We start from the raw sequence: 144,179 nt of genomic DNA on the forward strand, positions 1-144,179 counted from the left end.
TGACACCTCAAATGAACACACACACACACACACAGAGCTACTTTGACACCAAAAATGGTGTTTCACTCTAAGCAAAACAAATGGAGGACTCTTTGTAGTCAGCAGTTTGCACACAACAGCAGCATGTCCTCCTGTGTAAAACAGCTGTAAAACCTTACTACTGTGGCAGCTGATGAAATAGTAACGATTTGTTCTGAATTTTTAATATAATATGCACATTTGTTCTCAAGCATAAAGCATAGAAGGAGGTTCAGCCTTAGAGGCTGACTTTCTAAACATAATCCAGATTCATACCACTCGGCATATGTATTTGAAATGCAGGACAGTACCTCAAGGCTAAGCATTGCTAAGTCTCCTAACATTTAAATGCAACAGATCAAATTTAGCACAACAGCCATAGTAAAAGTTTCACAGTCCAAATAGGCTTCTGTTTATCTCTTTGTCAACCTATTGCTTCAACTGTAGAAAAGACCATAAACTACACATTTTCATGTTAAAAGTTAATAAGAATGTAAATCTGAAAAGTAAAGTGGAACTAAAGTGGTAACTTTGGAGCTGTAAGTAAAAGAGAGAGGCATTATGGCCTATCTGGTACTTTTCATTAAAATGTTGACTTTTAACTATGCAATCATTAGCACAGGATAATATGTAAAAAGGGTGCAACATGAAAAAACATGAAAAAATATTAAAATTATAGTTATTGTTTAATTCTGGCCAGCACCCATGTTTTGCAGCTGATAGCTTTTACCTTGGCAAGCTCGGATATTATTTTTACTGAACTATAAGTTCATTTTGCAGTTTGCTTCAAAATGAAATTTATTACATGAAATACAGAGTAGAAGGCAAAAATAAACTGTTGTAAAACACTGATAACTCCAGAAGTTCAGATTTCAGTCTCAGCTGAAAAGCAGTCCTTCATCTCCAGCTGATTGTAAATAGTTATCTCTGGAAGGAAGAAAAGATCTCTGTGAAATCCTAGCCTGATTTTATGGATTGGTACTGGGAAAATGATGCAAAATTGTTTGTTTGTTTGTTTGTTTTTTCTTTTTCATTTGTCCTCTATTCTTTAAAAAGCCTTTCATTAATTCAGAAAAAAAGCCTGGGTTAGTAGTAATTGTAATATAAATGCAGGGAGATGGGGAGAGCAGGGGGAGAGATTGAGAGAGAGATGTTGCCATAGCACAGGCTTTCAGTAAGCATTCATTTTGAAAGATTGGGTTATTCTATTTTACAGATCACTAGGGACCAACAAATGATTCAAAATAGTACTAAATATCTTTAAATCATGTTGACTCAGACTAATTGATTGGTTTATTTTGTAACTTCTCATAAAAAAAAATATTGTGTACTTAATATAAAAGTAGTATTGTTTGGAAGGATATGCATCATTTATAACATACTTGTGAAAGTCCTTTATACCTTCTTCATCATAAAACTAATCTCAACCTTAAATACCATGCTTCTGTACTATTTTAATCATGGCACATTGAAAGGATTTATGCCAACCACAGAGCACTCCTGCATTATTAGGAATGGACTGAAAACTAATGACCCTCCCACCCTTTTCTGTATCAAAAGAGGGATTTCTAGAGCAGTAATCAAAACTGAAAGTAATTATGACAACTTCACTTGCATGAATAATGATTAATATACTCTTAGGATTGTGCATGTACATCTTGCCCTCACTTGTGTTTCAAAACTCATTTCTTCTGAATTTGAAATAATACTGGGGGGGGGAGGGGAAGATATTTTTATTAAAAAAAAAAAGAACAGGCCATTTTGGTGGGAAACTTCCCTCCAGATTTTTTGTTTGCTTGTTTGTTTTTATTCCAATGCAAAGGGAGACCCAAGGGTTTTCCAGAATATTTGTACACTTTATTCCCCAAAAGACATAATCCATTCTATAGTAGCCTATGGGATAAGACCTCTTTTCTCAAGAGTTCCCAGTTTACAAGATTTGGAACAAAAACCTAAATTTAGATTTCCTGCATTTTAGGTACTAAAGCATGATGCTGTTGTGCCATTTTTTCCTATCCAGAAATTTCACCCAGGAGCTGTAAAACTCATCTAATCAAACATGTACAACACACATTTAAACAGTTGTGGAAAATTTAATTTCTCATTAAAGGCAAACATAAAAAAACACTCTAAGTTTTAAAGTACAGTTTTATGTTTACAGTTGTGTGGTTATGTACACAGTTAGGGCTGGAATCTAAAATGCATTTGCTATTTATACACACTGGCTTTAGAATAAATTCTGTGATTTTCAGATAACTTGCCCTTTATCTCACTGTTGACTGACACAACTCAATCAGAGGGCATATCTGACCAGGTGCTTTGGCCATCTTTCTGTAATGGTTTTATACATTCCATTTCTCAGAATTATCTCCTATTCATTTAGCTACAGTAAAGAAGTGGTACTCCATGATAAAATTCTGAAACAAAAAATTATAGATTTTCCTATAATGACTATTCCCCATAAGATTGGTTAAATAAAAAAGTTGGAATTTTTATCCAAAGGAATACTCTTAATTTTTTTTTTATACTTTTTTATCTTAAATTATTTTATATTTTATATATCTCTTTATCCTTATGCAGTGGACCTCTGTGTCATTCAGTAATTTATGTTTGTCATGCTAAACTGGATAAAGTGATAACTCAGAAACTATGAGACAGTCTCTCTAACTCCAGTAGCACACATGCAATGCAGTGCTTACACTTTCTTGACAAAATAAAGCACTTTCAAGGATAGTAGCATTAGGTGCTGAAAAAAGAATGATATTATGGAGGAAAGAAGATGTGGCAAGGGCTCACAAATTAAGTGGAAGACTGCAGTAGCTTCAGGGCTTCAGTAGTGTGCTTCTGAATCACAATTCTTCCTGTATCTCTTGCTGAACTTGGCACTGATTTACAATACAGCTGAGTCCTAACAAGAAACCAAGACTTGCTTCCCTAAGAAAATATGTATGTAAATGGGGCTTTGATAAGAAACTCAAACACTGGGGTAGAGAAGGTTGGACAGAGCATATGAACTGAAGAAGCTTCTAACAGATATGATCTCCATAGAAAAAAAAATGTAGAAAAGATGCTGAATCTAGGAGAGAATTAAGTGAAAACAGAATGCTGACTTTCAGTTCTTCATGGAAGACAATTCAGCTTCTCTATTTTTATTCTTAAGGTCAATCCCTTAAATGCCTTTTGTATTTAGTGGGATTTAATATTACAAGAATTTATGGCCAGTACTGCAAAACTTGAATTCTTGAGTGACTTTCTACTAGTAATTCCACTGCTGTCAAAAGGAGTGCAGGAACCTATACAGATTTTAAGGAAGTATTACAGGACTTTTAACAGATTTGCAAAATATTTCTTCTTTATCACAGTAAACTTAAACCATATATTAAACTTAGTAATGTTTCAAGAAGATCTGATATTAATTCTGGAGAAATCTATGAAATTCATCTATGCTATCCACTAAACTTTAGTAAACAAAGTATTTTCTAACATTAATTTTTTTGAAAAACTGTTGGGGGGACTATTTTCAAGCAATCCAACAGGAACATGCTATTTTCATTTAAATGCAAATTCTAAGGAAGAAATAGGTGTCCAGAAAATTCAATCCACAAAATAGGCTACAACTTCCTAGTTGGTATGGAAAAAGCTGTCAGAATTCAGCCCTGTGTTTCTTCCCTTGCATTTTTTTTTTTTTTTTTGCTTTGGTTTTGTGTGGAGTTTCTTCCGTATCAGCTGCCAGATGAATAAATAGCTAGGATTAAACGAAATTACCAGGTATGCTGGACAAGTAATTTATAACAATCAAGGTCTCTAGGTACACAGAAAATTAAGAATTCTTCTAGGAAAGAATTTACAGTGTAAAAAGGTAGCATTAGTATCACAGAAAAATTAGATAGTTAACAGTTTTTAGGAGCAAAGTGCCACCTTTGTAAAGTTCTTCTCAGTTTCATTAATCTACTCCATGACAGAGAGGATTTTGAGCAGCAAGGGAGCTGTATGAAGAATATGTGGACTATTACTGTTCTGCCGTTGCTGCTGATGCACTGTTGGGTTATCATGCCATGGTTCTTTCATCTTTTTATGATCTTTATATGCCCTATAGCTACTGCTACATTGCATTTAATCATCTTTAACAGCTTGAATGTCAAAAAGTTAAACAGTTTTAACTATCCTTTTTTTACTTTAACAATATGCAACTTAACAGCACCTGTGCTGAGCTCATTATTGCTATTGACAGATTTTGTGCCACCCTGTGCCTATGCCCTCACTGTTCTTATGATCATGTGGTACACTTATGCACTATTAAACCCATGAAAGGTGATTTTATTACAGCCATGATCTTCTTTTGATGCCATTCTGCCATATAACTTGTCTCTCGCTAATTACTTAGATCTTAGTAACAGTTTTTCCATACACTGTCAACAGCCAAAGAGAGAACACCTAATGATGTAATCCACTGTCCGTAAAGCTGGTGCCCCATTTTTTTTTCAGAATAATTCATTTACTCTTATATCTATATTAAAAGCCTAATTTAGAATTTCTTATCCAAACATACCAGTTTCATTCCTGTCTATACTAATAATTATAATACCAAGTATAAACTGTGATCACTTATATTCAAGAAAGGAGTTCAAATTGCAGTAGATGCTGGATCATAAGCTGCATAGAAAATACACCTTATATGAAGGGTCTAACAGAATGCAATTAGATTCACAAAGTAGAGGATAGGAATGAACAAGAGTATCTTTTATAATCCATTGGGTATGAGACAACTCTTTAAGTCAAGATGCTCTGAGAAAATCTATAAGAAGTTTCTTTCTATGAAGCAGTAGTTAAAACTGTAATAAATTGAAGATCACTCTATCTTCCAGGGGGAAGAAACCTGGGATGTTTAAACTAAGAAAGAGGTAAGTTTCTGAAATAATTGTTTTGCATGGTTGCAAGCAGGAACAGGAGCTGGATATGATGATCCTAATTCCTGCCATATTTCCATTGCTTCTATATTTTTTCCAGTATTTTCCAAATAAAATGGAAGAAAACCTTCTTACTTCCCTGCTATAGTAAACCAAGGATATTTAAAACTTTCTAATTTAAATAATTAGTCAGTGGAGTCTCAAAAAAGTGTATAAATACCTGAAGGGAGGGTATATAAAAGATGGAGTTGTGCTCTTTTCAGTGATGTCCACTGTTGGGGCCATAAGCAATGGGCACAGACTGAAACACAGAAGGGTCTGCCTGAACATCAGGAAACACTTTATACTGTGAGAATAATGGAGCACTGGCACCAAGTTCCCAGGGAGATTGTGGAATCTTCATTCTTGGAGATACTAAAAAAGAAGTGGACATGGTCCTAAGCAACAGGTTCTAGGTGGCCCTGCTGAGCAACGGGGTTGAACAAGATGAGCTCCAGTGGTCCCTCCCAACTTCAACCATTCTGTGACTCTGTGAAAAAGGGTCTCATTTAGACAACGTTTTCAGAAAAAGAGAGATCATTACCAGATCCAGAACAGAGAAATAACAAATTGCCTTTCTTAATGACTTCTTTATGACTTCTTTGCCTCAGCCTTCACTGGCAAATGCTCTGACCACACCACCCAAGTTTTGGAAGGCAGACGCAAGAACTGTGAGAATGAAGACCCTAGGCCCACTGTAGGAGAGGATCTGGTTCGAGACCATCTTAAAAACCTAAATGTACACAAGTCCATGGGACCTGACGAAATCCATCCACGGGTCCTGAAGGAGCTGGCAAATGAAGTTGCTAAGACACTGTCCATCATATTTGAAAAATCATGGCAGTCAGGTGAAGTTCCCGATGACTGGAAAAAGGGAAATATAAACCCCATTTTTAAGAAGGGGAAAATGGATGACCCAGGGAATCACAGACCAGTCAGTCTCACCTCTGTGCCTGGCAAAATCTTGGGGCAGATTCTCCTGGAAGGCATGCTAAGGCACATGAAAAACAGCAAGATGGTTGGTGAGAGCCGGCATGGCTTCACTAAGGAAAAATCCTGCCTGACCAATTTGGTGGCCTTCTATGATAGGGCTACGAAACTGATGGACAGGGGTAGGGCAGCTGATGTCATCTACCTGGACTTGTGCAAAGTGTTCGACACTGTCCCACATGACATCCTTGGCTCTAAATTGGAGAGACATCAGTTTGATAGGTGGACCACTTGATGGGTAAAGAACTGGCTGGATGGCTGCACACAAAGAGTTGTGGTCAATGGCTTGATGTCTGACTGGAGACCAGTAACGAGTGGTGTCCCTCAGGGATCGATGTTGGGACCGATCTTGTTCAACATCTTTGTCGGTGACATGGACAGTGGGATTGAGCGTGCCCTCAGCAAGTTTGCTGATGACACCAAGCTGTGTGGTTCGGTTGATACGCCGGAGGGAAGGGATGCCATCCAGAGGGACCTTGAGACACTTGTGAGATGGGCTGATGCCAACCTTATGAAGTTTAACCATGCCAAGTGCAAGGTCCTACACCTGGGTCGGAGCAATCCCAGGCACAGCTACAGGTTGGGCAGAGAAGAGATTCTGAGCAGCCCTGCAGAAAAGGACTTGGGGGTGTTGGTCGATATAAAAATTAACATGAGCCGGCTTCAGTGTGCGCTCGCAGCCCAGAAAGCCAACCGTATCCTGGGCTGCATCAAAAGGAGCGTGACCAATAGGTCGAAGGAGGTGATCCTGCCCTTCTACTCTGTTCTCTGAGGTGAGACCTCACTTGCAGTATTGTGTGCAGTTTTGGTGTCCTCAACATAAAAAGGACATGGAACCATTGCAACAAGTCCAGAGGAGGGCCACGAGGATGATCAGAGAACTGGAGCACCTCCCCTATGAAGATAGGCTGATAAAGTTGGGGCTGTTCAGCCTGGAGAAGAGAAGGCTGCATCCAGACCTCATAGCAGCCTTCCAGTATCTGAAGGGGGCCTGTAAGGATGCTGGGGATGGACTATTCATCAGGGACTGTAGTGATAGGACAAGGGGGAATGGGTTCAAACTTAAACAGGGGAAGTTTAGATTGGATATAAGGAAGAAATTCTTTACTGAGAGGGTGGTGAGGCACTGGAATGGGTCGCCCAGGGAGGTTGTGAATGCTTCATCCCTGGTAGTGTTCAAGGCCAGGTTGGACAGAGCCTTGGGTGGCATGGTTTAGTGTGAGGTGTCCCTGCCCATGGCAGGGGGGTTGGTACTAGATGATCTTAAGGTCCTTTCTAACCCTAACTATTCTATGATTCTATGATTCTAAATCACTAACTGCACTATTATTTCACTGGAACTTTTCAATCTTCAGTCCATTCCCAGTTACCATTGCTTATTACTATTATTAGTGACTTAAGTTCAAAGTAAATCCAATATAATTTTAAGAGAAGAATCTAGAGACAAGTTAATGTTTTAAGTTTTACAGTTGATTGTCTATTTTGTAATAACTGTCCAGAATTTTTTTCATTGAGTGTCAAATTAATTAAAACAGTGCTTTATGGAAAAGGGTATTTAATCTTACTATTCCTTAAGAAATATTTATTTTTCTTTTCAGTCTGACTTCTAGAAGGTCTCAGGAACAGGAAGAGACCTTTCCCTGCCCAGAACCTACTATATCTGAAGGCTTCTGCTTAAGCTTAAACTTTTCCATCTGTGCTCTTACATAAGACATTATTTGTTAACTTCACCTACACAGTCAGAGCAACCAGATTTATAATCTCATGCTTAGTCTGAGTTTCATGATAAGATTAAAAGAAATAGTATTCTCCACAGAAGCAGATGATTATGTTGCCATTGAAAGAAAGGATAGTTACTAGACATCATTTGAATACATCAATACAGAATTGATCCTTGTACTTTCAGTCTGTTACCAGAGCAAATAGTAATAATATTCTTCTTAAATATTCTCAGATAGCTACTATTAGGGGAGATCCACTGCCCAAGCATTCACACACCATTCAAGGAGTTGTGCACACACACCACCCAAGACTGCTGGGACCAGTATCCCTTCACAGGGGGAGGCTTCAACGAGCCCTTTCTACTCCTTGCTCATACACACTCACTCTTGGTGAACTTCTTCCTCCTTCAGGATTGACCCTAAGTTTCCTGCAGCAGAGTCTCAGATGTCCGATTCTGGGAAACCATAATGATTGAGTAGTACAGCAAAAGGTACACTTAAGCTGGATGCCTCCAGAGAGTGACCCCAAACAAAGAAATCCCTGGATAATTATATATACCCTCATGACTTCTGCAGCTGTGCCTCACTTCCTTTCTTTGCCTAGTGGTGATTTTTAGTCTGGGGTCTTCAAACACGTTATTGTATTCTTTCTCCATCTCCATACAGGAAGGCCACTAACTGATCATGTAAGTTGCAGCTTCTGCTGAAGGCTGCTGCCTCCTTAACTTTTGGTTCCTGCTTTTCTTGCACCTGCTCATCACCAGAGCACAGGACACTAAAAGTCCCAGACCTAGGATAAATATTACTTAGCAACAACTAAAACATAATGCAGCACTGTACTAGCTACTACGAAAACTAGCAAGAAAATTAACTCTGTTCCATCCGAAAGTGTATCTAGGTGAAAATCCCCAGTTTACAGCTTACAGCCTCAACAAATCTCGCTACTCGTGTTAAGCAAGTAAAGCTAAGCAAACAGCATACCAAACCTCATAATATCATAATTCTAAGTAACGCATTCTATTTAAGACTTATTAAAGCTAAACAACTAATAAGTTTCAATACTACTTCTACTTGCTTGAATTAAACAAAAAGAATGCAGCATTCTGTCAGTCATTAGAGAACTTCCAGAAGTTTTTCAGGCAACTTAATTTGTAAGCAGATATAATCTGTACCTTTGCCTATCTAGTTTCAGAAATTATTAAAAATGTTCAGTGTGTCATTTACACTTCAACTTGCTTAGATATTTTGTTTGCTAAATTATTTGTTTGGGTAGCAGCTCTCTTTGTAATAGGTTTGTCACTGCTACAGCTCATTACATGAGCAGGCACTTCCACCAAGGAATATACCGATGCCAGCAAAACCATATGTGTCTATTGATGGTTTCCTTAGTTTAAAGATTAAGCTTTCAGCTCAGGCTTAAAAAAATAAAATCTTACTCGTGGCAATATAAAAAAAATAAAATCCTGCTCTACATAGTAAACATGTAATATAACGTGATGTGATGTGATGTAACATAGTATCAAAAATGTTTTTAATTATATGTCTTTAATGATTGTCATTATGTTAGGGATTGTTTAAACGTAGAGTGTGACCAAACAGAATTAGATTTTTTTCTGTTTTCCATACTCCTCTTTCAAATACATATTTTTTTTGTGGCAAAGTCACAAGTGTGTTTTCTGTAAATATCTACTTAAGGTTCTAAATATCTAGCACTACACTGACAAATTATTCTTGAATAACAATATGTTCAGTACAAGCAAACACATAATTTCTGAAACAAACTCTTGGCATAAAGGACAGTCTTGCTCAAAATCAAAGGATTTGTTTTCATTATTAAACAAAAGTACTTTACACAAAGTGCCCATCTGAGTTCACTTAATGATTTTTGAACTGAAATGCAACTTTTGTAGAAGTAATTATGACTAGTCTATCATTATCAATTGATTTGATTATGACTTATGCAATTAAGGTGTGTTCATAATTAATTTGGAGATAGGCAATGAATTCTTGCTAGCAGCATTAGAGATGACTGCTGAAAAAAACCCCACCTTTCTAGTGATGCAACAGGTATTGTGAGACCCTGTAACTTCTGCAGATAGATTGACTCTACTGCACCTTTCCCCTTGCAACGATACAAAAGGGAGGGATTGTCCCAAATACCTAGTTACTATTATCCACCTACAATTTCAGCATTACATAGCAGACTTTGCAACACTTGAGACACGTTCCATCCTCTGGAGCTTATGATCTAGTGCTGATTAATGGTGATATATTGATCTTGGAGTGCTGGGTTTAGCAGCATTGCTCTGTACTCTAAACATTCGACTGATTTTAAACAGAATAATTTCGAAAGTAATTCAAAGATGGTTCATTCATGAATCCACATGAACCATAGTTTTTTTATGTATCTTTTTTGCTCTGAAAGGTGACATCTGAAGCAGTGTAGAATCAGTCTTGACTTGATGCAGGTATTCACCCAACTTCTTTAAGTCATGTTTTTTGGAATTGAGATTATCAGCCAACAGATGCATTTTAAACTAGACTAAAATACTACTTCTGTGCCACAGGCAGAGGACATGGAGATATCTAAGAGGAAGCAGGGAGTGAATAGCACTAAAGAAATTACATCAAATAGATTTCCAATAGGAGAACAACACAGTTCTCCATAAAATATTTAGATTTTATTTTTTTCCATTGTTCTGCTGACTTGTACTCGAAACAGAAATGCAATTATGGATAGGCAGCTACAATTATATATACAAATACTTCTCATGCAGTTACCAGTTGGGTAACTGCTTGCTAAAGGTTGGGTTTATAAAGTGCTAAAAGTAGTTCTGCTATAGCAGATCAAAATTCAGAAGAAGGCTGAGTCTCCACTTAAATGCACCCGAAGCCCAGTCTGCCTGTAAAACTTTCAAATTAGAATATTTCCAAAATAATTTGTAATATACCAAGTATTTCAAGTATGAAGTTACTGAAATATATAGCTAAAGAAAAATTTATCTTCTTGAGTCTTACAGTTGTATCTTGCCAATAACATTAAAAAGAAATGTTACATAATTTATCATTATTATTTTGTTGATATGTATCTTGTGATACTGTTAAAGCTACATAAGTACAAAAACAGATCTGCATAAAATGCATCCTGTGTTTTCTTATGCTGCAGCCCCCAGGCTGCCATCGTAATCACTGCTCATGTTTCCTTGCCATATTCAATGTGACAATTCAGCAAATTTCAAATCCACAGTTCTGCAGAAGTTCTGTCTTTTTTACATATTCTTAGGTCATTAACCACACTAAAAGTTATTCCCAGCCTTCATTGTCCAATGCAAAGGAATAGTGAGGGCCATGATTCATCCACAGATGCAGGAAGTAATAATGAGAACATTTGTTCAAAGATTGAACTGAGTCATATGCTTATCCATATTTATGGAGGCAGAAAATAAGGCCTTTATATGTATAAGTGAGGTCAGACATGCATGTTTGAAGAGCACATGCAGAGATTATCCTGAGCATTGAAGAAATAATTGAACGTATTATAAACCTGAGGGCTATGAATTTTAAAAGATTTCTGCAGATGTTTAAAGTGATTTTAAATTCCTACTCTTTAAGCACAAAAACCATGGGAACATGAACAGAACTATACTTCTCTACAGGTTTTCATTGACAGAAACATGAGACACAACTCTGTGTATACATGATACTCTTACAGATCCTATGTGTAGAAGTTACTGGCTAGAGACAAACATTTCATAGAAAGACACAAAATCCTTGAAAAAGACAAAGGAAGCAAGCAAGTTACATGAACTTTTCCACACCATTTCACACTGTAAACTCTGTATATAAACAGCTTGGTTTGTTTCATATGAGCTGATTCCTTCCCCATCACTAACTAATTCTGATTGATAAGGCAGCTTCTTATGACTTTGGGCTTTAGAACATCTTGCCAGTCATCCATGTGCAATAGGTTTTTAGTTAGATTTTGCAGTAAATCAGTCTGCTCTGTCATACTTTGGCCTTTACCTTTGCCTCTGAAGATAATTATGTTTGATGACAGTCTTGTATAACATGCATCTTACTCGTAATAGAATATCTTACAAGTTTTATAAGAACATTATAATCGCATAGCATCAGATTTATCTAGACATGTCCAATGCAGTCCTATACAATCAAATGTCATTTCAGCAGCCATTAAGATGAATCTTTGAACTTCACTGGAATTTATCTCTGAGGGTGTTTGAGAACATGAATAATGAATCACAAGCAACTTTTACTAAATATAACAGCTGTCAGCTAAAATGTAGCATACAGTGGATTCCTGGTGTGGGAGTAAAAGACAAGATAAAACCAAAATCTGTTAAATGACTAGCAGTTAATGTACTATCTTATTCACCTAATTATTCCATAAGCTATTTTTTTAAAATGCATTTCCTGAAGGAAAATGGCCACAAATGTAGAAGCCGTTATTGGGTTTTGCCTGTATGAACTTGGATGCAAAGTGTTTCAAGGTACTAAATTCTCAGGTAAGCGTGTAACTTGACCCCTGAGAATTCAGTGTCTCTAGTATTTCTAGGATTTGGGCCTTCATTGGAACATCTGTATCACTAACAGTCTTGAAATTTTTTCTATTTATGAAGAATAGCTTGGAGGTGGAATTCTGTTCTGATAGAATGTGGTATTAGTAACAGAAGATAAGCAGAATTACTGTAACTTCACTTGCTGTACTGCTGGTATGCTTCAACCTGTCCTAACTTTCTAATGCAGTACTACTTCCATATTGCTTCTTCTGCTTGCACCTGTTGTTCTCTCCTCATTTACAAAACATATTCTATTTCAGGAGTCCCTGAAGTACTCATGGACAAGGAACATGTCCTTTTGTTCATAATGCATCATTGCCATTCAGTACTGAGAGGTGTTAATTATTCTGGAACTGCTGTGTGGTCTTTACTCACCCTACTTGAACTAATTTCCATGGAAGCCACTAGTAAAGGTGATGAGTACAAACTAAGCAAGAACCTCTCAGCGCTGACAGTTTGAAAAGATCATAGTTTTACCTATTCTTAACATTAGCACTGCTGAATTTATGATGAAAAAGCTGTTTGAATAGTGGCAGGTGTTGACTAGTGAGTTGGAAAGACTTTGCCAGGAAATTCATGCTATTAATGCATCCTGCACTGAGTTTTCAAATTTATTTTGAACTCCTTATAGGGTTTTTAATGAAGTTTATTTATTGTATCTACGTGTCTGGAATATTGTTTAGAGCTTGTTTGGTTATTAACCTTTTATCCATATCCATATGTAATATGGATAAAAAGTATCACTCTTGCCTTTTATATATATATATATATATATATATATATGTAAAAGCAACACAAAACAGTAGATTTTGTTATCTGTATCACATTGAATATTTTCCACCTTATTATTTCCAGGGTGTGTTTGACATAATCTTTTTAATACACACAAAAAGAGCTTCCACACCAGGCCCAATTGGGCATGTATACACAGCTCTGCAGTCAGCAGGGCCTATTGAAGAACTGGCCATACGTTACAGACTTACGCTGACATCCAATATATCCTTAGAAGACGGGCCTGCTGCTCTTTTGGCTGATGTTTATGTTTCTCTGCTTAGGTGTGCTTTCAGGTTTTGACATTTTTCCAAAACCAAGAGCAGTTCTTTTCAAGTGAATGAAAAACAACCTTTCCCACACGCATTAGTTTTACAGGCACATAAAGGAGCTACAATCTTGGCCCAGGCTCCCAGTGTAAGTCTGTAGTGCCATAGAGGGCCCCTACTGGCCTTAAGATATGTTGACCCAGTAATTCATTTAGTCGTGGATTATTTCGTTTCCATGTGTGCCATAACTGTGTAATTATCATGTTGTGTTCTGTGCCCTCATATGGGATTAAGATGTTGATCTTTTTTTTTTTTTTTTTTTTTTTTAATTTCCAGTCAAATAGAGAAAAAGAAAAGCTGGTAAAGCATGCAGCAGCTAAAGAAGACGTAGACTTGGCACACTCACATGGTTTAGGCTACCTGCTAGCAAACAAGAGCAGAATTCAGAGCAACATACAAAAGTTACATATTATACAAATCTCATCATCTGTATTTATTTAGGAAGGAGTAGGCATCTTTTAGCACTGCGCAAAGTGAGGATACCCATGGCCATGAGCTCTTCTAGTTCTAAACTCTTATTTGAGATACTGCAATAGCCACTGAAAACTCTGAGAAAAATCTACATTTTCTTCAAAAGGGAATATCATTATTTAGATGCATTACATTTTGAAAGTGCCAACAAAATACTGAAAAAATCTCTCAGCTCTTTTGTTAACCCACACTGGATCTCCTATGTGAGCTGCCAGCAATTTTTGATGGTAATGTTTGTTGGAGTCTGTTAGAGGTACAGATACTGTGTATTTGGCAATGCACACCAGGAAGGCTCAGGTTGGGAATCAGAGATCCTGGTAATACAGACCATAATATAAAATCTCAGCTTTCTAAGGAATTATTGACAGTAGCTTATTGTCAGCTTTAAATATTTAACCTAATAAAGTCATGAGCCAAAGCAAGTCATGTGTTTGAATGCTTCTTTGGGGAAATTTTTGCAGAGTTTATTGTATATGGATGAAGAACCAGGGGCACTGTAAACTGGTCTACAAGAATTTTTAAATTAAATTTGAAGTACCTTTCTAGCTTCAGATTTTTGTGAAGTTAATTCTTTGCAAGCCCATCAGTTCACTACAACAAATTGCAGTAAGTCTGATGGCATCATGAAGAAAACAAAAAAGCCCTTGTTATGCTTTATAAGTATCACATAGATTTCTAATCATCTACTTGATATATCTGCCTGACAGTGCAGAGTCTGCCTGGAAACAGAGTTAAGTCATATTAAGGAAACAGTGAAGGGCTATCAATTAAAGAATGGCCCTGCTTGGTTCCATTCAAGCTAGTGAAGTAAGGTTTTGCAGAATCTTTATGAGAAAACACTGTAGAATACTCTAAACCACAATCAAACTGCTCAGCTGTTCAGGCATTTATGGCTTTAAAAGAGCATAATATTCCTAGGGGTGTTGAACCACTAGTGGATTTCAGGCCTACACAGGTGAGAGATTGAACTGCTTGCCAATAACTACATTACACTCACCCACTCCCACTGAGTGTCTGACTTTGCTTCTTAGCCTGTCTGACATATAGCAGCTGGGTCTCACGTGAGGATCATGTTCCAACTGGGAAGGAGCAAACACCAGGCTCACTAGGAAGCAAAATCTCACAGCTTTAGCTATCTCTCAGCAGAGATTATCCCCTGCAGCCAGATGGTTTTAGTTTAACAAGCAGCACAGTCAGGCTTCAATTGCAGGTTGGAGGTGGTGGTCATATTGACTGGCTTTCTGCTGAGACTGGGGTCTGCTTGGATGAATTTTCCTTTCTGAATGTTTTGTTTACTCAGTGGTTTTCTGCTAAGTATTCAGCACTGGAATGAGTTAGAATGGAGAATGTGCTTAACTGTGCTAGTACTTTTCCTTTGCTTGATGCTGCCAGGAAATAGGCTTCAGGTAGAAAATAGCCTTTTAAGTTGCTACATTGTAGCTAAAATGTCTGTGAGCTCTGCAAAGCTTACTTTCCTGGCACTGAAGCTGGTAGCTGAGAATGCTACGTAGCAGACCTGGTGCTATTCTACCGCTTGCTTCTAAGAGTCTTCCTGTGCCTGGTTTCGGGGGGGCAGTGGTCAAGAAGTGTTGCTACCTTACCAAGGTAAGGGAAGTTAGGGACAACACAGAGAAGCATTCCTGTTGTGATAATGGAATATTAACAAACAAGGGTTAATGTGTAACTGAGAAGAATAGGCATTTGCAGTTTAACATCTATTTCTGACCTAATTGAATCCTTGGGGTCAACTTTAATGCAATGCCTTGTTTAAAGAGAATTTGTCTTGAGCTTCTTTAATAAACTAAACCCTTCTTTAATAAGGGTTGCTGAATGACTTGAGGGTAGGAGGGCTAAAGAGAGGTGAAAAGTGAAAATCTGTGATTCTCTTAATGTGAAACAAAATGCATGAAATGCTTCTTTAAATCACAGTACGATTAAAAATTCAAAAGGATACCAACATGCAATTTTCTAATCAAACTTAAGAGTAGAAAAAAACCCACTCCTATACGTATATTAGAAATGTTAAGAGTTTTTACTCCCTCCTCTCCCTTTGATGTAGGATCTGTTCATATCTAAACCCTACACATTCCCTGGAATGTAAAATCTATCTCTAATTATTAGGGCAAACACGTTAAGGAAATGGGAAAGAGGCTTATTCACTGAGTGTAGGAACAAAGTAAACTGAGAAAAGGCCCATTTCTTTCCTCCATCAAAAAGTTTCGCTTTGCAGAACTTGTAAGTAGTACGTTTCCACGGATAGTTTATGCTAATTCATAGTAGAGGTAAAGCTGGAATAAACTGTAATAGAAACTGCTGATCTGCATTCAATGCATTTAGCTGTGTTGACCACAGATGTGTGCAACAAGTCTGTCATGGTGACTGAGTCATTGAGCCTCTCTGAAAAGAAGGACATCAAAACACCTGAGATGGGTACTTCTGGTGCTGGAAAAAAAGGTGATTTTTCTTGCAAATTCTGAGATGACAGACAAGGAGACAATTATTTTCTTTTGTGCCTGCACAAATGCTTCCCTAAGGGAAAGAAGTCACTCCTTTTGTGTCCTGTGGGTCCTATGTAACTTCATATACATACAATGATTTATTCAATCTGGGGAGGGAGGGAAGAAATTATTTTATTTTAGTTCATAAAAATATATTGCTTAACACTTTTTATTATGAATGTGTAACTGTTTACAATTTTTTTTTTTTTTTTAAAGTCTTCTTTTATCAAATGTAGTGACCAGATATATCCCCTAAATCTAACCTCAGTGTTATGGAGAAGGAACGGCCTAGACCCAGTTGTAATAAATAATAAACCACAGTGTAATACAGGAGAAGTTAGACAAATGAGGAAGGAAAAATAGAAGCAAAGAAAGATATATCCTGCCAAACAGAAGTAATATAAAAGGTTAGGAATAAAAAAGTAAAAATTCAGAGGTAGATAATAGAACAAGAGAGTAATTAATCATGATAAAAGAGAATAAAAGAAAAAATCTTAGTTCTGCTGGAGGACTGGCTCAGCTCCTTGTCCAGTGATGCCAGTTCTGCATAGCACAGAGGATACAGGAAAACATGACCGACTGGATGTAGAGAAGGTGAGATTAAGAGAAGATTCCTTTTTTTCCTCTGGGGTATGTTTGTGATATGCATAGCTGCATTCACATATGGCCTTGTTTTTTTCTTTTTAATTTATAATCCTGGCAGCTGCTGTTAGATGAATCATCTGCCAATAGCTGCCAATTTACTCATTGTAACTGGAGCATTTTAATTTTATTTTATTTTATTTATTTTATTTTATTTCAGATACTTCTATCTCCTATCCTTCAGCAAAAACTTAGAATTTTGAGTTCACTTTTTATTTGTGGGGTTTTCAAAACTGTATAGAGAATAAAAAGGAGGTCTAAAAATCGGTTTAAATTTCTTTTGATTTATCTTGTCTATGCTTTTCAAAGAATTTTAAACCAGCCTAATGCTATCTTGAAATTGTCTGACATCCTTAAAAGTATAACTCTGAGGAACCTTACAAATACAGGATAGACTATATAAAAAACTTGTATGAAGTTCAGAACCAATCATAAATGATCATGATTTATTGCACCACATCAAAAGCAGATAACTGCTGAAATCCATAATTCATCGTAATAGTACCATAGTCAAGCCTGACAAAAAGTCATCATGTTTATACTTGGATAGTTCAGATGAGTAATTTATTGGTTCTAAAAAATAATGTACTGTAAAAATACTTATAGGGCTCCAGACTCTGTCAACAATAAAAAGCTCTATTATGTACGCAGGTCCAGGCACTGAAAGTGCCCTTCAAGTAGCCTCTATGAATGTGTTAAGGATATGCAGTATCTTGATATGCTAAGCAATCTTACTTGCCCATAAACTTTTAATGCACTAACTTTTTGGTAAAAATACAGTTGTAAAACATCCTTTATCAGTGTTCAAAGCTAGATCACTTTGTCCTACCTGGCTCCTATGCTACCTTTGCAAATAGAGGCTACAACTAATCTCCTAAATCTTTTCACTCCTGAAGGAAAGTTCACCTCTTCAGAAAACACCTGTAAATGTTTATTGATCACACTTGTAATTTCTAGAATGTTTGCAGAATTTTATTAATAATAAATGATCAGAGGCTAAGTTCCAATTAAAAAGAAGATAATTTCCTATATCTCAAGCCATCCAGAGATGGGAACAATTTATCTTCATTTTGCTTATCTAAGTAAGAGGCAGAAATGGCACAATGTTTAGAAGAGCCTTGTATCAGCAATGGCTTTTGTTCTGCAAACTAGAAACTGATCGTAAGAAACACAAAGTATGCTTATAGAATGTAAGAAAACAAGTAAGAGAAGAACACTGTTTCAAGAAATTGAGAAAATAACATTCCTGAGTCACTGTGCTCACATGCCATTATAACAAGAGATGCCACTTGGGTTTTTTATAAATTTTTATAGTGTTTATAATGTTTCTTCTTAAAGTTAAGAATAATTTTGTTTGTTTGTTTTTGTATTCACTGGTAACATAAAGTTTTGGTAAGAAAATATTGATGGTGATGGGAAAGCAGGTGGGCTTGAGGAAAATGGGAATATTATATGAGAACAGGTTAGATGTTTAAGCTGCAGAGCTACTGATGCTGATCTCACAGAGGACTTATAAACATTAGATAGTATATCAATTCACAATCCTGGCCTTCTGCTTCCTGAGCTAAACTCTACCTTTACTTCATTAACACTGTTGTTTTTGAAAGAGGGACCAAAAGACTTTATGATGATAGACCTTGAGGGTGCACAACACAGAACTTAGAAGATGGTTATATGTAACATTCTAACTTCGTTTGAAATGTAGGCATACTGTCTTCAAGGTAAATGGTTACAGATAGTGAAAATTAATTCCATTGAATTATTGTTTTGCATTTTCAGATATGATATTCATTGCATTCAAATGATTTGTTCTTTTTTTTTTCAAATGTGCTGTTTTTCTTTAATTAAATACAACTGTGCTAATAATGCTTGAGCATTTTTTTTTTAGAACTTTATAACACTTTAATTCTCCAGAAAAGCTATACAGACCTAGATAAGTCCTGCTGTAATCTGAATGGCAGAAGGGTAGGGATCACAGAAACAAAACTCACAAGTGAGAGGTAGCCAAAAAAGATTGTTAGTCTTAAAACTGGGGCTTAATTAACTGCAAAGATTGTGCTAAGTGAGCACAACATATTAGAACATTTTGCATGCTTAGTATTATATTCTGAACTAAAATGGAAATACTTTAGATCACACTTGTTTAGAAATTATCATAATGAGATAATAAAATACTAGATATTTTGAACAAGGGAATGAGTTTGAAACTTTATCCTGGGGAAAAAAATGCTTTATGTAATAAGAGTAATGTTTGTTATACCAAGTACACTGTGCTAAAGAAGGAAAAATAACAGTACAGGGAAAAAAATGCAGTCAAGAAATAAAGTATTCCATTATTATCGTTCATCATTATTGTTCATCTTCTCTACATTTAACATGTTACACAGGATATCATCAAGGTGTGCTGATGAAGTCTTGGAAGGAGTTTAAAAAGCAATTGTCAGTAGCATGCCTGCAGCTTTCTAACAGGAGCACTAGTGAACCTCAAACTTTGCAAGGCTGAGCAAATAGAGTGTGCATAAATCTAAACAACTGTTTGGATGACTGATTGGAGTTTTTTAAGTACTGCAAATTCCAGTGCCTGCTTCTAGAATTCATCTTCCTCTGAATTCAGTAACTCACAAAGGCTGTGAGAGCTTCATAAGAAAACTGTTATACAGTTTCTTTGTTAGCAGTCTTCTGATGTCGTTAGTGACATTTCGTTTAGAAAGAATTCAGTGTATTACTTTAGAGACTGGCTCAAAATAGATGTGGATACTGTTGACACTTGGAGACAAGGTGGTGCAGCAGGAATGCTAAGCTTTCTGTATTATGTTAATTGTTTGCAACTCAAAAAAATAGCAAGCCTATTGGATCATCCGTATGGAGAGACATCCAGTCATTCCACCTTGCAGCCATACTTCTAAGGGTTCTGTTTTCTTCTTACTCTGCCTAGAATTGCGTATTGTATTATATATTCAGTTTCATTTTTATTTTTTATGTTATATATATTTAATATTAAATAATCCATATTAGATCATAGTTAGACAAAGGTTTTCCTTGTTAATGTATTTTTAAGAAGTATTTTTAAAGTTTGGGAGAGAAAATTTTAATATGAAAGTGAAAATTATGACAGAATAGAGAATTTATGTGAAATCTTAAAGGAACCAAATATTTGGGAAGGATGGTGTTTAAAAAGAAAAAGAAAAGGTGAAGGATATGAAATTCTTGTATGCCACAACATGGAAGTGTGAATCTGACCCACATTTAGGCCAGATGCTGTCACCTCTGAGGTATAGAGCATTTCCTTCATTATACAGGATCCAAATACTAACAAGTTAGATGTTTACATCCATAATAGAAATTATTATTTTGTTCATTTTGCTTAGAGACAGCTGTCTGTAACCAGAGATAACTATCACAATATATGTCAACTTAGAGTAGCTAGTAGTAGGTGAGGATTCTTTCCTTACTCTTTCTTCTTGTTTACCTTTTTTCCCACATGATATAAGACATTTCCCACATGGTTTAAAGATTTAGGATAATAAGTGAAAATGAAAAGATACTGTATACAGTTAGAGTGCCTAAGCTTCTCTTGGTCAAATAGAATGTATCAGCTTAAAGCTATTGTATTGTTTATAAATAATAATAAACAATTATAATTAGGATTAGAGATTCATTATATTAAGTGTTTTGTGGAAGTGAAGATGTTTTCTGTAAGGGTTTATAATCTTAGCTGAAATAACCTACTGAGCAAAAGTAAGTTGCTTGAGTGAGCCAAGAGAAAAATGTGCAGGCAGGCCAGTTAAGAAGTACAATTAATGGAGGCCTCCGTTAAATAATTAGTAAATAAATTATAAATAAATACTTATAATAAGTGTAGTTTCTCGCTACTCGTGTGGTGAGGGACGGAAGCACAAGTTCCCTCCGAACTAGGGTCAAGACATAGAGCATTCACAGAATGCGGGTCAACAACGATTTATTGCGCAGTTACAATTCCTTATATACATTGCCTAAGCACCCCTCTAGAGTCAGCTGGTTCCTGTCCCTCCTGGCAACTTCCCGTCACATCACATGATCTTCCGTGCACCAATCCCTACATCTCCCCCGCCTCATGACTAGAAAACTCAGGGGTTTAACAGCTATTCCAGATAAGCAACTTAAAACTCTAATTAACTAAGTAAGAAAGGTTTGTGTAACTAAGTATTCAAACATGGCGAGTAACTCATAACTCTAATTAACTAAGAAGGGTTTGTGTCACTAAGTATTCAAACATGGTGCGTATTATAGAATTCAAACAAGAAAGAAACAAACATCCTAATACTAATAAACACAGAGCGACAGCCTAAAGGGACCTAGACGCGGGTGTTTCCGGCCTGAGTGTTGTTGTATTCAACGGCAGGCTACAAAGTTCGTAAGGCACGTCGTGACTGGATCTGTGAGTGAAGTCATCTGGACACACAAAGGTCATGGATGTCATTTCGCACCTCTTTCCATCACTCTCTCCCAGATACAGCCGAGCGCCAATCACCACCTGTAAAATATAGCTCAAATACAAACTTACAGACACAACTACAAATACGGTAATAACCATTTTGCTGATACCCAGTGTAGTCCAGTCTCACCTTCTACACAGGCATAGCCCCGCCCTTGAGCACGTAGGGCAAATGGACCTATCTTACCCTTCTCTGGATCTTTCACCCATACCTGTGGATACGGGGGTTTGTCTAGAGGTGGGGCAAAGTGCAAGCTCATCGGGGATTGTTCACTTGATCCACGCAAGAATTGATTTAAACTAGTCAGAGCAGAAAGTAAAAGTCGGCACACATGGCTTGCGGGAGTTTCTCTGGGTACAGGCTCCCCCTCCTCAAGACACATGAGGCGAGCTTTCAGAGTCCGGTGTGCACATTTGACGATAGCTTGGCCAGTGCTGTTATAAGGACAACCGGTCTTATGTTCAATGCCCCACTGTTGTAAAAACGAAGCCACCAGTTGACTTGAATATGCTGGGCCGTTGTCAGTCTTGATCTGGCTAGGGACTCCCAAAATTGCCATGACCTCACACCAATGCAAAATGGCCGCCTTAGCGTCTTGCTTGCGTTGTGCCGTAGCCAAGATGACACTGCTACAGGTATCAACCGTGACATGTAAATAACGCATAGGAGAAAAGGCAGGATATTCAGTAACATCTGTCTGCCAGATATCATTAGGTCGCAAGCCGCGGGGATTAACACCTGCTTCCCATAAGGGGGCGTGAACACAGGTCGGACATAGACGGATAACGTCTGCAGCCTGTGCTCGTGAAAGACCCGTAGCCCGCGCCAACGCTCGCGCACCAATGTGTAGCAAGGAGTGTAAACGTTTGGCATGCTGAAAAGGGGTCTCTGTAAAAACTGGAGTGCAACAGTCAGGGACTGGCAGACCTTGTGCAACACGGTCTGCCCTATTGTTACCCTCAGTTAGGAGTCCAGGGATGCGTGAATGACTATTAAAGTGTATTGGGCAAATTTCGGCAGTTCACTCAGATAAAGCCTGAAAAAGGACTTGTGCACACTCCGTTGTAGCCTCAATGGCCCACATTGTTTGCTTCAAAAGTTTCCAGACAAAAAGAGAATCTGTTACAACATTAATGGGGTCTGCTGACCACCGTCGTAGCACAGTAGCTACAGTATATGCTTCTAGAAATTGAACAGACTTTCCTGGGGCCTGGACCCACCCGTCTTTCCATACACCTTCCTCTTGCCACACATATGCACCTTGTTGAGTACGGGAGTAGGCGTCTGTGAAAATGGTAATTCCCATAAGTGGGTTCTTGACTACCCAGGAATGAGGTTGCAATGCTGTGGCTTGCACCACAGCATCCCAAGGAGTCGAAATTTGTGAAGCAAACTGACCTTGAAAACCTGCCACAACAGCTTGTAGCTTTTCCGACAAAGGATAATATAACTCCCACGTAGTCAAGGAACACGGGAGGAAACAGCAGGCGATTTCTTTTGCAAACAAATGTCGACCGACAGTGAGCACCTTTACCATTAATTGTGCTAATAAGTCCAGCCATAGTATAAGCGCCTTTTTCCCTTTCGAGACATACACCCACTGTAATGGTGACCAGCCCTGTGCTACTAAACCAATCCCTGCCCCTTTCGTAACCCAAAGGAAAGCCCGGATCTCATGCTGCGGTTGGAACCTACAGAGACTACACTGCTGTACACGTGTGAGTATCTGCGACAACAGTCGACAATGCTGTTCAGAAAGCTCTCGCTTGTCCCATATGGAAGTAGCCTCTTTCAGTAACTGATAAAAGGGAATTAACTCCTCCTCAGGAATGGGGCAAAAGGTCCTCATCCACTGCAGCTGGCCCACCAACTTCTGCACCTCATGCACTGTGGAGACAGTGTTAGCGACTGTACATAACTGTGGACGGACCTCACGAGGTCCAGTCAAGGTGCCAAGATATTTAAAGGGGCTGACTCTCTGCACTTTCACAACACTAATATGCAGCCCATGTTCTTCCAGATTTTTGTACAGCGTCGTCCCCGCACCTTGGAGCTGTTCTTCTGTCTCGGCCGCTAACAGAATATGATCCATATAATGTATTACCTGTACCGGTAACTTCCTCACTGGCTGTAATGCTCGATCTACCGCCAGCTGGCAGATGGTTGGAGAGTTCTTCATGCCCTGTGGCAACACAGTCCACTGAAAGCGTTGTCGAGGCTGCTGATGATTCGTCATGGGAAGCGAAAAGGCGAAATACTTCCTGTCCTTTGGATGCAAGGGAATGCTGAAAAACAATCCATAATATCATAAACACAAATGTGCCACCCGTCAGGAATGGTAACAGGGGAGGGGAGGCCGGGTTGAAGGGAGCCCATGTCTTCCAGACATGCATTAACCGCTCGCAGATCATGTAGCAACCTCCAAGCACCTGACTTTTTCTTAATTACAAAAACAGGGGTGTTCCAAGGGCTAAACGAAGGCTCTAGATGACCCAGTTTCAACTCTCGAGTCACTAATTCTAGCACCGCTGCTCCTTTCTCCTCAGACATGGGCCACTGCTCTATCCAAACCGATTCCGTCCTCTTCCACTGTAGCTGCAGCGGCTGTATCACAGCAGTGGCCCGTGCTAAAAAGGAGTGACCAGATGACACCCCCACTGTCTTAAGGCGTCGCGGCCTAGCAAGGTTACAGGTAGTCCTACGGAGACATAAGGATTCACATATACTTCCCGTTCCTGATCTGGTTTTGATCCCCCCTGTAAAATGACCTGAATAGGAGCACGGCTTCTTTGGACTTTTTGCAAACCTCCCATCCCCTGTACCTCACTGCGTGGTGACGTCCACCAGCCTTCGGGCCATTGTTCTTGCAGCACCATGGTACAATCAGCTCCAGAGTCAAGCATAGCAAGACATGTAAAAGAGTGAGGTTCCATATCCGGTAAGGTATGTTGAAAACAGACTAAACACTGCGGCCTAGTAGCCAAAGATAAAGACAAAGCCATTAGTAGGGAGGATTCCCCCAGGGTAGGCTTTGAGGGTTGTTGTCTCTCATTGTGGGGAACCCCCTTTCCCCTGCCCTGTCGCACAAAGGGGAGTGTTGCCGGGGTTCACAACACTCCACTTCCCATTTCCCTGCGGCTGCCGTTGCTGTGCTGCTGCCGCAGTGTCCGGCAGTCCCGCGCACGATGACCACTCCCCCCACACCGCCAGCAGATCAAGCCCAAGTTGTTTTCTCCGCCTTTCCCTTATTTGGTAAAGGGGAGGGGCATTGGCGGATTCGATGGCCTGAACCTCCGCACCCGTAACAATGGTTCATTTTAGCACCTCCCACTTCCTTGCTCTCTGGATTCCAAGTTGTCCTTAACGCTGCGATCATGGGGGCCGCGTGCACCTCTCCCTGCCGAGCGGCCCACCACCGCAGTAACCCGGGCAGTGACAGCTCTTGCAGTGCTTGCTGTAATATCGCCCTTACAGAAGCGGTACAATTGTCCCTCAGACATTGCACCACTACTGCTTCCTTTGCAGCCTCAGGCAGTTTTGCAACCGTAACTGCACTGTGTACCCGGTCTACAAAATCTGTGAAATTTTCTCCGATCTTCTGCCTCACATGCAGCCATGGCTGATGCTGACCCTCAGCTTGCTGCACCCTTCGAAACGCTTTAAGTGCCGTTTGCCCCACTGCCACCCAGTGTCGCCCTCTCAGTCACCTCATCTGGTCCTGCAGAGTAGCAAATTGCCCTTCAACCGTCAACATGTCTGTCGTGGTCCCTGCCAAAGGGCCACCCTGCCCCCCTTTGGTGGCTACCAGCGTAGCAGCTTCCTCCCGCCAAAGCTCTAAGAATAACAACCATTTCGATATCGGGAGTATACCTCGGAAAAGCTGCCTCGCATCATATGGAGACGTTGGAGTGGACAAAACGCACTCCACCAGGGTGGACACTTGTGGGGAACTGATCCCATGCTGCTGGACCTCTCCAGCAAGATCTTTCAGGGTTTTAAGGTCGTACGGCTGCCACTCATACCCCCCCCATGGCCTCCTGCGGCTAAAACCGGAAAAGCCTCCAGTGAGGGGGCTTGCCATTCTACTCCGTTCAGCACACACTCTTTCGCAACTAGCCTCCAGCCTGTTACACCTTTACCGGGTGGATGGACCTGAGGAAACCGCAAGCATGCTCGGTCTACTTGCCGCAACGCCTCCTGTACTCCCTTTAACAATTGAGGTAATCGGTCATCTTCTATCTTTCTTACTCTGTTCTGCGGTCGGTTCACTGCTTCCCTCTCTCCCTCCGAATCTGATCCCTGCTTTCGTTCACACCACTCATTCCAGTTATTTGCCCCTGGACCAACCCGCTACGGTGATTTTTCCCCATCTTCGTCAGACCAGCGATACCTAGGACGTCCCTGCGCTAGTTTTTTTTTCTTCGGGTACCAGATATCATCTGGATCTGGGGGTTTATGCGGGTTCTGTTCACTAGGGTCCTGAGGCAGTTGATCTTTCCCTTCTGCAATATGTTGCACAGCCTCTTGCATCTCCCTCCACGGGTAGGTGGGGGTTGATGGAGCGCCCCCCTCTCCCCCTTCCTCCGCTGGTTCCCTTAACGGGCATACCAAACTTTCCTTCCCTACCGGAACCGCAGGCATTGCCTGAGCCCCCTCGTCGGGGATCTCCCCCACAGGTGGCCAATTTGATTCGTTGAGAAGAGAGGCACCGGTTTGGCAACCTTCCGCCGCCACCGGTCCAGCGGCATCAGTATGCGGGGTACCATACAATGCTATACGAGCCGCATAGACGGCCTCATGTTCTTCATGACTCCTGGAGACAATTTTTTTTTTGATGGCACCCCATGTCTCCCCTATATCTCCTACTTTCTTTTCCCCGGCCAAGACCGCTTCTAAGAGCTCTTGGCAGATTCATCCCCATCGGGAGATATCTAATACGTCCACGGGGGCCTCCACCAGCCCCTGGCCTTGCAACCATTGGATGCAGTGGCCTGCTGGCCCGGAATGTATTGCCTTCGGCAACCCAGCTTGCTTCGCGAGGGCCTTCAGTACCTGTACCACATGGTGCGTATCCATCGCTCTCATGTCGGGGTCATCACTTGTAGTTTCTTGCTACTCGTGTGGTGAGGGACGGAAGCACAAGTTCCCTCTGAACTAGGGTCAAGACATAGAGCATTCACAGAATGCGGGTCAACAATGATTTACTACGCAGTTACAATTCCTTATATACGTTGCCTGAACACCTCCCTAGAGTCAGCTGGTTCCTGTCCCTTCTGGCAACTTCCCGTTACATCACGTGATCTTCCGTGCACCAATCCCTACAGTAAGTAGTTTGTCTAATATTTTTTTACTTTTTTAAATAGCTAGTATTGACTGAATAAGAATTGTACTCACTTTATTAGTGGTAAGGAGCTCTTAGATACCAGGAAACAGTGGGGCTGAGGAAACAGCAACCATCTTCAGTTCCATTCCTGTGCAAACGGCACAAAAAAGAAGTAAGAGTTAAAACTTTCATGAGAGAACTAGCTGCTTGAGGTTACTGAGTGGTATCATTTAAAGTGTTCCAGTTGTTCTGTTTATCTGCCTTTAACAAAAATTGAAACGCATATATCTCAAAGTCTTCAAGAGAGAGAAAAATTGTTTTGCACCCTACTTTACATTAAAATATGCTCTCTCTGAACTTATAGGAGTAAATTTGCCCCTTTTTCTTCTGGTAGAGTGTGAATTGGCACATGATTATCATCTTCTGTGTTGTCACCAAGAGAGTATGAAAGATCCTAAGCAACAAGTATTTTACATTCATTGAGTGCTGAAAATGAAAAATAAAGGCTGTTGATGCAGAAAATATATTGCATTTCAATTATATGGTTTCCTTCCCACCCCCTCCCCCCCAAATATTGATGTGCTTGTACTTCATCATGAAGCGTTAGGCAGCAGCCTTGAGTGTGTGTGTTGCCTTCCTGAGCCCCACCAGCAGGTCAGTGTGTGGTAGGCCAATAGAGACACCCTCACATAACATATTGCATCCTAAATAGCCAAGAACTCAGAAAAGCTTAATGTCAGCATAATTAGCATGGTACTTATTTCCATTTTAGTTCATACGTTTAACACAATGTGTCTGACCTCTCACTGAGTCCTTGCAGGGAAAAAGCATCTGTCTGCTAGGCCCAGCTGAATATGTAATGTATTATAACAGTTAAAATGAACTGTAAGAAGAATATCTACCTTGTAGATATCTCTGGTCAGTATCTGTCAGTGACACCTCCCCTGGAAATCTTGCTTCACAGATGCCTCAAAATCAGTCAAAATAGGGAGAAGAGCCTTCACAAGTAACCTCCTTTGAAATCATCTGAGCAGCTGTTTCTTCACACATTGACAGAGCTGGGTCAAGATGCAAAATAACAGTTGCAAGCTGGCACATAGTCATCTCGCCACCAAGAGGATGGTTGTGCCATACTCAGCTATAATGCAAAATATTTGAGTTTAAGAGCTGGTAAAACATGATGCTTTGTTAGAACTGTTTCTTTTGTAGACATATGAAACACAAACTGATTCTTTTTGAAAGGTGTAGACTGGGACACACAGAATCAAAACAAACAGAAATTGTCAAATTCAAAGGTCAACAGTTTTAAAAGTTTAGACTATTCAGATTGTTTCCTGATTTGGCAAAAACCTTTCCATGGGGCAAATGCCAGCTGAAAGTTCTGCCAGGTAAGTGATATCTTGACTATTTGTGCCTGCCTCTTCACTCATCAGGTGATTCTGGTATGCACTGGAAAACAAGCCTAATACAGTGATTATGGAAGAATAGTGTCTGAAAGCTTTCAACTGCATCTGTTTGTTTCTATTGGTTTAGTTATGCACAGGGCTAAAACAGAGGACAAATAGCTTTTTGATACTTAGACCCTTATAATGCATTTGAAGCAGGAAGCCAGAGGGTGATGTTAACCTAAATAACAACAGCTAATAGGCTTTAAACATGGGAAACATCAAAGTGACTGTCGTGGGGTGATATGACTGACAAGGCTATTGGCAACTCATGACAACTATGTAAGTTTGGAAACAATAATCAAAATAGCTCTAAGTGGGCTGAGATGTGTCTGCAGATGTCCCCCAACTCCATGGTGCCAGACATAGAGTGGGGGGCGTTGACTAGTATGAACACATTTCCCTACGAGTCATATGTGTGTGTATGTGATAAATTAGAAGCTGCATTTCAGCTATACCATCCTTGGAAAGGACTCCTCAGTAGGTACTATGTTTCTGTTCTGGTGCCTATCTCCATCCAGAATTCCCATCTGACACACCCAAAATGTTACAGATTTAGAAAATGACTATATTAGAAGACATAATTATACTAAATTTCTAGTAAGACTACAAAAATTTTAATAGCAGTATTACCATAATAAAAAAGGGTTTGGCATTCCGTATTCTGATCTTGGGATAGGTAAATTAGTTTTAGGGTTTAGTTAAAAATTGAAAAAAAAAGCTCTGGAAAACAAAATTTTTTTTTTAATTTTTTTTATTGGGATAAAGAGGCAGCTAGGGGCCTTAAATGAAAAAGGCAATTAGCTTGTACTTCAATTAAGTTACAGTAACAGTCATTAGTTTTAGCTTGGCTGAAAATACATTAATGCTATTTTCCCCTGCTTTTCAAATTACCATTAAGGCAGAGAAAAATAGCATTTACCTTTCACTGTTTTACACACACAACTTCCATAATATTGTACAGAGTATGACAAATTGGATTTCTCATAAATGCAACAAATACGTAAGTATTGATAATTTGACATAGTATATAATCATGAAGTACAAACTATGCTGCAGAGAAAAGGTTTGTGACAACAAGATTAGTAATTGTGATTAGTAGAAACAATACAGAAACTGTGCCGTGACTCCTAAATGTAGCATGGAATAGTCTGCATGAGAAAAAGATTTCAGTAAACGGAAGAAGCATTAAATATAAAGCAAAAATACATTTTGCATAAGTAGCTATGATAATGTACGCAGAAAAAGCATCATGTCTTTCAAAAGTCATTTGCACTTCTGCCAAAGCAGGCACTGAAGATAAGCATCAATCAGCACAGTCTGTCACATGACAATGTTAAGAAGGTTTTTGGTTTGTGGGTTGTTTTTTTTTATATTTTTTTTTTTTCCCTAGAACTAAGTGAGAGCCATCGTAAGGACAAAAGGAAAATACTGATCTTCAAACACTGCAACATTAAGGGCTAGAAATTCCTTTTTTTTTTTTTTTTCCCTACCCTTTGTCTTTGAAACACCTTCAGGACCTCTGTCACTTTAAGACTTTTGGTTTCATTTTCAGGTATGGCTTGCAGTGGAAATTGGGCATCAATACAACATTGAGGAGCTAGGCAAAAGTACCCAAACATATTTTATATGCTGGTCGATTCCCTAATTTTTAGTTTACCTGTGTAGGTTCTGGCAGTAAGCTCCCCCATTTCTTCAGTTGATGTGGTCTTTAAAGAAATAAAATTGTGTGAGTACGCACAGGTGGGTGATACAGTAAGGCCGTTTTTTTCATTGTCTTTCCACAGCATTTCTGGTTTTCGTCAAAACCTCTGCTTTGCTGTCCATTTTCTTTTGAGGTTGGTTTGTAAGACTGCCTCTGTTGCATAGAACCCACAACTTCTGCAGTAAGCTGGATAGTTACCATGAAAAGATTCCTGGAGAGAAAACGCCTTTTTACTTGCTAAAAATGAGTCAAAATGCCAAATGCTCAACTTCTTCCTGAAAATGCAGACATCTTAATTAATTTCCCTCCTATGCTCCTGAGTAAGAAAGGGAACAGAAAAATCAAAAGGAATGCAAGAAAAATATGCCTCTGGTTGCAAAATAATGTTATTGTTTTAGTAATATAATAAAATAAAAATGCACAAATGTAGAGATTGTAATATGTTTTTTATAGGTACTGAATAATTCAGTAAACAGGATTATGGTAATCTTTTTTTTTAAAAGAGATATAATTCATTTTATGCAAGATTTTGTACACTGAATAAAATCATACAATTCTAAAAATTATAAACATTTAAAAATTATTTGAATGTATTTTCACTGAATATTTATGTAAAGATGACTAATAAGGAAAAACCTATTAGGATGATGCCAAATGAATGATAAAAAATTGCCATTTTACTAAATTGACATTTAATATTGTACTGTGTGCATAGTACAATATTAAGTAGAATAACAGAAGTAAGTGGGTTGCTCATCCAAAGAAAGTCTGTGGAAAAACATAGGCACTAAGTATTTTTATTATATGCACACATTAAAAATACAGAGATATCTGAATTACTTTGGTTTACCTAATATCAAGGTATACAGAATCCTGAAGAATCCTAATGCACATTCCTGTTAAGCTGACAGTAATGCTATCAAATATGAATGTTTTTGTGGCCCAAATGAATATTTTCTGTTTTTCAGTTGTTTTACTTGCTAAAAATAAGTGAAAACAAAACCCGAGAAATAATTGAGCCACAGCCCCAAGTTGCTGTGGAATAAAAAAGTTGAGATACAACATAAGAACTCATTTGGTCACTTCAGCTTTGACTGACAGGTGTGTGTCTGAAAAAGAGCCTATGAACAGCATAGATTACTGCCTCTATTGTATCATGGTTCTGCTGAAGACCTTCAGAAAAGCCAGTATGGGCTACCTACTGCTATGTAATTTTGTTTTATTTTGGCATGTAGGAGTGAGAATATTTCCATGGGACAAAAAGAGAGCTGGTAGCTGACTGTGACTGACAGCACAAAACATTGAAACAATAATCCATTGAGATCATTTATGTAAAAAAAGGAACCCAGAGATATTCAGCCCCTGAGGCTTCTCTTGTAAGAGGCTATTATTATTTGTATTGATTTTAGTATGCAAGTTCTCTCTTTCCTTCTCTGTCCTGGCCCACACAGCAAACTATAAATAATACACTAAAGAATTCTTGCCCTGAAACCATCACTACCTGTGCAGCACATTAATTTGTGCACCTCAAGTTGTAAAACCAGAAAAATCTTGGGAAAAAGGGTAGACTGAATGAAGCCGTACCTCCACCACCAACGAAAATCCTTGCCAGCATTCTCGGCTGCCATCAAGACATCCTTGTACACTAATTTTACAGTACTATTTATATAAAACATGAAAATGTCCTGTTTTGATGCTAGTTCTCCTTTAACTGCTGATACTTTGGTCAGATACTTTTCTGTGTCCTCTTATGCATCAGGCAATATCATATTACTAAATCCCAATATTGCCAATGCATCTTGGAAATGGAGATAATTACTTGTTCTCACTCTTCTAGAACATGGGAGTTAGTATCAGTGCACATGACATTTCCCCCCTATTTGTCTGCTTCTAATAATTTTTAAATAGAAGTGGAGGAATGATGGGAAACTGAACTATTGGCTTCATTCAACTCCATTTGGATGTTGTCATTAAGAACGATAGGATTTTACTTTGACTGTCTTAGGTATCTAATCCACTCATATTTCACCTTCCTGTATATTTTCTTGTCCTTTTAATTTCTGCTTTTAATGCATAAAATTATATGTAACTGAGAATTTCAGACTTTTTGTTAGAGTATAATGTAATCCAAGGATAAGATTGTCCAGGTAAATATCTCTGCTGAAATACTGAACTATGTAATATGGTGCAAAGCTTAAGGCTTTTTGCTGTCAGCTTGACCCAGTCAGCACCTAAGCATCCACAAGCTGCTCTCTCACTCTCCCCATTTTCTTGCTGGTTGAGATGTTATATAGCATGGGAATCTTGGGTCCATTTATCTCTGTTCTGCCAGCTGTGTCCCCACTCAACCTCTTCCCCACTGCTGGCCTATTCCTTATGTGGGACAGAGGGAGGAACAGAGAAGTGGCCTTGATGCTGTAAGAGCACTGTGCAGCAATAGCTAAGACATTAGGGTATTATCAATGATGTTGTAGTCACAAATTTAAGAAACAAAGCACTATATGGACTGCTATGAAGAAAATGAACTCCATCCCAGCCAGACCCAGTACGCTTGGCATGTATCAAACTTCTACTTACAAAAAGCAAAGGTATAACAAATGCATTTATGTGAATACAGTGATGGCATTTTAACCAACATGACATCCAGTTTCTGTCAAAATAAGATTAAAGAACTTTGTGAGTGAAGAGCCTGTGCACAGTGAATTCCAGTGATCCTACTGGGAAGATCTCAAAAACTAGTAGAATAATGGTGGAAGACTGATAATAAAATGCAAGTCAGTCTGGGAATGACAGAGGATTATCTATTTCTGTTTTGAGCAGGATAGGTACAGTGTCCTCATATGTCTTAGAAAAAGATGCTTCACTGATGCTTGCAAAATGACAAGAGGTCAGAGACAGTGATGAGACTAAATATTTCTAGCCCACGTAAAAATTCAAGTATTGAATGTAGGAATTGTTTGTTGGGTTTTTTTTTTTTTTTTTTTTTTTTTTTTTGTTAGAAAACTTGACATTTCTTAGTGCCAAACTTTCTGTCTTTGCTGTCTGGTATGTACAGATGTGACCTGCTTTTATATTTCAGTCAAGAACAGTGATAACATTCAGTGTGAGTGTATGAGTAGTCCTGGAGATACTGCTGAAAGCATTCAGTAATTTCTCTGATACTAACATAGCATCTCTGTGGCTTTAGAAATGTGGACATAAACTGAAACTGAATAACCAGAAATGCTTTTGAAATGTGCTGGCTAGATGGATCTAGATGGATGTTACACTAGGGATCAAATTCATCCTTTTCAGTGTCTTCTTGGTGATACTATCATTCAGGTGAAACATTAAAGTTACAAGGAGATGTTTCCACAATAGGGACCTGACTGAAATTGTATGTAGCTTATTTCTTTCTCTGTTCCAGTTGGTTGGTTCACATAGTCCTTTGCTTTACTGCTGTAGTTCAGAAAAACCTTCTGAAGTGCACAATTAAGTCTTACTTCATAGTAAATAAAAAACACCTGATTGAAACATCTTAATCACTTTTATTTCCACAAAACTGTTAGGCATAACTAAAGCACAATAAGTCATTTCACTTTTGTCGTGGTTTAAGCCCAGGCTGTAAATTAGAACCATGCAGTCTACTTCCCTCCCAACCCTTTCTTCTCCCCGCTTCTGGAGGGACGGGGAGGTGAATCGAAAGAATGCAACTCTCACTGGTTGAGATAAGAACAGTTTAGTAACTAAAGTATAACACAAACCACTACTGCTACCACCAATAATAATAATGATAAAAGAAATAACAAGGGAAGAGAATACAACACCTCACCACCCTCTGATCGATATCGATACCTCATCCCCCACCCAGCAGTGTGCTAGCCCTTCCAGGTAACTCTCCATTACGTCCTGGGCATGGCGTGCTGTGGTATGGAATACCTCTTTGGCTAGTTTGGGTCAAGTGTCCTGTCCCTGCTTCCTCCCGGCTTCCACTCCTCCCTGGCAGAGCATGAGACTCACAAAGTCCTTGGTCAGAATAAACATTCTGACCAGCAACTGAAAACATCGGTTTTATCAGTACTGTCCCCAGGCCGAAAGTCAAAAACACAGCACTGCACCAGCTACTAAGAAGGAGAAAAATGACTGCTACTCCTAAACCCAGGACAACTTTACAGGCTATCTCAGAAAATTTTTCATACCACCTGTATGACCATAGAAATGTAGAAATGTACTGAGCTACAAGGGGCTGAATTAACTGGTTGCACAGCATTTGAAATGTGATGTAGGGAGATTTAATCGACCTATGACACTAATGGAATTAAGCACTCTGTCCACTAGAAAATGGTATAACTTTTTATAGAGTTCCTAAGTGCCTGTTTATGGTTTTTTTGAAGGTGCTGTATTGCAGATCATATATTGCTATCCATCGCAGAGATTACAGAAATGAAAACAGCTACTGCGAAGCATGAGATATGTGTGAGATGCCTTAAGATAAATATAATTTGAAAGTGACAGATATTATTTAAAAAAAATCCATAAACTGTTAAGTGTCAAGTGTTCATACTAAAATGAATAAACCTGAAGATGCATATATTCTATGTAATTCTCCTCAAAACAGGAATTGCAACACCTTTTTTCTTTACATTTTAATACCAATTATCAGTGATTTCTGCAGATGTTTTATTAGAATGAGAGCTGTCCAGGTCCAACTATGCTTGAAATTATGGAAGTGGACAAATATGTAGCGCAGCTGTGAAATCTCTCTCTAATTTGCTACATACAACAGTCAGATATCTATATCTGTCTGGACTATAATGTTATTATCAGGAATCAAACACACTGAATCTCTGCTGTGTTTGGCTATCATTTCAGTCACCCACTGTCAGCTCTGGCAAACTTGCTTTGCAACAGTCTGTCTTTAAAACATTTAGCAAACATTTAGTAAATGTTCTTTAGAAAAGACAGATCTGGCAGGCAGGGAGGGGGAGTTGCTATTTATGTTAGGGATAGGCTGGTGAGTATGGAACTCTGTCTGGGGACAGATGAGCAGTCTTCAGAGAGTTTATGGGTCAGGGTTAAAGGGATAGCAGCGATGGGAGACATTATTGTGGGGATCTGTTACAGATCGCCTGATCAAGAGGAATCTGTGGATGAAGTGCTCTGTAGACAGATAGGAACAGCCTCAAGCTTGCAGGCCCCTGTTCTCATGGGGGACTTCAACCACCCTGACATCCGTTGGAGTGAAGGTACGGCCCGGCACAAGCAATCCAGGAGGTTCTTCGATTGTGTAGAAGACAACTTCCTTCTGCAAGTAGTAGAGAAGCCAACAAGGAGAGGTGCCATGCTTGACCTCGTGCTCAACAACAGGGAAGGGCTGGTTGGAAATGTGACGCTCCAGGGCAGCCTTGGATGCAGCGATCATGAGATGGTCAAATTCGAGATTCTCAGGACAGTGAGAAGAGCGTGCAGCAAGCTCACTGCCCTGGACTTCAAGAGAGCAGACTTTGGCCTCTTCAGGAACCTGCTCAGTAAGGTTCCATGGGATATAGCCCCAGAGGGCAGGGGGGCCCAAGACTCATGGTTGTTATTCAAGGATCACCTGGTACAAGCTCAGGAGTGTTGCATCCAACTAGAAGAAAGCGCAGAAGGAGGGCCAGGAGACCTCCTTGGATGGATAAGGAGCCGCTCAGGAAAATTCGAAGGAAAAAAAGGCTTATAAAAGGTGGAAGCAGGGACAGGCGGCCTGGGAAGAATACAGGGATGTTGTCTGGGAAGCTAGGGACCAGGTTAGGAAAGCTAAGGCCCAGTTAGAATTAAACTGCGCTAGGGATGTTAAGGATAACAGGAAGGGATTCTATAGGTACGTAGTGAATAAAAGACAGACTAGGGATAACGTAGGCCCCCTCCGGAAGCTATCGGGAGAACTGGCTACCCAGGATTTGGAGAAGGCTGAGGTTCTTAATGACTTCTTTGCCTCAGCCTTCACTGGCAAATGCTCTGACCACACCACCCAAGTCTTGGAATGCGGACGTAGGGACTGTGAGAATGAAGACCCTAGGCCCACTGTAGGAGAGGATCTGGTTCGAGACCATCTTAAGAACCTGACGGTACACAAGTCCATGGGACCTGATGAAATCCATCCACGGGTCCTGAAGGAGCTGGCAAATGAAGTTGCCAAGATGCTGTCCATCATGTTTGAAAAATCATGGCAGTCAGGGGAAGTTCCCGATGACTGGAAAAAGGGAAATATAAACCCCATTTTCAAGAAGGGGAAAATGGATGACCCAGGGAATCACAGACCAGTCAGTCTCACCTCTGTGCCTGGCAAACTCTTGGAACAGATTCTCCTGGAAGGCATGCTGAGGCACATGAAAAACAGCAAGATGGTTGGTGAGAGCCAGCACGGCTTCACTAAGGGGAAATCCTGCCTGACCAATTTGGTGGCCTTCTATGATAGGGCTACGAAACTGATGGACAGGGGTAGGGCAGCTGATCTCATCTACCTGGATTTGTGCAAAGCGTTTGACACTGTCCCACATGACATTCTTGTCTCTAAATTGAAGAGACATCAATTTGATCGGTGGACCACTCGGTGGATAAAGAACTGGCTGGATGGCAGGCCGCAAACGAAGAGTTGTGGTCAATGGCTCGATGTCCGGCTGGAGACCAGTAACGAGTGGTGTCCCTCAGGAATCGATGTTGGGACCGATCTTGTTCAACATCTTTGTCAGTGACATGGACAGTGGGATTGAGTGCGCCCTCAGCAAGTTTGCCGACGACACCAAGCTGTGTGGTTCGGTTGATACGCCGGAGGGAAGGGATGCCATCCAGAGGGACTTTGACACGCTTGTAAGGTGGGCTGATGCCAACCTCATGAAGTTTAACCATGCCAAGTGCAAGGTCCTACACCTGGGTCGGAGCAATCCCAGGCGCAGCTACAGGCTGGGCAGAGAAGAGATTCAGAGCAGCCCTGCGGAGAAGGACTTGGGGGTGTTGGTCGATGAGAAAATGAACATGAGCCGGCAGTGTGCGTTCGCAGCCCAGAAAGCCAACCGTATCCTGGGCTGCATCATGACCAGCAGGTCGAAGGAGGTGATCCTGCCCTTCTCTTTTGCTCTTGTGAGACCCCACTTGGAGTATTGTGTGCAGTTTTGGTGTCCTCAACATAAAAGGGACATGGAACTTTTGGAACAAATTCAGAGGAGGGCCTCGAGGATGATGAGGGGACTGGAGCACCTCCCATATGAAGATAGGCTGAGAAAGTTGGATCTGTTCAGCCTGGAGAAGAGAAGGCTGCGTGGAGACCTCATAGCAGCCTTCCAGTATCTGAAGGGGGGCTATACGGATGCTGGAGAGGGACTATTCTTTAGGTACTGTAGTGACAGGACAAGGAGCAATGGGTTAAAACTTAAACAGGGGAAGTTCAGATTGGATATAAGGAAGAAATTCTTTACTGAGAGGGTGGTGAGGCACTGGAATGGGTTGCCCAGGGAGGTTGTGAATGCTCCATCCTTGGCTGTGTTCAAGTCCAGGTTGGATGAGGCTTTGGGTGGCATTTTTTAGTGCGAGGTGTCCTTGACCATGGCAGGGGGGTTGGGACTAGATGATCTTAAGGTCCTTTCCAACCCTAGCTATTCTATGATTCTAAGATTCTATGTCCTTCTGTAAGAAGTTTTTGGAAAATTTACACTAACAGCTCTGAGGCAACAAACTTACCTTTCCTGTGCCGTGGTATTGTTTATTTTGCATTAACAGCAAAAGCAGCATCAAGAAATAGTTGTTTCTGAAGCATGCATAGCAAAATGATGTTCAAAGTATGTAGGATTTGAGTGCTCATTTTCTGATAACCTGGAGATGAAACAAAAGTATTTAGGCAGCTGAGTGGAGGTTATGAACATGAGCATTGGACACATGGGATAGCACAGTGCTGAAAGTTTGGAAATTATTTACTAGAAAGTTTCCTTGCCTAATGTCACAAAAATACATGTTAAGTGATTCAGAAACACAAGAAACAAACAAGTGATACACCACTTCCACCCAAAAAAACCCCAAAACCAAACCAACAAAACCAAACACAAGCTCAGCCAACTAATCAGATCAAAATGTAAATGTTTAAATGGTACCTAACTAAGCACCACTTACAATACCTGACAGTTTTCTTAGAGATTGTTCAAGATGCAGATTGTCTATCCTAAGTCTTGTTAGGTTTTTCAAATCCAGAACTGTTGCTTTGTTTCAGGCTTGTAGAATTCACTGCATGAGTCACTGTGCAATACCTGTACATTTGTCTGGAAGCTTAAAGTTTTATTTCTGGGCATACTGAGACATATCTCAGACTTGCCTGTGGTGAGCAGGTGAGCAAGGTGCATCATGCCTAACTCTCATTTACAGCTCTCTGTGCTTAAGTTAATATTAACTGAACAGCTTAATCAATAGAGCATTAATTGAATAACAGGAGATTATTCATCTCAAACCTCTCTACTTCTGAATAATTTAGGCTGAAAGGTATATTACTCTCCTGTGAGGTGTGAAATACCTCATCAGTCAAAGAAGCAGCTTGAGCTTTCAACTTTGGAAACAACAAATGCTGTTCGTGGCTGCACTATCCCCACACTCTTCTTCTGATCATATTTTGAAAGAAATATCTGGTGTTTCTTCCTTTCTTTATGAAGGAGAACACAGAGATTTATACCATTAGGGGAAGTCACCTAATTCCTTGACAGAAATGGGAATTTATGTGAACTCTGAGTGCTTCCTGTTGGCTTGGGCTCATCACTTGGACTTGGTCCTCTCCTGTAAGTAATTTTCTGCTGTAGAGCCCAGGATATAGTCCAGCACCCTTATGAACTTCAGAGAGCTTATAGCCCACTATGGATAAAACAGAGACAAGCAAACAGACTTGTCTTATCTCATCTGGACTCAACGTTTAACAAAAGACTTTCTCAGAAAGATAGCTGTGCCAAATCACTTACCAAGTTGCTAAAATTATTCTGTGAACAAGTTATTAATTTGGATATTGCCTCTGAAATACAGTGATATTCTAACAGTTGTGTTCAGGAAGAGAAGAACTGTCAACTAAAAATACAATGCAGACTTTTGGCAATGAAGTTAGAATAGAAAACCAGAGAGAAGTGATTCACATTTTATTTAACACCTAATACCTGTGGAAGGAGCTTGACCATTTCGTGGATATACCACAACTAGAAAGAGACAAAAGGCAAAATCGGTTTTATAACCTACTTGTCATACAGTGTTCATTCTGCTGTAACTCATTGCTGATGTGAGGAAGAAGGAACATGAAATAACTTCTACATGCATACATTCTCTACTGAGAGGTGTTTCCAGATATATAAGTAGTACTGCACTGCTGCTGTATTTTTGAAGTAGCAATATGCTAGGTCATGATTTTGATTAGCTGGGTTCCTGTATCAGAGAGTGTGTGGCATATTATGTATCTCATTCTGTTATTTCAGATGACAAAGCCTAATTTAATTGTAAGCACTCCTGGGATTTATGGGGAAGTTGAAGCTCAATTTTAAAAAAACTTTAATATGGTTTCTGTAAAACTTAATTGTACTGTCTGGCTCTTTTAGTGGTAAATTCTAGTTATTCTAAAGTGTGGAAAGGAAATGGAGGACTAATTAAAAAACAATAAATTACTTCCTTTTGTTCCTGTCTACTTCTTAATCTGAATATAACCTAATGAGGCAATGTTAGTTCAAAGTTTAGCCTGAGCATTTTTTGCAAGTGCTTAATGTAACAAGTGATTTTATTCTTGTAACTATTTTATGTGCACTGTAACATGGCTAAGACTATTGATTTAGTCAATAAATGCTTATTCGTATCCAAACCAACCGTAATTGGATGGATATAAAATAAAGCATGATACAATAATTATTTGATTGCCTATAAGAAGACCTAAACATGTGAACTGAAGTTGCTGTCTTCCTCTGGGAAAGTACTGTTCATACAATTGTGTTATCTGAAGTGTCTGGCATTTGCTAAAGCTAGAAAGGGATAAGGTATGGAAAATGAATTGGCCTGTTATTGTAGTTCGTTTGTGGCTCCTTCAAACAAGCTAAATTTCTTCCTATATAGTGAAGATAACTTAATTACACAAGAGCTGCACAAAGTTCCCTCAGTCTCTGGACCACATTCTGATTCTCAAACTCAGACAGGCACGTGTATCTGGGACACAGTGGTCATTTTTCACCTACAGTGGATCAGCATGAAAATTACCTGATGAAATTAACATGATTGTTTTAAACTGTGTACTTTGGGGAATGTGGTTCACCTTCCATCTGCTAAACTACTCATGGTCAAGCTTTCCTATATTTTCAAGGGTGGGCACTGTAGAACTGACTAGGAGATAATAAACTGCTGGATGTTCACTAGCTAGAAGATTTTTAATCAGAAATAAAATGATGTGTTTATTCTGCTTGCAGCAACTCCAGATATGTATTCATGTCAGAGATGACTGACATCTCTGCCAAAAGAAAAAGAATTTCCATTTGTTTCGATTCCTGTCTCCTATTACAAGTGAAAGAGGTGAAAGGATGAAAGATCTCATTACTTCTGAACTATCTTTCTTTGCCATGCAGAGGGTAAAGAACAAAAGCATTTTCTCTTTCTCTTCTCTGAAGGGAAAGAAATGAAACCATGTTTTCCCATACAGACTTTAATTTCTAGTACTGTGGTGAACATGACACTATTTGAAACTGAAATAATAGAGTCCAGTAAGAGATCAGCTCTGCCAAAACCTAGGGTTTGGGCCTGTGGGCAAGGTGTTGCCTCACATTTGAAAGAGATTCAATGCCTGTACAGGGGTAGGTGACACCAAGGTGGGGAGCGCTGTATAGCATTGATTGTTTTGGAGGCTATGAAAGTGGAGTCAGCAGGCTTTGGAAAGCTCTGCAGCTTTAACAGTTTTTTGAGGTCAGATCCACTTTAGCTGCTGTCTTTGGTCATAAACTGAATTGCACCTGTACCTATCTCTATCTGTGATCCCTTCTGTAACTGTCTCCCTCACTCTCCACAGCATGCAGCTGCCTGTGAAGACCCAGACTGGTGTCCTGGGTTCAGCGGTAGCAGTCATTTTTCCTCCTTCTTAGTAGCTGTTGCAGCACTGTGTTTTTGACTTTCAGCCTGGGAACAGAGCTGATAACACCGATGTTTAGACTGACCAAGGACTTTGTGAGTCTCATGCTCTGCCAGGGAGGAGGAGAAGCCGGGAGGAAGCAGGGACAGGACACCTGACCCAAACTAGCCAAAGAGGTATTCCATACCATAGCACGTCATGCCTGGAGATGTAGAACTGAGAGTTCCCGGAAGGGCTGCATCGCTGTGGGGTGGGGGCGAGGTACTGGTTGGTGAGCGGTTGTATTCTTTTCCTTGTTATTTCCTTTATCATTATTACTATTGGTGGTAGCAGTAGTGATTTGTGTTATACCTTAGCTATTAAACTGTTCTTATCTCAACCCGTGGGAGTTGCATTCTTTTGATTCTCCTCCTTGTCCCTCCAGAAGCGGAGGGAAGAAAGGTGGGGGGGGGAAGTAGACTGCGTGGTTCTGATTTACGGCCTGGGCTTAAACCATGACAACTGGATATGGCTCAGCTTCATAACCTTGGCTCAGACCTCCGAGGAAACTGCTAAGTTGAGAGGAAGTCTGCAGAGTAGAGGTATGCAAGATAAGAAAGGTAAAACTGCAGACAGAGTAGGATTGTTGGGACTGAATCATTAGTAGCTCAAGGTTTCAAAAGGAAAAACATCAGCACAGAATGTTATAAAATCCTGAAGGAAAAAACAGAGTCAGTGTAAAAGGATCTGTTTCAGGGGCAGTGGAAGCTGGCCCTTCCCCTCTGGGCTGGTGCCTGCCTGGCCAGTGGAGACTCTGAGTGTCTCATCGTGCCAGAGTACATATTAGCACTTAGTCTGGTAGCTTGTTAAATCCTAGATATCTTGGTGTGCATCAGCCAATAAATAACTGCATGATACTTTTAAGCTATATATATCTTGCTGGCAGATGGTCTTTGTGCAGGGCTAGAAATGCCTGAAAATGACCAAGAAGGGAGGGTAGCACACCTGTGCAAAATAGCCCTCCTCCTATGAATGGTGAGATTAGTGTACATGACAAGAAAGTTCTGTATTTAGGGCAAAACATTTGCTGTAGCCTCAGATTATTGCTCTTCCCTATGATGATTTCATTTCCCTGCTGATGTTGAAAGTGAAGCTATTGGAGTGACTGATGTGTATAACCTGTGACTGGATAGTTCTGCTGTATATACATGCACTTACATATGGTCACTTAACTTTTGAAGCATCAAAAATACCTACCATACATCAAAGTAATGCTGAACACTGCCTAATATAAACCTATAGCAAGAAGAAACTTAATAGCTGAAATCAAAATTTCAGTTTTTAGTGATCTTGCGGTGTCTAGGTGCTACAATGCTTAACCTAAAGTAAGTATCACTCTGGAAGAGTTTATGATGTAGCGTTAGATACAAATGGACTTTCCATTTCAACTCTGAATTTCTAGGTTCTCCAGAAATGCATTTAAATGCCTTTTTTTCTGTCTAATTAGGACATACACAAGACAAGTATGAAGAAAAATTGAAGGAATATTAAGGAGTGCAAAAGAAAATTCTTTAAATAAACTCAAAGATATAACTTCTGATACCAGTCATTACTCCATTAACAGTGACAGTGTACAGGTATCACCCTTCTGAAATTTATGTCATGGTGTACAAAGCATATTTTTGCAATCTGTAGGAACACATAATCTTTTGATATATGTTATGAGTCCATAGAAGAACATTACTCCGAAGTCACACACAATCTCATTTCAAAAGCAGCTTCAATTTTTTTAACCCAAATTAAAATACTCTAAAGAGGGTAATTGTTTAGAATGATCTTAGCTTATTAAATTTGATCATATTTAGTTATTTCAAGACAGGCAGCTAGAAATATACAAACCCACTATTATGGAGATAAATTTAGACTATACGTTTTAGGAGAACTATTCTAATTTTAGCAGTTCTACACAGGCAGCTATTTCAACGCCCTAGGGCTAGAATTTTATCTTAAATTCTAGAAAGCAAGGTAGATAAAATGTCTTACAAAAATGTGTACTGAAGTCTTCCTGCTTTCTGTGCTAAGTCAATTTAAAATTAATTAAATTGTCCATTAAAAAATCTTTCCTTTTGGATTTGGACCTTTAACAGAACTTTGGCCAATGTTCATTTCAGTTTTGGGTGATCCAGCATCTTCTCAGATTAAGGCAAATATTCCAACAGCTCAAGGCCTTAGAAATTACCTGGTTTCTTAGTCTCTGCCTGAAAAATTAATTTAATTCATGGGTATGTACTTTAAAAATAGATCTTACATAAAATGCTGGACAGAAGATATTGGTTTAATTCAGTTTTATCTTTAGATCATTTGGATAAGACATAAGTCATCTGTATTGCATTTGAATGGAGCAAATATTTGTGTGTTATTTTTGTAACTGGACTTGTCAAATTAATCTAAAACCTAGAAGAAAATAAAATTCTTAAAATGTCCACTTGAATACCTGCCATGAATGCAGCTGCTATCTAATGCAAATAAACTGTGATTTAAAGCTGCTGTATTTTCACAATTACTATTTTTTTTTTCAGTAGCAACAGATGGGTATGGGATGTTTAAATAACGTTATTGAGATGTTTGTTAGTTACTACAATGCTTTCCCTCCTGCACTGTTTTAACAAATGCATAAGTCTCAAAGACACCCCAGCATTCTGTTGCCAAGCAACATTTAGTCCACAGTTTGAAGTACTTGTTTCATTTGACATACATCACTCACTTATTTTCATAAACAGTCTGATGTCACCTTCATTCTTATATTTTTAATACAACTGGTTATCAATCATATTGACTGGCACAGATTGCATTGAAGGTGCTGGAAACTACAATATATTTGGTGCAAGCACATAGAGAGTGAAGTTGAATTTTGTGTTGTATCAAAGCTCCTTGTCAGCTTTTCCATTTTTATGAATATTAAGTTACAGTTATTTCAGCTGGCTAGATTTCCTAAAAATACTTCAACATTTGGGACCTGACAGGAAATTAAACACCATGCATACTGTGTTCAAATGTGCTTTCAAAAGAGATACTTGAATTAATAGTCAACATTTCACTGAACTAAACCAGTAGCAAATACATGTTTTATACTATGAAATGCCCAAAGAAATTTTAAAAAAAAGGATGGCAAAAAACCTCATATGAAAATAGAAAAACAAAAATAGTGGCATAAAATTCTACATGTCCTATATAACATTTGTAAAAGTTTCAGTGTACCAGCTTTAAATCTACAATGTTGTGTCAGATGCTTTTGACAACAGAATGCACACAATAGTTTTGAATAACACAACATTGTTTGACAAAAGCAACGCAGTCCTGGAATCTTGAGAGGAGCCACAGGACAGTGAATCCTGCCTTGAATATCTAACAGACAAGAAAAAAGATTGGATAATCTGGCTAGTGACTCTGAGTAACTGATCTCATAGCTAATCTCTGATCTCATAGCAGACTTTACTCTGAGTGAGAGGTTGAACTACATGCTTCTCAAGGTCCCTTCCAACCCCCAAAATTCTGTGATTCTGTGCATATAGAGTTGGTGGCTCAGCTTGTTCCACACGTCTGTCACTTAACTTTGGATTTCCTGCTTGGTCACTCAATAGCATGAGACACTCTGCAGTATTTCAGTCAGGTTCAGTTTCACTACCTGGAATAACTTACCGGTATCAGCAAACTTACTTTGCAATTCATCTCTTTCCCTAGATAATTTATGAATATGCTGAACAGTATACATCCCTCAGCAATTCTAGTGGGAGTCTACTGATGTTCTCTCTACCAAAAACCCCTTGTTTATTTGGTAGAGTGTATTGTATGAGAAAATAAACCAAAACAGTGAACTCAAAAAGAAGCAAATACATCTTCTTCTGAAATGTCACAAATTCTCAGTTTCAGTACTGTTAGAAAGTTAATTCAGTTTTAAGGAAAGTGACTTTTTTCAGTCAAAGTATTGCACTTAAATTCAGAAATGTATCAAATGGAAAAAAAATTTAAAAACAATTGTTTGCTTTTTTGCCTTTAATCTAAGGGATTTTGAACTCTTGTGGCTTAACAAAAGTTTGAAGCTTGAGGTAAAGTATAAGAGTATTCAAATCCATGAAACAGATTCAAATTTAACAGCAGGGTTAATGGTTTTCTTGAACTGAATTGGTTATTATTCATAAGGTCCGAGTCATTGATAATTACAAAATACACTTTTACAAACAGAAAAGCCCAGGCTTTTAAAAAAATTAAAATTCTTTTACTCATTTGTGTAAGTAAACCAGGTTCTTAAGCACTCAGGCAAGTAATTCCACTTAAATGTAAATGCTGTTAGATATGCTAGCTGCTAGGTATTTTTCAGTAAACAGGACCTGTCATGACATTTCATTTAGGGTCTTCTCTAACATATAGATTCATAGAATCATTTGGGTTGGAAGGGACTTTTAAAGGCCATCTAGTCCAAACCCCCTGCAGCGAGCAGAGACATCTTCAACTAGACCAGGTTGCTCAGAGCCCAGTCCAGCCTGACCTTGAATGTTTCCAGGGATGGGGCATCTATCACCTCTCTGGGCAGCCTGTTCAGTGTTCCACCACCCTCACTGTAGAAAAATTCTTCCTTATATGTAGTCTGAATCTCCCTTTCTTTAGTTTAAAACCCTTACCTTTTGTCCTATTTCTACAAACCCTTCTAAAAAGTTTGTCCCCATTTTCTTTTATAAGCCCCCTTTAGATACTGAAATTCTGCTCTAAGGTCTCCAGGAACCTTCTGCAGGCTGAACAACCCCAACTCTCTCAGCCTTTTCTCTTAGGAGAGGTGTTCCATCCCTCTGGTCATTTTTTGTGACCCTTCACTGAACCTGCTGCAACAGATCTCTGTCTTTCCTGTGTTGAGAACTCCAGAGCTGGACACAGTACTCCAGGTAGGGTCACATCACAGCAGAGTAGAGGGGGCGAATCATCTCCCTTGACCTGGTGGTCATGCTTCTTTTGATGCAGCCTAAGATATGCTTGGCCTTCTGGGCTTCAAGTGCACATTGCAGGCTCATGTCCAGCGTTTCATTCACCAGTACCCCCAAGTCTTTCTCTGCAGGGTTGCTTGCCTGTATTGATACCAGGGACTTCATCTGCCAGCCTGTATTGATACCAGGGGCTGCCCTCACCCATATATGCTCGATGTGGTGCTTGGTCTTGTCGAACCTCATGTGGTTCACATGGGCCTACTTCTCAAGCTTGTTCAGCTCCTTCTGAATGGCATCCCATCCCTCAAGTGTGTCAACTCACCACTCAGGTTGGTGTCATCTGTAAACTTGCTGACAGTGTCATCTATCCCAGTATGCCGTTGATGAAGATATTAAACAGTACTGGTCCTAATATGGATCCCTAAGTGACACTTGTCATTGATCTCCATCTGGACATTGATCCATTGACAGCTATCTTCTGGGTGCAACAACTCAACTAATTCCTTATCCCCCAAACAGTCCATCCATCAAATCCATGTCTTTCCAATTTAGAGAAGAGGTGTCATGGGAGACTGTGTCAAAGGCCTCACAGAAGTCCAGATAGACAACATCCATAGTTCTTCCTTTATTCACTCATGTAGTCATATATGGGAGACTTATGTCTGTTTCCTGATTTGTCTTTTCCACTCTAGATGCTCCTCTGCTACTCTGTGAAAAGTTGAAAAGTATTTCTATACTTCTATGTTCTTTCTATGCTTCTGCTCTATATTTTTTCTATGGTTCTTTTATGTGTTTCTTTTTTTCTTCTTTTTTTTTTTTTTTAAATTTTAACTTAAGCTTTGGTGATTTGCAACCTGTAGATCAAATATTTTCATTGCACTGTTGAAAATATGTGCAGAAATATGCATAAATTCTATCACAGAATACAAGAAGGAACAGAACAAGATGAGTTTTCTTCCTTCCTAGCGCAGCATTAGTCCTTCCACTTGTAAGCAGGCAGTGAGAAGTCTACGTGGCTGGTCATGCACAGGCATCGCATTCGTCTAGCTATTTCCCCTATGTGTGAAAAGAGTATGTTTTCCATCTGACCAGGAACTGTAACCTCATGACCATTCCTTAATTAAAGAAGTACATTTATTACAGCTGCCTATGGGCCCATTGGTGTTTCCAATCATAATTGGTATGCTATTATTTAAAAAAATATATTCTATTATTCTGTTGGGAAAGGAGATAATTGAATCTGTTCGTATCAATAAAAGATTTTTCAGTATGATTCAAACAAAAATTTGTTCCACTTCATTTTTATTTTTTTTTTTTCAGAACCTGGCAGTACATTACATGACATCTGACTGATTAAAAAAAAGAGTAGGATGTAGGTAGAAAGGAAAAAGCCTCAGCTTTAGACAAAGGTATGATCTGAATCATTCTTCTATAAACAGAATTAGTAGAATACCTATAAAGTGTGAAATTAAAATACTGATTCTTTTTTAGCACTTCTACAGTAGCTGTTCGTAGAACTAGATATCTACACAATTAAAACTAAACAAAGTCTTCCTGTTTAAAACTAATGAGACTAGTGTGTCCAGTCAGAAACAAATCTGAATAATATTTAATGTTCAGACACATGTTTTTTTCTCATTTTTGTGCAGAGCGTTAATTGGGTTCATGGCATTATCTGAAAGATAGAGCTACATTTGCTCAATTTATGTTTTGTAAGCACAGGAAATCTTTCTGGACATATTAATGGGATAAGCATGTTATATACAAAGAAAAGACTAGTAAAATGAACAATGGGCTAAAATCAGGGTATCTGTGATGAAGATGGTGAGGTAAAATGTTCTGCTGTTACTGTTTGATTAGACCAGGTAAAGGTTGAGGAAAGTGGATTACCTGCCTAGCAACAGAGACTACAAACTGAATTATATGAAAGATACTGTAAAAGTGGCTTTGCTAACATTTGACTTTGAAAATATGAAAATACGTTATGCTTTGGAGAAGGGCATGAGATAGATACCTAAAAAACATGATGGAAGAGCTATTTTTCCACCTTCCTACTCTCAGCTTGTTTAACTGTGTAGAGGTCTAGCTATGTACATTAAGCTTTAGCTTAATTATCTGTATAAAAGAAATTATTGTAAGGTATAGAATTGTAAGGGTAAGTGTCAACTGCTAACAAGATGATGAAATTTTAGAGCTTGGTAAACCAAAAGCAGAATTTAAAGGATCTTGGGAGAAATTCCTTCAGGATAGAATAAAAAAATGCAAAAAGAATTTAAAAAGAATTTTTGAGGCCAAAAGAGAAAATTCTGAACACTAGGATTTTCTAGAATATGGGCACATTAAAATAATTTTCTGGTGTACGTGGTCCACAGAGAAACACTGGAAATACTCATTTACATGCTTAACATTTTCCTCAAGAACTTCAGATATTTTAATATTTACATATAAAAGTGCGTATTTCCAGTGCATATATATGTTGTGCCCTATTAGGTACATAGGTTCACTGTGTACATTCAGGCCAACATATTGACTTTTGGAGAATTTATACTGAAAACAAACAAATACAGGTAAACATAAATCTGCTGCTAAGTCAGTGGCTCTTTAGTTTATAGTGATTTTTTTTTAAATTGAGATCAAGATAGATAGGAATTAAAGAAATCTGAGGTTACTTTTACAAGCTGAACTAGAACAAAACTGAAAATATAAATACAAATACTTCTTAGACTGGGTTAATTCCTTTTTCAGTACCTGGAGTCTACACCTAAAAAAAGAATTTTGGCAACATATGCATTCCAGCTCTTTCTTTGACAGTCTTCTGACACTGCCAGGAAGCAGTGAGGGCTGGCTGCTCTCTAAGGAGGGTGAGCTGGGAAAGAAGGTTGACCCAGATCCAGGAAGCCCAGCCAGGAATACAAGGGGACGAGCCCAAGGACAGGTCTATAAACAAGCATACCACGTATGTCTGACGGGAACATCAAGGAGGCAAGCACCCATGATGCAGGGCTAAGGTTCACTGAGGAGGCAGGATCAGAGAGCACTATCCTGGACTGAGCTAAACTGGGGTGCTGGGCACATGTGCAGGATGTAGAGGGGAAGTGGGTAGGCCCCAGGCAGGGCTGGCCAGGGTCAGTAAGGCATACCTGTGTACATGGGTCTATGGCAAAAAGTGACATGAATTGACAGATACAAACCAAATGTCAGCTATTTTGACAGCCAGTTGCTACAGAAGAAACGCTAGTTCCTTCATACATAGTCAAAGGCAGGACAAATCTTAGTGGGTGTCAGAAATTGTACAAACTGAAAATTGCCATGCTCAAATTGCAAAGCCCTAAATAATAAATTCCCTAAATAATTTAAATAATAAAGTCCCTAAATACTTTACAAGATCTCACATTTTTTTAGTAAACTTCATTTGTTCTTTTGAAAAAAGGTTTGAAGGTTAGTGAGACTAACTGTAAGATTCTTCTGTGAATAGTTGACCATATATATATGATGAAACTTCCCAAACTCATTTTTAATTATTTGTAAAGGGAAAAATGTGAGGCTCCCACATCATGAGAATTTTTTACTCGTATCTGCTATATAAACAAACAACAGTCATTTTGTCATCACTTCAATTTGAAATACTGATTAATAATGAAAAAAGAAGGGAAAATATGAGAACAGATTAAAACTTCCTATGGACTGGTACACCGTCTCTGTCAGTGGCCAACTGTTGCTGCCTATGAAAAAGGTAGAAGAAACACTAAGCTCAAAGTGGTCCAACAAACTAGAAGCAGTCAGTGAGAAGGCTCTTTGAGTTTATAGTTGAGTCAAAGCTGTTAATACCCATTCTGATAATCTTTGTTGTGCTTCCCTAGATATATTTGAATTTTGCTATACTGCTTTACAGTAGGATTACCATAACTGCCGTCAGTGTTCAAAATTTGGGTGCATTGTGGATTTACCTCATAGCACCTCATACATTCTGGCTTATTCTGTATGAATTTCTTGGTAATTCTTAATATTTTGTCTAAATCTCTTGCTTAATACGCAGTATTCAAGTGATATTTTCAAAGAACTGTCCACAGTAATTCCAAGATTATGTTTTCACAGTCACAAAGGCTACTTTAGAGTCAATTCTGTTGTATGTTTTCTGTGAGCAGCACTCCTTTCCATTAGTGTTCATCTTGCATTTCATCTGTTAGTCTACGATTTTATAATTTTGCTACATATTTAAGTTTTTAGGTTCCCATTTCAATATGGCTCAGGATATTTTGAAAGGTCACATTGTTGTAGGAATCTTCTAGAGACAGTTCCATAGGGCAGTATCCATAATTATGTAATTTCTGCTAGATTGAGAAATTCCAGATTTTAAGTTCAGATCGAGAAGATGTCATCTGTGTGTCTTAGATACAGGATAATTTGGTACTCAAGTATATGGAATTATTCAAGGAACTCATGAAGATACTGTCACACTGTGAAACCATCTTCATGTTCACAGTTGTGATTCTTTGTTTACAGAAAATATTGTTTGCTGGTGGGATGCATATGTGAGTTGCATATATGATATGTGATGCATATGCATATGTGATGCATATTTTGGAGGAGTATTGGCCTGAGTATGTTTGGATTGAAAATCTGTAGGTTGGTCTTACTTTTGTAGGCATTTTAGACAGGTAATGATACTGCCATGATTGACAAAGGGTGTTGACAGGTGTTACAGAGCTTGTGCAGGACATCCACCATGTCTTGAAAAAGCTTAGTCTTGTCAAGAGATACGAGGGTTTTTTGTGAACATGATAGGTATTCTGAAAATGCCGTGGTAGAAAATGACAGGACTGCCACAGTTTTCTTGCTTGTGGATCGGTTTTCAACTGGGCAATCTAATTTCTCTGCATGACTGAGAAAGATTTTTTAACTATATAGGAATAGTTTAGAAAAATCCTTAATGGTGAGTGTTTGTCCAACAGTCCTGTGAAATGTTCTGTTATTCTTGCATTATTTACTCCCTTGAATTCACATCATCTCACTCATTGGTATCCTTCCAACGTGCTTCCAAGATGTCTACTCCATAACAGTCAACACGTAAAAGCATTCTAATTAACCTATTTTAATTTCTATAGTTCATGCTTTAGTAATTAAATGTGGCCATTGACTGCTTGGCCTACTGTGTTTTCTGTGCCACAGAACTGGCTTCTAGAGTTATCACTGTGAAATTAGGAATATTTTAAAAAAAGTGAAATGGTACACACTTTATGTCAAATATACACATCACAGCCTTTTGGCTTTCGTTTGTGTGTAGCTTCTCAGTTTGAGGGTTTTTTTTCCTCCTGTTTTAAACAATTAATGTAATCCACAAGGACTAATCTGACTACATATAATTTCTGGCTTCATACAGTGATTAAGTATTTGATTCAAACTGAGCAGCATTACTAAGTTTGATGCTTCAGAAACAGTATCTCTGTGACATTGTCTTGGTATACTATTAGAAGAGCTGCACAAAATGGCTTTTGTTGAATTTGGTGCTAGAGAGAAGCTTAATTAAGTTTGCAGAGTGAGGAGCATCTGCTGTACATCTTGGAAAAACAGATGTAGCAATATTTTTATATTGATTACACAGAGAGGATAAGGGTTATTTCTCTTAATGTCAACAGTAAGTAAAATAAGAAATAATTGCATTGTTCACAACAAAGATGTTGAAACCATTCTTTGTAGTTTATATGAAGTCTTCAATATCTCAGATTTCTTCCATAGTCATGGTATGTAGTCATGGAAAACCTTTCTTTGCTATTATCTAGATAATTTGGAGATAACTTTATTTGTCTGTATACAAAGACTTCGGGAAAAGTAAAAGCTGGTAAACTGAGAACAGATTTTATCTTTATTTATCCACATTACTAAAGCAGAATCTGAAGGAATTTGTGTTTTTCTAGCAACACTGAAAAGCAATGGTAAGAGGAGTAGAAAAATTTACTGCACACATAAGCTACAACTGGATTGAAATATAGCAGACCAGTTCCGACTGCCAGACTTTTTTCTCTCCTCCCTCTTTTCACAATATCTGCTGTTGCCATGCCTGTTTGTCATTACTATTACCAGGTTTCCCCCATCAGTCTTGATTGAGGATTAACAAAATAAATGGATGCATCATGCAAAAAAGAAGACAAATGCAATAGAAAATTATTGATTACAACCTGATTGTATTCATTATATCCCAACTGTTTTACTTAACTAAAATGTCTGTTTTCCAGCCTCTGTTTCTAGACTTCTTCAGATTTTAAGTTAGGTGGGACTGAAGTATGTTTTCCCTGTATATTTGTACAACATCCAAGACAATGGGGTTGCTTATTTGGTTGAATCATCAGTGCATGCTAAAGACATTGATGGTTAATAATAAATATTACCCTCCATAGGGTATATATAGGCTCTTGATTCATCTGTAATATTGTCCTATATTCTACTTTTTCCTTTTATGCTGGATGAAATATATTATACCTAAATCACAATAAACCAATTTATCAGCATATACACATATATCACATTCTAGCTGATGAGGTTACTTTTGTAACAGATAATGCTTGAACAACATCAGTTGCACATGCAGCAGAACTGTAACAAATGACAATATATATGCTACAGAAATGAAACGGATAGTTTTTTATCTGAAAGGAGTAGAAAGCGTAATATGAAATCCCATTTTGACAGTGGTTTGGCCTTTAGCAGAATATAAGACTTATTGTTATTGATGGTGTTACATGTATTACCCTTCCACACATCGATTTTTACTGCAGAACCTTTAACATAAATGAGAAAGACAAATATATGTATATATGGCTGAAAGCTAAATCCTTATTTGAATTCTTATTAGTATGGATAGCAAGAACACGGTTTAGGGACTTTTAAAGACACTTTAATATTTCAGTTTTAAATACACTTTAATATTTCAGTTTTAAATTTTCCCTTATGGTACCACTCACTGAGGTTAAAGTTGTAGTTCTTAATCCTGTTGTCTGAGATCATTATGCAAAATGCATCTCTGTGTATCTTGGAAAGACATTTTGTTCTTATATATGCATGCCTGTGTAGTAGGTGATTTTTCAAGTTGTATGGCAATATTACAGTATTACAGGAAGGCCAATTTGATTATTACACAGTAAAATTAGAAAAATTTGTAAAATGGAGGTATAATTATATTTCATTATTTCTTTCGGTAAATCATGGAGCTTTGGAAGAAGCATATAATTCTGTAAATGCAGGTAAGTTGTGAGAACAGAACATGGAGTGATGCAGAGGAAGAGACGCAAGACCAGAGGAACAACAGCAATGAAGAATGAAAGAAGTAGAGAAAGATGAAAAAGAGGAAAAAACAATCAACAGTCACTGTATGGGAAGGGGAGAAGATCAGAACAGAGTGCTGCATGTGTCACTCTGTCAAGTGTATTGTTTCCCTATTTATTTGAAAGGTTGCCTGGTGACAATCTCTTTGTTTTCAGTTGAATTTAGCCATAGAGCTTGCGATTCACTGCCACATAGTCCCTACCAAAAAATATAAATAATAAAAAAGCTCCAATCCCATTGAGAAATACATCCAAGAAACAAATAGATGGCTTGGGAATATAATCCAGTTGCAAAAACTTCCTGAAATGCAAAAAAAGCCCCGACACAAAAGAGTAGAAGGTAACCATGGAATCCCTAAATAAGGTCTGTTTAAATATTGATTAAAGGAGTTGAACTCTGATTTGCACTATCATTATGTAGAGCATATTTTTCCAAGAAAAATCAAGTTAAAATATGTATATATTTTCAAGAAATTATTATTTATAATATACAGATAATTTTCTTTTTTTTAACTACCAGATATTGCTGCTTTCATCTGGATTATATTGTCTTTAAATAATTTTTATTTAGAAGGGAAAATGGCCCCAGCAGATTATAAATTACCTCTCTATTTTGCAAGTGCAGATCAAATTGCTTGTGGAGAGGCTGCATTGGAAAACACTTTTGTGAAAGAGTTCTGTTGTGCTAATGGCTTTGTATCAATTATTTAGGAAACAGACTAAAATGAGGTTTAGTCCTATACAGTGCAGAGATGGAGTATACAGTTCATAAAGTAAAAAGTAATGGCTGGTTCAGACTCTAAAAAAGAGACTGACCTTATATTTATGACGGTGCTAGGCTCAAGAGTAAATCAGGGAGCACAATCCTTTAGATATGTGCTTACTTCCATGCTAAAGTTCATATTTGATCTATATGGTCATTGAAGCACGCATTCCTTATTCCTTTTGGGCCTTTCTCTCAAGTATAAAACAGAAGTATTACAAAGAAAGGACAATTTATTTCTACTATATGAAGACAATTATATTAGTGCTTAATTGTGTTTGAGCTCATATAGTTTTCATTCAAACTTTTCCTGGAGGTCAAAAATATTAAGTTATCTGTTCCTCATTTTACTGGAACTTATAATAAAAGGCCTGAAGGGAATACTGAGGCTAAAGGATATCATCATGCCCAGCAATTCTGCCTCAGATGTTATCATGATCCTCCTGAATTTACGTGTGTTTTGTTTACACTGCAGAAGAGGAAAGTGAATTTAATTAGACAGAGAACATTCTGAAAAAAAAAAAAATCCATTAAGAAGGACTATATAAAAAAATGTTTCACAAAGCATCTACAGCTTCAGGAAGAACATTTTTTATTTAACTTCTCCTTTACTTTCTGGTTTCTGTGATGTATGTGTCAAAAGTGTTAATTTTGCTGTAAAAATAATATCATTATTTCCTAGACAATGTAGTTAATATGGAAATATTTTATTTTAAGGAACCAACTGCTCTTAATCTTAAAATAGAACTCACAGCTTTTAGTGGATTATTGTGGAATTTAATTTGCCCTAATCTGCTATGGTGACAAGTGCAATATAAATAAAAATGTGAAGAAGAAAAATGTTCCATTAAGCCAAGAGTAAAAGTTAGGAGAAAAGTTAGGTTAAAATTTTTCAAAACCAAAACCTAAAGTTCAGCCCAGAACCCTTTAATTACACACTTAAAAAGTGGTCTGAGTGCTCGGTTGTTCTGAGCCTTCATTAAATTCCAGTTAATTCAAGGAAAACCGTGTGTATAATTAGCTTACAAAAGTCAAGTTGCTCCTGTAGGCACCCGAGTATGGATGTAAAAGCTCAACTTTAGGACTTAACTAAGAAAAAAAAATCAAGAAATTATTTGTTTTAAGTTCTGCTGAACTGGATTCTTCGTGTGTGTGTGTGTGCATGCACATACGTATGTTTCTTTTTGTTTTGTTTCATTTTCAAATTATCTGTTTTTCTGCTTGAAGTCTAAGCCCCTGGGGATGAGTTTTTATGTGAGAATTTTATCTATCTCTTTCTCTGTCTAGTCTAAGGAAAAAAAAAAAAAAATCTGTGACTCCATAGTTGTAGAGAGAAACCTTTAAAAAGAACTATTAGAAAAATAATTTAAGGCTACAATCCAGAGGAGCAAAAGCAAACAAAAACTAGAATTAAGAAATATAAGCCATGTGATTTTAAACCCATCTCATAATTCTAGGGGTGGAAATCACTCCCTTATTCAAACTGTGCTGGACAAGTTGTTTAACCTTTCCATACCTAACTTCTCTTCTGTATGTTGTAGCTGAAATAATAGTATTTACTCATCTCTCAGGGTATTAGGAGATTTAATTTAATAATGACTATGAAACATTTCATTAATCATAGAGTGAAAGTAAGATGAAAGCGTGGAGTATTATCATTATTAATTAATTAAAAGAGTCTCCCAAGACAAGAAAGGAAAGCTTATGGTCAGGTGATTTATTTTTTAAGAGTGTACTGTACTGAGACTTCTAAAAGAACTTTTGGGCAGACTTGGAAGAAAGCACAGTAAGTATATTGCTATGTGTGGGTAGCCAGGGTCTGACGGTCGGAAGATATCGCGCTGTACGGGAAGATAGGGTCCCTCTCCTAGTAGCCAATTGCACTTGATTTATGATGTTAGCAGACGGATGTGACGTTGTAAACCAAAGCTATATAACACCGTGCCATCAAGCAATAAACGCCATTTTGCCGTCCACCACATTGGTGTTAGTGAGCTTATGGCCCGAGCGGCCCAGGGCTGGTTGCCGTGACGTTCCTGAACCAGGTCGCTAAGCCTACGCGAAGGCAACAAGTGGTGCCGAAACCCGGGAACATCGCCTGGACGGGTGAACGTCGGCCGGAGCAGCGAGAGTAGCCCGGCGGGGAGGACGCTCCCGGACCCACAAGGAGGATGGAGTCCATTGTGAAGGTCGTATCCGAAACACATAAACAATGGGGTATTAGTTGTAAGCCCAAAGATTTTACTCTCGCAGTAGCGAGGCTTTTACAGCTCGGGGTCGTCGAGCAGCCGGTGGATATTCTCCACCCGGAGGTGTGGGATAAATGCACCAAAGCCTTAGCTGAGGAGACTATATCCTCGGGCTCTGGCAAGAGCCTTAAATCATGGGGGAAAGTTATGCAGGCCCTGCGGAAAGCCATACATGAGCAGGAAACCTGGCAGGCTGCGAAATCCTGCCTCCGAGACACCCCAAAACTGGGGATCGGAGCAGCTACGCAGACTCCGCACCCCCCTGACATTCCCCTCCCTGACATTCCCGGCTCTCCTGAGCCTGCTGTATCTCGGGAGGGCGACACCCCCCCCCAACTCTCGAATCCAGACACGTCTTCTAACCAACGGACAAATGCAGAATCTTTTTGGGGTGGGCTGGCCGAGGAAGCAAGAAATGCTGCACGGAATGCTGAGGCCACAGCAGGCTGGGCTGGGCCTCCACCCTATGCACCCCAAGATGGCGCCGAGCTCAAAGGCGGGGGGTGGGGCGAGGACATCTTTGGCGGGAACGGGGAGGAAAAGCCAGCCTTAACAAGCAAGCAGGAACGGGAGGGGGAGGAGAAAGCGAATGAGCACAAAGGCGGGGGGCGGGACGCGAGAGAAAAGCGGGCAGCCAATCAGAGCGGCCGCCGTAGGGCCAGTTCCCCCTCGATTGGTGGGCGGGACGAACCAATGGGGAGGAGGGGCGGGCGCAAGGGGCAGGACCGGCCCGCCCGTAAGGGGAAGGAGCGACCCGCCCACAAGGGGAAGGACTACCCCCCCCATAAGGGAAGCGGCCGCGGCCGCAGCCCGACAAAAAGATACCGGACACCAGATACAACCAGTCAATCCAGTTCTGATTCTGAATCAGACACTAGCTGGGGATCAGACAATAGTCGGGAGGAGCAGCTCTCAACAGGTTCAAATTTAGAGTGGCCACAAACAGAAATAAACAGAACTAAGGGTTCAGTTATCCCTGCCCAAATTAAAAAGGAATCACAGGAGGAGGAGGTCCCCCTCACGGACTGGAGGAAAATAATGATTGATTGTGCCGACTGGACCCCATCGATCCCATTGGCATTTCCAGTCCGAGTGACGGATGGGGGACAGAGGGTCCACTCACCAATAAATCCTAAGGATATACAAACAATTGTTAAAGCAATTGCAGATAAAGGTATTAATTCTGCCATGGTCTCTACCCTTATAGATGGTATCTTTGGGGCAGACGATATGCTCCCATTCGATATAAAGCAAACTTGTAGATTGATTTTTGATGGAGCGGGGATGATTGTTTTTAAACAGGAATGGGAAGAAAACTGTGCGAGGCAGTTAGCCCAAGCAGTTGGGGCCGATCATCCGCTGCACGGCTCCAGTCTGCAGCGGCTGATGGGCACAGACCCAACAATGATTACCCCGCAAGCACAGGCCCAGGGCCTGGGGGCTCACGAGGTAATGACAACCACTCGTGCAGCCAGAGAAGCTATTCGCACAGCTTCTAGAGTTGTTGCTAAGCCATCGCCATGGTCCACAATAAAACAAAATGAAAGTGAAAGCTTTACACAGTTTGTGGATCGTCTCCAGGCCGCGGTCGACTCTTCAAACCTGCCTGCAGAAGCGAAGGGCCCGGTTGTGGCAGAGTGTCTTCGCCAGCAGTGTAATTCGACAACCAAAGAGATTCTGCGGTCACTCCCAGTGGGGTCAAGCATTGCAGACATGATCAAGCACGTCGCAAAGGAAGAGCATTTAACACCAATTCAAGCGGCTGTTCGCACCGTAGTTACCAATATGATGGTATGTCTTAAGTGCGGCCAGACAGGCCACGTTATAAATAGTTGCCCACTCCCCCCCCCGCGCCAGAACAGGCCCAGGGGACCGTGTTGGGCCTGTGGAAAGAAAGGACATTTTGCTAAAGACTGTAGATCTAAACGGGGAAACGCGAAGGGGAGGGGGCACTTGGGCCGCACACAGCCCTCTCCCACTTTGAATGTGAGGCGGCCCTATTATGCCAACTTCAGTTTGGGCGAAGTACCCCCGAATCCGTTACCTTCTCAAGGCGTAACCAACTTCACAACTCAACCGACAGCTCTAACGAACCCGCCTCTATCTCAGGAACAACAAGGACCACCCTCTGGGAGCGGGACCCCAGGGTGGCCCTGGCACTAAAATGCGATAATCCACCAGTGATATGGGGGATCTGCTCCCTTCTCAATGCCAAGGACAGTACCACTATTAGTGTCCCCTTTTTGATCGATACTGGAGCGGATGTTACAGTCATTCCTGAGACGAGCTGGCCCCCGCACTGGATGCTGGAAAACGCCCCCATGGTGGGTGGAGTTGGAGGACTATCTCGGGCTCGAAAGAGCGCTCAATTAATAGCAATCACTCTCCATACTGAGAATGGGCCAGAAAAAACTATCACCCTCTCTCCGTATGTTATGTCTGGAGTTCCACCCCTGCTGGGAAGAGACGCCCTAACCCTATTGAATGCCAGGGTGACAAATTTACCGTAGGGGCCACTGCCGTACACCCACTTCCACCAATTAAATTAACTTGGAAATCATCTGATCCAGTATGGGTCGAGCAGTGGCCCTTGTCAAAGCCTCGAATGGATGCTCTCCTCGAATTACTTGACCGTGAACTACAACGAGGACATATAGAGCCCTCTACCAGCCCATGGAACACACCAGTTTTTGTCATACCTAAACGAAAGGGTGAAGGATTTCGCCTTCTTCATGACCTACGTGAGGTAAATAAGACTATCCAACCTATGGGTCCCGTTCAAACGCTGTTACCCATGAACTCTACGATACCAAAAGGACAACCTTGTGCCGTTCTTGATATTAAGGACTGTTTTTTCTCCATACCCTTACATGAAGAGGACAAAGAACGGTTTGCTTTTTCTGTCGTATTCCCAAATAGCCAACGTCCTAATTTACGTTTCCAGTGGAAAGTGCTGCCTCAAGGAATGGTCAATTCACCCACCACCTGTCAGATTACAGTGGATCGAGCCTTGGCACCGATCCGACATAACGACCCAACTGCGACCATCATTCAATATATGGACGATATCTTAATCGCCGCACCATCAGGAAAGCAGGTGGACCAGTTAATATCACTGGTTTCTGAAACCTTAAAAACAAATGGGTTCGAAATTGCGAGTGCGAAAATTAAAAGGGGACCATGCGTGAGCTTCTTGGGAGTAGAAATCACGAGTTCCTATATAACTCCACCCCAAGTAAAAATTCACCGACATGTCAAAACACTCCACGATATGCAACAGCTAGTGGGGTCCCTACAATGGCTTCACAACATTGTCCTGATCCCTCCGAATATCATGGCCCCGCTGTATGACCTTTTGAAAGGAAAACACCCATGGGAACAGAAGGTACTAACACCAGAAGCAATGGACAGTCTTGACTTCATTGAAAAACAGGCGTCGTCAAGCACACTCGCCAGATGGAACCCAGATGTGTCGCTTGACCTGTATGTACATTTCACCAAAGGAGGGGGAGTGGGAGCACTGGCTCAGGGACCCCCTGACAAGGCACACCCAATACAGTGGGTAGTTCTCGGAAAACCGTCACGTGCATTTTCCCCCGGAGTCGAGTGCCTTGGTAACCTTATCATGAAAGGTAGAAAACTCGCTTTAAGACACCTAGGCATCGAACCTGCCAAGATATTCCTACCCTTTCGTAAACAGCTCCCGACGCAATCGGTGGCGATGTCAGAGCATCTAGCTATAGCCCTCGTCGGATTCGGCGGAGAAATCCGATATGCTGCAAAGCCCCCCTGGACTCAAATGCTGGCGGTCATTGACATCGACCTTCCACAGAAAATCCTGGATCGGCCTCAACAGGGACCTACAGTTTTTACAGATGCATCCTTAGCGACTTCAACCGCAGCAGCGGTATGGCAATCAAAGGAAGAATGGCACTGTGTAAAAATGACCGACCACATACTTTCGGTTCAACAGTTAGAAGCAGCAGCCGTAGTGCTAGCGTGTGGACTGTTCCCAATGGAGCATCTTAACATAGTCACTGATTCAGTGTTTGTAGCCAAACTCTGCCTAGCTATGTCGGGGCCTGGTGTGTCAACATCTTCAATAGCTCTTATGCTGGAAGAAGCGCTTTCCACCCGACAAGGTACCATATCAGTTATTCACATCAATAGTCATGACCCAGTTAAGGGATTTTTTCAAATCGGCAATGACAAAGCAGATGCTGCCGCGAAAGGCCTGTGGACACTAAGAGAAGCCCGTCAGTTACATGAATCCCTCCATATCGGAGCCAAAGCGTTAGCAAAGAGATGCGGACTTTCAGTCACCGATGCAAAACACATAGTGGCAACGTGCCCTCATTGTCAGAAAGCACCACTGTGGCCCTGCGGAGTCAACCCCAGAGGCCTTAAAGCCTCCGAAATATGGCAGACAGATTTTACACTTTGCCAATTACTGAAGCCTCGAGCGTGGCTAGCAGTGACCGTGGACACATACAGCGGAGTAATCGCCGCCACCCAACATCTTAAAGCGAGCTCTAAAGCAACTATTCAACATTGGTTGTCGGTCATGGCATGGCTTGGCATTCCAAAACAAATCAAAACAGACAATGGCCCAAATTTTATCTCTAAATCAGTTCAAGCATTTGCTTTAAAATGGGGCATCACTCTAACACACGGCATTCCATATAACAGCACAGGGCAGGCCATAGTCGAGCGAGCAAACCAAACCTTGAAATCCAAATTAGAGGTATTAGCAAAGACAGAAGGGTTTAACAATACCATCCCTACAGGAGACCAAGCCCGCCTACTAGCAACCGCTCTCTTAGCATTGAATCAGTTTCCCAGGGGAGAGGAAGCAAACAGCCCTGCCCAAAAACATTGGTCCACTCGAGCATTAGATGATGGCCCATTGGTCATAGTCAGAAATGAACTGGGAGAATGGGAACACGGGTGGAGATTAGTCCTAACAGGACGGGGATACGCTGCAGTCAAAAAAGATAACAGAATTAAATGGTGCCCAATTAAATCAATCAAACCAGATTTGAAGGACAAAACTGATGAAAATTGTGAGTTTTTGTTTACAGGACCGATTCATTGGACACCCTCGTGACCGGTACTTCCCACTACCACAAGGGGACGATGAACCAGCCAATTCCTTACCTGCCCCAAAGAGCCCTCCGGCAACTGAACACCCCACGTCGTCAGAGCAACAGCATCGTCAAAAGGCCCCTCCCAAAAAGGGGCTACGGTACCTTTGTGTGATCATGTTTTTGGGGCTTTTCACTGTAGCGAGGGCAGAATCGAATTCTCATTATCCTCATCAACCTTTCAAATGGACACTATATCAATTTGATTCTGGTACAGTTATACAAACCATAACAACGTCAGGGGCTCCTAGTTTTATGGCCACCCTTTGCCAACTAATACCTACAATACTCTGCTTTGAACGAGGAGCATACTATTTCTGCCCTAGTTCCAATCCGGGAAAGAGTTACTGCAACTACCCCGGGCACTATTATTGCACTTACTGGGGCTATGAGACGATTGCAAATGCCTGGATTCCAGAGCCAGGGAAAGACCCCTTTCTGCGGGTATCCTGGGCTCCTTATGGGTGTAGATCCCCACCTATAAATAGAGGTGAAGAATTTCACTCTCCTTACGCCATATCGACATTTTATGGTACAAATTATTGTAAGCACCTCTATTTGAATGTAAGTAATCCTCAACATCCGAGTTGGCTCTTGGGAAAGATATGGGGAGTTCGATATTATCAAACAGGAAAAGATAGAGGTGGCCGCATTCGTATCCAAAAAACATTGATTCCGGCTGATCCATTGCCAGTACACCCTAAACTAACATTTGCTGGTAAAACACTTCTACCAACCCCTGGCCAAGATCCTATAGTCAGAAAACTAACTGAACCTGATGTACCTACAGCAAAATATAGCACCACACCCACAGTAATACGTAACACAGTGAGACCACACACCAATACAATTCGCTATGAAGATCCTCTCTGGGGAATGATGCAGGCCAGCTATCGAGTATTAAACAAAACCCATCCGAACTTTACAGAGCATTGCTGGCTATGCTATGGAATAAAACCACCTTTTTATGAGGCTGTAGGAGTAAGTGACATACCTATTCTAGCAAATGGTACAAATCCGCCCCAATGTACATGGGAGATGGAAAAACAAAGCATAACACTAGCACAGGTGGTAGGAAGCGGTGTATGTCTGGGTGCTGTCCCAGACAACAAACAACAGTTGTGTGTTAGTAAGATACAAGATAATATCTCAGCAAAATGGTTAATACCAGTCACCAATGCTAAATGGATCTGTTCTATTATTGGAGTCACACCCTGTTTATCCTTAGACAACTTTAACAAATTGGCGGAATACTGTGTCCAAGTGTCTATAATTCCCAAGATAATTTACCATCCTGAAGAATTTGTTTATCGCTCACATCTTACTCCGGAGCACCATTTGTTAAAACGAGAACCCCTTACAGCTATAACAATAGCCACCCTACTATTAGTGGGAGGTGCAGGATTAGGTACAGGCGTAACATCTTTAGTGCAACAGAGTTCAGAATTTCATGCTTTGAGAATGGCCGTCGATGAGGATCTAGCCAGAATCGAACAATCTATAACTGCATTAGAGCAATCAGTTAGATCACTATCTGAAGTAGTGCTACAGAACCGTAGAGGTCTAGATCTGATGTTTCTTCAACAAGGAGGAGTGTGTGCTGCATTGAAAGAAGAATGTTGCGTATATGCGGACCATACTGGAGTGGTAAGAGACACCATGGCAAAGTTACGAGAGGGTTTGGAAAAACGAAGACGGGAACGAGAAGCACTGCAAAGTTGGTATACATCCTGGTTTACCCAATCGCCATGGTTGACTTCCTTAATATCTACCCTGATGGGACCAATCATAATAATTCTCCTAGCTCTGATCTTCGGACCCTGTATATTGAATAAGCTTGTATCGTTTGTTAAGAGCCGGTTAGAAACGGTTAATATTATGCTCGTAGAACGTCAACAATTACTTTAGTACTATTTTTAGTTAATGATACCTCAAGTTATTATGTTTCACTTTAGCTGTTCGGACAAATCCGAACCTCTGGGAGACCTTTTTAGTCATTGTCATTTCCTCTTACCGCGTAGACTGGCCCCCTACGTGGTAACAGGTGTGCACTTTTTAAAACAATTGAAACACCCAAACCTCGCGCTGAGTGAAGGGAACATAAACTCATCACGGTCAGGTCAACGTTACCTGCGCGGGGACGCCCGCTAGGGTTGAGTCTGTCACCTCACACAGCAGTGATGCCTTTCGGAGCTACTTTACCGACGGTCTTCCCAGAGCATATAGGTTCAAATTCAACTTTATCACCTCACAGAGATCTTGTCTTTTTAGTTACCTTTAACTCTACCTCGTTCTTTCAGTATACCTCTTCATTATCTACTACCTAATGTGCCTTCTGTCTTTACTCAGGAGTGTGCTTTATAGCGTAGACTTATTTTAAGGTGTGCAATCTAAATAAGATCCCTTTTGGGTATAGTGTTCTTAGTGTTTTTTAAGCTTATTGTTTAGGTTATATAATTATGCATAGGGAGGGGGGAAATGTGGGTAGCCAGGGTCTGACGGTCGGAAGATATCGCGCTGTACGGGAAGATAGGGTCCCTCTCCTAGTAGCCAATTGCACTTGATTTATGATGTTAGCAGACGGATGTGACGTTGTAAACCAAAGCTATATAACACCGTGCCATCAAGCAATAAACGCCATTTGCCGTCCACCACATTGGTGTTAGTGAGCTTATGGCCCGAGCGGCCCAGGGCTGGTCGCCGTGACGTTCCTGAACCAGGTCGCTAAGCCTACGCGAAGGCAACAAGTAGACTTGGATTTATCACCTCATTGAAATTTTCAGGTTTTGAAAGACTCATTATTTCTTCCTTTTTGTTGAACTGATGAGTAATTATTATGCAAATCTTGCATATCTTTATAGGTAACCTTTGGACTGACATATTAGCTATATATTATGTAAGATTATTGATAACACGCAATTGAATAGTTACAGAAGCAATGACAGCAGCAGTTGCTGCTCTTTGGAGTGTGACTGTTTTTAAATATGATAGGTTGAATACTCTGACAGTAAAAATATTCAGTGAGGCCTTCTCTTGTTCTCAAGTACATCATTAGTTTAAAAGTGATCAGTTTCCAAGCTGACCACATATTTTTAATTAGAAGTGAACATGTTATTATATGACAAATGGAAATACTATCTAAATAATATACTCCCTAAATAAGTTTAAACAAAACCTCTTTTTAAGGCCATTTCATCACCATCAACATCATAGAATCATAGAATCATAGAACGGTTTGCGATGGAAGGAACCTTAAAGATTATGTAGTTCCATCCCTCTGCCATGGGCACAGGGATATCACTATACAGGAAAATATAAAATATGCTGTGATCACAATGTCTTTAAATCACTTTAATAATTGCAAAGCAAGAAGAAATCAGTTCTGACCCTGCTGTAGTAAATGATCATTTTTTTGCTGCTAGCTTCAGTACAGTCAACTTTTATGATCTGATGAACTTTGCTCCTGAACACAGGAAAAGAGGGAGGCTGAATACTGGACCAAGAATTTCTAGGATGAGGTGGGAGATGGTTTGAAGATCCACAAATTTCAGGAAGCCTCGTTTCCTAAAAGTTCAACAGAACCTCAAATCTATCTTCCTGTAAGAGGTACTTTGCAAGAAGTTTACTAATATTCACATCACTGAGTAGGTGCTTAATTTAGTAAGGCAAGTCCCTACACTCTTGAAAATATTTTACTTCTCATGGCACTCAAAATTACAGAAGAGTTTTGATAATTTTATTTACCATCTGTTTGAGGCACAATTTCTATTTTTATCCCTCATGGTCCTTTTTTCAAGTTGTTTTCATGATAATAATAATTTCGGAACTTATTTTACGATAAATAAAAAAGTTTAAAAGCAGAGACTTTTATGACAGCATGATTCCAGGACTTGAGCATACTCATCATGTTTTTGCACCTTAAAATAATATGTCTATTTTTGTTATCACAATTGATATGTTCAGTTGATGCATTCATTTTGCTTGGTTACAAAGGAAGAGAAAAATATTATACTTTATATCTTACTCTTTGTACAACAGATAAATAAAACGCTTTCTGTTTTCTCTGAAACTTTCCACCGCTGACAAACCTGAGCTGTTGTTTCTGAGTTTATGAAGTCTAAGAGCACTTCATGCCTCGAAGGCATTATGTCATACTACTTGCATCATGTCATCTAAAATGTGAGGCCTGTTCTTGCTGACAGGTCAACAAGAACATTAAAGAATGAAAGGCAGTTAAAAAGAGTGAAATAATATAGTTAACTTTCTAAATAAGGGCTTTTTGATACATTCTGGGAAACTATTCAAGAACAGCTTCTTACCTTGGTTGGAGATATTTACAAGTCAGTCAGTCTGTCCTCTTTGCTCTTTCATTATTTGATCACAAGGATATCATAATAAGATTGCATAGCATTACATTTGGAATCATTATGAAGAAATGTTTTTATATATGATGATGTATGGATAAATATGGTTAGATTGTAGAACCCAGTGTGATCAGTGCTTTCAAGAAAGACTATAGCTTTTCAAGAGAGACAATTTTTGAGAACAAGCATACTTGATCACAGAAAAATCATGTATCGCCAGCTCTCAGGTAGATGAACAGACTGGCTTCATGATTCTTACTCTTTCTCAAGTTTTCCCATTTTACTTTCAAAATCTCTTAGCAGTACTATTTGAAACAGACAAGAATCCACATTGGGATAAATTCCTTTAAACAACACAGAAAGAGAAATAAATAAGATTACAAGATGAAAGAGTTTAAGATATCAATAGCAAATATAGTCTGTAAAATGGAACTGCAAAGTAATGTTTGATTTATAATTGTTATACTGCATTAGCATAGTTGTATCACATCTCTAAACAATTGGATTTAAGAAGAAACAGAATGGTAATATGTTGAGTAAAACCCATGGTTTCACATCTCTTCCTCATTATTGTAAACATTATTTGGAAAGCAAAATTACTGTGTTAGGAGGATGCTATTATTCTCAGAACAATTCATGAATCACCTTTATCAAATTAAGATAATTTTCCTTTTCATTCTTATATACTGCTGCCCTGACAAATTGTAAATCTTTTTTTCTTTTTATTTTTTTTCTCAAGCTGCTTCACTTCACTTGATTTTGAATCTGAATTTCTTAGTACTTGCAGGATTATGCAGAATAACCTGCACAAAACCAAACCTCTGTTGCTGATCCCTTATGTCAAGTGTACAGTTCATTAAAATTATAAGAATTATTATTCCCCCCATACTTAAAAGAAATACATCCGTCACAATAATCTTGCAGTGGGCATAGAGTGACAAAAATGCCAGAATAAAGCCTCTTTGAAAAGAGAAAATGAACAGAAGATGATAAATCAAAACTTCAACAACTTTGTGGATAACAGACAAATTCGCTTTCAGTTTCTGAGGATCTGGAAATGTTAAATTAAACTTACCACACCACCAGTGCAGACATACCTCTGTCTGTTTCTGGAGAAGTTTCAGTTTTCTTCTCAGCTGTTGGTGTATATATTTGTCTCTACCCTGCAAAGGCAGAGAGGTATCAGCACGCTGTCTAAGGTCACTCATCTTGATTTTATTATTTTTTCCCCTATGGAATTGTTTATTGGAGTTTTATGGAGTCTTCTGATATGCTGTAGTAGGTCGAGGAATTCTAATAAGTTGAAGAATTAACATACTCATGAGATAAGTGTGTCAGTTTACACTTTGCAGAATTTTTGGGTTTTGACTTTCTGTAGCGGTAGCTGAGCATTATTCATACAAACTATTTTGACCTGTTAAAGAAAATTAAATTACATATTTTTTTTAGAAATTTCAGAAATATTTTCATTGTTTATATTTTCATGAACAAACCCAAATAAAACTATTTCTCCTAACTTGAAAAAGGCTTAAAAGATACTTTGGGTCTGTAAAAATGTTTTGTTTTGTTTGTTTGTTTGGTTTTTTGTTTGTTTTTTTTTTGTTTTTTTGGTTGTTTTTTTTTTTTTTTAATTTGTAGTCTTAAATTTTTTTAACATTAGAACCAAATACTTTGGTCTCAATAAAACTGTGTTCCAGTTGAAATTACCTGTTTAGATGAAGCATATTTTCTAGGGTGGGAAAAAATATCTTCAAACTCAGGGCTCCATCATTCTTTTTCTTTTTAAAGAAAACTGAATATTTGATGCAAATATGACTCAAGAGACATAGAGATAGTGTGTTTATGCTTAATGTCTCCAAGATACAGAGACTGCCAGCAACTACAACACCCTGAACAGGAGCCATATTTTACCTGTTTTGCCCTCAACTGGAAAAAAACAGGAGAGGCTTTCCCAGCAACTGTGTTCTGTGAAATAAATAATCTTTAATTAAAGGTAGTTGAAAATAAAGAAAATAGCTATTTTCAAAGTGGTCTGGATAAAGGACAAAGTATATCTTCAGTTCTTTATTTTCCTTGACTTCATGCTAATTAGGTGAAAGAACCAAACTATTTCAGTTTTTACAGGGAAAATATCTACTTTGTATTTCTCTAAATGTTAAAACCATTTATTGAATGAACTTCTCAAACCCAGTGATTTTTGTTGTACAGAGCTGTCAGAGTGATATTTAAAATGAGTGAATGTGGTCAGTGTATTAAAAAAAAATCAGGCTTTTTAAGTAGCAGTGTAGCAAGATTAAAGGCCAATCTTTTAGATATAATTGCACTTGAAAGACTGCCAATTAAGATTGCAACTACAGTGCTTATTGCACTTTTATAGATCTGAAAATACAAGTAGATGATGGGGAGTTGAGAAACTATCCTTTAAGACAATGACCTCAGGGAATGAAATTTGCAGATGCTGTACATTAGAACAAGCTAGTGATGTTAACATCCTATTGTGATTTCTTGCCAGAAATGTGTGTGTGTGGAACACAAAAGTGCTTTCACATGGCCCTTGTCCTTCCTGGATTAAGTGAAGAGGTGAAGGATGTTGCAGCTTTGCATCAAGTTGCTCCATAACTGCACCGCAGTCATCTGTGGGTGCCTTCCTAGATGGATGGCATGACCATCACCCTTACAATGCAGCTGTCTTAACTCAGGCAATCTCCATGTTTTTTTGCTTCTCAGTGTTCTGTTGGAGCCCAAGGGTCCTCTTATGTAGAAATATGCAACCAAAAAATCAAAGATAAATAGTGGTGATTACAATAAAAGTCATGATTGTTTATAAAGAGGAGACTGATGTGTCAGCTACTGATACATAGGCATAAACAGCTACACAGCCCTGTCAAAAGCCAGTGCTAGCATGGAGGATAAACATCTCCCTTTTCCACAAACATTCCTTGTCCCAGTAAATTTGTCTAACACAGACAACACCTAATAGTCTACCAGAGATTTTAACATTAGCATTTCAGAATAATTAGTCTTGTTGATAATCCACAATTCTTTCCACTGAGAATTTAATTGATTGCTTGGGGTTTCCATGCTCCGTATTCCAGAATATGATTCATCTGTATTCTCTTGGCCCCTTGGAACACATATCTCCTAGCCAGCATTCTTATTAGGAATGACTAAATATCACTACTGCTTCATACTCATTTCGGCTACTATCAGGCGACCTGCTTAATGCAGTTGTAAATAAGAAAAGCTCGTAGCTATAAAACTGCAGGGCAAATCCTCAAGGACAACATTACCTTTGAAAAACTGGGAAAATACTTAAAAAGCTTGAAAAACTGTAATTGGAAATCCATAAAAATGAAGTTTTCAGCTTTAGTGTTAGTCTGAAAATATATTTTCCTTTTGTATTACATGAATTCTTTCTCATTTCTATTCCTCTACTCTTTAAAGTGATGTTTAGCTAATGTAGCAAGAAGTCACAGCTGTTTGGGAGTGCTGGGACACCACAGCCAGCACTGTTTTAAATATATGAAAACTGCAGACTGAGGATGAAGAGTGATCTGCTAGGTCACCAGGTATTGTTCTTGGAATGTTCCAGAGAATCACTTCCTTGATGACTACAGATTTATTTTCCTTATTTATAGCATAAATTTACTCTTAGTTAGTGCTTACACATTTGTTTTCATGCCAACAACATGCTTTGTCTGCTATAGCTCTTTTTCCTCCTAAGTGGTTACCCAGTGATGTATTTAAAAAGGCAGTCATAGCCCCTCTCAATCTGAATTTGGAGGAAAAAAAAAAAAAAGGAAATGAAACACAGACACTTTAGGCCTCATAAGGCTTTCATAGAATCATAGAAGAGTTAGGATTGGAAAGGACCTTAAGATCATCTAGTTCCAACCCCCCTGCCATGGGCAAGGGCACCTCGCACTAAACCATGCCACCCAAGGCCTCATCCAACCTGGCCTTGAACACCGCCAAGGATGGAGCATTCACAACCTCCCTGGGCAACCCATTCCAGTGCCTCACTACCCTCACAGTAAAGAATTTCTTCCTTATATCCAATCTAAACTTCCCCTGTTTAAGTTTGAACCCGTTACTGCTTGTTCTGTCACTACAGTCCCTGATGAATCCCCAGCATCCTTATAGCCCCCCTTCAGGTACTGAAAGGCTGCTATGAGGTCTCCAAGCAGCCTTCTCTTCTCCAGGCTGAACAGCCCCAACTTTATCAGCCTGTCTTCATACGGAAGGTGCTCCAGTCCCCTGATCATCCTCATGGCCATCCTCTGGACTTGTTCCAACAGTTTCATGTCCTTTTTATATTGAGGACACCAGCACTGCACACAATACTCCAAGTGAGGTCTCACAAGAGCAGAGTAGAGGGGCTGGATCACTGCCTTTGACTTGCTGGTCACGCTCCTCTTGATGCAGCCAAGGATACAGTTGGCTTTCTGGGCTGCGAGCTCACACTGCCAGCTCATGTTCATTTTCTCATCGACCAACACCCCCAAGTCCTTCTCTGCAGGGCTGCTCTGAATCTGTTCGCTGCCCAGCCTATAGCCGTACCTGGGATTGCTCCAACCCAGGTGTAGGACCTTGCACTTGGCATGGTTAAACTTCATAAGGTTGGCATCAGCCCACCTCACAAGCCTGTCGAGGTCCCTCTGGATGGCATCCCTTCCCTCCGGCGAATTTCAATTCCTTTGATGGAGAAAGTGAACTATTTTAATTTCTGTCTGTTACGCATACTATTTTTTTTAAATACATGCAAATTTCTTTAATAGTGTAGGGTTGAAATATGTTGGTACCATATTGCTATCCTTTCTATTGTGTTAAAAGTATACAGAAGTTTTTATATTTCTCTGTTGTTGCAATAATTTATTTCTAGATTTTTAACCTGAATTAGAATTAATTTTTCAAATCAGTGTTCAGAATGACACTGAACAGAAACATAGCTGTAGAGTTGTCAAAGTCAGAGAACATTACAATGTAAGATTTATCTCTGATTATGACAGATGCTTCAGTCCCTTACATTGTCAGTCTTATAGAATCAATCAGGTTGGAAAAGACCTTTTGCTGGACCCTGTCCAATAACTCCATATCTCTCTTGTACTGGAGAGTGCAGAACTGGAAACAGTGTTCCAGATATGACATAGTAGTTCAAGAGTGAAAATAAAAATATTATACATGCAAGTGACAACTAATCTTTTTACAAAATTTGTACAAATAATATCTTCATTTTTTAACTTTCGTATGTGTCACAATGCAGAAATTTTCTTGACTACTGAGAGAGTACTTTTATATCTAGAAGGAAGACAATAGGGACAAGAGTGTTCATCGAACAGTCTTAGGTAGCCTATCAGTGTACACATATAAAGCTAGAAGATAAACGTGAGGAATTTAAGAAAAGCATTAATTGTTGATAGGTAGTTTTGTACCCCCTAGTCTGGTGCATAAGGCTTTTTGGCTTGGCTTTGTTACTGAGCTCTTAGACCAGGATCAAAGTTTAAACCTTAAGATAAGCAGCTTCGGCAGCTGTTTGTCTTCTGCAGGTGGGTGGGATGGCTTAGATTAATGATTGAATCAGCCTATGTGATTCAGGCTGTAAGAAAGACAGAAGCATTGTGAAGCATAAGGACAGAAGCATGTGGGAACATAAATTATGGACATAGCAAACACAGAAAGGGATGTTTGTAAATCTGGATCACTGACTTAATAGTTGAAATTATAGTACAAATATGGCAATTAAGAAAAATTGTGTTTGAATAACTACCGATAATATATTTCCAATTAGAGTAACTAATTTTTCAAATTCATTATCTATTTCTTCTGATACATATATTTAAAGGTTTTCCTTGTCAAAAAGAAACACAATTAGCCACTTCTCATTTTAAATAGGAATGTGAAGACAGAGTGATGTTCTGAGCTTCAGTGAAATCAGTTTTGTTAATTTAAAACATTCCTTCATGGAAATGGTATTTAAAGACCTGCCTGATTAATTAAGAGGAAACTTGCCCTGCTTCCTCAAATCCTGCTTTGAAAGCTCCTATTTTTTTCTTGGTGTTTGCATGCAGGGCAAAATGTAAGAGTAGCATTTTAAGTTCAGTAGCAGGTGCAAATTCTGCTTTTTTCAGGACCCTCAGCAAAAGGTATGAATCAGGAACCTTTGCAAGATGTGTCTTGAGAGGCAAAAGGTCCCAAGCCATAATCATAGAATCATAGCATGGTTAGGGTTGGAAAGGAGCTTAAGATCATGTAGTTCCAACCCCTTGCCATGAACAGGGACTCCTCACACTAGATCATGTTGCTCAAGACTTTGTCCAACCTGGCCTTGAACACTGCTGAAGATGAAGCATTTACCACTTCTTTCGCAAACTGTTTCAGTGCCTCACCATCCTCACAGTATAAAACTTCTTCCTTATATCTAATCTGAACTTCCTCTATTTAAGTTTAAACCCATTACCCCTATCACTACAGTCCCTGATGAAAAATCCCCCTCTGGCATCCTTGTAGGCCCCCTTCAGATACTGGAAGGCTGCTATGAGGTCTCCATGCAGCCTTCTCTTCTCCAGGCTGAACAACTCAACTTTCTTAGCCTGTCTTCATATGGAAAGTGCTCTAAAGCCCTTATCATCCTTATGGCCCTCCTCTGGACTTGCTCCAACAGCTCCATGTCCTTCTTCTGTTGAGGACACCAGAACTACCCACAGTGCTCCAAGTGGGGTCTGACAAGAGCAGAGTAGAGAGCCTTTGACTTTCTGGTCACACTTCTTTTGATGCAGCCCAAGATACGGTTGGCTTTCTGGGCTGTGAGCGCATACTGCCAAGTCATGTTGAATTTCTTGTTGACCAGCACCCCAACTCCCTCTCCTCAGGGCTGCCCTGAATCTCTTCTCTGCCTAACCTGTAGCTGTGCCTGGGATTGCCCCGATCCAGGTGTAGGACCTTGCACTTCGCTCTGTTGAAATTCATGAGGCTGGCATTGGCACACCTCTCAAGCATGTCAAGGTCCCTCTGGATGGCATCCCTTCCCTCCAGTTTATCAGCTGAACCACACAGCTCAGTGTTGTCTGCAAACTTGCTGAGGGAACACTCAATCCCACTGTCCATGTCACTGACAAAGATGTTGAACAAGACTGGTTGCAACACTGACCCCTGAAGGACACCACTTGTTACCTGTCTTCAGTTAGACACCAAGCCGTTGACCAAAACATTCTGTGTGTGGCCATCCAGACTATTCTTTACCCACTGCGTGGTTCATCCATCAGACTGATGTCTCTCCAGTTTAGGGACAAGGATATTGTATTGGACAGTGTCGAACACTTTGGACAAGTCCAGCTGGATGACTTAAATGGCTTTGCCCCTATCCATCAGTTCTGTAGTCCCATCATAGAAGGCTGACAAATTGTTCAGGCAAGATTTGCCCTTGGTGAAGCCGTGTTGGCTGTCACCAGTCACATTGCTGTAATTTATGTGCCCTAGCAGAGTTTCCAGGAGAATCTCTATGATCCTGGTAGTCACAGTGGTGAAACTGACTGGTCTGTAGATTCCCAGGTCTTCCATTTTCCCCTTCTTGAAAACAGGGGTTATAGTTCCCTTTTTCCAGTTATTGGGAACTTCACCTGACTGCTGTGATTTTTCAAATATGATGGACAGCGGCTTAGCAACTTCATTCACTGGCTCCTTCAGGACCTCTGGATAGATTTCATTAGCTCCCATGGACTTGTGCACATTCAGGTTCCTAAGGTGATCCTCCGTTACAGTGGGCCTAAAGTCTTCATTCTCACAGTCCTTGCATTTGCTTTCCAAGACTTGAGTAGTGTGGCTAGACCACTTGCCAGTGAAGACTGAGGCAAAGAAGACATTGAGAACCTCAGCCTTCTCCAAATCCAGGGTATCCAATTCTCCCGTTTCCTTCTGGATAGGGGCCTCATTATTCCTAGTCTGTCCTTTGTTTGCTATATGCCTGTAGAAGCCCTTCCTGTTATCTTTGATATCCTTGGCAAGACTCAGTTTTAACTGGGTTTTAACTTTCCTGACCTGACCTCTAGCTTCCTGGACAATGTCCCTGTATTCTTCCGAAGCCACCTTTCCTCACTTCCACTTTCTATAAGCTTCCTTTTTCCTTCTGAGTTTTCTCAGCAGCTCTTTATACATCTGTGGAGGCTTCCTGGCTTTCTTGCCCCATTTTCCTTTTGTCAGGATGCAATGCTCCTGAGCTTGGAGCAGTTGATCCTTGAATATCAACCAGCACCCTTGGGCGCCCCTACCCTCTAAGGCTTTATGCCATGGAACCTTACTGATCAGGTTACTGAAGAGGCCAAATTCTTCTCTCTCGAAGTCTAGGGCAGTGAGCTTGCAGTCTGCCCTTCTTACTGTCCTGAGGATCTCAAACTCCACCATTGTTATCACTGTAGCCAAGGATGCCTTGTGGCATCATATTTCCCACTAGCTCCTCCCTGTTGGTGAGCACGAGCTCAAGTGTGACACTTCTCCTTGTTGGCTCCTCTATTACTTGCAAGATCAAGTGGTATTTGACACAATCGAGGAACCTCCTGGGCTGTGCCTGCCTGTACTGTCTCTCCGACAGATACCAAGGTGGTTGAAGCCTCTCATGTGGACAAGGGTGAGGCTGCTCCTGTCTTTCTATAGAGGGCTTCATCCACACAGTCCTCCTGATTGGGTGGCCTGTAGCAGACCCCCACAGTAATGTCCCCCATCAAAGCTCTCCTTTCAACCGTACCCCACAAGCTCTGTTGAGTGATCACCTGTGCCCAGACAGATTTCCAGGCTATCACTGACATAAATAGCTACTCCCCTTCCCTGTCTGCCAGGCCTGTCTTTCCTAAAGAGCCTACAGCCTTCCATTCCAATACACCAGTCACAGGAGCCATCCCACCATGTTTCTGTGATGCCAACAATATCATATCCCCATGCACACATCTCTAGTTCCTCTTGTTTATTCCCTTGCTACAGGCATTTGTATAGAGGCATCTGAGCCGAGCTTCGAATAAAGCTGGGTCATTGGCTGGAGCGTCTGAAGTGGCTCTGCATTGCTCTGAGCATTCATTGCAGGTTCTGGCAACTGACTGTAGTGTTGGGATTGATTGGTGCCCCCCTCCCACAGCAAACCTACTTTAAAGCTGCTTTTACCAGTCTGGCAAGTCTCCTACCAAAGCAGCTCTTTCCCTTCTTTGTCAGACTGGCTAGATCAACATCCGGTAGACCTGACTTCCCAAAGCAAGTCCCACGGCCTAAAAACCAAACCCCTGACTATGGCACCACCCCTCTAACCATTTACTAACCTGCCACATCCACCTGGCCTTTTCAAGGTCCTCCCCTTTGAACTGGAGGATCAATGAAAACATTATCTGAGCCCCAAAGCCCCTAACCGTCTTTTCCAGGGCTCTGTAGTCCTTCTTCATGCTTCCCAGAGTACTGTTATCAATATCACTGGCACCCACATGGACCATTAGGAGTGAGTAATAGTCAGTAGGATTTACTAGACCTGGCAGCCTCTCAGTAACATCTCTGATCCAAGCCCCTGGTAGGGAACACACCTATCCATGAGGTCGGGTCAGGCTAACAGATGGATACCTCTATATTTTTCAAAGTAGAGTCACCTACAACTATGACCCACTGTTTTCTCCTGGTGTCGTGGTTTAAGCCTGGGCAGTAAATTAGAACCACGCAGTCTACTCCCCCCCGCCCCTCCCCCTTTTCTTCCCCCCGCTCCTGGAGAGATGGGAAGGAGAACTGAAAGAATGCAACTCCCACAGGTTGAGATAAGAACAGTTTAGTAACTAAAGTATAACACAAATCACTACTGCTGCCACTAATAATAATAATGATAAGGGAAATAACAAGGGAAGAGAATACAACACCTCACAACCCGTCGACCAATACCTTGCCCCCACCCAGCAGTGATCTAGCCCTTCCAGGTAACTCTCAGTTACATCCTGGGCATGACGTGCTGTGGTATGGAATACCTCTTTGGCTAGTTTGGGTCAGGTGTCCTGTTTCTGCTTCCTCCTGGCTTCCTCCCTGAAGGAGAAAAAATGACTGTTACTGCTGAAGCCAGGACACCTGGATGCACTAGAGTTGAGTTATCCTCTTTACTGGCTGTTCTTTATTGTTTATGGAGGAACTGCTTGTTCCTCCACTGTGGTGGGTGTTGCCTTGTTAGCCACCTGCAGAACAGTGAAGCGGTTCTGGGTGGTGATATCAGGTTTTAGAGGAAGCCCCTTGCTTTTAATTGTCCTCTTCCTCTATTTGTTTATTTATTTTGGGTGGTAAGTTCCCAGCCTTCTGGATTAATGCCCTTTGTTTCTGTTTGTGCTAGGGGGAATGCTTTTGGCCCCTGCACAGTTTGGGCTTGGAGCCAGCAGTCTAGCTCCCTTTCATCTTCTCTGATGTCTCTTAGTCTCTTGGCAGTCTCTTACAGCTCAGCCACCTGCTGCAAGAGGTTCTTCACCAAGGCGCACGATGTCCAGCCTGCTCCACTGTTCCTTTTCTCAAGAGACATGTCGTAGCACTTTCTATAATCTGAGGTGCGTACTGCGGCCTCCCCTGTCATCAGCTCTGTCTAGGTGGTGACACTGGCCATCACCAGGTGGTAGAACCCCCAGACTGGGCCCTAGCCCTGAGGCTAGGGCTCACCATCACACTCACCTGCCTGCTCGCCCAGCCCATGTCATGTGCCATACTGTCCTGGGTTCAGCAGCAGCAGTCATTTTATCTCCTTCTTAGTAGCTGGTGCAGTGCTGTATTTTTGACTTTTGGCCTGCGAACAGAGCTGATAACACCGATGTTTATAGTTACTGCTCAAATGTTTAGCCTGACCAAGGACTTTCTGAACCTCATGGTCTGCCAGGGAGGAGGGGAAGCTGGGAGGAAGGAGATACAGGACACGTGACCCAAACAAGCCAAAGAGGTATTCCATACCACAGCACATCGGGATGTAACTGGGAGCTACCCGAAAGGGCTAGAGCACTGCTGGGTGGGGGCGAGGTATCGGTCGGTGAGCGGTTGTATTCTCTTCCCTTGTTATTTCCTTTAGCATTATTATTATTGGTGGTAGCAGTAGTGATTTGTGTTATACCTTAGTTATTAAACTGTTTTTATCTCAACCTGTGGGAGTTACATTCTTTCAGTTCTTCTTCCCATCTCTCTGAGAGTGGGGGGAGGAAGGAGGGAGTGAGTGAACAAGCTGCCTGGTTGGGTTTAAACCATGACACATGCCATGCCGTGGCTGATGTGCTGTGCTCTGTTTGCCTGCTCTGTTCACCAAATGATAGTTCTTGTCTAATTCTTAAAAACAGTTTGTAATACAGGCTCTTCCCTGAAAGTCTGATATGTTTATTTTCAAAACAGAAATGTGGGGTAATTAAGAACCACAGTTTAACCCTTCCCCTTTCTGCACTGTTGTAGCACTGCTGTACCAGTGCTCTGTTCCTTATGCGTGATAAAATATCTGGATTTCATTTTGATCTAATAATTCATTTGAGTTTATTTGCTAAATCATCTTTACATATAAAAGCAATAAATATTAAAAAATTATCTTATTTATGAATAAGCCACTAATAAAAACTTATACAGATAAAAATAATGAATTCTTAAAGAGATTCAAATTTGCATTATATTTCTGAACTCAAATAAAAGTAAAGCAGATGTGAAATCTGCATAACTCAGTTCCAGTGTTTTTGTTATATCTATTGATGAAAAAAAAGACTTTTTTATCCTGCTACATTTCGTGACTAAATATCTTATTCTTAACACTTTCTGGGAAACAGATATTTCAAGATAGGCTACTTAAACTGTTTTTAGATAACTATAAGTAATATAGTAATAAGTAAAATTCTGTTTTGATGGAAATACATATGAATGTACTTTTATTGAATATTTCTCTCTATTAACATTTTTGTTTGCAAGCTAGGCAAGTCCATATTTCTGCAAAGGATCTTTGAGTGATGAAAAAGAAAATGCTGGATTTTCTGACAAAATATATGTTAACATATACATTAAGGGGAAACCCTGCCAGCTGAGCAAATTGGCTCTACAATGCTTTGACATGATAGCTTACAGATTACCTATTAGGACCTTCAGAGACAGGGAGTGTTCAAGGTCAGGCTGGATGGGGCTGTGAGCAACCTGGTCTAGTCTGAGATGTTCCTGCCCATAGCAGAGGGGTTGGAACTTGATGATCTTAAGGTCCTTTCCAACCCAAAGCATTCTATAATCCTATGACTCTATTCATACAAGATTGTTTTCTGCCTCAGGGCTCTCAGTGCAGTGGTAAGCCTTCTTGACACTGGCTGGCCTCCCTCAGGTCCTGCTCTCTGTTACACAGGCCCAGGACACCTGTTCAGCCCAGCTGGGCTTTCTGTCCCTGCCCCAGCAGCGCCTCGGTCCTGCCTGCCTCTAGTCCTGTCCCAGGGCAGTTTGATTTCCTGCACTAATCTCAGACATGGCTTATTCCTGTCCTTTGTAGTGCTCATTGGCCCTGCTATCGTCAGCCAGGTACCCTGCCTGCCTGCCTCCAGCTGTGGGACTGTGCCTGGGGATGAGGAGACAGCCTAGCGGCTTCATGGCCACCCACCCTGGAGAGCAGCACTGCCACTGCTGCCCCGATGTCCCACCCAGCTACTCTGCCTGGACAGTCCCATGCCTTGGGCATGTCCTGAGGTAAAAAGCCCCCACTTTTAAGTTCTGTTAGTTTTCATTGCAGATCTGAATTCTTAAATTATTCCTAGTAAGAGCAAGTGTGTGTTTCTGTAGACATTAAGAAAAGGAACTAACTAGTTTTCAACCTGTGTACTTGAGAAATTAACCCCATGCTATTGCTAATGAATACATCTGTGAAACTTGTAATTAGACTTTTGTGGGTTTTATGGATTTGATTGTGCACTAGAAAGAATGCTGGGAGCCCACAGAGAGCAAAGTGCAGAAGGCAGTCTGCATAGTATTGCAAAACCCTTGTAAGGAATGAAATTTAATTAGTGTGCTTGAATTATAGAAATGTGCAGCGGAAAAATGCCAGTGGCCCAGTGACCTGTGGGTTGGTGCTGTGAAGATACTTTGGCAAGATTACAGGGGTGTATTTTCCTCCAATTTGGGTGAATGGGGGGCCCTAGGATGCAGCCAGACCTGCTCCTCTCCCCGCCCTCCAAGGCCTGCCTTAACCCTCACTGCGACACTTGTGGTGTCTGGCAGTTATTTTCAATCTGTTCTGGTGAAACTAAATAAGTTAGCAGGAAAACCCAAAACACACAAATGAATAATGTGAAGATTCATTGGGCAAGCAAGAGAGAAGGGCATTTTATGGGGAAAAATTGAGTTGTTTTAGAACATCCTTCTGAGGGGTAGTGTCCCGGTAGCTGCCATGCTTGTGCATGGCCAGCATTCACTGACTCTCCCCTAGATCAGGCTTTCACTGCTGTTCAGGTGGAGTACCTGGGTCTTGTGATAGGTCTTACATGGCAAATTGATGTGTTCGCTGAAGCAAACATTGAGGCATTTACCACATTAAAAATAATGGAGGTCCTTACAAAGTTTTGACATGTATAGGGATTGGTGCTTGTTATAAACTTCAAATTCAGTTTTAAAGAATTATATCCTTGTGGATCTGAGCCTCATGGATGATGTGTTCTTAACGTATAGGCCTAAAGCTTGCATTTTCATGCAGGTGTTGAGGTAACTGGTGATTTCTCTTAGGTAATTTTTTATTTTTAGTAACCAATTTACTCTGGTAACAGGATGTTCAGGAATTCTGGGAAATACTTCCTTGTGTGTCTTAAGATATGTCATTAATTTTCCTGTGCATAATTCTTGCAACTATGAAATGAAAAGTATCTCTAGTGTCTGAAGGATATGTTTATTTTTTAGATATAGTAATGACTGAAAGGAATCAAATGCACAGAGTAAACAGGAAGTTAGCAACAAGAATCCAGAAATCCTTGCAAGAAATTGGTATTAAAGTAAATTCTGAGAAGTAATCACTTGAATGTGAATCCAATTTTTAAATAATGAAGTATTCACTGGTAATAGCACAGGGGGCACCCACTTTATTGTTTGTAAGTTTACATAGAAAAGTTAATCAGTTTTGTCCATCTGAAGCTCTCTTCATTTGGTGCATATAAAAAGTGCAGACCTGTTTTTCACATAGAAATTGATGAAATTGTGAGAAATTTGCAAAATTCTGCCCTTGCATAGAACTAGTGCTGGAAGTCTAAACTGCACAAATAGAAGCAAATTTTAGCCACAACTGGGAAATGTCCTGCACATTCTGGTTAATTGGAATGATCTGTGACCTCAAGCGTTTAAAATAAGGATTCAGGTAGTAATAGAAAATTGAACTGAGACTTTTGTTAAATATATGATAGCTATTGATTTGTATTGCCTCCCATTCTCAGCCAATTATATATTCTTCTTCATTAAGAAAAGGCATAAAATATGCCTTAAATTAATACCTTATTAATCTGCCTTACTTTTTAATCTTGCTCAAGATGATCTAAACCATTAATCAAAATTAAAGATAGAGTACATCTTATACTTCAAAATACATACATTCTTTACCATTAAGAGGGACAAATATCATGTCTTCTCCCCCCTTTTTTGAAAAGTTCTGCTATTTTATCCCTATAAATGGGATAAGCATTAAAGCGGTAAACCCCAAATTTATAGTTTAAGCACTTATTTAACTCAACATAAATGATGTAATTAATTAGATTCTACTTAATTCTAAGTTTCTAAATGGTATTTCAAAAGAGCGTTCAGCTAAATGAAATTCTTACATGCATACAATTCTTCCATTAAAATATTTTACTTGTATTTGAAAAACAAACTGAATTGCTCAAAAAGCTGATTTATAAAAAGATAAGCATTTCTTGAACATTTATAAACTACAGGGATCATCTCAAATGTTCATTCCTTTACCTTTTTTAAAAGAACGACTTAGCGTGCAGGACCACCTTAATAGAACTACTTTATTATATATATGCAGTTCTATGGCATGTCTTTATGAAAGAACATTTTCTAAAGCACATATAACTTTAAATCAACATTGTTTTGTCATATTAAAGGAACACCAGGGTAAAATATGCAGACTTTTGTACAACGTTAGTCATGGATTGCAGTAATCCAGGGAAATGAATGCAGTACAAGTTGATACCAATAAAGAAAGCTTTATCATTCTGAAAAAATCTTTTCAATGGATTATAGCCTGTGATTCAAATGTAGGGTGAGGTTAACACATTTATACAAATACCTGTATTCTTGGGTAGGAACCTATTTGTGACTAGATCCAACAAAAGCAAAGTTGCCTAAAACAAAATAAGAAATAGTCAAAACTATACAACTGCTGGATATGCTGAAAATGTTATCATCCTTGTTTGAAACTAGACTTTGATGTGTCCTGGGAACTTTTTTGGTTTGGACATCTACAGATGTTATAGGTGCCCTGCTCAAATCTAAACCTGAGTAAATTCCTGAAACAAAGATATCTACATGCAGAAAACATACTATTTGGATGAAATAAAGATTGTTCCATAAGACAATTTCATTGAATTAGAACACTGATAACTAGCAATACACTTTTTCCCCCCTGGACTGGTCATTTACTTTAAAATCCAAGGGGACAGTGGAAGGGGAGAAGATATCACTGGAAGAAGACACTAGATAGTTTGTGTTTGTTTTCAATGTTAGTATCACTGGAGGAGAACAAATAAGAATTCTTTGATTAGAGTTTAAAAAAGGACTTTAATTAGATTAACAATAAGTTCCTGCCTTTGCATATGCAGTGTGTTCCTTTTCCTGATAGCAAGTTTGCATGTAACACATGCAAGCTTGCATGTAATTAAAGCAGATTATGCTGTAATTTCGTGCAAGAGTTTGATGATGTTATCATAATTTCCTAGTTAGCTAAAAGCAAAGATAGGAGAATTCCATTCATCCTGCTTTATCCATGAGCAAAGTGGGACCAGAATATGATCAGCGGGAACACCTCACACTAAACCATGCCACTCAAGAAAAATCTGCATTTAGTCTGTGGGCTGCAGTTTGGAAGGGAAAAGTCTCATCCCTGCTCATATAATCACAGAATCATAAAATCATAGAATAGTTAGGTTTGGAAAGTACCTTAAAGATCATCTAGTTCCAACCCCCATGCCATGGGCATTCCCAGGTTTTATTTTATGTATTTGGTTTTCCTAGCAGTCAGTGGGTAAGATTACAGTTTGCAAGGCTTTTGCGGTCTTGTTTTTTAGAGGTTTACTTCTCTAAAATTCAAATATTTTCATGAAATATTTAATAAGTATTTTACTGCAATGAACACGTTTGGAAATCGTCCATGGAACCTACTGCAGCTTTTAGTCCATTTCTGTTCATTCACTTCATTCTCTCTTACCCATGTATGTCCTTGACCACCTGTAATGCAACAATAGCTGCTAGTAAAACCAGCATTTTTTTTGTTTCAAACTACGCACAGACATCTAATAAAGTTTCACAGTTCAGGCTCCCTTCTGAATTTGAAATCTATACCAACATTTATGCCTGAAATGCAGAGGAAAGCAATGTTCTTAGAAAGATATAAATTTAAATTTGGGCATTATATTAACACAGGTATTTTTTCTCTGAATAATCAATATTTTTATACTGCTGGCATAATTTACCAACTAGACTGAACAAATGAAGGCAATGTCCTGAATAACATCATTTTCACAGTTAAATATCAGTATTAAAGCAGGACATTTGAAGACATAAAAGCAAAAGGTAATGACATTATCCTTGAATCTTCATGACTTTCCTAAAGGTGAATGTATTAAATAAAAACTGCTGAAGTGTTGTTGGCACTGTTTCATGCATCCCATCTGTTAGTTGTAATATTACATCAGCTAATTAAGGCATGTTACCTTGTGTGTAAAACAACATGTACTCTGTTGATTAGACCCTAAAGAGTAAACCCTAAAGTGGCTGTCACTGGAGCAGTTTGATTTTTTTGTGTATCAGAGAGTTAGGGATTTTCCCCATGAAAAAATCCGTTTTAATTAAAATCTTCAACTTGTAAAAATCTTTTTTTTTTTTTTTTTTTTTTTTTGTGAAAGTTGTGCGGAGAGCATTTATTTTGAAATCATCCTTTTTGCTTTCTAGAACACTTTGTCTTAAAAATTTAAAGAATTTTGTAATGCTGTTTTGTCTTTATTTTTCTGTTCAATGCATTTGATCTAGCTGATGGTGTGCTTTCACTATCATGTCATAATATAAATTTTCAAAAATTGTGTTATTACATTACATGACAGCAGCGATGATGCACATCTAATTAAATCTAATAAAGTCTCTAATTTTTCTTTCTTTCTTTTTTTTTTTTTTTAAATCATGAAGGGCATCTGCTACTTACTACTGAAAAAAACCCTTCTAGACTAAAATACTTATTTGTTGTGTTTGCAGTGAAACGGTTGAATCAATTCTGAGTTCCTCTAATTACTTTGGAACATGTTGGAGGTGAATATCACATGTCCCTTCTAGCTGTCAAAAGTGTAGTTGGTTCCTTTTGCAGAATGGAACAAAACTAAGAAGAAAACCAGGTTCAAAGATGATGTTCTTTCAGCTAAATCTTGCTTTGCCAGGTAACTGTTGACTCCCAATGCAATTCAGAGTTTCTTGACACTAAAAACCGTGTACAACTGTAACTGGGTCTTTTTGGCAAGCCATTTACATCACCCTTCTTCTTGTATGGATCTAACACATAATATAATCTTTGATTACTCCATTGCTTATTTGAAACTGTTGTTTAAATATCACAGAATCGCAGAATGGTTGAGGTTGGAAAGGACCACTGGATGTCATCTAGTTCAACCCTATTGCTCAGGATTGTGTCCAGATGACTCTTGAGTATCTCCACTGAAGGAGATGCCACAACTTTCTGGGCAGCCTGTTCCAATGCTTCGTCACCTTTACAGTAAAGAAGCTCTTCTTCATGTTCAGGTGGAACTTCCTGTATTCTTGCTTATGCCCATTGCCTTTCATCCTATCGCCTGACATCACTGAAAAGAGTCTGGCCCCATCCTTTTGATACCCTCCCTTCAGATACTTACATACATTGCTCAGATGCCTCATGAGCCTCCTCTTCTCTGAGCTGAACAGGCCCAGGTCCCTCAGCCTTTCCTCATCAGAGATGCCTAAGACTCTTAATCATTCTAATAGCCTTTAGCTGGACTTGCTTCAGGAGCTCCATGTCTCTCTTGTACTGGGAAGGCCAGAACTGGACACAGCTCTCTAACTGAGGCCTCACCAGAGCTGAGCAGAGGGTCAGGATCACTCCCCTTGACCTGCTGGCAGTGCTTTTCCTAATGCACCCCAGGATACCATTTGACTTCTCAGTCACAAGGATGCATTGCTGGCTTATGGACTTGTCCATCAGGACCCCCAGGTCCTTCTCTGCAGAGCTACTTCCCAGCAGGTCAAACCTCAGCCTGTATTGGTGCCTGGGGTTGTTCCTCTCCAGGTCCAGGATCCTGCACTTGCCTTTGTTGAATTTCAAAATGTTCCTCTGTCCATCCCTCCAGCCTGTCGAGATCCTTCTGAATGACAGTACAGCACTCTGGGTATCAGCCATTCCTCCCAGTTTTGTACTGTCAGCAAACTTCCTGAGGCGGCACACTATGCCTTTATTCAAGTCACTGATAAATAAGTCAATACTGGACCCAGCACTGACCTTTGGGGTGCACTGCTAGTTACAATTAGACTCTGTGCCACTGATCACAAATCTCTGAGACCTGCCATTCAGCTAGTTCTCAACCACCTTACTGTCCACATGTCCAGCTTGGACTTCCTGAGCTTGCTTGTGACAATATCGTTGAACACAATGTCAAAAGCCTGGCTGAAGCCCAGGTAGGCAACATCTACAGCTTCATTAACCAGCAGTTGCCCCATTATAGAAGGCAATCATGCTGGTTAAGCACGGCTTCTCTTTGGTGAATCCATGCTGACTACCCCTGAACAGTTCGTCTTCCATGTGCTTAAAGACGGCCTCCAGGATGAGCCATTCCATCACCTTTCCAATGATTGAGGTGCAGCTGACTGGCCTGTAGGTCCCAGCATCCTTCTCCTTTCCCTTTTTCAAGACTGGGATGACAGTATAAATATATATGGGTTCTATATCTAACTTTAAAATATAGAATCTATAAAATATCCCAATATGTAATTTTCACAGGTAGCTGTGTGTATGGAGAATACAGTTTAATTTCTTGTGACCTGGCTCATTATTTCTTTCTTTATTACAGACTTAATTTACATTTTTTAAATATTTAATATCAGTTGAGAATTTTGCTGTTTGGTAGAACCATATCTGACCTTCCTCTTTCTATTTTGAAAGCTGTTAATATTTCTGGCTATTGCAAATATATCTTGTTGTTATTATTTGTGTACAAAAATATAAGCATGTGCAACCGACAAATCCAGAATTATTCTGGTGTTCAGTCTTAACCCCAGCTGGCAACTAAGCACCACATAGCTGCTGACCCACTCCCCACCAATGGGATATTGGAGAGAATCAGAAGAATAAAAGTGCAAAACCTCATGGGCTGAGATAAATACAGTTTAATAGGTAAAGCAAAAACTACATGTGCAAGCAAAGCAAAATAAGGAATTAATTTACTGTTTTCCTGATAGATGTTCAGCCATCTCCAGGAAAGCATGGCTCCATGATGTGTAACAGTTACTCAGGAGGAAAATGTCATTAACTATGAACATACCAGCCACCTACTCACTTTTCCCTACGGATTTTATTGCTGGGTGTGACATCTTATAGTATGGAATATCCCTTAGGTCAGTTGGGGTCATCTGTCCTGGCTGTATCCCCTCCCCATTTCTTGTGCACCCCCAGCCGATTAAATGTCAGGGCAGCGTGAGAAGCAGAAAAGGCCTTGAGCACTGCTCAGCAACAGCTAAAACAACAAACCAATGCTGTTTCCAGCAGAAATCCAAAACATGGCCACATACTAGCTACTATGACAAAAAATTAACTCTATTCCAGCCAAAACCAGTTCATCCATAAAACCATCAGATTTTTCTGCCTTTATTATAAGAAACATTGTGATGTTCAATTTTGTAGACATGTAGAAGTTTCAGAGAATCACAGAATGATGATCTACAAAGAAAGCTTTTATAATTGTAAATCATGATGACTAAGGCTATGTGTGGCTTTTGGCAGTCGAAAGGAAAAGGGCGTTAGTGATGGAATGATTCAGATACTTAATTGAAGCCAGAATTTTATGTCATTCTAGATACTGAGTGAAATAGGGATATTGGTTCAGATTTGTATCATCTTTATATGATGAACATGTTTATCAATTTGCAGAGTTGGTGAGAACATGTCTAAACTGGTGCAATGTTCAGTCATCTGTAATATTGCCTTAACATCTCAGTCTGTGTCTGCCAGGGATTCTGTCTTCTAAATTAACTTCCTCCATCACGTCTGCAAGGCCTTTATCTGTTGTTAAACACTATTGGCTGAAAATCATGCGAAAAAAGATAATCACACTAAGAATTTGCTAGCCATATTTTACTGAATTTATAGAAAGTGTTTATGTATTGTAAATTTACAGATAAGAAAATCAGATTAATCCAAAGGAAGCAGAAGATTGGTGGCTCCTGGGAATGTTCTCTTTAATTTTTTGAGATGGCTTTTAACTCTCATCTTATACAAATCTTTCTCCCTTTAGAATTAGGACTATAATAACATTTTTGCTCTTAAATGCTGTAAAACTAGTAGCAAATAGATTGCTTTAGTGGTCTTTGAATATACTAAATGAAATATTTTTTCATGTTTTACTAGAAGATCTATTATTAATGATACCGGAGTTCTGTTTCTGATTACTTTCCTATTGCTTATATGTTCAGTGCAATGACTTTCCAAAAACTTCTTTATTAACTACTTCTCATCCTAGTCATGCTGATTTATTTTGTGTTGAGATTCAAGTGTTTACAGGTAAAATAGTTTTTATAATTTACAACAGAGTCCTTTTCTTTAAATCTTAACAGAAGTAAATTCCTTTGGTTCAACAGTAGCTATTAAATGTGATAACTTGCTTAGGCTGAAAACCACATTTACAATCTCCAGCTGTGTAGAATATCTATGAGTGTATGTTGAAGGCTTTTAAGTCAGAGCCCTGTTAGACTTACAGTTCCTCAGCTTCTGTCTGTTTCTCTTTGTGTGCCAGCTCTAATTCCAACCTTCACAACTGTGTTGTTAATAAATATTTTTTATACTCCTGAAGGAGTAAAACTCTTATTTAAAAGCTGTCATTCCTCACAGGAAAAGAAAAACATTTTTATAGTAAACACTTTTAAGCAACTGACACTAATTTTGTTGTATATTTTCTACTTTTTGTAAATAGAAGAAAATATTACCAGACACATAGCTATAATTAATTAACTACTGGTAAGATGACCATAGTTAACAATAATTGACATTGAAGTTTATTAAAGCATAATTTAATTAAGGAAAAGAGTGGCATTCAATATTACATGTTATTAGAACCTTCAGAACAAGTTAAAAAAAAAAAAGTAATTAATTAGGGGTAAGAACTAAAGAAAACTTGAACTTTATTATTTCTTGAGTTAACTGTTTTATGTAGGAGTCTTCAGTACAGTTTTTTGATCCATGAGCAGCACCAAAAAGAAGGGTCTATGCACCAAAGGATCCTTGCATTAAGGATATTTATTTTATGAAACATATAAATTTATGTGATCCTGCCCCTCTACTCCGCTCTTTTGCAACCTCACTTGGAGTATTGTGTGTTGTTCTGGTGTCTTCAACATAAAAAGGACATGAAGGTGTTGGAGCAAGTCCAGAGGAGGGCCACGAGGATGATCAGAGGGCTGGAACACCTCCCATATGAAGACAGGTTGAGAAATTTGGAGCTGTTCAGCCTGCAGAAGAGAAGGCTGAATGGAGTCCTCATAGCAGCCTTCCAGCATCTGAAGTGGGCCTACAAGGATGCTGGGGAGGGACTCTTCATTAGGAAGTGTAGTGGTAGGACAAGGGGTAATGGGTTCAAACTTAAACAAGGTAAGTTTAGGTTACATATAAGGAAGAAGTTCTTTACTGTAAGGGTGGTGAGGCACTGGAATGGGTTGCCCAAGGGAGTTTTGAATGTTCCATACCTAGCAGTGCTCTAGGCCAGGTTGGAGGGAGTCTTGGGTGACATGGTTTAGTGCAAGGTGTCCCTGCCTACAGCAGGGGGGTTGGAACTAGATAATCTTAAGGTCCTTTCCAACCCTAACTATTCCGTAATCCTATGATTAATAAAATCAGATAAGTGGAAGGTAATAAAGCCAAATATTAAAAGGGAAATCAGCACAAAATTATGTGTTTTTTTGAAGACAGTCTTCAGGGTTATCAGACAACTTTGTTCAGCTTACCAGTTCTTCAGTTCTCAGTCTGCAAGCACAGGAAACACAACAGCAGGATTCTTTTTTAATGGTAAACATTTCATTTTGATTTAGTATGGACATTATTATGCACTAAGGAATATACATCCAAGGTTTCCTAAACTTCAAAGTTCACAAATCTAAGTCTAATTTGCATGCTAGAAGAGGAACATGAAGGACTTCAGTCAATATAGTGGTCTTCGTTGTGTTTCTGATAGCTTTTTCTAGTAATTCAGTCACATAATTAGTTTTGCTTGAAGTTTCTTTTAAATGTCAGAATTGAGATATGACAATAAGCATTCACTTTGATTAACATGTTGAAGATTTTTCTTGACTTTAAGTGAAGACACTGCTTCAAAATGTAATCAGATCTTTAAACTGGGTGGAGATTGAGGTGGGAAAATGCTGTACAGACATTAGAGCATGGTATGTACAGGCTCAGGGCCAAAATACTTTGCTATGTCCCAGGGTACTTTCTTATTGAACTAGTGTTCATAGTTTTCATTCTAATGAAATACAATTTTTATCTATCCTTTGGAGAATTTATAGTGTATCTTGACTGGCCTGAATTTCCTGAAAGAGTCACACAATGATTTGGAAAATTAACTTTGATTTTGGCAATAGTTTATGTCTGAAATGTGAGTACATGTTTAAGTGACACACGATTTTATATTTTATGTTTCATATTTTGAGTTGAAATAGCCTTAATTGGATTTTGGGCTAGTATGACAGTAGGAGGTCCACATACAGATTAAATAAGGCACAAAATTTATTTAAACATATTCGGGTTTTAAAGTGGCAGTGTTGGCCCTATTACTGTAAAAATATCACCTTTTCAAGGTTTGTCATTTGCTTCCTAAAGCATATGCATTCCACATGCAATTAAAGGATGGACATGATGAACCAAAATTGATACTATCATGTAAGTTATTAAAACAAATTGCATTTCTTTGCAACGAGGTTTCAAGAAGGAATAGCAAAGACTAAGTGTATCCTAACTATCCTAGTAAGACCTTACTCTGATAAATAAACCAGATTAAAAGAAAATAAAAATAAAAAAACAAAAGCAGACAACTGAATCTAAGGTGTAATTCAATGCTGTTTTTCAAATTTAGAATTCTACCGGAATCTAATATTCTCTTTTAGCAAGAAGCAAGAACCATTTCTGTCCTGAGATGACATTTCAGAGCTGAGCAGTTTTATTTCAAATTCAGGCCAAAGTTTGATCAGAAAAGTAGCTATTATTTTACTAAAGTGAACATGAAGGGCTTCAGCTGAATGGGTGTTTTGGGAGCATGCACAAGATGTAATTAATACAAGTAGAATGCAAGTGCAAGACAGGAAAAAGTGAGTAATACCACAGCTGCTCTCCCTACAAAAACAGCCTAAGGCTAGTATTCTAGGGAAGGATGATGTTTTCTAGGGAGGCTGTGAACTCATGCAGTGGAAGAAACTGAATGGGAATCTACCACACTTTGGACAATAACTCCTGCCATTGAACTAATGAAGAAGTGGAATGTGTGGGAAAATCAAGGATATGTGACAAAGAGAAGCTTCCTCTGCAGTTGGATAGGAGTAAATTCTTCTTTTCCAAAAAAAAGTTCATAGCTGCTGTCCTGGTTTAAGCCCAGGCCGTAAATCAGAACCACGAAGTCCATTTCCCCCCCACCTTTCTTCCCTCCACTTCTGGAGGGACAGGGAGGAGAATCAAAAGAATGCAACTCCCATGGGTTGAGATAAGAACAGTTTAATAACTAAGGTATAACACAAATCACTACTGCTACCACCAATAATAATAATGATAAAGGAAATAACAAGGGAAGAGAATACAACCGCTCACCAACTGGTACCTCGCCCCCACCCCGCAGTGATCCCACCCTTCCGGGCCCTCTCCGTTCTACATCCTGGGCATAACGTGCTATGGTATGGAATACCTCCTTGGCTAGTTTGGGTCAGGTGTCCTGTCTCCGCTTCCTCCCGGCTTCTCCTCCTCCCTGGCAGAGCATGAGACTCACAAAGTCCTTGGTCAGTCTAAACATCTGTGTTATCAGCTCCGTTCCCAGGCCGAAAGTCAAAAACACAGTGCTGCAACAGCTACTAAGAAGAAGAAGAAATGACTGCTGCTGCTGAACCCAGGACAGTATCCACCCCTTATTCCATACCATTCACGTCATGCTCAGATCCCACATTTTCAATATACCATCACTTTCATCTCAGTGCACTCTTATCTTAGTGCGCGGACCAATCCTTAGAAAGCTGCTGAGTCCATTCGGTCCATGATGGTGGGCTCCATCTCTTGTAACAGTCTTTCAGGGCAGGAGAGGCCCATTGCAAAGTCCACCCCTCGATCATGAGTCCATCTCTATGTTGCATCTCTGCCCTGATGGCCTGAAGTGTCATGGGCCCATCAGGCTCAAAATAATTCACCCTCCCCTGCAGCAGTCTCTGCAACTTGTCGTCGGGGACTCCACACAGCTGCCTTCCATCTCCGACGCTTCCAAAGCACTGGAGGGGCTCAGTGAACTAGATAATCGCCCATGCTGTCCCACACACCGTGACACTCATGGCTGTCCAGCCTTGGGGAAAACCTCTTGGTCCCCCTATATCGTCGTCTAACCCCAGGCAAGACCCAAACCTGACTCTGCTTAACTCTCAGGATCAGACAAAATGGCTGTGGGTAGAACTCACTCTGTGTGTGTGCCAACATGGTGATCCCCATCACAATCAGCAGGCAGGTCCCAATGGTACCCAAAGGCCATTCAAAACCTTCAGAACTCTCAAATGATGCTGCTGTACTTGTCACTGAGCCTGGTGCAGCTGCTATGCTTGCAGGCTCTCACCACCAGCTCCTCTTTTTCTGAGTCCAGATCTTCCTCCTCTGCCTTGCTGGAAAGTGCTGCGGGGTCTCCTGCATCCTCCTGGGGCTCAGGCTCACGGGGCTCAGCAGACGGCTGCTGGGGGATGCTCTCGGCCGCCGCGGGGCTGGGCTCGGCAGTGGGGCTCCGCTCCGCCGCCGCCTCCTCCCGCTGCTCGGCAGCTGCCTGCTTTCCCTTCTTGACCGCCCCCACTTCTTCCACCGGCAGCCGCTCCCTGCCGGCCTCCGGCCCCGCTCCCGCCGCCGCTTGGTCCCCGGGGCCGCTCTCCCGGGCTGCTTCGGCCGCCGCCGGCTCCCGGGGCCGCTCCCCCTCAGCTCCCCGCAGCCTCACAAAGACGGACGCGAGGACGAGGGCCAGGACGGTGAAGAGCAGCGGGACGGCCAGGTACAAGTCCGCGGCCACGTCCATCCTGCCCTGCTGCCGGAGCCTGCCCATATTACAAGCCATTACCATAAAATACAATGAAACAAGAACCTTAGCCCAAGGCCCACACTTGATAAACACTAACACAGCAAATACCGGCTCTAAGTAAGCTACAGCACACTGAAACTGTGACATCAAGAGAAACAACTTTGAGAGCCAATAAATCAGCATTGTGCCTTGGTCAGATCTGTTGTTATCTCAACCCTTCCTGCCCCACGTTGGGCGCCAAAAAGAACTGTCGTGGTTTAAGCCCAGGCCGTAAATCAGAACCACGAAGTCCACTTCCCCCCCCACCTTTCTTCCCTCCGCTTCTGGAGAGACAGGGAGGAGAATCAAAAGAATGCAACTCCCACGGGTTGAGATAAGAACAGTTTAATAACTAAGGTATAACACAAATCACTACTGCTACCACTAATAGTAATAATGATAACGGAAATAACAAGGAAGAGAATACAACCACTCACCAACTGGTACCTCGCCCCCACCTCGCAGTGATCCCACCCTTTCGGGAACTCTCAGTTCTACATCCTGGGCATGACGTGCTGTGGTATGGAATACCTCTTTGGCTAGTTTGGGTCAGGTGTCCTGTCCCCGCTTCCTCCCGGCTTCTCCTCCTCCCTGGCAGAGCATGAGACTCACAAAGTCCTTGGTCAGTCTAAACATCTGTGTTATCAGCTCCATTCCCAGGCTGAAAGTCAAAAACACAGTGCTGCAACAGCTACTAAGAAGGAGAAAAAAAAAATGACTGCTGCTGCTGAACCCAGGACAGCTGCTTAGCTTCACCAATGAATTCTAGGCAGCAAGTCAGTAGAAGGGAAAATATCATACAATGCATATTGTGTACATGAGGCCAACATCTCTCTTTCAAGTATTTACCTAGTATCTAGGCTAGACAGGTCCATATGCAGCAATAAGATGTTGATAAATCTTGTCTGACCAGATAGCTTGACTCATAAACTGCATACAGACCCTTAGCACTTAATGTAGGGGCACAGATTCTGCAACAGTTTCTGAATGCTCAAGGTTTACATTTTTTTCAAGCTCACTTTGTAATGTGTAGCTCTCTTTCTCAGCTGTGTGTCAAAATGTCTGTATACTTTGATGGCCTTCTGTATTCTAAACCTACACAAGTCTAGTTCTATTCTTTTAGGAACTAGTAACACCACATCATACACAAAATTACATTTCTGAATCTACCCAATTGTTGAGAAAAAAAACCCCATATTTAGGAAACATGTGGCTTGCTGTGAATAATTTTGGTATAGTTGCCTCATTATTTTAAATTTCCCATGTGAGCAACAACTACAGTTATCAGCTCAATTTCAAAACCAGTTAAAAATCTATGCAAATTATGTTAAAAGTCAAAGTAGTTTAACTGAGGAGGAATAATGAAAGCTGATGGGTCAAAGTTCTATTCAATCCATGAAGGTTTTCTGTCTTTTTTTTTTTTGTTTGTTTTTTGTTTTTTATATATATATATATATATATATATATAGTAGATTTATAGCATTGTAATAAGATCTGTTGGGGCAGTGTTCTGTTCCCTTCATTAATCAGAAGTATACCTAGCTCCCACTGTTTATTCATTGTATACCTGGTCAAGTTCAACTGTTTTCTGTAGTATATAATAAGCTTGGTAACATCAGTATTAAAATGTGTATCCTTTTATTCATTGTGTTCTAATGAATTGGGTAATGTTCTTGTTTTTATGGTATGCTGTGACTAATTTGAAGTTAATATAAGCTAGAACATACGAAATATGTCATGTATTCTAAGAAAATGGGAGAAGGGATGATATTTTCCAGAATTTTTGATTTAATTAATGATGCAGGGTTTGTTTGGTTGGTTGACCTATGTTTTAATGATCAATATTTATTGCAAAACAACTTGCTGTGAGACTGTAAATGTAGTTCTGAATTACTCTTTAAATATCTAGTTTCCCTGAAATAAAGAAAGGAAGATGAAAAATAAATAGTATTTAAGAATCAGACTGTGCATGGCACCCTGCCATTATTACAAACAAGAGGAATTAGAATGCTCTGCAGCCTAAAAAATGAGGTCCCAACAGAACTGACGATAGTTTCTTAATTAAAAAAAAAAAATAGGTAACATGTAATGAAAGTTGTAACTTTGCAAAGAGTCTGAAGTTACAGCATAAAAAATAGACAGTCCTCTAAAGTTCATTTGCACTCATTCTTGATACAACAATGCTAACCTAAATTTCCAATACATAATATATGGGTATAGGCCATAAATATTGCATACTTACTGTTTCTTCTAAATTTTCTGATCTTTAGATTTTTCCAGATTTCCTCCCAAGTTAGGTTTTTTAAGTGTTTCAGCTCTTCTTAAATGGTTTAAGAATATTTGCAAATCTGAGTAGAAACACATTCATTTAGTGCTGTGTTAAAAATTTGAATTTTTTATGTTGTGCTAAAAGCATGTATTTTGTAGGACTTTTTACACCTAACTCTGTTTTCCTTGTGCCTGAATTTGACTTCAGAATAGTTTGTTTTCAATGATTCTGTAAAATGGCTTAAACCACGACACCTTACCATTAAGTCTATTTTTTTCTCTTACTTTACCACATCAGTGAACACAAATATTCAGGTGAGTTAGGGATAAATACAACATCTTTTATAGAGTTCTCTGATGAGTGATACAATAAAGAGGCGAGTTTCACTATTCCTGTTTCACTACTACAGAAAACAGAGCAGCAAAAATGAAATAAATTATCTAAAGTTACACAGTTAGGAATAGAGAGTAGGTCATCTTAGCCGCAGCCTATTGCTGTACACAGTGGCCAAGATACTGTTTATAATCACTGCCTGAAATAATGACTTTTGTTCAAAGTACAACTATCCACATTTATTGAGGATTTCTCTATTACATTGCCCTATCCTTTGCTTACATTTCTCAATGACTTTTTTAAAGTTTTATTTCATGAGATCTCTATCTCTATTCAGTTAATGCAGTGCAAGCTCCTGGATTTGTAGCTTCTGTGAAGAACTAGTCTAATAGACAGTGCTGAATAGACATGTGGTATGCAGATGTGAACTGGAAGGGGCAACAGTTTAGTTAAGTCCATTGGGATGCAGCATGCAACTCCTATTAACATTAATGAGAATCAAGCTGCTAAATCTCAGTGTGTTGTGCTGAAAATGCTCCCTGATGTGTTTGAAGGAATACCATTTTCATATCAAGTACTTGTAAATGTGCTGGTGCTGCTCCATAAAGCCTAACATCCTAGAAAAGGATTCCCAGATCTTTCATACTCTATAGCAAAGATGATCTCCGGGAATTGTTGATTGAATAACTTCACAGCATGCTGTATACATCATTTTTATTGATGAGGAAGTTGTCATCTCTGTAGCCCCAGTATAAAGTTGAATGTGCATGGGTTGCTTTAAAAGCATTATGTTTTTGATTAACCATCAAATTGTCAGATAGAAATTAGTTTAATTGAAGTTCTGAAATATATTGTGTTTTTTTTTTCTCCTGGCTTTATCTGTAAACTTGCAAGACAGTCACAGGTCTCTATGGATCCTGGCCAAGTTGCCAGTTGTTCAAATGTGCCATCATAAAAGTGTTACTGGTTCTGTTGAAGACAAAAATGGCAGATTTACTGGGTTTTAGTTCAGTAGTGACTTGTAAGTAGCTATAAGGCAGTGAGTCTAATTTACAGTAGTCTGCTTGATAGGGAGAAAAAATCTATTAAGGATGATGAAATTTATAACTCCTCCATTACATACTTTTAAAAAATTTTTGTGTGGTATGAAGTATCTACACAGTGCATTACATGATCAACAAGTAGTTAAGAACTGTATTTACCATGCTTTTAGTCTATATTCCACAAGAGACAATTCTGGAAAAGGAATATTTACATATTTGATATAGGATATCAAGTAAAATTGCATAATACACATATTTCTACTTAATTACACATCAAATAAAAATTTCTGGAAAGTATACAAGACTACAAAATGTCCTCCATCCCCCCCCCCCAAAAAAAAAAAAAAAAAAAAAGTAAATCTACAGGGTAGATAATCACTAAAACATTTACATTGTAGCTCAGGGCAAGGACCGTTTATGAATTCCTGTAATTCTGCTATCAATCTCTGCCTTCACTTTCACTTTGGAGTATTCAGAGTATTATCATAGAGTCATAGAAGCACAGAATGGTTAGGGTTGGAAAGGTCTTTAAGATCACCTAGTTCCAACCCCCTCAACCTAGACCATGTCACCCAAGGCTCTGTCCACTGTGGCCTTGAACACTGCCAGGGATGGAGCATTTACCAGTTCTTCGGGTAACTTGTTCCAGTGCCTCACCTCTATCTCAGTAAAGAACTTCTTCTTTATAGCCAATTCTTTACCCTTTATTTGATTGGCCTATATCATTATCATAAAGTTTTAATATTGAAAATTGAAAGTAATTCAGAACACATAATTTGATGAATTTCACCTTTCTCTCTTTGAAAGTGAGTAATTTCTCAAATTTATTCATTATTCGGAGTGATTCAGTAATTCCTTTAGTAAATAATTCTTGGTGTGTCGTTTTAATTGTGAATTATGAATATTACAATCAATTTGTGCTCTAACTTCAGTGCAGTAACACATGTATTTGACTAACTGAAGCAATTCAGTTTGAACTTCCAACTGTGTTTGATTATAATAGGTGTTAGCAATGTATGCCAGGCAATCAAAATCCAGATATCACATGACTCGTGGTAACTAACCAACCCAGCATGAAGGCAAACTATAAATTTGATAATCAGATGTTCAGTATAAAATTTACTTTCAGCAAATACTCAAGCAATCAAGCCAAAAGTATACCCAGTAAAGTTGGAACAATTGAGTGCTTTCAGAAAGTGATTGTAAAAAGATAAACTGAATTTGAAGAACAAATAGTCAAGCATACTTCCTTCAATTGTTCTGGGGTTTTGATTTGCTGACTGCCTTGCCATTCTGATTTTTTCCTACAGAAATAAAGAATTTAGTGAAGCATAAGAAATTAATGAAAGAAATAGCTGAACATCATTAAGGGTATCACTGTTCCTGGGATGAGAAGAGGGACATTAATTCTTATGTAGATGTCCAGTTTTTAACCTTTCAAAACTCTTAAGTCATTGAAGTTCTGACATGAATCTTAGTCACATTAAACATACATGTGTGCACAGCTCACTAGGAATGAAGTTAGACCAGCTACAAAGGAGCTTACTGTGCAGTAGTAGCAAGTAATTAATATGGAAGTCTTCTGTTACAATCTGTAAGTATATCTGGGCATCTCAAAATACCCAGGTGCCCATTATCTAATGTTTAGTGCAAACCACAGAGGCACCAGTTGCCCAGAGCAAGTTATAATGCTAACTGATCCATAGATCGCAAGCTTTGACAAGATGTTTGACCTCCTTGTTCCTCAGCCAGCCCAGCTGTGAAACTGATAAAAGCAATTGTGTAAAAACAGTCTTCACTGGAAAAACAGATCTGCCACTGGCTTGGGCAACAAATATGGAGGAATAAATGACAAATCCATTAAGGTCATCGCATCCTGTTATGATTTATACTTGAATAACAGAGGCTAAATCTGAACAGCTAATTCATCGTATATTCCTAGGTAAAGGAGATTAAAAAATGGGAGATAACACTGAAATATAATGATTCTCCACCAGGAGATGTAGTGCAATTTCAGTATTTGTTAACATAGCATACAGAATAGTTTTGTGTAATTCAGCTGGATTTTTGCTGCTCACAATTATCCTACTGTGAGGGATACTGATAGTTTTACAACTGTGCACTCTTTAAAAAAAGCATTAGTGACAGATTTTTCTAAGTTATAAATATTACTTAATATTTAAAAATAAAGCATTCTAAAATAAAAGATAAATATTTTCTTTCATACTTCTCACAACTTGAACAAGAAGAATTTCTTGACAACCACTCAGGTCTAATAGATTTTCTTTTATTATTTGGAGGCTCTAAATTCAGATGTTATACCAGAGATCAGTACACTGCTACTCACTGACTTAAACATCCATGTTTTGGATGCTTATTACTATATCTGACACAAGTATTTATCTAATGCGACAATTTAATCTGAAGAAACACTTTTCCAGCTGCATTCTAGAGTATATAGTAGCCACATAATTTAAATGAGCCATGTGATTATATTAAATAGCTTAATCATTTACTAAAGCTAGATAAAAGCAATGTGTAGTGTGTAGTCAGTGATAAATATTTTTTTAGTAGTGTTTAGAAGTTCTTCATCTATTGAGGATACATTACTTGATGTCGTGTTATTGTCTGAGGAATAAAAGAGCACAGCAGACGCTAGTACTGTTTGATTCATGCACTATTACTTCTGCTTTCAGCTGGGTGTTGAAAGGCTTTTAATAAATATGACTAGCAAACAATAACTGGCATTTATGCTGTAGATAGGAAATATGCCATTCAGCGTCATCTAAAATAGGAAATAATACAAATTCCACAAAGTAGTTGAGCAAAGTCTTCTCCATAAATTGATAAAGGTATTACACAATGTCTCTACTGGTACCTTTATTTCATTGAAGACATCTTTTTGCCTCCTGAAGATATGATAGTATTTTTATGCTATATTCTAATGCATCACCCAAAGGTTTGACTCTCAAAACCAAAAGGTTCTTATTTCCTTGCAGACATTTCTAAATAACTAAATACTAGCATAATCTTTGTAATAACCTAATATTTGCTGCTGTAGAAACTTTAAAGCAGCAGTACTGTGTATCATTTGTTTACTGTTGTCTGCTGATATAACTATTTCAGCATTAAAACCTTTTATAGGATCAGAAATACAGTCAAAAATATCTTTTATATTTCAACAGTAAGAAAAAAATCTTACAGGGTATATACATTGCAGTGCTACGCAGGCATATCTGAGTTTAGAAATAGTAGTTATTAGTCTACCTGGCCAAAATAGTTCAGTGTAGGTTGTAAGGGACTGTCTCAAATCACCCATATGTTTACCAGAGTTTTAGAATTAAATAAGTAGCTTTCTTCAACTGTATTTTTTCTAGACTGCTTGGGTACATTCACACAGACCAGTACTTCTAAGAAGTGTGTCACTATGTTGAGAATAAAAGCCATCAACTCTTCATTTTCTTTGTTATGTAACTTTGAACATACTGTCATCGATTTTAGTCCAGAAGTCCACATTGTTTTGCACTGAAAGGAAATGAAATGAAAAATCAAATTGTCAAAGATATTTTCCACAAAAAGTAGCTATTAGATTTTCCATTTGTTCTTCACAAAGAAGTAATTAGTTTGAGGGAAGTAGCCTTTAATCCCACTTTCGATCCAAAACAGAAGAAACCCCTCCAAAAACCCAGGAGTAATGTTAACTTATATTCTAAATAGCTTTTTTCTCTTTCATAGATTCAGCAAATGAAGGATAGTGGGACTGTTCAGTTTAAACCATCAAGTTGACGAAACTTTGTAGAAAAGAAGCATTTTTTCTCCCTGTCCTGAACATGAGATTTTAGATTTCTGTTAATGAACAGAAAAGTTTTATGCTACAGTTTCTTGCTAAGCTTTTTCTAATGCCAGGAAAATTACATTTAAATGTGTTCTTTTTGAAGAGTAATACTTAATTCTCTAGACATAATTTTTAAACAGGACCTAAGTTTTTAAACAGTGCCTAAGATGGCACAGTTGACAAATATCCCTTCCTCATAAACTGCTATTCTTTGCCCAGTATGTCAGTAAACAGGAGTTTCTGTTCCTTCTAAACAGCTGTGCATAGCTTATTGTTGTAAGGGTGCTGTGCAAGATGGAAGAACAAAATCTGGCAATAAAGCATTCCAGACTAAAGAATACTGTTGTGGGTTTTTTGTGCATAAAGATCTCTCAAACCCAGAATCTTTGGCTCAGCTGCTACAGTCACTGGAAGAAATTCTGGTACATCTCTGAATTTGAGTCTGAATTTTTAGCTCAGACTCACCTCTCCTGCAGTGCCCACCTAAATAAGAATCACAAGTAATTTATAGTTCAAATCACAGATATTGTCCTCTCTTCACTTCATTGATTTAGTATATCAAAATTGCTTCAGTCATTATGCCCTGATGTTTGATAATCCAGTTATTCATTAAATATGTAATATATTGGTCTGGAAGGAACTGAAATGCTGCTGGGCACTTCTATGTGGTGTGAGACTTGGGGAAGCAAAGTCTTTCAGATAAAATGCTTAAAAAAGTAGACACAAGTCTATCATTACTGCCAGGACATAGTATTCAATTCATACTATTGTGTGAAGGGCAATTAGGAATTTAGATGTTATAAGATCTTGCACAATATCAAATTATTTTCACACAGCAGCTCTCAATTTCAATATCTTAATAATTTTTTAGATCTTTGTATTTGTAGAACCCACCAAAGATTAAAGAAATATAGTTTCATTAAAGGTACTGCAAAAACCTGTTACCTTCAAGCTGGTAAGTAAGAATAGACTATGTAAATTTACACACTGTTCATTACATAAATTTCTTGTATGATTGCATAATTTAATGTCTTTCTATTCAGAAAAAAAACCCAAACCAAAAACCCTTCCCTGGGATGTATCAGGAATGCTGGAGATGTTGTCTACATATCAGAAAGGAATTGTGTTCACGTGTTAGAATAGCAATCTCACAGGTAGGTACACTCTTTGTGTACTTGCCAGTGAACCAGGATGCTGTTTTTATCACCTTGAATGTTTACTTCTGGTTTCAAGCTTCACTTGCACTGGCATGCAGCTGGCATAGTCAACATGCTGACACCTTGAAGCTTGACTTAACTGCTTGAATTTTATGGAAAAAACTTTGAAGTTTTCCTTGAAGAAACACACTAAATATAACAAAACCAAATCTGTTTATAAAGCTCTTTTTTCAGTCTCAGATACTAGTCCTAGCAAATCTGGCAAGTGTAGACTGCTAACTGTAGTACCTACCAATTATCTTTTCAATTATGAGGAAAAAAAAGAAGTATAGATTTTTTGAGTTTTATTTCCTTGTCTCAGTTCATTTGAGACTCAGAGAATCATAGAATAGTTAGGGTTGGAAAGGACCTTAAGATCATCTAGTTCCAGCCCCCCTGCCATGGGCAGGGACACCTCCCACTAAACCCAAGGCTCTGTCCAACCTGGCCTTGAACACCACCAGGGATGGAGCATCAGTGCATACAGGCAGTTCTTTCTAGAATTATAATGGGGGCTACGATTATGTACCACCTGAAGAAGAAACAGCTTTCCGCAGAACTGTCTGCCTTGAAAATCCTTTTGTTTTACACTTTGCTGCAAACATGTACACATTTCAGTATATGCTGTGAGAGCTACCTCTCTACCTTAAGCCCTTCACTTGTCTAAGAAGTTGTTAAAAAAAAGAGATTTTCACAAAGGTGAATGCTTAGGGAAAGAATGTGAATCAACATAAGAGCTGGAGCAGGTTTGTTGTAGATGCACGTTTTCCTAATGTTTGGGAGAATGGCTCTGTGCGTGAATGAACTTTGGATAACAGGTTTCAAACAAGTAATGACTGACTGGCTGCATGGCAATCAAAAGAGCATGTTAGAAGCCGTGTACATTTGCCCTGGCCTTTGCCCTGATCTTTGGATAACTGGTAGCATAGTTCCATGTCTGCAGTGACAAATAGTATCTAGCTAATTTGCAAGTACAAAATTCATGTGATGTTAGGCAACATGATATTGTGCCTGCCAATTATGCAGCAAAAATATGCATACTTTCAGTGTGGTTTTTTTTAAGGTACTTTTACCGTCATAGTAGGCACAGGTAAATTCAAACAGTAAGATTAAAAATGTTAATTCTCACCATTTTGGGTAAGATAAATAAGACAGAACTGGGCATGTTTATGATCATTTTTACCACTTTAAGTTTGTCCATAATCGTTTACCTATGCCATTGTGTTGAATAGTATGGAGTGGTCATCAGTTTGTCTTCACAAGAGGAATAATACGTAACTACAAACATTTGAAGCAATAAGAACAGCAACAAAAGACCAGTTCAAAATAAATTCAAGTTCCTTATTTGTGTGCAACTATACTCTGTGAATCAATATTCAAAGAAAAGAGTATTCCTGGAGGTAAAATTAAAACTAGCCAGTCAGAAGAATAACCTTTTTGAATCTGGGATCAGTTAGGCTAAGTAATGCATAATAAATACTCAATTACTCTTCATAGTGAATAGTTCCTAAGATCAGTCAGGAGCTGTGTCAGTTTTAGACTAACATTTGCCTCAATAAAATATTAGTCTATATTGGTAAATATTGAACAAAGTTAAAACAAAAGTTCAACAGCTTATTCATTTTTGCAAAATGTCTGTGAAAAAAGAGCTGAATTTGCATTGCAAGTGTTCCATCAGCTGTATGATTCATGAGGAATGGATATTGGAATAGGCAGAACATTTCTTTAACCCATTTATGAAAATTCCTTTTGGTTTAGAAACCAAAAGGGGTTGTTTTTTTTTTTTTGGGGGGGGGGGTTGTTTCTTTTTCTCTGGATTTTCCTTGTGCACACTTGCTTGTGTATTTCTAAGTTATGGCTCAAGGTTTGCAACATATTATAGCCAAAGCCTCATGTAGAAAGTCAACTCAGATATTAATCGTCTTGTATATAAAGAAGTAGAATCAATTGCCTTATTTTATTTTATTTTTTTTTTTATAATTAACCTAATACAACTTTTGGATTTGTGATCCACTATAACTGTGCCCTTAGATACTTTCTTACCGAACTGTTACTTCCCATTTTGAACTCCAAAAATTTATTGTTTCCTTCTGAGAGAATGCATTTAGGATGAGTTTTTCTATTTAATAGAATTTTCTTCTTTTTGACCATTTCTCTGACTTATGAGAAATATTTGAATTGAACACCACTCTCTAAACTGATTAGCATCATCTGTGCATAAGTGCAGGCTTTGACTTTCTGTTTTCCAATGTATTAATGCACACTGAATATTGCAAACCTAATGTTAAAGTTTTTGATAGTGCCACTGATATACCAATCTGGTTTGAGGCACATTTACTAATAATACTTTTTCAGCTCTTATGTAGTCATGCAACCTTTTAAAAGTCATCTGATCTAGATCATATTTTATTCTTTATGTCAATTCCGTATCAGATTGTATTACATTATGATATTAACAAAGGTGTTAATCAGATCTGTTATTCCTCTGCTACCCTAAGCCAATAATATAATAAAAGGAGAAACTAAGTCAACACAATTTTAAAGTTCATGTTGACTGATTCTTATCATCTTATTGTCTGCTAGATGCTTACAGATTGTTTAGAAATTTACTACAGTATATTTGTGTGCATTAAGCTGGTCTGACCATTTTCTGCAAGTCTAAGTTTTCTTTATGTCCTCCTCCAGACCTTTAGATTTCCCACATTGACCACACATTTTTGAAAATAATTTCTATTATTCAAAGCTAAGATATATGACAATACAAAATTAAACCTTCTACCTTCTTTCACCCACTTGAAATGATATGAATAGTCATCAACAGTTTTCTCCACGCTGCACATCTTCTATGTAAATTGTAAATATATTGAAAGATGAAGGATTTTTAAAGAAGCATGGCAGTTGTAAAATAAGCAGATCTGGAGGTTGTTTTTCCATTCCGTGTGTGATATAGCAACACAGAGAGTTCCACTGTGCCCCATTTCAGAAGTGAGGTTTATATGTAATCAGAAATAAACTTCCTTCAGTGTTCAAATTTTAAATATAGAGCTGAGATACAGCAGTTTTCTGTAGGGCTGGTAAAAAATAATTTACTAACTGTGTAGGAGTGATTGTAGGAAAGGGAAAGATAGTACACAATTCAGCAAATAAGAAATTATTTTTTGAGACTATCATTGATGGAGTCTGGGTATATTTCTGGAGCAGCACTGGTTACCTGGGTGTCTGGATATATCTCTGCTGCAGCAGTGGTTACGTGAATCCCAAATTTACTCTGCCAGAGGGCAGTGTTGGAATTAATTCTACAAATTGACTTGGACACCTTCTCCTGAATAATATGAATAGCTTAAAATATTAGAATGGGCTGTGGGTTCCTATTTAGAGTGGGCTGGATCATTATCCTGAGGATAGCTGAGAGAAATGTTGGGTCTGAAAAGCTTTGAATTCAGACTCAAGGTCTCTATTCCTTGTTTCCTGGAAATTTCAGCATGACTAAAAATTCGAGAAGAAAACATGGTACTGTGCACTATATAAACTCTTCACTAAAGTTGTTTTTAAGTAGTGGATTATCTTTCTTATTACTGGAGAAAGGGGTAATGGGTTCAAACTTAAACAGGAGAAGTTTAGATTAGCTATAAGGAAGAAGTTCTCTACTGCAAGGGTGGTGAGGCATTGGAATGGGCTGCCCAGGGAAGCTGTGAATGCTCCATACCTAGCAGTGTTCTAGGCCAGGTTGGAGGGAGTCTTGGGTGACATGGTTTAGTGCAAGGTGTCCCTGCCCATGTCACAGGGGTTGGAACTAGATGATCTTAAGGTCCTTTCCAACCCTAACTATTCTATGATTCTATGTAGGTCTGCTGCTAAGATACTAACAATAAAATAAGGGCAATAATAATATTTAACTTTTATGTGGCGGTTTTGTTAGTATTTTCAAGCATTCAGCACCATTATGCCCAAGAAAATTACTTGACAAAGTCAGGTGACCTCAGGAAGAATAATAAGATAATCAGAACCTCAGTTAGGACTAGAGTACAGATCTCCTTGAATCCAGTATTTTCTTCACAGAAACAAATCGTTGTTAAGATTATTAAAGGTTCCTCCTACCTCCTGTAGTTAATGTTCGATACAATGGAAAAAGCAGTCATGCTTTAACATGTCTGGAAAAATAGATGCTGATGCAGCCCCCAAAAATATCTCAGATCTATGTCCTAAAAATTTGCCATTTTCATTACTTGCTGTCTGTAGCAGCTTATATAAAAGAGTACTCGATTTTTTGTTTCTTTCCTTAGAAAACATAGCTACAACTGAGAAATATTTTTACGTTAATCTCCATTCTCCACCACTTCAAATCATTAGTTGTAGATATTATTAGCATAGGAAGTCCTTTTGGATACTGTATGGCACCCTCTACTGTGCATAAATATTGCAGGCATAACTATTATATTATTGCTGATATTTTGTTACAATTAAAGCACAAAGAGGCAAAAATATGAAAATAAAATATGATATTAAGTGAATTTAACAATATCTTTGTCTGATAGTATGTACATGTGTGCCTAATAATAAATATTTCTTAGTATCAGCACCCCTGTTTCTTAGTATCACCCTTTTTCTCTTAAGGTTCTTTTTATATTCCTTTCCAATAAATAAGAGCACGGAACACTTTCCTGATTTGAGAGATTCAGTCATTCTAAAGCTCCATTTGTAGCTTTGTGATGTAGCTTTCAGTTCGCCTTCTTACTTTCAAAATACAAAAAAAAAAGATGTTGTGCAGAGCTTCATATACCTTTCTAGTATCCTCTAAGAAGAACATTTTATGGGAAGAAGCCATGAAAAGGCATGAAGTACACATGCTATTATAACCACTTTTTCTTGAAGGAAAATAAGGTGGTGTTATGTTATTTTATAACATAACTATGTATAATACAATGTTATAAAATGTAAGCATCCTTCTATCTGGTTAATATAGCAATTCCAGGAATGACATATATCTTGGAATATCGTAGTACAGTTTTCAAATGGCTGGATGTAGCCAGTAGGTGCATTTTCTACTGAAAGAAGCCCATAGATACATGCCTCTGTCAAAGTCCAGTGCTCTCTGACAAGCTTCTTTTAGATATTTAATGTGTGAAGGGTGCAATATTTTATATAATATTTACTTATTTAAAGATAAATGATGTTGCATGGGATTTCTAGTTTAGCAGAGTGAAATATACAGAAAACAAAATAAAACACAAATATAAGTTACACTTAGTGAAATATAGCAATTGCTATAAGTTCAGCCATAATACTAATGTGATTCCCATTGCAGGTCTCTGTAACATCGTCTTGGGTTCAGCAGCAGCAGTCACTTTTTCTCCTTCTTAGTAACTGGTGCAGCGCTGAGTTTTTGACTTTCAGCCTGGGGATAGTACTGTTAAAGCTGATGTTTTCAGTTGCTGGTCAGAATGTTTACCCTGACCAAGGACTTTGTGAGTCTCATGTTCTGCCAGGGAGGAGGGGAAGCCGGGAGGAAGCAGAGACAGGACAACTGACCCAAACTAGCCAAAGAGGTATTCCATACCACAGCACGTCATGCCCGGGGATGTAGAACTGGGAGTTACCCGGAAGGGCACGCTCTGCTCAGTCAGACTCGTTTTCGGGGGGTGGTATTGTATTCTCTTTCCTTGTTGTTTCTCTTATCATTATTATTATTGGTGGCAGCAGTAGTGATTTGTGTTATGCCTTAGTTACTGGACTGTTTTTATCTCAACCCGTGGGAGTTACATTCTTTCAATTTTCCTCCCCATCCCTCCGGGAGGGAGGTGTGTGGAGGGGAGTAGGAACTGCGTGGCTAACTTGCCGACTGGCTTAAACCACGACAAACATGCTCACTGCCAACAATGCTAGGGATCCCCAAATGCCAAGAAGGAATATGTGGGTAGAAGGCAGCTCAAGCCCATTGTTCTCTTCAAATTTTTTTCTTAATCATTAAGTTTTTAAACTCTATGTTCATACCTCCCCAAGGTGGTGTGTCTAAGTCAGGGAGAAACATTTACACCATCAGCTGATCCACTTAATTGTGATATAGTCAATTAATCCACTCAACTGACATAGCTATTTATCTAAAGCAAAGACCACCCTCCTCTCCCTTCTGTGCTGAAATAATGTCAGCCTCCTTTGCAACAGCTGTGGTCACTCATACACTACACTATCTTCTGACCTCCATAGGCACATCACACTTCCCCATCTCCTTCTTCCATTTTAGGGGTTTATTGGCCAGTCACAGCCTCCATAGAACAGGCATATCAGCAATGATATATTTTATAAAACTGGTAACACCGGTTTTGTAAACTGATTTTTAGTGATGAAAGAGAAACATTTTAAGTTAAAAAGTAAATAAATTTAACTAATTAAATTCTTTGTAATGTTGTTTCTTTAAAGTGAAATAAAATCAGTGCAATTTAAAACTAATAAACATCAGATTAAATCTGTTCCCTCCTTCTTCTATGTGAGAATAACATCCTTTGTCATGTGTAGTTTTCAATGTTGTTTTAAAAAAGCTTTTGTCATGTAGAAAGTCCTATTCTGTTAAAATGAATTCAGGTATACTCTTTCCAAGATCTGAAGTTTCTTTTTTGCATAGTGCACTCTGAGCTAGACACAGCCATGTGATCACATACAGTGAATTTTCTTGCATTATTTAGAAATACAATGATTTTCAGTTTCATTCTTCTCTACCATCTAAACTGGTCAAGGAAATTAACAGCAAAGCAGTTTTCATTCCCATGTCAAACTTGTTAGAAAGATGCAGAGTAGACATTCATAGATTTTAAGGAGTTTTCAACAAAACTTAGGTGAGATTCGACGGTATGTAGCAATGATAATAGTAAGCTTTCAAAATTCTTGCTTCCTTGACAGCCTGTGAGTTGTGTGACTTAGTCTACGACAAGAGAGTCCAAATGCCCTGAGATCTCTGTTTTCACCAGGATCTTTAGGAGTTCCATGTTTATTGGTCTGTGACAGGTAAGGCTCTGAAACAGAGGCAGAACAGAATCAGAAATGGCTTTTACACTGTGTTGCAGAAGGTTTGAATTATGTATAATGTTTGCTGCTGTTGCTCCATTCACCCAATGAACGGTGAATTCAGGAAGCACAGATTTTATTCTTTTTTTCTGGTTAATTTCAAAATAAGGGGGGTTGTTTTGTTTTGTTTGGTTTTGTTATGCTTATTATTTAATATAAACATGAAAAAACCAAAACTAGATTCATCTAAATTTCGTGGTGTGACTTCAAGCCATTTACTTAATCTTAAATGAGAAATGAATGCTAGCAGGGTGCTCTCAGGAGGAGTTTTCACTGTGATGTGATCCCTTTTGGTCTGTCATCTCCTAGTTTCTTAACTTCACAAAGCTTATTAGTACTCCAAAGCTCATTCTTTGGGCTTCTTGAGAGGGGGTTGTCCAAAGAGGGTATATCAATTATGTGTTACTGTATTATCTAATTTTGGAAAGAACATGCATTAATCTGGTAGTTATAAGTGGAAAGTACTTTTTGATTGTTATAGTATTTTATTGTCTTTCTAGATGTCTAATTTCTGTACAATATGATAGCCTGCAATAGGTGTTCTGAAGAAAACATAAAAAATGTCTTTATAGCATGTTATTAAAGAGTCCTAGCAGCAGCATGCAATGAAGTGAGAGAGCTTGCATCTTCATACAATTCTTAATCCCCTGAGAGCAGTGAATGTTGTAAATAAATTCTTCAGGATTTTAGTGGGAATACAAGACCAAAGAACTAGGAAATGTATCTAATTTGTAGACTTCCTGTTATGTCTTCTCTGTCAGGGCTGTGATGGTGTCCATCTCTGATACACTCCTTAAGTCTTACCTTTCCCTCTGATACTGTTTTCTGACATAACTTCCTCTGCAAAGAAAAATAATGCATATTATGCCAGAAAAGGGATTATGCTGGACTACACCATATATTACTAAGCATACTATGGTGAAATAGGTTTTATATGGTTGCAAGATATAGGGTGCAGAATTTTCAATTGTTTTAATATACAGATATGATAATTCGGTTCTGCCTAGCATCCTCAAAATAGTCCTCATCAATTATATTTCTAACTCTATCATGTATAATATCATAGGATTTGACAAGAAATATGACCTAAATAAAAGTTAAGATAGTTATTTTTTATTTTGACTGGAAGGCTTAGAATTAAATATTTTGGTTTTCAGTGTAATTCTGCAACTACTCTATGCTTTACTATGCTTCAGAATGCTGTCGCGTACTTTCCTAATGATGACACAGTCACTTTCATCTTGTTTAATTTTCTCAGAAATAACACTACATTCTGCTTTGTTAACCCCTTCCTGAATGTCAAGGAGATCTAAAGCTGTAGTCTCTATTATTTTATTACTTCACACTAGCTTGAGCAGAAAAACAATCTTCCCATAATAACTTGAAAAATGCTGTATACAGACGAATAGATAGATAAGTTTAAGGATAGATAGTGGAAGAAAAGAGAGAGAGAATGAGCTGTGTCTTCGAAGACATCTGTTTGGGACACAGCATTTTAACCATCCCACTCTTTCATCTGTTGAGATGTCTAAGCAGGTAAATTTAGAAGTATTTCTTTTCTCTTTCATGCACCACTCCTGGCTTCCAGTCAGTTAGGGTTTTCGTTTTTGATTACATTAACTACTAAATTTCCTCACTTCTCAGACGCTCTTCTCAACTCTTCTTTATTCTTTTCTCTCTTCTGTTCATTCCCCAGTGCCTTTTGTTATCTGGGGGTTGTTTCTCTCTCTCCCTCTCACTCAATACAAAAGACAACCTGAGGACATAAAAATTTTATTCCCTTACTTTTATGCATATTTTTTATTTTATAAATAATTGCCGATCTTCTCCTATATGAACCTAGAAGTTCTGATAAATAGAAAGCACCTCCTTCCTAGTCAGGTATGTTGTAAACAATAAGTGCCGCCCCATAATGATACAAACAGAATTTTTATCTCTGTCAAGGAGCATTACATGAACTTTAAAAAAGAAAGCCCTAAACACCTTTCTTGTTTGGATTTCTCATCTGTTGTACTCAAATATATTTATCTAGAGATGTACTACAGGAATGTCTCTACATTTTATTCAGGTGGACAGACAAGATTGCAGTTCTGGTTTTAGTATATGCGATGTTCTGAATGAAAAAGTTAATCCTGTTGGTGAAGATAAAACTAGAACACTGGGAGTTGGGACAGATGATATTTTTCTAAAACTGAAGAAAGATACGCATAGAATCATAAAATCATAGAACAGTTAGGGTTGGAAAGGACCTTAAGACCATTTAGTTCCAACCCCCCTGCCATGGGCAGGGACATTTCGCACTAAACCATGCCACCCAAGGCTCTGTCCAGCCTGGCCTTGAACACCGCTAGGGATGGAGCATTCACAATTTCCTTGGGCAACCTATTCCAGTGCCTCACCACCCTCACAGTAAAGAACTTCTTCCTTATATCCAATCTAAACTTCCCCTGTTTAAGTTTGAACCCGTTACCCCTTGTCCTATCACTACGATCCAGCATTCTTGTAGGCCCCCTTCAGATACTGGAAGGCTGCTATGAGGTCTCCACGCAGCCTTCTCTTCTCCAGGCTGAACAGACCCAACTCTCTCAGGCTATCTTCATACGGGAAGCACCCCAGTCCCCTGATCATCTTCGTGGCCCTCCTCTGGACTTGCTCCAACAGTTTCATGTCCTTTTTATGTTGAGGACACCAGAACTGCACACAATACTCCAAGTGAGGTCTCACAAGAGCAGAGTAGAGGGGCAGGATCACCTCCTTCGACCTGTTGATCATGCTTCTTTAGATGCAGCCTAGGATACGGTTGGCTTTCTGGGCTGCGAGCGCGCACTGCCAGCTCATGTTCATTTTGTCATCGACCAACACTCCCAAGTCCTTCTCCACAGGGCTGCTCTGAATACCTTCTTTGCCCAACCTGTAGCTGTGCCTGGGATTGCTCCTACCCAGTTGTAGGACCTTGCCCTTGGCATGGTTAAACTTCATAAAGTTGGCATCAGCCCACCTCACAAGCATGTCAAGGTCCCTCTGAATGGCATTCCTTCCCTTCAGTTTATCAACCAAACCACACAGCTTGGTGTCATCAGCAAACTTGCTGAGGGCGCACTCAATCCCACTGGCCATGTCACCGACAAAGATGTTGAACAGGACCGGTCCCAACACCAATCCCTGAGGGACACCACTCATTACTGGTCTTCAGCCAGACATCGAGCCATTGACCACAACTCTTTGTGGAAGTGTTGCTAGGAAGGACAGCTAAATAAATTATTATTTTTTTTTTTGCCAAATTGTATAAGTGTCATCTATAGCCTCTGGCCATAGACTAGGAATCTTGGGACTCTTGCAAAGGTAAGAAAACTTTCTGCGCATCACTGATTCTTAGACTGAAGTAGAGGATTTGCTTGGAGCCGAAGTTATGCTATGTCTAAGGAAAGTGTCTTCACCAGAGTAAATCCTAAAATCATAGAGTACCAGGATGGAAGGGGCTGCAAGGATCATCTGTTCCATCTTGGCAAAATTGAAACTGTACTACCCATGTCAGTCAAGAACATCCATACTTGAGAAAAAATAGGTCTTTGGTACAAGTTCTAAATAACTTTACCAATATGCCTTGTGTTGCTGCTGTAAGACTATTTCCATGACTTGGCACCTGGATCTTCATATTGTCATGAAATAAGAAGGATATCTAAAACTTGTGCTCACTTTAAGAAGAGGTACATCTCTTCATCTTACACAGGGTTTTAATTACAAACTCTTACCTCTTAAGAAAGTACGTACAAAGATAATTATTACTGGTTTAGTATGAAAAGAAATAAACAACTGCTATTTGTTTATGTATGTAAGTATTGTGCCCTTGAAGTGTACTGAAATTACACTGGATTAAAGCTTCTAAGGATCTAACACAATTTTTATTTTTTTTTTTAATTATTTAAATGTTAAGGTTTAAATGTATTTCTAATTTTAAGATTTAATTAAATTTTATCATTCAAATCTATTTTTCAATATAACATTAGTTATAGGTTTTTTTCTTTTTAAATGTTTTCATGTTGAGAGAAAATAGAGGTACATGTAAATACTTAACAGACTTAGTGCTATTTAACTTACATGACTCTTCTAGCTCAATGAGTTTTCAGCTTTTAATTTTTCTTCCATAGGCTATTGGTCCATAATAAGCACACCAGAAAAAAAAAGAAAAAGAAAGAAAAAAAAAAGAAAAAAAGAAAGAAAAGAAAAAGGAAAGTAAGGAAAAAAAAAAGTCACAGTTTCAAGTAGAGTCGATCAAAACTGCTAATATACATCCTGTTTGCAGAGAAAGTATAGCTCCACTAAAACATTCACATCCTTCTGAACTCTGGTTCTCTAGTCATCTTCTGAAGAAAAGGTCAATGTTACCTATAGAGCCTAGAGATACCTGTCTACATTTAATTCCATCTCTCTCTCTATGCCTTATGTAACAGCAAAAAAATGAGGAATCTAGCTGTTACTTAGAATCAGGGAATAAATGCTATTGTAAGACCTACTTGAAGAGCTGAATGAAAAGAATATGAAAGAGGTGGAAGACAATTCATCCGCATTGTTTTTAAGACTGGGGAAAAAGTTTTGCATTACAGAGTTAGGAAACATCATGTCCTAGGTTAAACCATGACACATCAACATTGGCTCCGAGCTGCTTCTCTAGCAGCAGAAATTTAGTACCCAAAGATAAATAAAAGTTTTGTGAATAAAATACAGTGGTTTTTGTAGCTTAAACCCATATAAAACATTTTTTAAAATCTTGTAGAACACAGAACCCCACAGCAGTACATGCATGGAGATACATTTCCAAGACAGACTTATAATTACCTTTGTGCTGCCTGAGCATCTATGGTCACAGGGCCAGCACTTCTACTGTTCACTACCAGTTTTGATACGGTGAGTTTCCTAATGTAAGATTTAACTTTGCTGAAAGGCCTAAAAGAAATCTCTGAGTGTAAATCACATGAGAGTTATACTGGAAGATTTTGTTGTGTTGGTGGCATCGCTACTGTCTTTCCCAGTCTTTTAGCATTGCTTTGTCATTGCTGTAGCTGGCAAGAGACGAAGACCTGTTTCCAGCAGTGACAACAAAGTGGGACAAAGCCCCCAGAGTTTCCTGGGCCACACTCAGTGATGTGCTTGTTTACAGTGGTAACAGTGAAAAGCAGTGTGGGAAATAAGTCTTTAGAAAGAAAACCAAACATGTCAGTTTAAGGGAAAAGTTTCTTTTTTTATAATTTTCAAAGTTCCCTAGTTAATATAGCAAATTTATTAAGATTTGTCTAACTAATCAGAACTTGGTTAACAAAAAACTGAACCCAAGCTAAAAACTTGGGATGACTTTCCAACAATCAACTGATCAGCAAGGAATGACCATTGGTGACATATATAATTTGCGTTGTTTAATGATATCAGTTGATCATGATAGCTCCATTATACTGGTTATCCAGACGAAAAAATAAAGACTGAACTTGAGTGGGCTTGTATCTAAACATATAGTAAGAGATAAGAAATGAAGGGGAAGAAATTGTAGGAAGATGAATGTAAAGTGAAAAAACAGAATTCTCAGTAAGGCTTGGTGTGCCTATCATCATAGCTTTGTGGAGTGGTTGACAGGTATCAGAAATGGTTTTTAAGGTGTACATTGTAGTGACCTTTAGAAAAGGAAAGTGGCCTTACACAAATTCTGCCAAAAATTATGAAGTGAACAAATGGAACTACAGGTACATGACTTGGCTCTTAGTTTTGATTTTTCCTCTTTTAACTATTTTCAGAATGCAAAATCTTGAATACTTTTGTAATCTTAAATTGCTGCTACTGGAAAAGAAGGTACAACTTAACAGGCATATTCATATGACTCAGGGTTAAGTATAGGGCAGTAGATGGTGCAGATATTTCAGGAAAATGCAAATGTTTTTAAATCGATAGCATCTTTTTTAATAAATCAAAAATTATTTAGTGTCTCTTCCTATGTATTTGGACCAATTTATCTTCTCCTTATATAAAAAAGTCGTTTGGTCAAACAAAACAAAACAAAACAAGAAAACCCAAACAAAAACCGTACACTTGAGAAAATGGAATATTGGGAAAAAAAAATGGTTCTCATTGAAAAGATTTTTGTTTGTTTGGTTTTTTTTTTTAATTTAATAAAAACATGCAAAATGTAAGGAAGCGACAAAATTTATTCTGTTTCTTTTTCATTACAATTAGTTAAAACTTTCCAGAAACTCACTGTGGGGTTTTATTCTTAAGAACCATACTAAGTCTGTGTAGCTAGATGCTAGTGTTTATTTGTCTTCACGAAGTCATACTTCAACTTTTCCAGGAGCTATATCAGAGGGAAGACTGTTTAAGAACCTTCCTGCTCATTTACTGCTGTGAAATAACTTTTAAAGTAACTTTTAACCATTAAATGTCTGAAGATTGTTTTGATCTTGCCTATATGACTATAAAAATATAGTCAGAGGTAACTGAAAAATACTAATTTTCAGACAGACTTATCATAGAATCACAGAATCATAGAACAGTTAGGGTTGGAAAGGACCTTAAGATCATCTAGTCCCAACCCCCCTGCCATAGGCAGGGACACCTCGCACTAAACCATGCCACCCAAGGCCTCATCCAACCTGGCCTTGAACACCGCCAAGGATGGAGCATTCACAGCCTCCCTGGGTAACCCATTCCAGTGCCTCACCACCCTCACAGTAAAGAATTTCTTCCTTATATCCAATTTAAACTTCCCCTGTTTAAGTTTGAACCCGTTACCCCTTGTCCTGTCACTACAGTCCCTGATGAATAGTCCATCCCCAGCATCCTTACAGGCCCCCTTCAGATACTGGAAGGCTGCTATGAGGTCTCCATGCAGCCTTCTCTTCTCCAGGCTGAACAGATCCAACTTTCTCAGCCTATCTTCATATGGGAGGTGCTCCAGTCCCCTGATTATCCTCGTGGCCCTCCTCTGAACTTTTTCCAACAGTTCCACGTGCTTTTTATGTTGAAGACACCAGAACTGCACACAATACTCCAAGTGGGGTCTCACAAGAGCAGAGTAGAGGGGCAGGATCACCTCCTTCGACCTGCTGGTCACACTCCTCTTGATGCAGCCCAGGATACGGTTGGCTTTCTGGGCTGCGAGCGCTCTCTGCCAGCTCATGTTCATTTTCTCATTGACCAACACCCTCAAGTCCTTCTCCGCAGGGCTGCTCCAACCCAGGTGTAGGACCTTGCACTTGGCATGGTTAAACTTCATAAGGTTGGCAGGGGGCCCAAGACTGTTGGTTGTTATTCAAGGATCACCTGCTACAAGCTCAGGAGTTTTGTGTCCCAACTAGAAGCAAGTGCAGCAGGAGGGCCAGAAGACCTCCTTGGATGGATGAGGAGCTGCTGAGGAAACTTTGAAGGAAAAAAGAGGCTTATAAAAGGTGGAAGCAAGGACAGGAGCCCTGGGAAGAATACAGGGATGTTGTCCGGGAAGCTAGGGACAAGGTTAGAAAAGCTAAGGCCCAGTTAGAATTTAATTTGGCTGGGGATGTGAAAGATAACAGGAAGGGATGCTATAGGTACGTAGCGAATAAAAGACAGACTAGGGACAATGTAGGCCGCCTCCGGAAGATATCAGGAGAACTGGCTACCCGGGATTTGGAGAAGGCTGAGGTTCTTAATGACTTCTTTGCCTCGGTCTTCACTGGCAAATGCTCTGACTGCACCACCCAAGTCTTGGAAGGCGGACGTAGGGACTGTAAGAATGAAGACCCTAGGCCCACTGTAGGAGAGGATCTGGTTCTTTAAAGTTTTCTTCCTGAGGCAAAGCTAGCAGCTAAAACTTTTCCATATAGTCAGCAATTGGGACTGGAGAACAAATCTATCAAGCCTGCACAGCTTTCAAAAAATGAGGAAACCTATTATTTTTATAAGTTATATGGTTTCTTTTCTTTGACTTTATTCAGTATACAAAATGATAAGTTTGGAGTAGTAATACACTCTAGTTTTAATGTATATCTTAATACACTGTCATAAAACCATTACTAATAGATATTGCTTCTTTTTATTCATTAAGTCTCATAGTCTATTTTAACTTTTCCTACTAAATATACGAGATGTTATAATGATGCTCACATAGAATTAAGATAGCAAAAATTATGTGGATCAGTTGTCAGAATGGAAACTTACTGCTATTCTGCTTCCAGTGCAAACATATATTCACTTGAAGGCTCACAAATATTGAAGGATAATTCATTTGTAGTGTGGTTTGCTGAAATGCTGTTGGACTTTACCTAACAAGCCTATAATCATAGAATCATAGAATAGTTAGGGTTGGAAAGGACTTTAAGATCACCTAGTTCAAACCCCCCAGACATGGGCAGGGACGTTTCACACTAAACCATGTCACCCAAGGTTCTGTCCAACCTGGCCTTGAACCCTGCCAGGGATGGAGCTTTGCAACTTTCCTGGGCAACCCACTCCAGTGCCTCACCACCCTTACAGTAAAGAACTTCTTCCTTATATGCAATCTAAACTTCCACTGTTTAAGTTTGAGCTCGTTACTCCTTGTCCTACCTCTACACTCCCTAATGAAGAGTCCCTCCCCAGCATCCTTACAGGCTGTCCTGGGTTTAGCAGTAGCACTCATTTTTCTCTCCTTCTTAGTATCTGGTGCAGTGCTGTTTTTTTGACTTTCAGCCTGGGAACAGAGCTGATAGCACTGATGTTTGATCTGACCAAGGACTTTCTGAGTCTCATGCTCTGCCAGGGAGGAGGGGAAGCCAGGAGGAAGCAGAGACAAGGCACCTGACCCAAACTGACCAAAGAGGTATTCCATACCACAGCACGTCATGCCCAGGATGTAACAGTTGCCCGGAAGGGCTAGATCACTGCTGGGTGGGGGCGAGGTATCGGTTGATGGGTTGTGAGGTGGTGTACTCTCTTCCCTTGTCATTTCCTCTATCATTATTATTACTGGTGGTAGCAGTAGTGATTGTGTTATACTTTAGTTACTAAACTGTTCATATCTCAACCTGTGGGACTTACATTCTTTCGATTCTCCTTCCCATCTCTCTGGGAGTGGGGGGAGAAAGGGGGGAGTGAGTGAACAAGCTGCCTGGTTGGGTTTAAACCACAACACAGGCCCCCTTCAGGTATTAGAAGGCTGCTATGAGGTCTCCACGCAGCCTTCTCTTCTCCAGGCTGAACAACCCCAACTTTCTCATACGGGAAGTGCTCCAGTCTCCTGATCATCCCCGTGGCCCTCCTGTGGACTTGCTCCAACAGTTTCATGTCCTTTTTTCATTGAGGACACCAGAACTGCACACAATACTGCAAATGAGGTCTCACGAGAGCAGAGTAAAGGGGCAGGATCACCTCCTTTGACCTGCTGGTCACGCTCCTCTTGATGCAGCCCACGATACGGTTGGCTTTCTGGGCTGCGAGCACACAGAGGCTGGCTCATGTTCAGTTTCTTATCAACCAGCACCCCCAAGTCCTTCTCTGCAGGACTGCTCTGAATCTCTTCTCTGCCCAACCTGTAGCCGCGCCTGGGATTGCTCCAACCCAGGTGTAGGACCTTGCACTTGGCTGTCCCCAACCACCTTGTTGTTTTTCATGTGCCTTAGCATGTCTTACAGGAGAATCTGCTCCAAGAGTTTGCCAGGCACAGAGGTGAGACTGACTGGTCTGTAATTCCTCGGGTCATCCATTTTCCCCTTCTTGAAAATGGGGGTTATATTTCCCTTTTTCCGGTTGTCGGGAACTTCACCTGACTGTCATTATTTTTCAAATATGACGTACAGCATCTTAGCAACTTCATTTGCCAGCTCCTTCAGGACCCGCGGAGGATGGATTTCATCAGGTCCCATGGACTTGTGCATGTTCAGATTCTTAAGACGGTCTTGAACCAGATCTTCTCCTACAGTGTGCCTAAGGTCTTCAAAATATCAGAATTATCCTATAAGACAGGTATTCAGTATGTTTCCATTATTAAATTATGGCAGGCATAAAAAAAAAATCCATATCTCTGTGTTTTTAACAATTTTATCCAGTGTGCATTATTGTCCATAAGCTGGAGACACATGCTTATTTCAGCCAGTCTTCAGTTTGAAAGTTGTTTAAGAATATCACAGCAGATATGATCAATGAAAAGACTTTTTTTTTTTGTCTGAATGACTGTTTAACAATATTTCTATATCAGGAGTGTTCTTGCTTTGTCTTCTCAACTAGTGCAATTTGCTTGTATTATTCAGCAATGACTTATCTATTTTGTTATCTATGCATATTTAGGAAATGTCACTCGGGTTAATTTGTTTGTGTGTGTGTATATGCATTCTATATATATTTATATTTGCATAAAAATTGCCTGAATACTGGCTTCAAGCATATTTTAATTCTTGCTGGAAGCCCAGAATAGAAAAATAAGCAGAAGGAAAATAATAATAATAATGTAAGCCGCTTTGTGTTGGATTGAATCTTTAATTCTGTTACCTTGGTTTTTGATCCTGAAATATGCTGAACATTGAAGTCAGCAGAAGCAGAGCAAGTGTTCAGCAGGACTGGGCTTGACTGTTACAGATATAAACTGAAAAGAAGTGGGTTGACTCAGCCAAGGAATAAAAATTCTATTTTTCAAATAACCTTCATACCAAGTGGGAATGATTCTGTCAACATCTTTTGGTACATGATTAATCTTTCTTCCCCCTTCCTATCAGCAGAATCAGCTTGTCATGCTAGAGAGTCATATAAATCTGTGATGCTAGAATTGCTTATGTGATAGCAAGGGAAGTCAGCAACCTAGGAGTTAGCTCTTTAGGATAATAAGGAAGGAACACTTAAGAAAGCATTAATGATATATTCTGGCCGTGAACATGTATTAATTCTACATGTTATACCAGTCAAAAATCTGTTTGTGTTAAGTTATTGAAAAATAGTATATTGAAAATGCCTTGGCTCTTGGGCTTTCTCCACTGGCGCTAATGAGGTAAACACTGTGTAAAATGTGGCATGTGGATGAGCTGTGTTCTAAGCTTTTATTGTGAATCAGTTGTAAAATATGCTGGATCTCTGCCACAGGATAAAAGTAATTTCACTTAAGCCTAGAAACCTATTCTGAGTGAATGAAGTGTTTAAATTGTAAAAATCACAATCGAAGAAATATTAATCAGAATGCTTTCAGCAAGAGAGATAGCACCAAATACAATTAACCTGACAATTTTTGTTTTCTTTAATAAAATCACTCCTAAACAGAATTTCAAGAAGTATGATGTTATTTATTTGCTTGTCTAAAGCAATGAATTCTGCTTTAGCAGAATGGTGATTTCAGAGAAGTTACAGGTCATATAGCATATGCATATATGTATGCTTATATGTATAGTTAAAGACTGACTTATACAATATTACAGAATGACTCTGCTGGCATTTACAAATCATGAGACACAGTGACTTATGCCAGTAGGACAAATGAAGGAAAGAATAAATTTCTTAAACAGACAAATTGGGAAGAAAGTGCTCCAAAAGAAAAATATATTATGAATTAAAGGAGCTTGCAGATCAGCAGAAGGATCCTCAGAAATCCATAGTAGAAAGCTATCTAGAAGTACTGCCTCTTCCTGAAGGACAAACTTTTGACTCAAATAGTAAGTGCCTCTATTTACTCAGGATAGAGGCTTCTGCAGTCCAGAATCAAGCCTTTAGTCAAATACCTACTCATTAGAGCACTAAACTGGGAAGAGAAAGACCTAGCTCCTAGGCTCATCTTAACTTGAAAGGAGTAAAACACACATGGCTGATTTTCCAGGAGGAGTTGTGTATTCTGGTCTACCATGCTATTGAACAAACTGAACAGGGGCTGCTTCTCATCTTCCTACTGATTCTTGGCAGGAAACTGCAATTCATTGCTGCCTCTGATGAAAGGGCTTATGTGACACTAAGCACATCAGATATAGTCAAAAAGTATACTCCTCCCCCTCTTTATGATGCAAATAAGAAAGCTGTGTTGTGAACAGCAGAAGAGCTAAGTATTTTAAAAATGGCATCCAGGTTGTTTCACATTAGAAGCCTGCTTCTATTTGAGAGACAATCTCAACACATCTGTGTGATTGAGGATGGGATAATTTTATATAGTTTGGCCACAAGCTGGTGGGAAGTTTGGGAAATATTGGGTTCTTTGGCAATGGACATCATAAAAACCAATGAATAGCAAATGATTCTGTCTTCATAACAAATTGAAAGAAAAAGTGATTAAGCTACCTGTCATTAAGATAGGGCTATGCTTTGGACATAAAGAAGCAAAATTATGAAGTACTTATTCATAGAATTAGTACCAGTCTTTCTATGACTAGAATGAAACAATAAAAAATCTGTCACTGTCTAATTAAGTACTAGATTGTGGTGGATATTTACAGTCATCTGTATCCAGTTAGCTCTTGGCATTTGAATTCTGGACTGCAAAGCTATATAAACCTTTAATATTTTTGATAAGCACCCATAATATTTTAAGCTCATATACAATTACTGCCCTGCTTTCAGCATATGCATGGAGTGTTAAACCAGGCAATAATGTAATTCTCCTCAGTCCAGTTTTATAGTTAACAGCTAAGCATCATTAGTGATGAAATATGAAATTGTCTGGGGAATTTTGTTCTGTTGTCCTTATAGCTATAATTCTTTTGTGTTTTCCTGACCAGTCCATCAGTCAAAACTGCTTGAATATAGTATGTACACAAACTAGAACAGCAATTGAACCAGTGTTCTTTCTTACTATAGCCGGGAGTGCCTTGTTCCTGGTCTGATAACCAAGAAAGGGTGTTCTCTATATTATTTCACTCTGTGAAATAAATAACTTTTGGAAATAATTTGGTGAACACCTCCAAAGTAAGATATATATCATTTTTACTGATGACTGATAAGGTAGATGTCATCTATGAAGCAACAGCACAACTTTTTCAGTCTAAAGGATAATATTTTAACTTAACACATAATCATATCCAGAAATGACGGTGTCAAAACAATGGATGATCTTCATTACACTGCTCTCGGCAGATACTGGACTACAGTGTCAGAATATTCAAGAAGCTTTGTAATTTCTTGATCACTACAGTATTCAAATAGGAAATAGTCTTGCATATTTATCTATAAAAATATTAAAAGAATGGACATGTCTATTTATATTGCTGTCTCTAATTTTCTTTCTTATTTGTTACTTTGTAATCTTTGTGTAGAAGGCACCTTGGAGAAAATGGGGTGCTTTACACCCTTCTTTTCAACACAGATGACTCAACACGTACAGTAACAGACAATGATCTTTTAAGTCCACATAAATATTGTATTGAACTCAGACAGCTCAATGGCACCAGGCAATGCTGGGATTTGAAGCTATTTTTCATAGAATCATAAAATAATTGAGGTTGCACAGGACCTTGGGAGATTGTCTAACCCTACATAGCTGCTCAGACCAGGGCCATGTACAAAAGGTTATCCAGGACCAGGTACAGTTGGTTTCTGACTGTGTACACTTGCTTATTTGATACCTTTAGGTGTGGAGACTCTATGTTCACTTTAAGAAAACTGTTCCAGTGTTTTACAGAATGATTACGGCCTGGAAGGGACTTTAAAGAACATCTAGTCCCAATCCCCCTGCAATGCGCAGAAGATCTTCAACTAGACCAGGTTGCTCAAAGCTCCATCCAGCCTTACCTTGAACACTTTCAGGGAGGGGAAATCCACCTCTGGGCAACCTGTTGCAGTGTCTGACTTCTCTGATGGTAGAAAAGAAATTTCTTATGTTTGAATTTCTTGTAGTTCAGTTTGTGCCTATTGCTTTTTATCCTGTCACTGTATGACTACTTGACTCTGCCTGCTTTACTTCCATATCAGGAAGTTATACATGTTGACAAAGTCGTCCCAGTGCCTACTCTTCTCCACACTAGACAGCTCCAGATCTCAGACTGTCCCCATATGAGAGATTCTCCAATTCCTTAGTCATCTTGGTGGCCTTTCTCTGGACTTGCTCCAAAATTTCCATGCCTCTCATGCACTGGGAAGTCTAGCAGCGAATACGGGAATTCAGATTTGGGCTCATCAGGGATGAGCAGAGGGGAAGGATCAATTTGCTGGTGGTTTTCTACCTAATGCACTTCAGGAGGCTGTTGGCTTTCTTTGCTGCAGGAGCACATTTCTGTCTCATGTTTAACTTGGTGTCCACCACAATCAGCAGGTCTTTTTCTATAAAGCTGCTTTCCAGCCAGGTGTCCTCCAGCTTCTATGGGCGTATGGAAGTTTCACTACCTTGGTACGAGGCTTCAAATTTCCCTTTGTTAAACTTTATGAGGTTACTGGTGGTTCATTCTCTCCAGCCTGTTGACGTCCTTCCAATGGCAACCACTTTAGCAGCTCTGTATCATCTGCAAATTTTCTGAGGATGCACCTTGTCCCACCTAGATCATCAATACCATTGTCCTTTCATCTCTCGACAGGCAGAAGATTAGAACTGCAAAGTCATTCAAAAATAGCTGCTGAAGCAGCTCTTTTCAGTTCAGTGACTTGAAAGGCAGGGAAAATTTCCTTCAGCTTCATTTTTTTGCTAGAAAAGTCTGCAATGTGTTATCAGTGTAGAAGGCTTTTACATAGTCTACAAATACTCTGCCTAGCAGACACTACAGTCCTTTCTTCTAGCTATTGCAGGGCAAAATAAAAATTCTGTCAACCATAGAAAAGATTTTCTGCATGAGCAGAATGGCCTTCAGCACAGGTGTTTTCATAATGATGATATATTATGAAAATTCATGGTGTTCAATGGCTCTCTATACTCATACTTTCACCTCATCAGTCACATGTCAGTCTAACTCCACCCTATGCTCTCTCGATAATCTTGGAAATATGTTGACAATGCAAAACAGTAGTCTGAATTCTAATTTAATTTTCATCACTAAATTTCACTTCCTTTTTACAATCAAAACGTCTTTATTTGTTAGGTGTCTAGTAAGGGCAGGCTGGATGGGGCTTTGCGCAGCCTAGTCTAGTGGAAGATGTCTTCCAACCCAAACCATCCTATGATGTTACTATGATTCTGTGACAACATGAATGGTGTTTATCATTCCATGGACACTTCAGTGAAATACCTTCAATGAGAGTTATGAAAGCACAGAAGACTCCTCTCTAAATGATCAGCATCAACAGTCATGTATAGGACTTTCAAACAGTATTTAATAGTCAGTTGCATACCCTGATAATATAGACAAAAGTCAAGTGAGTCAGTATCTCTTGCTTCTAGGGATATGATTTAACTCCTAACAACCCAATGCAGACTTTACAATAGAAATTTTAATTTACTATGTGTTTCATTTAGTATACATTTTAGTATCCCTGGATTTAAGTCTTAAAAGAAATATTTTCCAGCTTTTAATATGACCTTTTGAATGTTAGCCAAAATTATGTCAATTAATATTAATTTTTGTGATCACCTTTTCAGAGAGACAATATTTGTCAACACTTAATATGTCACAGAATAATTCTTTTTTTCATATCTGTAAAATTATTGGTTCATAGTATTACAGGATCTGACAGTTGAGTATTAGTAGTGAATAATTTATTATTCACTAATAATAATTACTGAATTATTATTTATATTCTATTATTATAGAATTTCCATGCTGAGTATTTAGCAATATCTTATTGCAATAGCAATATGGCAGCAGAACTCAGGTAGCAAATAAAGATGTTAGGTATTTTAAACCCAAACCTTTCAAATTCATCTCATAATTTGGCCACTTCATTGGAAGAATGTTTTGTGGCATTTGAAGTTGGCTATTCTAATGTTTTGCTTTAATAACTTTTTAAAAGAACTTGTGGTTTTTAAACATTTTCTTTTGTTACAAAAAAAAAAAAAAAAAGGTAGAAAACCAGTATCAATTTCTGATAACTCATTTCAGGGGTCTCCTGGAGAACACCAGGACTGAATGAGGTGGTATTTGACCAGCTGACCACAAATCATTGTTCTCATACTAAGAAAAGAAAAACCTGTTGAACATTTATGCAGAAACTCCCATGAAAGTGGTACTCACATGCATGGTTATTAAACATAAAGGTACAAATTGAGTTTAATTCAATTAATATGATGTGTAGTAGTTAGGAAAACATGCTGCAAGACTAGGACTGAGAAATAATAGCCTTATGACAAAGTTATTTGCTCTAAGAAGACCTCAGTCCAGCACCAGCCCAAAGTCTTCATAAATTACATAAAACAAATAGAAGAATTGAGAGAGAGAATCCGAGGCACCTCTATTTTGTAGAAAATAAAACATACATTGCTATAACCCTTGAACCATTCTTCTATAACTGCTTGTACTACTTGTCTTCTTGTCCCTACTTGCACTGCTTTTCAACATTACATTTAGTGTTAAAGAAGTAAGTACTTGTTGATGCACAGGCATTATTAAATAAATAATGAACATACGTACAAAAATACAATAATTTTCATCAGCGTGCTGATAGCAAAATGTGAAATCTGTCAAGCTCTTAATACTGATCTTTAATTTCAATTCAGCAAGAATAATAATTATTCAGTCTCTTTTTTTCCATATTTAGTATCATCCAGATTATGTAATATGAACATTGATGCATTTGCTTGAGCTCAAACACAACACAGAGACTTTTCCAAATGTATATCTTTATCAATTTTCTTTTATGTTTATGCTTGGATTTAAGTGCTGAAATGATTTGGTTTTGCATCATGGCTGAAAAAGGCAAATTCCCCAAGTTAATTCTGAAATTTGTGACAAATTATAGTTTATTTAGGTATATTCATCAAAAAAAGAACATTGGGAAGAGATGTGATAAAAGTCTTCAAAGAAAAAACAAATAACTTTCTCATTCAGAATAAGAACATGAAATAATAATTTTATATTCTTGTAAAGCGGTTAAGGCTTGATGCAAGGAAAATACTTCTAAGCACTGATCTAAATACTATACGGTTGTTATTGAAATCATGTCACTAGGATTGCAATTACTTACTAGCTAAACATTCTTGGTAATTGTCCTTGGTGCAGCAGTAGCAGCCATTTTTCTCCTTCTTAGTAGCTGGGGCAGTGCTATGTTTTTGACCTTCAGCCTGGGAACAGCGCTGATAACACCGAAGTTTTCAGTTGTTGCTCAGTAATGTTTATTCTGGTCAAGGACTTTCTGAGTCTCATGCTCTGCCAGGGAGGAGGGGAAGCCGAGAGGAAGCAGAGACAGGACAACTGACCCAAACTAGCCAAAGAGGTATTCCATACCACAGCACGTCATGCCCAGTATATAAATTAGGGGCAGTTACCCGAAAGGGCTAGATCACTGCTTGGGTCGGGCTGAGTATCAGTCGGCGGGTGGTGAGCGGTTGTATTCTGTTCACTTGTTATTTCCCTTATCATTATTATTATTGGTGGTAGCAGCAGTGGTTTTGTGTTATACCTTAGTTACTGGACTCTTCTTATCTCAACCCGTGGGAGTTGCATTCTTTAGATTCTCCTTCCCATCCCTCCGGGAGTTGGGGGGAGGAAAGGGGGTGGAGTGAGCGAGCGGATGCGTGGTTCTGGGTTGCTGGCTGGGCTTAAACCACGACAGTAATCATCTAGGGATTACTAGTCCTGCTTTGAGAAGGTGAATGTTTAGTTTAAATTCTCAAGATCCCATCTAGCCATATTTTTTATTTCTACTTGTTCATATTTCTCATAATTTGAAGATATCAATGTTGGCAAATGGTCACCTAATATTTACATTCTGCTTGAATTCAAATAATTAGTTCTTTATTCTGACACTATGGATTTTTTTTTTTTTTAACTTTATAGTGCCTCTGTTGTGAAGAAACAGGCTGATATGTCTTCATTTTCATACAGACAAAAAGGAAACAGTTATACTTAGAATTTTATTTTAAGACAAAGGAATATGAAAAGAAGTGGAACAAAAAAAGAAATGTTGCACACAGGAATCCAGACAGTCTTCATTGAACTCTGAGAACTTCAGCTTCATTCTTTTTGTTATTTTCAGTCATTTTCAGAGTAGATAGTAGTTTATGAAACAATCATTTTGAGAGGTCATGCTTTGCTTCCAATTCGCATTAGTCCAAAGCCAACAGAGAAGTAGGTCCAAAATGTCAGGAGAACTCTGCAAATATTGCAAGAACCTAGAAACACAGAAAGGCAGTAAAAATTTGATATTATCAAATATCAGTGATTTTGTTATGTGAAAATGACAGGCAAAACTTTTTTTTTAGTTTTGTTAAAATGGAAGTTTTATAATAAGTAATTGGAAACGGGTATTTTCAGGTGCTTTCTTAGAGAAAAGCATCTTAACTAAAAATCTATGAAAATAATCTGTCATATGCTGTTCTCATGGAGATAACACATTCAGAATTCTTTTAAACAAGTGATAGTGTATGCAAGACAATACTGGTTTTAAAAGAATAAGGCAGATAGTTCCTTTCTTTGCTTAGAGTTTGATAGTTTTGCTACTTCTGTAGTAAATCTCTTATATACAGGTTTGGCATGTGGCATGGCAGACAAAGGGGCATAGCCTCAGAATGTTTGTGTTGATATAATAACTATTTCTCACAGATTCATTAACTGAAGAGTCTGTGTAGTCTATAACTTCTATCCAGAACATGAAAACTATATTGAAGAATTGTGGTAAAAGATTAAGAACTATAGCTGGTGTAAACAGCATTGGTGTAACTTCTTTTATAAGAGAAATTTCCTAGTGTTTTGTTGGTTTCCATAAGCAGAATATGACAGGTGCATCTATTTAACTTTTCTGAAAAAGTTACTGCTATGCTACCTCAGGATGTTAGATGGAAGAATTGTTTCAGGACTTCCATTGCTGATATGCTGAATGCATTTTTCTGATGCAGAAACGATCTCACTGTCCAGAGCTACAACTAGTAGGGAATAATGAACATAAGTTTAATGAGAAAAGTCAGGCAGCATATGTATATAAATATAGATATATACACCTACAGGTTGGGCAGAGAAGAGATTCATAGCAGCCCTGCGGAAGGACTCAGGAGTGTTGGTCGATGAGAAACTTAATGTGAGCCGGCTTCAGTGTGCGCTCGCAGCCCAGAAAGCCAACCGTATCCTGGGCTGCGTCAAAGGGAGCATGACCAGCAGGTCAAAGGAGGGGATCCTGCCCCTCTACTCTGCTCTCATGAGACCCCACTTGCAGTATTGTGTGCAGTTCTGGTGTGCTCAACCTAAAAAGGACATGGAACTGTTGGAACAAGTCCAGAGGAGGGCCATGAGGATGATCAGGGGAGTGGAGCAGCTCCCGTATGAAGACAGGCTGAGAAAGTTGGGTCTATTCAGCCTGGAGAAGAGAAGGCTGCGTGGAGACCTCATAGCAGCCTTCCAGTATCTGAAGGGGGGCTATAAGGATGCTGGAGAGGGACTATTCTTTAGGTACTGTAGTGACAGGACAAGGAGCAATGGGTTAAAACTTAAACAGGGGAAGTTTAGATTGAATATAAGGAAGAAATTTTTTACTGTAAGGGTGATGAGGCACTGGAATGGGTTGCCGAAGGAAGTTGTGAATGCTCCATCCCTGGCGCTGTTCAAGGCCAGGCTGGACAGAGCCTTGGGTGACATGGTTCATATGCACATATGCACATGTACAGGAACAGAACCTGTCCATTTTGTTACACTTTACACAAAACAGGATTAAAATTTTTTCAAAGTGTAATCATGTAAATTTAAGATATGATGCAGACAATCATTTTGGTAATGACTGTAATGGCTTAAAATGAAGATTTCCTTCTCAGCAGCTGAGCCACAGTTACCAATTATGTGAATGGTCTCAATCCATTTCAGTGCTAATTTAACCATATTTGGGCTTTCTCCAGGTCAACACTAACAGTTGGAATCCCTCCTTCTTAAGCACCTCCATTTAAATCTGGAACAGACCTCTGTTTATGCATCTTCATTAGAAAACAAGTCAAAACAGAGTAATTGAGTGAAATGGTAAGTTTTCCTTGGAATGATAAAATAATATATAATAGATTTCATACACTTTATAATATAGTAAGATTATATTATATATCAGGGCCTTCGTTCTATATGAATTCTCTGAGAACAGCAGCCTAGAAAGTCATAGTCAATATATATGCAACAGAAGTCAGAGCTATTACAATTTTACCAAAATTTCTAATGTAAATTTCATTTTTTTTTATCCATATGTCTCCAAACAAAACAGAATTATAGAATCATAGAATAGTTAAGGTTGGAAAGGACCTCAAGATCATCTAGTTCCAAAATGAATAATTAAATACATATGAGACTTGGCATTTTGCAGCTCAAAACCTTTATCCAAAGAGAAAATAAAGACAATAAAATATTTCTAAATACTTCATTTTCTTGCTCTGATTACCTAAACCCTTTGATTCATGTTATGATTTCTGTAAATGTGAATAAAAGAAGGGAAATTAAAAACTGAAAAGAAATTACAGGTAGAAATCACAAAGCTTGATGTAGAAAGTGGAGGCTACACTAAAGTAAGTGACTGGGACTATATCAAATGAAAAATTAGTCTTATATTAGGAATCAGTGCTTGCAAAAAAATGGAAGCAGGCACCTTTGTATTCAAAGGCAGTAGAGATATATATCTATTGAACTGAAAGATAAACTGCTTTTCCTATCTGCAGGTGTCCTGTTTTAGGTTTGTAAGCGGCCTGGTGTACAAAACATAAGCATGTTCCATACACTGCTTCCACTTGGCAATCTCTAGCAAATGTTCTGTCCTGTGGAGAAAGGAATTCAAACATATACATGAACCTTGTTCCAACAGCTTTTCACTGGCAAAAATCCAGCAAATTTTTGCACTATTCTGAAGCCTTACTTCATCACAGAACTTCAAAGCACAAATGACGATTTATTTTAGAAAGTATGTTATTACCAATCTGAGCCTTTCTAGCTTTTAAAAACAAAGGTGGTCCAAGATATAGCTGTTTTGTGGTAGTGCTCTTTGGTGTGCTCAACTGATATTAGCTTTGCCCATTTGATTAGCGTATCACATCACTATTGTATATTGGTGCTGAAATGACCGTTACACATACATTCACAAATAGAGGCTGCTCTACACTTTTTATTTTCCTGCTTGCTTAATCTCATGCTTCATAATATTATAATACAACATAAATAATTTTAAAATTACATAACACATATATACACATACATATATGCATTATGTATAAACATAAAAATTAAAATAAAAAATTTATTAAGATCTATTTATTCTAGAACACTTTTATTAGTCAGTTGAATATAACTGGAATACCTGAATTCTTTTGAGTCTAAACCTTTGACACACAGTACTTAGAAGGTGGTTTTCTGCCCAAGTAATTGAAAATAAAATTAAGAATTGTAAGTATTTCCAGTGCTTCGGCTACTTCAGAATATCTGTCTGTCCATATGCTCAGCATCTTCAGTAATGAAAGGAGCGTATCACTTTTACAGCAAGGAATTCACTGGCTCAAATACTGTTTCATTGTGACATATATATGCACACAGAATCTGTGCTACTTGTAAATCCACCCACAGTCTAACTGCCTCATGTTAACTTCTTCATAGCACCATCTCCTTTGTATTTTAAACTTGACTTCTTTGCTTTCCATACAGTAGTATTTCTCTACAATAATTATTTCCATGGTGTAATTCCTTTAAAATTTACATATTCAACTATCTGTCCTTGATGCATGCATCAAAAGTAGGTATTTGGGAGTCTCAATTATCGCCCTCCCCCCATTTTTATGAGTAAAATGGTAGAATTTTGTATAAAGCACCTAAAGGAGGAAATAATTTTTAGACCTGAAAAACTTTAAGGCTTTCATTTAAAAACATGGATCTTCTAGCAAGCCAATTCATGCATTCCACATTCAAGATGACATGCTTGTCAGACTTTTTATTTAAAAATGTATTATCTAGAAGGAAATAAAAAAAAACCCAAATATTGTTATAATACTTTATTTTCCTATTCAGATAATAAAAGAAAAGCAGACTAAGACTAAGCATGAACAGTAGAAGCACACTAGCTTTATGAGGGAAATTACAAATAAGAATCAAGCAGGGTAATTCTTTTTCCTTTGAAGTTCATGGCAAAAACCATTGAGTTTAGCAAGAACAATATTAGGCATTAATCACTGCTTTATTATTAAACTTTAAGAATGTGTTATAGCCGATCAAAGTTCATGGAACTTATGAATACGTTTCTAGTTAAACATAGACTAAAGTGTTTTGCTGACTAGGAATGGCTTCCTAGATCAGAATGTAATATAATAAATTCTCACTTTTTCTGTAAACTAATTAATTTCCTGCTGCTATCTTTTCATTGTTGTTTCTCAAGTGCATGGTGACATTTTGTCATATTCACCTGTTTTAGATAAAAAGATGGTTTCATTTTTAAAATCAATATTGGCTTTTTGGACTTACCTTTGCTTGCATTAATACCCTGTTGAGCAGAATATATGAAGATGGTCACAGCAGAACTCTCTTTAATCCTCACGCTAGGTTACATCTTTGATCATCTATTAACTGAAAGTATAGAATATTAACTTTCAGCTGAGTCAAAATAAAGGGTTTCTGTAAGAGAAAAGTTTCTTTCTTTGCTATTCAGCACTCTTGGATATTAAAACAAGCAATATATGAGCTGTCTTTCCTTATAAGCAACATAGACCAGACAGAACTAATGCTCAAACACATTTTTCTGCTTAGACTTATTGTGTTTGATACCTTGATAAAACTTCAAATCTATTAAAAGAAGAGAGCCTTTGAAAAGAGGAAAATACCAAAAACTAAAAGCAAACACGGGCTTTGAAGATGTAAATAAACTGACGTCATTATAGATTAATATGAAAGTAATACTTTTGTAAAGTTTAACTTGAATGAGTAGTTTAAAAGGCTTTTTCATTTAGTTCTTTTGAATCCTATACCATGGAGTCAATGAGAAGAACATAACTAGTGCCATACTTAAACAGACTAGAAGCCTGTCTAGCCCCATATCGTAGAATCATAGAATAGTTAGGGTTGGAAAGAACCTTAAGATCATCTAGTTCCAACCCCCGTGACATGAGCAGAAACACCTCGCACTAAACCATGCCACCCAAGGCTCTGTCCAGCCTGGCCTTGAACACTGCCAGGGATGGAGCATTTACCACTTCTCTGGGCAACCTGTTTCACCACCCTCACAGTAAAGAATTTCTTCCTTATATTTAATCTAAACTTTCCCTATTTAAGTTTGAAGCCATTACCCCTTGTCCTACCAGCACAGTCACTGATATTTCAGAGAATAACTTGAGTAAAATTGTCAGTAGAGATCATTAAATGTAGATTAGGATGATTAGCAGGTGTTTGGTTCTCTTGTTCACTGTATTTAAGGAATAATGCCATGTGCCTCCGTAGAATGCACAAAGCAGTTAAAAATCGAAGAACAGACAGGTCAGGGGAGATACATTTATATTTTCAGGACAGAAAAGCTATTTTGATAGGCAACATGTTACAGGTCTCAGACACCATTTACTAGCATTTTGAGGAACATTGTAGGATACCTGAAAGCTTATATTGTTAAGATACACATGGCCTGTCGTGCTCCTTCCTTCAGCTCTTTTTTCATCACTTTAGCTATGTAAATGGTGTGTGGAGATTTTCAGCCCTAAACGCAGTAACTGCGCATCACAAGGGACTCTTCTGTGCTCTGACAATCTCTCTGCTAGTAAAGTAACACTCCAAGGTTCTTTGTGATCAAGGACATTTGTCTGCTCCGCCTCATTCTTTTCTGTGAATCATTCAGTGCAGTTTTTACCCAAGACTGACCTATACAGACTAGCTAGCATGAACTTTTCCATACAAAGAAATATGGCAAAATTACATACCATGACAGATTTTTAATAGTAAAATAATTAAAAAGAAGGAAATAAACTGCCACAACCTAATCCTCGTCCATTTGCTGAAATATGGCTATACTGTATCTTGTATATACAGTAGCCTTAGCAACATACAGTAAAGCAGAAGAAGCAATTTGTTAGAACAAAAGATTTTGCTAGGTAAGAACATGAGGTCATTTTGACAGTAATTTGAATTTCAAATGCAGCCTAAAAGACAAACCTGAGAACAGACTTCAAGGCAAACTGCAGTCTTTTTCTGATGAATATATCTCAGTTTTTCTTAAACAAAAAAATCTCTATTTTGCTGGAAATCATCAGAGATCAGAAATGCAAAAGTTATATGAAAACATTATAAAAACAGAACATTATAAAAGGCTGACATTGACCATGGACAAACCTTTATTATTAAAAAAATAAGCCATTTTCCAGTTCTGATTCTGAGTTAAACACTGAAGTACTTTTCTTAATATGCAATTTGAAAGATAATGGGAAAAATATTAATACAATTTTTTTTAAGTTTTACATTACTTTTATGAATTTTATAAATATCCCATGACCACAATACTGCATATTTTCAACTCTTGGGAAAAGGGGAAGTGTCATTATACTTATTCTACAAGTTAGGAAAGAAGATATAGAAAGGCTAAATAATTTTTTCACATACTGGAAAGAGAAATAGGAACATATGATCACAAGTTTCCCTGTATAACTGGAAATTGCTTTGTTTTAAAGAGTACCACTGATTCTGCAGATCTTCAGAAGCTACATTAGTCTGACACAACTATAACTGTCTAAATCATCAAGGTTATTTACTAAATAAGTAACTCATGGTAGTAATTCATTCCACTGATTTATCTTTTGATCTTTGAAAACTTTTTTGATTAAAAACTCTCTGTGTGTATGACTCAGTATGTGAAGCCTGACTTTTAGAAGCAGATAAATGAGATAAATTCAACTGTGAGTCTCTAATGTAACCTAGCTTCAACAGTAATGTTGACTTTGAGGAACCAATATATTCAGTTGTCTTCTGATAAAAGGTTGTATATAGTATTTGAATAGATTCCCAAATCCCATCATGCAAATATTCAAACATCTTCAAAGTGGCATTTTTTGCTTTAAGATGTTTTATGAAGTAAACGCTTATAATCACTATGGCCTTCCCGACATCAAATTCTAATTAAGAGTAGCCTATTCACTTTCAGACATTAGTAAAGGCCCTCTGGACCATCCTCAAAACATTTTCTATGCTTCAGAGATCTTTAGATTGACTCTGGGTCCATTTTCTTAGTACAGTAATACTGATTTATAGTTTTGTACTTAAATTATGTAAAAGATGCTTTGACATAAACATAATGGAGTTGGCTGCTGTGAGCTACTCTTTCAACTTCTGAACTCAAAGTTGAAAAAAATCAAGGCTAACAAACTCTTTAGGCCACAATATGAAGCAAGTTGTGGTGAGTTGCTGGTATATTTTGGCCAAATAAATCAACTTTCACTAGAATTGTCAAGAACTTTTGGAGCATACCAGTGTAGCCGGCTCAGTGTTACAAGGGACTCTTGGAAATGAAACTACCACATTTTGCCAAGCTATGCTCCTTCTTTATCAATTTGAATTTTACATTATCTGTTTCCTTTTGCAGCAGGTACCACCTGACCTTTCGTAAAATCATTAGAGTTTTGGGTGAGGTTTGTTTTGGTTTTTTTTTTTGTATGAATTTTAGAAAAGCAGTGATATGCCATTGTGATAATTACAAGGAAGAAAATATGATGCACACCATTCAGATACAGGACAATATACAACCATTGCTGCAATTTATTGGAAGCGATGACTGCATGCTGTCAAATGTGCCTGATCTTAATTTTTTTTTTGAGTATGAGGAACCTCATACAACTTTGTGGGCGCCTAAGCAAAATACCTAGAACACCTGGACAGCTAATAAGTCAAAATTTCTGAAAATAAACAAAGTTTGTTTCATACACTGAATTTGTTTTCTCTTGAAATTTAGAAGTATAAAGGATTTTAATTTCACATATCAATAAAACAATTGATATATTTTGATATGGGTAGTTTATAAGGAAGTTACTGATTCAAGAATGTCAGTTGTGAATTTTAGGAATACAGTTGCCCATTGTCTGTACTGAATATTTGTGTCCTAGTATCATAGAATGAGTTGGGTTGGAAGGAACCTTAAAGATCATCTAGTTCCAAATACCCTTCCACAGGTAGGAACACCTTCCATTAGACCAGGTTGCTCAAAGCAACATCCAACCTGGCTTTGAAGGCTTCCAAGCACGAGGCATCCACAACTTCAGTGGGCAACCTGTTCCAGTGCCTTGCCCCCCTCATAGTAATGGGTTTCTTCCTAATATCTTACCTAAATCTCCTCTCTTTCAGTTTAAAGTCATTCCCCCATGTTTTATCCCTAAATGTCCTTGTAAAAAGTCCCTGTTTAGATTTCTCATAGGCCCCCTTTAGGTATGGGAAGGCTGCTCTAAGGTCTCCCCTGAGCCTTCTCCAGTCTGAGCCAGCCCAACTGTCTCAGCCTATCTTCATAGGAGAGGTGCTCCAGCCCTTTGAATATTTTCGTGGCCCCGCTCTCACTTTGCTTCAACAGGCTCATGCCTTTATATTGGATGCCCCAGAACATCAAGCAATGGTCTATAAACTAGCATAAGGCATCCTTCATTCCACAGAGATAACATATGTGACAATGGTATGACCTGTGGAGCCATATTGACAAAGCTTGGCAGTAGAAAAAAAATGAAAGTTCCAGGAGAAAAAAAAAATTCCAGGACAAATCTGTGCAAAAAAAGTGCAGGGTTTTGTTTGGTTTTTTGTTTGATTGGTTGGTTTTTTGTTTAGGTTTTTTTTTTTCTTTTTTTTTTTTTTTTTAGAAAGTACCACTTTCTTCGTGCTTTGTATAATTTTACATATTGGACTCTGGTGAAAAAGTCATTAAAAATAACACTACTCTGATTATTATGTAATGTTAAAACTAGAGGTTTTTATATGATAAATGTGTTTGAGCTCAGTCTACCATGAAAAAATATTGAGAAATAAATAATTCTAGCAGAAACTCAAAACCAACTTCTGCAATGTACAGAGATAACCCGGAATCTCGGATCAATAAGTAAGTTTCCAAATCTAACAGAAATGTACATTGTAGCGAGAATGTACAGTCTTTTCTGAATTCTCTCTTGGTCTGGTCAAGTGATGGAGAATTAATAACAGACATTCCCCATGGGTTTGAGGACCACGTGATACTTCAGATCATAATTCCACTCCTGTCATTATCCTGAGAAGCACTGGCTTATATATGGTATATTCTCCTGGTATTGCCAAGCCCTTTCAAGGAGTGCAGAAAGTTCATAATTTTCTATGATAAACTGAAAAGGGGCTGATTTTCTTTGATTTGCTTTTACAGTGATGTTTTCTTTGATTAATTTCACATATATCTGCTGATATGCGTGAAATACACAACTTATCCTATCTTCCTTGACCTTACTGTTTTACGAAGTTTGTTGATAGAAAAGAAACTGGGAAAAGGCTTTGTTTGGTTGGTTTTTTGTTTAATTTTTTTTTTTCCTGTGGCTTTTTTTTTTTTTTTTTGGTGTGTGTGTATGTGGTGTCAATTTTTGTGGGTTTTGTTTGGTTCTGGTTTTGGGGGTTTTTGTGTGTGTGTTGTTTTTTTTTTTTAGAGAGAATCTTAAAAATTGCAAAGTAATTGGACAACATTTATTATTTCAAGGGGCTATTATTTCAAAGATTGGAACTCGAGGGTTCAGATGGAATCTTATGCTGATAGTGAGAACTACTCACAACTCATAGGTTTCCCCTGATTTCTATGATAAAAAGGTTTCCAGTTGGAGAGTGTGATGCAGGACAGCAGACTAAGGACTGTAGTTGTATCAATAGTTCTGCTGTTTGTCTTTGTGTCTTAGGATGTCCTGAAGCATGGTGTTAAAAGCTAGAGTAGGATTCTGTTAAAAATGGCAGTAAACGACTTGAGCATGCTGCAATTTGCTGGTCCCTTGTAGTTTAACTAGTGCTTCTTCACTAACAGATTTTTTTTCTGTTGAAAGAATATTTCCGTTGTTACTAGATGTAGCTGTCCTGCTCTTATATTGGTTGTAAATCAAGAAAGAGTAAGACATTTTACTCTAAGGTAGCTGGGGCACTTGAGGGTGTTGATCAATGAGAAAATGAACATGAGCCGGCAGTGCGCGTTTGCAGCCCAAAAAGCCAACCGTATCCTGGGCTGCATCAAGAGGAGCGTGACCAGCAAGTTGAAGGAGGTGATCCTGCCTCTCTACTCTGCTCTCATGAGACCCCACTTGCAGTATTGTGTACAGTTCTGGTGTGCTCAACCTAAAAAGGACATGGAACTGTTGGAACAAGTCCAGAGGAGGCCCACGAGTATGATCAGAGGACTGGAGCGCCTCCTGTATGAAGATAGGCTGAGAAAGTTGTGTCTGTTCAGCCTGGAGAAGAGAAGGCTGTGCAGAGACCTCATAGCAACCTTTCAGTATCTGAAGGGGGGCTATAGGGATGCTGGAGAGGGACTATTCGTAGGGACTGTAATGATACGGCAAGGAGCAATGGGTTAAAACTTAAACAGGGGAAGTTTAGATTGAATATAAGGAAGAAATTTTTTGCTGTAAGGGTGATGAGGCACTGGAACGGGTTGCCCAAGGAAGTTGTGAATGCTCCATCCCTGGCACTGTTCAAGGCCAGGTTGGACAGAGCCATTGCTGACATGGTTTAGTGTGAGGTGTCCCTGCCCATGGCAGGGGGGTTGGAACTAGATGATCTCAAGGTCCTTTCCAATCCTAACTATTCTATGATTTTATGATTCTATATTTTGACTGGCAGAAGATAAGACCAGACTTCTCTCCCAGTTTTCTTTCACTTTCTTTCTCATATATGCTTTTCTTCTCTGAAGATGACGTAAGATCTCAGCAAAAGGCCCTGCTTAAGTAAAAAATGAAATAACTTCAATAATCAGAAGCCAACTTTAGCTAAACTTTCCACAGGCCATCTTCATAAAGAATGGAACTTAACCACATGCCTGTGATCATCTATGAAATCATGTGTACTCAGCATAGCCCTGGAGCAATAGACGTAATGCAATATAACAGTCTTTGGTCTGACCAAGTCTAAATAGCCTCCAAAGAAGTAAAAGATGATGTACTAGCAACAGAAAGACTCATAACAGTTGTTTTTGAAAGAGTTTTGTTGCAGGTGATTTACTGTAATTTTCAGTGAAACTGTTATAAAAATTAGCATGTTTACAAGTGCTCAAACACTATAATGTTCATGAAAAAATATCTCACATATAAGCAGAAATAATTTTATTCTGAAGAACTAAAATCAATAAATAGTGAATTTTAGCTTCAGTGACTTAAGATCACAGAAATAGATTTTTGGTAGACCATCAAACTACTTCCAGTTTCACCACAGAATCTGGAATTTCTGCCTCAGATATAGAGTTCTCAAAAAATGGACATTTATAGCCTAATTTGGTTTTGGAATGCCATTTATATGGGCCTTAGTAATAGAGACTGTGTATTTCAGATATTTCTCAACAACCAAAAATCCATCTCAAAGTGACTTAAAATGAACACTAAAAAATTGAAATATTTGTGGTCATAAGTAACTGACTCATGCAGAGATCACTAGGAGTTTTATATCTTGATCTAAATATGCCTAATACTGTTTTCCTTTTAAAAACAAAAGTAGGTTTTGGATAAGTAGCTACATGATACAGACTTACACATCATCTATTTCATTCAGAAACAAACTCCTACATATTTTTTATTGAAAATGAAAATTATTCAAAAATATTAGATGTTCGTAATATCCTTATTCTGGTAATTCTTATGATAGTAAAATAAGGACTTACGATAAACCTGAAATAGATTTTACTTTTAAAAAACTAGATAGCACAGTAGTTTACTTATTCCTTTCAATCACAGAATTTCTGTAACTGAATTGCATGCAAACTATTTCAGTCAAAGATTGCAGGTAGAAATGTGATTTTCTCAAGAATAAATGAAAGCAATTAACTACCTATATCATGTTACAATATCTATATACCTAATTCTATTCAAGACCATAATTTATCATGAGGGTTGTGCGACTGTGCAAGTAATCAAGGCAGAACATGCTCTCTATTTGATGAATGCTATATTGCTATTTATCATTAAATTCAATGTTCAATGCATTTAAAAAAATGTGACTGAAAATTGTGTAATTGTCTATATTTTAGTGGAATGAGATGCTGTTCTGAGATAAGAAACCTATTACTGAACTTCCTAATACATATAAGTCAGTATTAGGGGGAAAAAAAGACTGAAAAGTGTAGGAAACTTAGTTTTCAATCTAAAGAACATCAAAACTGGGTAAAAACTCAGGTGTTAACAGGCATGGAATTATTGGGTGGTTAGAACTGCTTCAATAGACACACAGTTAGTTCCATAAATGATTTTTCAATCACATCTCCAGGAATCATGACATTAGATGAAAAATGGATCAATTTTATTTTATTCTTTATAAAAACTAAAACAAAGACATGAATGCTTCTAACATAGATGGGGAAGGTTTTATAGAGTGATCTGAATTAAGCTGAACATGTTAAGAAAGAAAAGATTAGGTACAAATCCCAAAGCAGAAACAAAAGAAATAGTAATTTCTTCAGCCTATGGTTGTGTCTCATGAGTTTTAAAGATAATCTCATGATTTTGTGAGAGTAAATAATCCTGTTTGAGTAGAAATTGCAAATAAATGTAAGAAAAAGATGTATGTTCTGGTAGCAGGTACAAATACCAATAAATGCTTCACTTCTTGAAAAATTATATTAAATGTACTATCCCAAAATAGTTCTTTTTTAACACAGTAGCTTGGGAACAAATAATCAATCACCTAGATTTATGAAATTTTACATATTTATTTTCACTTTTAGACATAAATTTATCAAATAGAATGAGCTTAGGTAATTTAAACTGGGACACACTAGACAGCAGGAAAAATGCATTTTTTAAATAAATGTTCTTGGGTTAACAACATGTTCAGACAAAACTATGGATTAAAATAAATAATCACGTATTTAATAATTTATTTAAACTGCCACTGCATTTCTTTTGGTTAGCAATGTCTTTCCATAAGAACAGAAGTGTCCTCAATTTAAAGAAAGCTTTTTGACTTTTCCTCATTCTTCCTATTACAAAAACCAATTCTAATTCAAAAGAACCTTATGTAGAAACTAAAGATATTATTTTCAGAGAGTATTGATTTTTAAACAAATAGCTCAATAAGCATAACTTCAAATTAATATCCTTAATTATATTAGAAAGGGCAGAAACAGTAAAAGCAAAAGTGAACATTTACATTAATAAAAGCTTCTGTTCTACGTAGCTATATGTCATTATGAATTAATCAAATTGTCTTGTGTTCTTCTGCTCTCGTCCATGTATGTGTTTTTTATCCTTTCTTTCATTTCTTACCAGGACATACTTAATGAAAATATCCCACATTCTCTTCACATAGTCCAAGGGACACAAGCAACTGCCTGCAAAAAATTTATATGAAAAGTTGGACTAGAGTGGAGTTTTGGCATTGCTATTGGAAGTTTTTCTCCTTATGGCACCTTTGTGGAATGAACACAAAACAGTAAACCATAACGGTAAAGGTTATTCAGATGCAAAACAAAAACAGCAGAGAAATTCTCCTTTCACTACAGCAGCTACTGAGTCAGTTATCCACTGCAGTGTTTTTCAGCAGTAGCTTTGTTTCATGTCAGAGTGACATGAATAAATGGGAAGCAAGGTAAAATTGAAATGTGTCTGCAACAAACACATTTTGAAGTTTCAGAATTTATTGGGATTTAATTTCGTTATCTTACCTAGATACTTGGAAGATTTCATTAAATAAACTCCTCGCCTAGCTCTAACCATGCTGGAGCTTTAGAAATAGCCTATATGAACATTGCACACCCTTTCGATAGCATATATAGTAATAAAAATGTGAATAATTTTATAGAGCAAAACTAAAACTCTACTAAAAGCTGCAGCTTGCATCAGTGCTTGGTCTTCCTTGGTGAGCTACAGTGGCAAAGGAAGCTGTACTGCACAGAACTCTTTCACACTTTGGGTCTATAATGCTCTGGTACATAAAAAATCTGTGCTAAATACATAGAATCATAAAATCATAGAAGAGTTATGTTGGAAAGGACCTTAAGATCATCTAGTTCCAGCTCCCCTAACATGAGCGAGGATGCCTCATAGTAAACATGTAGAGGCGTTGCAATAATTAGAGTTGTACTCAGTATTCTATTTGTAGAATTTCACCAAATCTGGAACAATTTTAAACTTAACTCTTGAGGTAATTAATTACATTTTAAATAGAAAATGTTTATTATGTCAAAACCTTTGAAACCCAAATCAAGTTTTATCATTTTTAGAAGTAATTTAAAATACTCAAAGAAGAAAATGTTTCCTATACTAATTTTCCTGTTGCTCGAATACATACTTATTTTTTTTTTTGTAGGAAAAAATATATATATTTTAATTTTAGGGAATACTATCAACTCCCCCAAATTTACTCTATTTAGCCTCATTTTTAATGTTGAATTGAATTTAATTTAGTTCTGCTAACAGAGAATTATTTAGTCTCATCAAGGTGAATGGACCCAAATGCTAAACGACTGTCCCTTTTTTAGAACTCTCCTCCATTTTTCTCACTTTTTACTCTTTCAGATTTTTTTATATAACTTCTTATCTTATAGGTCTGTAGCCTCTTTTCCTGAATTCACTGATACTTTTCTTTTAGTGTGTTTGCTACATACAAGAAAACATATGAAAAGTTGGGTCCAAATTTTCTGATCTCGTGAGAATCAGTGGAATCAGATTTATATGCATCCTTAGGTAATTTGACTTCTACTACATTGAAAAACAAAAAAAATTTCTCAAAGTGGTTTCCTTAAGCATAAAACAAAAATTTCGAAGGCAACCCCGTCTCCAAATTGGTAATTCAGCCTATAAAATTAAAAACAAAATAAATTGAGGGGTTTTAATTTTTTAAAAGAACTTCAATACTGTTTGTAATGTATTTCTGACATTCTTTCATGGTATGTAAACGGTAGTATAAACTAAGTAAACTAAGCAAGAAGTGTTTACCAGACTTTAGTATGTAAGTTCTAATTCATCCTAAAAAACTTCCCAGCTGGGTGGGTTTCTTTACTGATGATTTTCTCATGCACTTGTAGTCTAAACATTTTCAGCAAGGCTAAATTTACCAAATCAAATTCAGTTTATCAAAATGCAGAAATAGACAAAATAAATTGTACATGCAATTTAAAAAAAAAAAACAAAACCAAAAAACCAAACAAAAACAAAACCCGAACCCTTTTACTCTCACTCATGAAGTTGACATTACCTTAGCTCTTTTGGTAATGTTTAATTCAGATTGTCTGTCATAGTAGGAGACAAAAACCAAACAAGCAGTGGAACGTCAACTTCATGGGCATGTAAACAGAAACCATTGTTTCTTCCACTGCTACTAACAGAAATTGTGAGTTTAGGAAGCTTTTGTTTGTTCATTGGCAAAACCTGAGCACCCTGAGAGTTGTAAAAGCAGATCAAAAATAACATTTAGTTATAGCTTATTAATAATATCTTATCCATCCTATGATCTACATGGTTTCTAAATAGTGTGTATATTCAAGTCAAAGGAATGGGTGAAAAAAACCCCGTACTAATTTTATTAAGGTTACTCGTTTTTTTTTTCATAACTGCAATTCATACATAAACCTCAGATCATCTAGAAGTAGTATAGCTCAACTACTGTTGCTGACACTGTAGAAAAGAATTCATTGTAAGGAAATTGCATTGAGGTGCCTTCTGAGATCGGAGACAATCAGAACCAAGGACAAAGACAGGAATTGTAATTGGTTTATGTAGCACCAACAGATTGGTTCCAAGACCTATAGCATTGTAGCACAGAGGGAACTGCTGTTCAGACTTTAGTTGCCTTTTATGAACAGAATATTTGGTAGAGCACTGTGTGTTTTTATGAAGCTAGTGAGAAGGAAGATGTTGTAACCTTGGGGAAATAGTTCACCAACTGATTTAAGAGGTGATTTTGTTTCTGATAAATGAAAATCAGAATTGAATAAAATGAAGAGGCAGCACTTCAGATATGGAGATCCTGAGAGTGGATGTTTTTTTAAATACTGATCCCAGTAGCTGAATAACTTTGCACAGAAGTTTTGGATTGCTTTTTCACAGCTAACTGTGAGCTCTGGAGTATGTTCCTGTTTTTCTGAAAGTCTGAAGACGTTAAACGACGTAATGTTTTGAAGTGCAACATTGTAAAGGCTCAGCTCCTATCTCTAAACAAAAATTGCTAGAGGTGAGCAAGAGGGGAAGCATCTATGTGTGTATTGAAGTTCGAAGGTGTTTTATGATATAACCCAGTGTGCTTTGTGAGATTTAAATAGCAGCAATAAAGGGGGAAGTTCCTGTGTCACTGTCAGCAGACTTTCAGATTAACAGCTTTTCTTTTTAACTCTTCCTTGGAGAATGTCAAGCACTACTTTACAGTGTTTTATATGCATTAAATATTATTGTTCTGATGATAAGCCGTGCTGTATCCTCTTTCCAAAAATTATGTGAGAAGTCCATTTAATTTGGATATTGCAAGCAATTAACCTTGTGTTTATATAACAGTTTTTCAAAGTGCAGAGCTCTTTTATGTGTATTAATTGAAATGAAATTCTAGGAAAAAGAGAAGTAATACTTTATCATATTGCATTGGCTACCCTATTATACTTCCAGCATGTCAAGCTCTTCATTTCGGATGATATAATGAAAGTATCTTTTTTTATTGAAGGACAACATATGTCTAAGGACTTTATCATATAGAATTTACTTTGCATTGAAGTCTTATAGATCTTCTCCATCATTTTGGAGATGCAAGGAAAATAATCTGTACTGACGGCCGGGAGAGATGATTTGTTTCCCTTCCTGACTAAGATGTATAGATTTCTCTGTACACTAAAGGTGTCTGATGGTTTCTCTAGTATTGTAGTGCTGAGATTTATTATTATTATTTTTCTTATTTCAAATATGAATGTTATGATTTGCTCATCAAAAACCAGTAATCTGAAAAGAGGAATATTTCAACTTGCAGTAAGCTTCACTTAAGATCACTTAGAGTGAACTTTTAATTTCATTAGAACTGCTATTTTGTGTTTGAACAAATGCAGATGAGTCTTGATCATTTTGGGGTAACCCAAAGTAAGCCTGAATCCAGTCTAAAGAACTGTTGCTTTTAATAACAGTAAGCCAAAAAATCATAGAATCACGGGATGGCTTGTTTTGGAAGGGACCTTAAAGGTCCCTTCATGTCATGTATTTCTGTTTCTGGTTATTTCTGATTATTTCATATAATCCTGTCATGTATTTCACCGACTATCTTGCCTCTGTGGCACTCTCAAAGCACACCCCTGGTTAGGATGTTCATTGTGGATTGGGAAAATGCATTAAAATTGTCTTAAGCAAAAAGAAAAATGGAATCTGAATTCATCCAGTGAAAATGAATGCAATCTGGATGACTGATATAAGGTAGAGGATTGGCAGCTTCTACTCTGGCAGTGCCTTGTAACAAAGGACTGCTTTAACTTCAGGATATACTAAAGGTTTGTAAATGTTGATTGAAGCTAGGTCTTCCTTAGAACATCATGTAAGGGAAGTAGTCCTGCAAAGCAACAGATTTAGTGACTCAAGATTAGCTTTGATAGATCCTATTAGATAATTTATATGACATCATCTGATCATACTCATCTTGCGTGCCTTTATCTTAAATATTTTAACTCAAACTGTGGGACAAGAAAAACTTGATGGAATAGACACTTGTACTTATACAACCTGCCCTTGAACTAAAGAAGGATGAATAGAAAACACTGTGGAACGAATATTAAGTGATTTTACTTAAGTGATTTTAATGAATATTGTGAATTTCCTTAAAAAAAAAAAAAAAAAAAAAAAAAAAAAAAAAAGAAACTAAGAAAATGTCATGGTTTAGACCCAGCCAGTAACTCAGTATCACACAGCAACTCATTCATACCCCACTTTTCCCCTTCCCTGAGTGAGATGGGGAGGAGAATCGAAACAATTTAACCCCATGGGTTGAGATAACAACAGTTTAATAATTGAAATAAAGTACAATATAATACTAATAGTGATAATGGTAAGTGAAATAACAAGGGAGGGGAATATAAAACTAAAAAGGAAAAAGGATACAATTGCTGACCACCTGCTGACTGATACCCAGCCTGATCTCAGCAGTGATCAGTCTGTTCCAGGTGTCTCCCCCCAGTTTATATACTGGGCATGGTGTGCTGTGGTATGGAATACCCCTTTGGCAAGTCTGTCCTGTCTCTGCTCTCTCCTGGCTTCTTGTTCCTCTCCTCACTGGCAGAGCATGAAAGACAGACAAGTCCTTGATCAGGGTAAGCATTCCTTAGCAACAACTCAAACATTGGTGCATTATCAGTATTGTTCGCAGACTGAAGCCAAAACACAGCACTGCACCAGCTACTAAGAAGAAAATTAACTCTATCTCAGTTAAAACAAGAATAGCAAGGATAACTCCTATATCCACAAAAAAAGACCTCAAACCAAACAAGAAGATCACTGATATAAAATGGGTAACAACTCATATATATACATATAATTTATATATGTTAATATTGTTGCATATCTGATGGAAAATCAATTATTTGGTACCATTTCTGTATAAATTTCTGGAACTGGAAGTCCTCTGAAAGGCAAGTTCCTTGCATCAATTTTTAAAGTATAAAATCCTCAGATGACTCTTTTCCAAGAAAACTGCATATTTTAGGAGAAAAAGGCAAATATGTATGTTTAAAACATGTTTCACTAAGTAGATTGCTTCTAATATTGGTATACTGTGTATTTTCTAAAGTCTCCAACGTTCAATTCTATTTCTGTACCTTGTATT

Source organism: Psittacula echo (assembly GCF_963264785.1).
Source record: "Psittacula echo genome assembly, chromosome: 1".
Classification (NCBI taxonomy): domain Eukaryota; kingdom Metazoa; phylum Chordata; class Aves; order Psittaciformes; family Psittacidae; genus Psittacula; species Psittacula echo.